We start from the raw sequence: 135410 nt of genomic DNA, 5'->3' as shown, positions 1-135410 counted from the left end.
GGATGCTGAAACTTCTTGAAAGGTTGGGGGAGAAAACTCGTAGAAAGCTATGAGTCATTGGCTGTGTAATATCATAACATATAATAGAATAGACATAATGTCATAAAAGATTGTTAATAAACTTGAAGAGAAAAAGGAGGCGAGACAAGCTGCCTACATGTGTGTTGGCTTGCACTGTATCTGTAAGAGCTTTCCAACACCTTTGCACTGCAGGCAATATTTCATTTAAGGGTTCCCAGTTCCTTGGACAGTGGAATGGAACATAAGTTAATATGACCATAGAATCATAAAATCATAGAATCACTTGGCCAGAAAAGACCTTTGAGGTCTTAAAGTCCAACCATTCCTGTCCGCTACTAAACCAGATCCCTGAGCACCTCATCCAGCCATCTGTGAAACCACCCCAGGGATGGGGACTCCATCACCTCCATGTGCAGCTTCTGCCAGCGTTTGAGAGCCCTTTCCATGAAGAAATTTTTCCTGATGTCCGAACAGAACCTGCCCTGGCGCAACTTGAGACCATTTCATCTTGTCCTATCACCTGCCACTTGGGAGAAGAGGCCAACATCCATGCAGGGTGAGATACCTGGGATGAGTCTCAGAGGAGGGCACGCTGGAGAACACAGAATATCTGGGATGGCAAGTATTGAATAACCAGAAGTTATCCAAAAGGAAAAAAACTGGGTTTGTAAATTCTCATAAGCAGACAGGAGTGCCGCCTGATGTGTGATGTCACCACAGCAGAGGACCTGCGGGGTCGGAGGCTGGCTCTGCAGAACTCATGTTCCTAAAGAACAGTGTTGGGGAGCTGGGTGACATGGGGGAGGTAAGGCTAATAATAACAAATACCGCTGGAGTTATACCTTACATAGATAAAACCGCTGCTGGAACCAGCTTTCTGAGAGCCTGGAGAAAAGCTTTTGTTTAATTTATGGGGCTCAGGCTATATTTAGCCAGCAGATCCTTGGGGTTTTATCTGGAATTGCTGCTCTACGCCAGCAGCTGGAACATATTAATTGTTTGCTCTGGGTTCGGGGGTTTTTTTTTCCCACAAAGGGAGAAAAAGGAAAGCAGGTGCTGGGATCCAAGCCCACCAGCCTCCCAACACCATCAGCAGCACCTCCTGGGGCAGGGAGGGCAAACGGGTGCCTCCCAGGAGACTTTGTGGTGTAGGGTTGGGGTGAGCATTCCCTTCTTCCAGGAAAGCGAGAAGTGCTTCTCCAGACCTGGGAACGTGCCTGCGTTCGTGGGAGGGTTATTTGTTAGGAAAGCCCTTTGGTATCTGAGATGTGAGAGGAGCCATCTGCTCAGGGACAGGCGGTGTTTATGCCTCCGCGCCAGCCTGGGCAGAGACGGGCGCCTTGTCCCATCGCGCCACTCGCTCCCAGTGATGAATGGTTGGGAAAACACCCGCTCTGCGTGCCGGGATCTCCCATGGCCGCTTGGAAATCCTCCCTTGGCTGTGGGCTGACAAAAAGTACTGCGGTGGGTGGCAGCAGAGACAGCCTGTGCCAGGACACTGGGGTCTGCTGGGGCATCCTCCCCATCCCTGGAGGTGTCCAAGGCCAGGTTGGATGGGCCTTGGGCAGCCTGAGCCAGTGGGAGGTGTCCCTGCCCATGGCAGGGGGGTTGGAGCTGGAGGATCTTTAAGGTCCCTTCCAACTCAAATTATTCTATGATTCTATGATCTCTGCCCGGCACCGGGCATGCTGGCAGCCCCTCTGGGGGTGCTGAGCATGGGGTGACCAGCGGAGCCCAGGTGGGCAGGGGGCTGTAGGGACAATGGGTTGGGGTCCGAGGCAGAGCCAAACGGCACAGGGGTGTTTTGGGGGTCCTGCTTCACTGCCAGACCTCGGGTCTGCAGGGAAGCACCTCTCCCCAAGCTCAAGTGTTGGCAAGTTGATGAGACAGAAAGGCTATTAAAAGCAAAATGAGGCATCTTGGCCATGCACGTGCTCCCAGGGGGGCTGACTTGGGCTCAGCCATCCTTGGCCCAGCACCGAGGGTGCTCCAGGACTCCTGCGCTGACCAGAGGGGACGCGTGGTTGGGACTACAGGGAAAACTTTGAAGGACCAGAAAAAGTGACTGTTTTCAACCTTACTTTTTCTCCCCCATCTTTTTTTCTCTTTTCTACAGAGTAAATCTTTCCCATTTGGACCCCGCTGACACAAACAAGCCCAGATTTTGTGCTGAAACACTGGCAATCACCCCTTTTCATCGCCGTCCAGCACGACGAGCTAATTTTATCCTCCCCGGCCCCCCTCCATCTCCTGGAGATTGTCCTGTTGCAGCCAGGGAGTGCAAGAAAATAGCACATCGCCCACTCATCCAGCCTCCTTCAAGGGAAATATTTATATTATGCCAAAGAGAAGGTTTCCATGGCAGTGATGACTTTAGCACTGTCGCCTTGGAAACCACTTGAGGCCATCTTGAAGGGTTTGAAAATACCCTTCAGAGACAAATAAGGAGAGGGAGCGGAAAGGCCATCGGGATTACAGCAGCGGTTTGGTCTCCCCCGACTTGCCTGTTGGCACCTCGCCTGCTCTCACTGCCGGGCGCCCGCCCACGGCTGCTTGCTCCCGATCCCTGCCCGTGCTGCCAGGATGCTCCACGTGTTGCTTCATGAATGAATCCAGGACAAAGGAACGAGGCACTCTGCAAAGAGAAATGATTTGGTAGATGATTCCTCCAGCCTCCCAAGCCAGCCGCCAGTGGCTCACAAGGCATCGCTCACAAGAGGGAATCATAAAATCATAGAATCACTTGGTTGGAAAAGACCTTTGAGATCATCAAGTCAAACTGTCCCTGTCCACTACTAAACCAGATCCCTGAGCACCTCATCCAACCATTTATGAAACCCTTCCAGGGATGGGGACTCCAACACCTCCTGCGCAGCCTCCGCCAGGGCCTGAGAACCCTTTCCATGAAGAAATGTTTCCTGATGTCCAATCTGAACCTGCTCTGGTGCAACTTGAGACCATTCTCTTTCATCCTATCGCCTGTCACTTGGGAGAAGAGCCCAGCGCCCACCTCACCACAACCTCCTTTCAGCTTCCTCTTCTCCAGGCTAAACACCCCCAGGGCCCTCAGCCGCCTCTCAGACCCCCTGTTCTCCAGCCCCTTCCCCAGCTCCATTCCCTTCTCTGGATGCGCTCCAGCCCCTCAACGTCCTCCTTGGAATGAGGGGCCCAAAACTGAACCCAGGATTTGAGGTACAGCCTCACCAGCACCGAGTCCAGGGACACAATCCCTTCCCTGCTCCTGCTGGGCACGCTGTTTCTGACACAGTCCAAGACGAAGGAGCTGCCTCCATCCGAGGAGGTGCCTTCAGGGAGACTTCCCTGGTCCCACTAATGCTGAAGCGATGCCAGTGCCCACCCAGCCCCAAGCAGCAGCTGCTTTAGGAGGAACAAACACACAGGTCCCATGTCTTTTTGGCAGCCCCCGAGTCCTCGCTGCATGCAAAGAACGCCGTGTTTCTCCCAAGGAGGTGTCAAAATCTGAACCACCAGCAAGAGGCAGCTGCTTGCGTCAGAGCGCTCGCCTGCGTTGGCAGAATCGAGAGAGGACCATTCCCACATCCACATCATGCGTCTCCCACGGCTCAGCCCCACACCCCAGGGTTCGGCCGACCTAACACTATCAGCCATCTCCTCTCTGAGCCCGCGGGAGCTCTGCCACCAGCAGCCGGCCCATCTGGCTCTCAAGGACACCACAGACACAGCAGGGAGAGCAGAGCTTTCGGAGTGGGCAGATGATGAGCTCCACAATAAGGCTGGCAGCGGCAGGGCTGGCCAGCAATACTACAAGATCTCTTTCTGCAGGTTTTGACCTCCCAATACCTGAAGGAAAGCTGGCAAGGGACTGTTTACAAAGGCTTGTAGTATAAACCGGAGAGGAGTAGATTTAGAGTAGACATAAGGAGGAATTTCTTCACACTGAGGGTGGGGAGGCCCTGGCCCAGGGTGCCCAGAGCAGGGGTGGCTGCCCCATCCCTGGAGGGGTTCCAGGCCAGGCTGGATGGGGCTTGGAGCCCCTGATCCAGTGGGAGGTGTCCCTCTGCCCATGGCAGGGGGGTTGGAATTAGATGATCTTTAAGGTCCCTTCCAACTCAAACCATTCTATGACTCTATGAATTTATTCTCCGTTTTACTGAAAAATATTAGTCATTGTCTTAACTTTGTTTAGGACAATCCAAAATCACAGAATCACAGAATCACCAGGTTGGAAAGGACCCATTGGATCATTGAGTCCAACCATTCCTAACACTCCCTAAACCATGTCCCTCAGCACCTCATCCACCCGTTCCTTAAACACCTCCAGGGAAGGCGACTCGACCCCCTCCCTGGGCAGCTGTTCCAGTGCCCAATGACTCTTACTGTGAAGAATTTTTTTCTGATATCCAACCTGAACCTCCCCTGACGGAGCTTGAGGCCATTCCCCCTTGTCCTGTCCCCTGTCCCTTGGGAGAAGAGCCCAGCTCCCTCCTCTCCACAACCTCCTTTCAGGTATTTGTAGAGAGCAATAAGGTCTCCCCTCAGCCTCCTCTTCTCCAGGCTAAACACCCCCAGCTCTCTCAGCCGCTCCTCGTCAGACGTTCTCCAGCCCCTCACCAGCTTCGTTGCTCTTCTCTGGACACACTCCAGAGCCTCAACATCCTTCTTGTGGTGAGGGGTCCAGAACTGAACACAGTACTCGAGGTGCGGTCTCACCAGTGCCGAGTACAGAGGGAGAATCACCTCCCTGGCCCTGCTGGTGACCCCATTTCTGATCCAAGCCAAGATGCCGTTGGCCTTCTTGGCCCCCTGGGCACACTGCTGGCTCATGGTCAGTCGCTGTCAATCATTACCCCCAGGTCCTTCTCCTCCGTGCAGTTCTCCAGCCACTCTTCCCCCAGTCTGTAGCACTGCATAGGGTTGTTGTGCCCCAAGTGCAGGACCCGGCATTTGGCCTTGTTGAACCTCATGCTCAATCCATTCTCTGCCTCTAAGCTGATGCTCAGGGACATGGTTTAGTGGCAGATAGGAATGGTTGGACTCGATGATCCAAGAGGTCTTTTCCAACCCGGTGATTCTATGGCGATTCCAACACGGCGGATGCCTGTGGTGCCATAAGGGCCGGTGGGAGCCTCAGAGCAGCTTCCAATGCCCAAAGGGGCTCCAGGGCAGCTGGGGAGGGGCTCTGGGTCAGGAACTGCGGGGATGGGACCGGGGGGGAGCGGTTTTCAGCTGAAAGAGGGGCGATGGAGATGAGATTCTAGGAGGAACTGTTCTCTGTGGGTCGGGAGAACACGAAGGGGCGCCGGGAGCGCGGGGGGGGGGTCTGCTGGGCAGGGGGTCCCCGCGCCCCGGTAGCACCGGGCAGGCCCCGACCCCGAGCCTCGGTCCCCGCCGCGGCCGCCGGGGCTCAGCCCCGGATCCTCCCCCGGCCCCGCCCGGCCCCGCCGCTCGGCTGCGCCATGGCCCCGCTGCCCCTGCTCCGCGCCGCGCTGCCGCTGCCGCTGCTGCTGCCGCTGCTGCTGCCGCCCGCCGCCGCCCCGGGACCGCCGGCAGGTGAGGGGGAGCGGGGCCGCGCCGGGCCGGCACGGGCAGCCTCGGAGCTGCATCCGCCACCGGCACAGCCCCGCGCATTGCCGCCCTATGGGAGCGGGGGCTTCGAGCCCCGGGCCTCCGGTACCGGGACAGCCCCGGTGCTGCCTCCCGGTGGGATCGGGCTCCGGTACCGGGACAGCCCCGGTGCTGCCTCCCGGTGGGAACGGGGGCTTCGAGCCCCGGGCTTCCGATGGGACTGGAGGCTTCAAGCCTCGGAGCTCCGGTACTGGGACATCCCCGGTGCTGCTTCCCGGTGGGATCGGGGCTCTGGTATCGGGACAGCCCCGGTGCTGCCTCCCGGTGGGATCGCGGCTCCGGTACAGGCACAACCCCGGGCACTGCCTCCCTATGGGACCGGGGGCTCCGAACCCCGAGGCTCCGGTACCGGGCAGCCGGGTGCTGTCTCCCTATGGCACCGGGGACTCCAAGCCCCGGACAGCCCCAGCACAGCCTCTCGGTGGGACCGGGGGCTCCAAGCCCCAGGGCTCCGGTATCGGGACAGCCCTGGTGCTGCCTCCATAAGGGACCGGAGACCTCGAGCCCCGGGTTCCGGTACCACTCAGCCCCGGGCTGCCTGTGGGACTGGAGGCTCCGGGGCTCCGGTACTGCTCAGCCCCAGGCACTGGCTTCCCGTTACACCGAGAGCTCCAAGCTCCGGTACCGGGACAGCCCAGAGGGTCCGAGTTCTGTCTCCCCGTGAGTCCGGGGGCTCTGAGCCCGCGATCCCAGCCCCGGGGCTGGCAGTGAGCGCTCCTCGCACGGCACCCGAACCCCATGGCTTTGCGGTGGCATTGGAGTCCCGGTGCGGGGAGCAGGCTGTGGCCCCATGGCCTGCGCTGGGCACGGGGTGGCCACTGGCCGGGGGCTCTGCGGCCGCTCGGGATGGGGACTCCACTGGGAGCCCTGCGGGGTGGGATGCAGCACAGCACCCCAGCGCATCCCTCCGCTCTGGAAAATAGGGTGCTGGAAGAGAGGCTTTATTTGTTGCATTTCCAGCTCCCGCTGCAATAAAACGGGGCGTTTAGCAATGCTGACAGCTCAGCCAGGTCTTGGGCAGCAGCTGGATACCTGTCGTGGGCAGAGAGGACTCACTACGCCCGTGCTGATGGCCCCTGGGAGGAGATCCTCCTTCAGGAGAGGGGAGACTGGCTGGGGGAGCCTCACGCAGGGAGATTTAAACCGGGAAGAAGGTGGGTGCCGTAGAGATGTGGGTGAGGCTTCTCCTGGGCACGTGGAGGGTGTCGCATAGCCCTGTGGTGCCACGCCAGGTAGAGGAGAAGCTCTAGGAAAGGGTGGGACAGGCCCCTTCAGAGGTGTCCCAAGAAGCTTGCCCACTCTTGAGCGAGGAGCTGGTCTCCACACAACAACCAGCGCTCTGACGGCTGCGTGATGGCTCTGGTTGAGAAGAGAGTGAAGGGATGGATGGGTTCTGTGTCTTCCTTCTGCTCCAAGCCACTCGCTTCACTTCTCTTGTAGCCAAGTAGCAAAAGCATCCTCCGGGAGGACAGCACAGCAGGAGATGCTCTCCCACCTCTGTCACGGAGGACGACGGTGCTGCCCATGCCATCCAGTGCGAGTGGGCTGGTCCCTTGAGATCAGGGACTCGGACAAAACCAAGGGCTTGGAAATGGCCCGTTCCCATCCAGCTGTAGGAGGGTTGCTTTGCTTTAGTGGCTCTGAGGATGAACCCCAGCTTGGGGGTTCCAGGATGGGGGATACCGCCCAGGGGAAAGCAGGGCGTCAGTAGGAAGCCTGGTTAAAACCACAGGCTCTCCTTTGGCCCGCCGATGGCCTCCTGTGGTGTGAGAGGGCTGCATCGCTGCCTCGTAACCAAACAGTCTCAAGGCAGCAATGTGATGCCTTTCTGGCTCGTTTGGAGAAATGAGGAAGACGCAGCTTCCCAGAGTGTTTGAAATCTGCAATCTCGGCTTCTCCGGGCCATGTGTAAACACCCTTATCTGAGCTGTGTTAATAAATTGCCCAGTTGTTTGGAGGGCTGTGCAGGGCGCGTGACTGTTGGCAGTGGGTCACAGCAGAGGGTTCCGGCCAGCTGGAGAGATAAAATGCAGCTTTGCTGCTTGTAAGCGTGGAAAACAAGCACCTCTGGCACTGATTTTTTCCCGATTAAGGTGCTGGGAAGCAGTGATCCTTCTTCCACCACTTACTGAGGAGTCAGGCAAATTGTTTTGTGGTTGTTTTTTATACCTCAGTCAAACAAACTGATGCTCAGACCCTCTAGGCAGCAGTGAGGTTTAAATGCCTGATTCTCAAGGGCTGGCAAACCACCCTTCCTGAGGATCTGGGGAGTGAGATAGCAGGCAAGTATCCTGTAGGAAGACATTCCTGCAGAGCTAGCGCTGCTGGGAGCTGCAGGCAAGCCCAGGAAGGCAGTTGGACTGGGCCACTGCATCCTGTGTTCAGACCTGGTCCGTGCCCCTCGCCCCTGCCCTGCATGCCCTGTGTCATCCACAGTGGCACTGGTGCTAAGAGCCACCCATGTCTATAGAGCAGGGGTCTTCCTCCACCAGCTGGAGGTGGAAAAAGATTCTGAACGTGGGCGCAGATTTCTACTGTGGTGCTGCTCCATTCCTTGGAGCGCTTCCTGCTGAAGGAGGGTTTGGATGAATTGCTGGGGCAGGGTGGGAGGGTACGGGCTTCCCAGGGGACTGTATGTCCCACTTCGTGCTCTTTGCTTCTCCTTTTCTTGGTAGTAACTTCCTTCTCTGGGTCTTGTTTGCTTGAGCTGCTCTGTCGTCCGGCGATGTGGGACTGCACCTGCCCATCCCTTGTCCTCGTCTTCGCAGGGTCCGTCTGGACCAACGCCAGCTGTGTCCCCCCGCTGTCCCACTGCCTGCAGCCACAGCAGGTGCTCAGGCATTTAGGGAAACGAGAGCTTGGAAAAGGATCCCAGCTCCGGGCTTTGGGTCAGTGTGGGCAAGGCAGGTGATTGCCATTTGCATTAGGGCCTCTCATCATGACACCGAGTGTGTTTTGAAGCTCTTGCACCAGTGTTGTGCAAAGAGTGGGCGGGAGCTGGGTCTGTGGAGCCCCAGAGTTTTAAACCACTGAGTGGCTTTTCAGAGTCCTGAGGTGTCTTTTTTCCTTCCCATAGATTGTCAGCAGTATACGAACAGGAGCTGTGAGGAGTGTCTGAAAAATGTCACCGTAAGTAGCTGCAGTGAAACTCCCAACCTCTCGCTGAGCCTGGAAACACAGGGTGGGCTTTGCCAGCTGTCAGAGAGCAATTTCCCTCCTGGAAGCAAAGCTGCTTTCCTTGTTCCTGTCCTGAGCACCCTGCAAATCCCCAGGTGAGAGGGCACCCCCACCTCAGCACTCTGGGAAGAGGCTGCTAGAAACTGCTTGGGGTTTATTGTATGCTTTTTGAGATGAGGAATTGAATTGCTGAGCTCCTCTTCATGGATCGGACTCTGTCGAGGGGATGCACATGGTGAAGGACCTGAGAGGACTGGACTGGCTGGGCAAGCTGCTCCTCCACCAGTCTGCGGCACCGTGGCACTGCATGGATGTGGGATGCGTCCCTGTGTCCTGCCAGCTGCCCTTGCTTATCTCCAACATCAGCAAACTTGAACAGGCGTCACATCTTGCAGAGGACTTAGTCAGAACCAGTTTGACCAAACCCAACGGAATGTTGGCATTGGGGGTTGGAGCCAGCAGGAAAGGAGGGTGCAAAGCTGCCACAGGGAGTCTGGCTGGGAAAGAGCAGTGAGGGCACACAGAAATCTCTCCTGCTCATCAGCTCTGTGCTGAGCGGCTGCCTGTGGTTTCTTCTTGTCCCAAAACCACTGTGCCAAATAAACGTGAAGGATTTGGTGATTATTACCATCATGCAAGCCAGAAGAAGGGTTCTCAGCATTTTTACTTGGTCTAGAAACCTGCATTGCCCTCTTCTGCCTCTCCTGGTGCAGGCAGGCCCGTGCTGACCAAACAGAGCTGTTACTCCTGAGCATCCCGTGGATGCTGGATGGTACCCGGCCCTTTGCAGCAGGCGGTGGTGGCCCTATTGCTGTGGCTACCAAAGCCAAGCATGGCTAACCGGCTGTACTGCCCACACCAGTAACACTGTTCTGCCTGTGTCCCAGTGCCTGTGGTGTGCCAGCAGTGGGAAATGCATGGAGTACCCTGTCCGAAGAATCCTGCCACCAGCCGACCTCTGCGAGCTCCGCTCTGCACGCTGGGGAGTCTGCTGGGGTAAGTGGACGGTGCTTGAGTGGTGCCTGCCTTCAGAGCTGGCTGCTAAACAGTGCTGGGTGCCGCTGGCGCTTGTGGTAACAGGAGGTTTCCCTCACCTCCCTTTCTCACTGCCGGAATAGCAAGGACAGGCTGAAGTCAACCAGGGTTCTGCAAACTTCTGAAGTGTGGGTGGGAAAGCAGAGTGTGAGCAGTCTCTGCCTTCTGGCAAGAAGGACCTGTGGGGCTTTAGCTGCTCTAAATATATTCCTCGTGCTTTAGTGTGATGGAGGCTTCCCCGTGCGGCCAGCGCTGAGGAGCAAGAGTCAAGGCACTGTGCTCAGCAGGCAGCTGCCCAGGCAAACCTTCCCGGCGCTCAAAGTGTGCACACACCGGTGCTTGGCTCTTGGGCAGCTTTCTTCTGGACCCGGAGCACTGTTCCTGTCGTGCTTCAGGCTCTTCCCTTGCAGCAGTGTGCCTGTTGTCCCAGGCAGGCTCTTAAACAGCACAGAGGCTCTTGGAACCACAAGTGAGATGCCCTCTCTGGAGGTCTGCGTGGGCTTCTTCTAGTGCTGAGCATGCAGCAGTCCTGCTCAGCTCTTACTTACCTGAGAAAATAGCCTCTTCCAAAGTTCCCATAAGCTGTGCTGAGGCCAGGGCACCTCCAGGAGTTTTTTCTAGCTGTCACCTGACCCTTGGCTGCCTTTTCAGCTTGCTGCTCTGTTTCCTGGAAGGGTTCTGGAGAGATTAGTGTGTTGTGTAGACCAAGCTTGGTGCACACTCGTGCACAGACAGAACACAGCTTGTGCGGCTGGGGCAGATAGGGACCAAGTTGAGACCTGATGGGGAACTTGGAATTGGATTGTGGTCACCCATCACGTTATGTGCTTGAGGATGGGCTCTCCTCTCTGGCTGCAAGAGAGTGAAAACCACTCCCATTCCTTGTGGAGGAAGAATCACCTCTTTGTGAGCCCTGCAGTGTGCTTTTCTGAACCTTGTGTAAGACCCTGCAATACTCGTTTTTATGTGACTAGCTTCACAAAAGGTTTCATTGTAGGAGAACACATTCCTTAGCTTGTAAAACTCGCTTTAGAGGAGATTAGTCTTGCGGAAGATTAGCTCTTAAATGAGTCTGTGTTTTTGGGGTGTGTGATTTCAGCCTTTCCCATCAGACAGAGGAGTTCCCGCTGTGCTGCCGCTCACCCCTCTCTGTGGGCAGGGGGAGATCTGACCCTCAAGCTCAACCTGAGAAGCACCAAAACAGACCTGTGCTGGTGGAGAAACTCCTTTTTGGAGCTGAAGAGCCTGGCTTGGGCCTGAGGCTGACAGCATTAAAGAAGCATTTGGACAAGGCCCTCAGATACACAGTGTGAATGCTGGGGTTGCCCTATGCAGGGACAGGAGTTGGACTCTCTGATCCATGTGGGTCACTTCCAGCTCAGGTTGTTCTGTGATCCGATGAGGTAGTGGCACTGCTGGCCCTGAGGCAGTAAATCCCAGTGGATCTTGTCTTGGTTTGTCTCTCACCCATGGACTCCATACACCCATAAATGTGTCCAGTCCCTGTCATCTCGTAGAATCATAGAATTATGGAACGGTTTGGGTTGGAAGGGACCTCAAAGCCCATCCAGTTCCACCCCCTGCCATGGGCAAGGACACCTGCCACTGGACCAGGCTGCTCCAGGCCCCATCCAACCTGGCCTGGAACCCCTCCAGGGATGGGGCAGCCACCACTGCTCTGGGCAACCTAGGCCAGGGCCTCCCCACCCTATTAATGAAGAATTTCTTCCTAATATCTAATCTAAATATCCCCCCTTTCAATTTAAAGCCATTCCCTCTTGTCCTATTACTCCATGCCCTTGGAAAAAGCCCCTCCCCAGCTTTCCTGGAACCCCTTCAGGTACTAGATGGCCACTATAAGGTGTCCCCAGAGCCTTCTCCAGGCTGAACAACCCCAACTCTCTCACCCTGTCCTCATAGCAGAGGTGCTCCAGCCCTCCAATCATCTCCGTGGGCTCCTCTGGATCCGTTCCAACAGTTCTGTCCCCTTCTTATGTTGGGGATTCCAGAACCAGACCCAGGACTCCAGGTGAGGTCTCAAAAGAGAGGAGTAGAAGAGGAGAATCCCTTCCCTCATCTTAGGTGACTTCTGAGGCTGGCTCTTGTGGGCAGCGACTCCAGTGCCAGCTGTGACCTCTAGTCAGAGGTTGTTCCTCAGCACTGAAGCCTCCAGTATTTTCCCTTGGTGGGTTACTGTTCACCTGGATTAGTGATTAAGACAACTCTGCTCCTGTTTCTGCCGAAGGAGTCTGACACGAATGTTTGTTCTTGTCTTTCTTCACAGGCAGTTGCATGGTGCTCTAGGTAGCACCTGTGTTTTCTCCGTTGGTGGGTACGTGCTGGTGGCAGCACTTATACCTATGGATAACGGTGCCCATCTGGCTTTCCCAGGCTGTTACACACGTCTGCAGCCCAGGGACTAAAGCTGCTGGCAACGCCAGCCATGTGCTTTTAACTGTTATAACTCCAGACAGCCATGGATTTGTGTGCTAAATGTGTTTTGTCAAACCCTTTAGTGAACTTTGAAGCCCTGATCATTGCAATGTCTGTGGTGGGAGGAACAATCCTTATCCTGCTTGGAGTCTGCTGCTGCTGCTGCTGCAAGAAAAAGAGCAAAAAGCAAGTATTGAAGGGATCCCCTCTTTTCTCCGAGTAGCTCGGATGCAGCCACGTGCTGTTGCAGATCGGAGTGCCGAGCGATGCTAACGGGTTCTTCTGTCTGTCAGGCCAGACAAGGATGATGAGAGAGCAGCCAGGGAGCGGGAGAAGAGGCGGGTGCGGCAGGAGGAGAGGTGAGGTTGCCCCACAGTCCCTGCTCCCCAGTGAGAGCCCGCTGCCTCAGGCTGCAGGACCATTGGGCTCCTGTCTGCACCAAACGGGATGCCAGGAGGCTCGTGGGGCTCAACACACACAGTCAGAGGCTGCTGCAGCCCCAGCTCGCCCATGAACCTCAGGAACAGTATCTTTCTGGGGTGGCTCATGGATGCTGCATCACAACAGTCCTGTGTGTCTGACTTCTCAAGGGCTGCTGATGTGGGTGACCTCTGGTGGCCCCGCTGCTGTGGGGAGGTGGGGGCCTGGCAGCCTGGAGCTCCGGAGGTCAGGAAGAAGCAAGGAGCTGTAGCTCCTCTTGCTTGGTTTTGTATCACCAGTCACTGACTCGTGATTTTTCTGTTTGCTTCTTTCAGGAGAGCAGAGATGAAATCACGGCATGATGAAATCCGAAGAAAATATGGTACAGTGCTGACATGAGTGATTTAAACCAAGCTTTAGACTGAGTAGCCTCAGTAACTGTGTTCCTCACTATGGTTACAGCTGCAGAGAGACCTGGCCAGGAGGGAAAACGCTATTTCTGCTTCCACCCTCTCAGGGGATTGCTCTCTTGCCCTGTAGGAGCAAGAGCAGAGATGCTGCGGTCATGGCGTGGGACACACACAAATGCTGCTCCTCTTGGGCAGGACAGCAGGAGTTTTAACCCTCCCTGGGACCTCTCTGGCAGACACGGCCTCAGCTGTAACGCTGCTCTCCTTCAGGCATGGCCCTCCGGCAGCCCTGTGCCAGCGAGCCGCTGGGGAGCACAGAGCAAGCACCAGCCCGCCTGCAGAGCCGCTCCACTGTGCCAGCAGCGATTCCCAGGGAGGTGGCTCGGTCCCCCACTGCTGGGAGGACACAGCAGGAGCTGGACATGTCCTTCCCACGGCTGGGACCTGCTGGAGGGGGGCAGCAGCCTGGAGTTAACTGGGGAGCAGCCAGTCCCTCACAGCCCGTGGAGGGGTCTCTCCTGCTTGGCCACGGGGGCTGCTGGGGGCTCTCCCAGGATGGCCACAGAGCAGGGAGCAGTCGGGCTCATGCACATGGGAGTGTGGTGGTCTCTGTAGGGAAACCTGGAGACCTTTTCTCTGCTGCACGTCCAGGCTGGGTGGGAGATTTGAAGGCTCCTGGCTGGGCTGATTCCTTTTGAGGAGACAGAGCAGGCAAAACTGTGCCCAAAGGAGCCCTTAGTGGGTGATGCACTTGTGAGAGTGGAAGAGCTGTGCTCCAGGACTGCCATGCCAGGGCTCTGTCTTCATGTGGATGGACCACAGAGTTTGCAGTCTCGCCCTTTCTGGCTCTTCCTCCTCCAAAGCATTGGGCTGGGAAAGCAGCCGACAGTGTGGCCCAGGGGCTGTGACTGGCCCAGGAGTCAGGCTCTGGTGTGTCCTTGCTCTGCTGTTTCCCAGTCTGTGGATGCAGGAGCAGAGAGGTCGGAGAATGGCTTGAATTTAATTTGGGGCTTTCTGCTTCTGAGCCCAGTCCATCAGAAGGAGCATGCAGACAGGCTGTTCTGCAAGATCCATCATGCTGCTACTGGGACTTCACCTGGAGTGCCTAGGAGAGGAGTGTGCTTCTTAACGGATCTCTCCTCCTGCGCAGAGGAGGAGAGTGAAATAGCCCAGGCTGCACACACAGCTCGAATGCGAGCAGGTCTTTCAGGACCTGTTCCTGACCTCTGGTCTTTTGGGTCAGCATGACTGCGGGGCAGGAGGCTGGGTAAAATGTGTATGACAAAGAGTTGTAACTGAGAATCAGGTTTCTTGCTGGCATGGCTGCTGCTGTCTGAATGAGTCTCTTCTCTTCTAGGCCTGTTCAAGGAAGAGAACCCTTATGCAAAGTTTGAGAATTAGCACCTCCGGACCTGCCCCCACCCCAGTGCACAGTGCCTTCCTGCAGAGCCGCAGGACTCCACGCTTCCCCCACCACAAGGAGACCACCGCGGTGCCACTGTCCCCTTCACCTGCCACAGCACGTGAGCCAAATGCTTGGTGACACCATTGTCCCCACGGCAGAGCTTTGCTCTTGCTCTGCTGGTGCAGGAAGACGTGGTGGCAATACCGGAGGATGTCAGGTTTCTTCTCACTCCCCTGGGGTGGTAACGGAGTCCAAAGCAATGCAAATAAGTCCTTGTCCCTGGCCAAGGATAAAAGCACCCCTATGCATATTTCTTGTTGCTGCCTCACCAAACACCCTTCACGCACACAAAGCCAGGCTTTTCTGTGCACCCCCTTTCTTCTTCTCTTTTTTTTTTCTTTTAGTGTAGGCAAAAGCCAGCGAGCGTTTGTGGACTCGCTGGGCAGCACGAGGCCTTGGCTCTTACTCCAGGTGCCTGCACGCGTCCCAGCACATTAGCATTCCTTTCAAAAAGCACAAGTTTCTGGTTCTCTCCGGCCTCCAAGAGGAAGGCCCCACGTGCACATTCTCGCTTGCAACTAATGTGGGGAAGTGCCCCAACTCTCGTACCTCTCTGTGCCTTCCCAGAAGCGTGGTCTCCTGGCTTGATGGCCACGGCTGATAGCAATACTCTAGGGTTCTGATGCCTTTACAATAGGTTGACTCTACATTAAACTGATTTGATTACTATCCTCGTCTGAAAGAATTGAATTCTGCTTCCACACCGGGTCTGGGTCAGCAGCAGTGGCTGATGGAGTCGTGGCCATTTCACGGCCCTGGCTTGGCAGGCGCTGATGGGGTAGAGGGGGGAGGCAGAAGCAAGGCCCTTGCTGGGCGTGAAAGGAGGAGTCTGTTCACAGAGATGCTCAATCATTGGGAAAAACTGGGAGTAACACTGCTTTCTAAGAAAGGAGATGGGCCTTTCTGCAAGAGCTCGGCTGGTCAGCTCCCCTGAGCTCCCTGTACGAGCCGGGTGGCCTGGGGGCTCCTGGCTTCACCCTCCACAAGCTCTCCTGGCCCCTCCCATTGGCCCCGCCTCTCCGACCCCGCCCCTGACTCGTCGCCCCGCCCCTTTTGACACCGCCCACTGGCTCAGAAACGCTTTCCCTTGGCCCCGCCCATAGGCCCCGCCCATTGGCTCATAGAGCCCCTCTCGGTCCCGCCCATTGGTTCCTTCAGCGCTGTCCCCCTCGGCCCCGCCTCTGACCCCGCCCAATGACGTCTCGACATCGACCCCGCCCCTCGCCCCCTTTCCCCTCGAGGCACTTCCGGTTGCCCGGGGAGGTGCGCGCGGTCGCTGTCCCCGCCCGCTGCCCGGCGGTCACGTGACCGTTCGGCGGGGCCGGGGCGCGCGCGCTCCCGCGGGCGGCAAGAGGCGGCGGCGGCGCGAGGTCCCGCGCGGGCCGCTTCCCCCCCCGCCCCGCGGCCCCATCCCGGTCCCGCCCCGCCGCGATGTCGGAGGAAAAGCCCAAGGTGAGGCCCGGCGGGTACCGCGGGAGGCCTCTCCGCCGCTGGGGCAGGGCTGCCGGGGGGCCCCGCCCCGCCCCGCCTTCCGCCGTGCGGCGCCAAGATGGGGGGGGAAGCGGTGGAGGAGGGGGAGGAGGAGGTGATGGAGGAAGATGAGGAGGAGGATGAGGAGGAGGAGGAGGTGGTGATGGTGATGGAGGAAGATGAGGAGGATGAGGTGGTGGAGAAGGAGAAGGAGGTGGAGGAAGATGAGGAGGAGGAGGTGGTGGAGGAAGATGAGGTGGAGGAAGATGAGGAGGAGGTGGTGGAGGAAGAGGAGGTGTAGTAAGAAGAGGAGGAGGAGGTGGTGGAGGAAGATGAGGAGTTGGAGGAAGAAGAGGAGGAGGAGGTGTAGGAAGAAGAGGAGGAGGTGGTGGAGGAAGAAGAGGAGAAGGAGGTGGAAGAAGAGGAGGAGGGGGAGGTGGAGGAAGAAGAGGAGCAGAAGGAGGTGGTAGAGGAGGAGGAGGTGGTAGAGGAGGAAGATGATGATGAGGAGGAGGAGGAGGTGGTGGTGGAGGAAGAGAGGTGGAGGAGGCGCCCACCCAGCCGCCCCTTCCCGTTTCTCTTGCAGGAAGGCGTGAAAACCGAGAACGACCACATCAACCTGAAGGTGGCGGGGCAGGACGGCTCGGTGGTGCAGTTCAAGATCAAGCGGCACACGCCGCTCAGCAAGCTCATGAAGGCCTACTGCGAGCGGCAGGTGGGCGGCGGGAATCCCCCCAACCCCGGGGCGGCAGGGCTTCCCCACGCCTCCTCCAGCCCCGCAGGAGCACTGGGGATTCGCTCTCCTGGTGGGAAAGCAGCCTCTTTCACCTCAAGGATGTGGAAACGCTCTTGGGTCTGGTCCTGGCTCTGGGGTTTCAGCCCTGTCACCCTGGTGCCTCTGGAAACTTCATCAGCTCCATACGGAGTGGGTTTCTCTTTGAAAAATGGCACAAACTCAGTTCTCCCATGCTGTGATTTCCATTGAGGGTTTCCTCCTATCCCATGTCTCTCCTTAAAATTACCCATGCAAATGGCCTTTTGGTGCTTGTGCCTGGTGGAACAGGATCAGACGCCTCACCTGCACCTGCCGCATGGAGTCCCAGCAGGACCTCGCTCCGCTGCCTCGCTTTCTGCGGCGAGCCGGAGGCACCAGGCTTCCTGCCTGGCTAAATTTTTCCAAGCTCAATTTTGTCAATGTTTGTTCTGATGGTAATCTTTAAATGTTAGGTTTGGATTCAAAGCCCAGAGCAAGGTTTCTCACTGTTGCTTCCTTTACGTTTGCAGGGCTTGTCGATGAGGCAGATCCGATTCCGGTTTGACGGACAGCCGATTAACGAAGCAGACACCCCCGCACAGGTACGGAACACAGCATTTCTACATGATTTTCCCTTTGGATATTTTTGCTGCTTCAGGGGTAGGAAAATAGGAGCACAGGTGCTGGAGAAGCCGGCCCTGGGGTGCTCTTGTTGAGGAGACCCATGGGAATTGCTGGCAGTTTCGGCTCTGTCCCACTTCTTCGTCAGCCAGTTCAGAGCTGTGCTGGAACTGCAGTCCGTGTGGGGAATGTCCTGGACAGGGAGCAGAAGGGAGGCTTGGTTGGACAACTGTTGTGGAAGACACTGAACTGCTGAGTGCAGTCTGAGGGTTGAGTGTGCCCCTGAAATAGTTTCAGGATTGGGAAGGCGCCGATTGGAAAAATGATGGAGTGCCTGCTCTGGTGATGGCTGAAAAAAACATTTCAATGTGCACTTGCAGCCCAGAAAGCAGACCGTGTCCTGGGCTGCATCCAAATCAGTGAGGGAGGGGATTCTGCCACTCTGCTCTGGTGAGACCCCACCTGGAGCCCTGTGTCTGGTTCTGGAATCCCCAACATAAGAAGGAGAGGGAATGGTTGGAATGTGTCCTGAGGAGGCACGCAGATGGTCTGAGGGCTGGAGCACCTCTGCTATGAGGGCAGGCTGAGAGAGTTGAGGTTGTTCAGCCTGGAGAAGAGAAGGCTGTGGGGAGACCTTAGAGCAGCTTCCAATGCTGAAAGGGGCTCCAGGAAAGCTGGGAGGGGCTCTGGATCAGGAAGTGCAGGGATAGGACAAGGGAAACGGTTTTCAGCTGAAAGAGGGGAGATTGAGATGAGATCTCAGGGAGAAATATTTTGCTGTGAGGGTGGTGAGGCCCTGGCCCAGGGTGCCCAGAGCAGTGGTGGCTGCCCCATCCCTGGAGGGGTTCCAGGCCAGGTTGGATGGGGCTTGGAGCCCCTGATCCAGTGGGAGGTGTCCCTGCCCATGGCAGGGGTGGGACTGGATGGGCTTTGAGGTCCCTTCCAACTCAAATAATTCTGTGATTCTATGATTCATGCATTAATTAATTAAAATTACAGCTGCAGTGCTCTCTTGCTGGTACCAGTTAGGACCAGAGAGGTGAGTGCTTTTGTAACCATGTGCAACTCAAGTCCTGTTTTTCCCGTGTTCCTCCGGCAGCTGGAGATGGAAGATGAAGACACCATTGATGTGTTCCAACAACAGACAGGAGGAGTGTGCTAAGACATGCTGTCCTTTGGAGAAGAGGAATTTAAGGATCCTCATCCCCCCCACCTCACTCTCTCATCTCTCCTTGGATTTGCTACAAAACAGTAAACAAATGAACATGCCGATCACACGGATTGTTCTCAACCTTAGAGGACGTTTACCAGAATTGCTTGTTATCCGTGCCGTGCTGCGTGTGCAAAGTCCAACAGGATCTGCAGGGATTGTGTCTGGAATTGGGCCGATTTGATTTACGTTCCGATTAAGTGATACGCGGTGTCTCTCTCTAGTTATCTTTTCTGTTGGCTTTTTATTTTGGGTTTTTTTTTTTTTTTTTTTACTATAAACCTGTGGCCTAAATCTTTATCCGCGTATTAGGACACGGGGTGTTCATTCCTGGCTCTTGTCCTGCCTCTCTGTTCAATTCTAATCATGTAAATAATTCCATGTATTCCCATGCCAGCTGTGAGTGTCAAGATTGCCTTTTCAGGTTTGCCCAGGAGAAGGAAGAGAGATGCTTATTTGCAGTTTTTAGCACGTGGTGCAAAGGCAGTCGCTTCCGAAGCTTTACACCTACGACACACAGCAGGTACATGCGGATGCGATGCTTGGTAGGGAGTCGGAGTTTGAAACCTTGCGGATTTACCTGTGCTTTGTCATGGTATGATGAAGTCATCTGAAATATACTTTTTTAATGCAGAAATGGGAGTTGTCCTGAATTATCGTCCAAACCAGAGTTAGAGGAGCAGCTGCTATGAAAGCTGATGCTCCTGGCAGGGATTTTGCTGCGCAAGCCTACAGGAAGAGGAACCCATCCCTGCAGCTCCAGCACGCGACAGGAAGAGTCCGTCCACTCGCTGGTGCTGCCTTTTGCACCTCGCTGTCTCCCACAGCAGGAACTGCTGCCGTGCGCATCAGCTTTCTCTTTCATACTTGTTTTAAGTAGAGAAATGTCACCTCTAAGTGAGGGGAAAGGCCTTTCCATGTGCTTGACTCTGTGTGCGGAGGAGCTTTTGGAAGCGAGGGAAGAGATGAGTGTGCGTGTGTTCGGAACAATAACTGCCCGCTCTCCTGCTCCTTGGCGTCTGGAATTTAAACATGTTGGTGAGATGGGTTTGAGCTCCACGCCAAGTGTGGGGCTGCTCTAGGTGCATATTCCTGAAGGCCAGCCTGTTGCCCGCTGCTGCTCTGTGCCATCCTCACCTGCCTTTCCTGTTGACTGGCTGACTTCTGTCACCTCTCCCCTGCTAGGATTCAGGGTTGGATTCCTAGGTTGGAAAGGACCTTTGAGATCGAGTCCAACCATACCTGTCCGCTACTAAACCACGTGCCTGAGCACCTCACCCATCTTTTAAACCCTTGCAGGGATGGTAACTCAATCACATCCCTGGGCAGCCTCTGCCAGTGCTTGAGAACCCTTTCAGTGAAGGTTTTCCTAATGCCCAATTTGAAGGTCCCTGTGGCAGCTTGAGGCCATTCCCTCTCCTCCTGTCTGTCCCTCGGGAGCAGAGCTCAGCACCCACCTCACCACAACCTCCTTTCAGGCAGTTGCAGACAGCGATGAGATCTCCCCTCAGCCTCCTCTTCTCCAGGCTAAACAGCCCCAGGGCCCTCAGCCGCCTTTCGATCCCTGGAGGGGTTCCAGGCCAGGTTGGATGGGGCTTGGAGCCCCTGATCCAGTGGGAGGTGTCCCTGCCCATGGCAGGGGTGGGACTGGATGGGCTTTGAGGTCCCTCCCAGCCTAAACCTCTCTGAGTCCATGGAGTCGCTCTGCGCATGCGCGGCACTGGGCGGCCCGGGCGGGCATCATAGAGAGGCGCGGGCGGAGCGGCCGGCACTGGGCCGTCCGGGCGGGGGCTATAGAGAGGCGCGGGCGGAGCGGCAGGCACGCGGCCGCTCTGGCCGCTCACCCGGAAGCGGCGGGGGGGCCGCGCCATGGCGGGGACGGCGCTGAAGCGGCTGATGGCCGAGTACAAGCGTGAGTCCGGGGGCGGCAGGACCGGGCGCTCCAGGGGTTCCTTCCCCGCGCTGCCCCTGCTGGTTGAATCCTTCTTCAAGCTCGGGAGGGTGGGAGGCCGCGGGCCGGGTGTGGGTGGGGCGGGCCAGGCCAGGCCTTGCCTCGGGCCTCGCTGCGGGCCTCCTTGCCTGCCTCCTTCCTTCTCTCCCTCCCTGCCTCCTTCCCTCCCTCTTTGCCTGTCTCCTTCCTCCCCTCCCTGCCTGCCTCTTTCTGAGCAAAGTGAAGTGGAGAATTCGGTTTCGATCCTCATAAAAGACCCTTTGCTTGGTGGAACTTGGCTCTTGCTTCCCGTTACCGCAGTTTTCCTTGGGGGTGGAGAGCCGCATGGCATATGTCGGCATGACTGCCTGTGGCAGGAACGCACAAAGGCTGCCAGGCGTTTCTAGGGAAGTGGTGGGGAATATCGGGGGGATTTTCTTATTAGAGAGAGTCACAAGATAGAGGGAAATTCTAGGAGTTCCCAGGCTTGACATCTCCTTTCTGTCTGAAAACATCATATCTTTATCCATGATCTAGATGAAGGGCTTGAGTGTACCCTTATTAAGCTAGCGGATAACACTAAGCTGGGCAGAAGTGTCAATCTGCTAGAGGGCAGGGAGGCTCTGCAGAGGGACCTGGCTGGGCTCAATCCATGGGCTGAGACCAATGGGATGAGGTTCAACAAGGCCAAGTGCCAGGTCCTGCATTTGGGTCATAACAATCCCGTGCAGCTCCAGGCTTGGAGAGGAGTGGCTGGAAAGCTGCCTGGCAGAGAAGGACCTGGGGGTGTTGGTCGATAGTGTCTGAACATGAGCCAGCAGTGGCCCAGGTGGCCAAGAAGGCCAACAGCATCCTGGCCTGTATCAAAAACAGCACGGCCAGCAGGAGCAGGGAAGGGATCATGCCCATGGACTCAGCATTGGTGAGGCTGCACCTCAAATCCTGGGTTTTGGGCCCCTCACTCCAAGGAGGACATTGAGGGGCTGGAGTGCATCCAGAGAAGGGAACGGAGCTGAGGAAGGGGTTGGAGAACAAGGGTTCTGAGAGGCGGCTGAGGGCCGTGGGGCTGTTTAGCTTGGAGAAAAGGAGGCTGAGGGGAGACCTCATCAATGTCTACAGTGCCCTGAAAGGAGGTCCCTTCCAGCCCAAACCATTCCATGATTCTATGAAAAAGCACATTTCTATGAAAAATGCCAAATAATTTTGCCTAGAAAACTGCCTTGCATGAGGAAGTTAGCAGTGGAGCATTGGGCCTTCTAGATGCGGATTTTTGCCCAGTAAAGCATGGCCAGAAGATTCCTTCTACAGTGTCCTCAAGGCTTTCTCCCAGTGTGTTTGCTGGTGGGGCCTCTGTGCCAAGCTGTGGCCACCCCAGCGCTGGCTGCAATGCTGGGCCGTGCAGGTCATGTTAACCTGCCTTGTGTTTCTGTTTCCACAGAGCTGACCCTGAACCCGCCGGAGGGAATCGTAGCAGGTGAGGAGCTCGATGGCGTTTGTGCACTGGGACGTTGTAGCCCTGTGTGTGGGCAACGCTGAACTTGGTTTTGTTTTTTCTTACTAGGTCCCATGAATGAAGAGAACTTCTTTGAGTGGGAGGCTCTGATTATGTGAGTTAATATTGTTTTCTATCACAAATCGGCACTCGTGTATCATTTTCTATCACAAATCGGCACTTGCATGCTGTGGTCAGCTTCTAGGAGAGCAAGTGTGAAAAAACAATATCAGTTCTGCAGACCTTGGCTGGGAACTTCTTTGACCCAATCAGGGAATTATATTGGGAGTTTAAACTGTGTGGCAGAGGCAGCACTGGGGGTCAATTGGTCATTTGTTGTATGAGTGTCATTCTAGTAGGCAATGTTCAGCATCAGTAACTGGCGGATTTGGCAGGAATTTTCCTGTGGGATACACTTCCATAGAATCAGAGAAGGGTTTGGGTTGGAAAGGACCTCAAAGCCCACCCAATTCCAACCCCCTGCCATGGGTAGGGACGTGTCCAACTGGATCAAAGGTTTCCTTCCCTTCAGCCAGGGCTGGGGTTCCTGGAGGACACCGGCAGGGTGGCAGGCAGTGGCTGTGGCCCTGCTCACCGTGTACGGTTAGGCATGTTTGCCCTGCAGCCACAAGTGCTGACTGAGGAGATTCCCAGCTGGCGTGGGTGGCAGAGTTTTCCTGCCTCGGTTTGCTTGTAGCGTGTTGTCTAGAAATTAAGAAACAAGATATCTGTCTCTTGGTTAGGCACATAACCAACACAAATGCATCCCACGCTATATTGCATCGCCTATTTCACACAAGCTGGCTGCGTGGGTGATCCTTTTGCGTGGCCTCTGAGTTATTTTAGGCCTTGGTCGAGGTTTGGGTCACTGCTGTGTGTTTGCTGATGGGTAGGAAGACTGGCAAATGCCTCAGCTTATGTGCAGTGATTCACCCTGTGACGAACAGATCAGCACAATCCCTTAAAAATGAACACTTAGCATGGAAAAGGGCAATTTGTTGCCTGACACCAGTGATTTTGTTTGCAGTGTCTTACGTGTTCTCTTTCTGGAAGTGGAGTAGTTATTGCTGCTGAAATGCGTGGCTTGTGAGGTTCCTACCTGAGTGCACACAGCTGGAGTGCAGAAATCCCAGAGGATTTAACACACCTATGGAACACCCTGATCCAGTGGGAGGTGTCCCTGCCCGTGGCAAGGGGCTTGGAACTGGGTGGGCTTTAAGGTCCCTTCCAGCCCAAACTGTTCTATGATAATATGGAAGGAAATTCCCTCCTATTAGTACTTTCCCGTAGCAGGGATTGTGCGGTTGAGGCATGGGGGACACACAGAAGTAGTTTTAGATTTGATTCATTACCTAGAAAATACATTTTCTGTTGTTTCCTGTAACCAATTCTTAAACAACAGGCGAGCCGCTTGCAGACTTTAAAGCTTTTAAAGTGCTGAGTGTGAGCTTCTTGTCTTTGTCAGCGCAGGACGAGAGGCGGAGGTGGTTTAATTTTGGTTTCTGTGTTGTGTGTGTGTGTCATAATGAATTATGAAAATATTACTTTAAGATCTGTTAAATTCTGAAGCTGCGATATAGTAGAAAAGTGTTTACCCTACACAGACTTGGTTACTTTCATCTCTTTACAAAACTCCCTGAGCAGCAGGGTTTGCGTGAGTTGGAGAGCAGAAAGGACTTGTTTGTATTTGTCCGTGATAATCTCGTATGTTTTGTAATCTCAGGTGAGCTGTGTGAGATGCTGGGAGTGAAAGAAGGGCAGTTGGGGGAATTAAAGTGAAGTTGGCTTTCAATTTTTAGGCAGATGAAGTGCAAAAGGTGAGTAGTGTAGCAGTGAAGAGAACAGAACACATTTTTCTCCTTCATCAGATTTCTATATAGCTAGAGCATAGAAAACAGAGAGCAAAGACATCGCCCAGTTATTAATGCAGAGGCTGTGCAGGTTGATGTAAGCACTTGGCTCGGAGATAAAAATCATGCCACTTGAAATAATGGCCGTAAATAATCTGTATTTCCAGCATCCTTGCCTGCAGCAAGGTAAATGTTAAGCATAGAAATGTTCAGGCTGCATTGACAGACAGTCTGAGCGACAGAGCATTTCTGACGCTTCCCAAGTGACCAGAACAGATCCAGCACTGAGAGTGCAGCGTGAGCAGCAGAGATGTGCAGCCGGGTGGGAAAGCATAGAGTCATGGAATGGGCACCCTGGGCCAGGGCCTCCTCACCCTCATTGTGAAAAATTTCTTCCTAATGCCTAATCTAAATCTTGCCCCTTCCAATTCAAAGCCATTCTTTCTTGTCCTGTCACTCCAGGCCCTTGTGTAAAGCCCCTCCCCAGCTTTCCTGGAGCCCCTTTCAGCACTGGAAGCTGCTCTAAGGTGTCCCCGGAGCCTTCTCTTCTCTGGGCTCAACAAGCCCAACCCTCCCAGCCTGTCCTCATAGCAGAGGGGCTCCAGCCCTCAGATCATCTCCGTGGCTTCCTCTGGACCTATTCCAACAGTTCCATGTCCTTGTGCTGAGGACTCGACCCAGGGCTCCAGGTGGGTCTCTCAGAGCGGAGCAGAGGGGCAGAATTCCCTCCCTCCCTACTGGTCCCACCGCTCTGGATGCAGCCCAGGACACAGGTGGTTTCTGGGCTGTGAGCACACATTGCTGGCTCCTGTCGAGCTTTTCTTCCCCCGTACCCCCAAGTCCTTCTCCTCAGGGCAGCTCCTGATCACATCATCCCCCGGCCTGGATTGACACCACAGATTGCTCTTACCCAAGTGTCGGACCTTGCCCTTGGCCTTGTTGAACCTCATGAGGTTCTCCCAGCCCCACTTCTCCAGCCTGTCCAGGTCCCTCTGGATGCCATCCCATCCTTCTGGTGTGACAACTGCACCGCTCAGCTTAGTGTCATCTGCAAACTTGCTGAGGGTGCCCTCAATCTCGCTGGCTATAGCATTGATGGTTATATTAATCAGCCCTGGTTCCAGTATGGACCGCTGGGGGACACTACTTGTCACTGATCTCCATATGGACATCGACCACTACTCTCCGGATGCAACCATCCAACCAATTCCTTATCCACTGAACGGTCCACCCATCAAATCCGTATCTTTCCAATTAGAACATTGATGACAGCCCAATCTTTGTAACCAGGTGACGTTGTCGTGGTGGTGGATGGCCCCAGCTTGTCAGGAGAGTTCACCACAAATGCGTTCGACTTGTTTGCGCTGCGCAAGGTCCCTGCAGGGTCTGGAGTTTTCCTGTTGAAGGCCAAGCTTTGCTGTCTCTGGCTGGTACGTGCGTGGCTGTGGCTGTTAAAAGTTATCTTGAAAAGACCCACACCTGCTGACCTGCAAAGAACTTTATCAGCCTAAAACTTGCTTGCAAACTAAAGAGCATAAATTGAAGTCAGCGTATCATAACCCTGTCAAGAAAGGTAATTAGAGCCACAATTAGGCTGATGACTTTTGTTTAGCATGGAATTCCCCGTCGGGGTATCTGATGACTTTGAGATTTGGTTGTTTTCCAGCATCTTTTTACAAATAAGCAGCCTGATACAAATGTTCCAGAAGCTGAGAGTAGAGTCAATCGTCCCTGTGCTTTGCTCTCCCATTTGAGCAGATACTGCTGTGTGCACGGTGCTGGGCTGTGCAGAATGAGCGCCTGCCCTGTGCACAGGGTTGCTTCTTGCAAGCTGTTTTACTCCTGGGGCACGGGAGCTGCTGAAGGGAAGTGTCCTGTTGGCTCGAGGCTCTGTGCTCAGTGGGATGAACATTCCCACTGTGTGGTCTGTCCGTTCCTTGGAGGAACCCTCATCCAGTACTGGGTAGCCTGGACTTCAGGCAGCCCAGCAGGTCAGACGGAGCCCAGCAGCTCGAATGAGAGCACTGCGCACGTACAGAGGCCTGGAGGGTGGGGCACGTGAAGCCCTTTGCAGAGCAGTCGAGGTGCTTGGCAAAGGTGCTGTGCTCTGTATCTCTCTGGCCCCACTGTTGTCCTTTTTGAACCAGCAGTGATGCGGTCAAATTTCAATTCTGCAGCCTTCTGAGGGTTTTGTAGTTTCAAATGCTGTCTTGCATTAACATTAATGATTTCTTTGAAGTTGATCCTGGCAGCAGTGAATGACTGAAACAAAAGCGTTTTGCTCCCATAATAGGGGGCCTAACCAGAGTGTATTGGGGGAATAGGTTTGACAGAAGAGCCCTTTAGGCTGTGTGTTTGCACTCAAAACAGAACACAAGACACCCCCCAGTTCCCGGTGCGTGTGTGTACGTACCCTTAGAAGTTCAATAATGAGCCTTGAAAACACAGCTGCAATTAAGTTGTTCAAGAAAAAGATGCATTCACTTTATTCTTAGCTGTGAATTGAATCCCAGCTGAATTAGGGGAAAAGGCCAAAACCGTTGAGATGGTTTAGTGTTCATTTAGTGATGTATTTCTCTCATCTTACCGGCCAGTGCCAACATTCAGGTTTAAATCGCATAGTTCTTGTGTTTGTCTACATCCAAGTCTTCATCTGGAATCCCAAAGCAGAAGACACTGAATCTCTGAAGTCTTTAGGGTTTGCCAGTCTCTGTGGGTTACCAATTGCAGTCTTAACTGTTAAAATCATAGAACAGTTTGGGGTGGAAGGGACTTTAAAGATCATCTAATTCCCACCCCCTACCTTGGGCAGGGACACCTCCCACCGGACTGGGCTGCCCAAAGCCCTGTCCAACCTGGCCTTGAATACCTCCAGGGATGGGGCAGCCACAGCTTCCCTGGGCAACCTGGGCCAGGGCTTCCCCACTGTCATCGTGAGGAATTCCTTCCTAATGTTTAAGCTAAATCTTTCCAATTCCAAGCCATTCCCCTCATCCTATCACTCCAGGCCCTTGTGAAAAACTCCTCCCCATCTTTCCTGGAGCCCCTTTCAGCACTGGAAGCTGCTCTAAGGTCTCCTCAGAGCCTTCTCTTCTCCAGGCTGAACAACCCCAACTCTCTCAGCCTGTCCTTGTATGGGAGGTGTTCCAGCCCTCGGATCATCCTTGTAGCCTGCTCTGGACCCATTCCAACAGCTCCATCTCCTTCTTATGTTGGGTACTCCAGAACTGGACACAGGACTCCAGATGGACTCTCAGGAGAGTGGAGTAAAGTTAGGAGTCTTTCAACTTCTCCGTTCCTTCTGGCACGGAGAATGGGATTTGGGACAAGGAGGCATAAATATATTCCCAAACCTTATTTCCCAGACAATACAGTCTCATTTGAAGGGCTTTTCACTGAATACATGAGATTTCCTTGGTAGAGATTTCTAGGGGTGAAGCTTGTTCTGTGATCTCTCCAATCAGAGGTGATCATGTTTGTGTTAGAACTGGTTCCTCACATTGGAATAAATCACATCTAACACACTTTTCTGCTCACTTTCCAAAAATGTTTTGCGTAGGGAGGATAAAATAGTTGTCTTTATATTCCCAACCTGATCGCACTTTGAACTGGAAGATGAACACAATGAGGAAATGTTCCTACAAGCACCGTGACAAAGCCAGTTTGTTCCCTGCGTACGCTCGAGGGGGTGCGAGCTGAAGAAACCCTGTTCTGCATTGGGCAATTACGGTTCCCGCGCGGTGTTTTTGTTTATACCAGCCATGACTGTGAGGTTTCTGATGAGATAGCGAGCAGTGTTTATGTGTGGTTGTGCTCGATACTGGCAGTTTGAGGCTCTGGAGGTTTTATAAGTTCTGTTGGAGCTGCAGCGTGTGACACTTCTGTCTTGTGCAGCAGCTTCAAAGGCCCCGAGTCCCACACCTGCCTCTGCCTCCTCTTGACGTGCAGACGCTCAAATCCCGGAACATGCCTGGAAGCCAGATACTCCAATTATGTCCAGACACACCCTGCTAATTAAGTAGTGTTGTGACCTTCCTAGTAATTAGCGTGCAAGCTTTGATTCCCCCCTTCACTCCCAAACCCCTGTATTTGGATTTAAGGTTGAGGTGTGGGCTACAAGTGCGTTAACTCTTTGTTTTCTGCAGACGATGATATAACCCAAACATGAGATGCCTCATTAGAAAAGGCTGAAAGCACTCTGTAAAACTTGGTGAATCGCCTTCTCTCTGTTTCCAGGGGTCCTGAAGACACCTGCTTCGAGTACGGTGTTTTCCCTGCCATCCTGAGCTTTCCACTCGACTACCCACTGAGTCCTCCGAAGATGAGGTTCACGTGTGAGATGTTTCATCCCAACAGTGAGTGATGCAGTAGGGTGGGCAGGGGAGTTGGATGCTTGTGCGCCTTAAAAACAAACTCCATCAGCAGGAGCACTGGGAGCCTTCTCCAAGGGAGATTCTCTCCCTCTCCAAGCTGGAGTCTGTCTTAGGTGTGCTGCTGTCAGTGATTTTGCTTTGTCTTAGGGCCACTTTATCACATTATTCCTTATAAGCCTTTTCATAGAATGGTTTGAGTTGGAAGGGACCTTAAAGATCATCTAATTCCAACCCCCCTGCCATGGGCAGGGACACCTCCCACTGGACCAGGCTGCTCCAAGCCCCATCCAACCTGGCCTTGAACCCCTCCAGGGATGGGGCAGCCACCACTGCTCTGGGCACTTAGTGAACAAGTGGGAAGATGCATCTGTCTTCCTGGAATCAACCTTTTCTGCCTTGACTGTGTGGCTGTGGCCCAGGCGCGGCACAACAACATCGGAGTCACTGACAGGCAAAACAAGCTCCACCAGTGCCTTCCAGACTTGAAGAAGTGATGATTCAGCACGTGCTGATTCTGTCTCTCTGAGCTATGGTTGGACCAGCTCCAGTCCGGGGCCCAGGGCCGCAGGAAGGGATGTGAATACGTCTTCCAGGCTTGTGCAACTGTGAGCTAGGTGAATGGAAGGGACTGGAAATGAACACAACTGCTTCCAGCAGGCATTCCCTCTTCTATTTTGTCTCATTCTCCTGGTGATGGCACATGTTTGGTCACCCAAGGAACCGAAGCATTGAAAGTACTGGGCTAAATTTGTCATTCCTCTGGAGGCTGCAGGATTAGGCCCTGTTGCTGAAGCAGTGTTCTGAACTCTGTTCACTTTGTTTTGCCTCTTTAATCTTCCCATGGCCTTGTTACCAAGTCAGTGCAGTAAAATGGCTGTGACGGCAGCTCATGCTGCTGTAGATGCTTTGCTGACACTGAAGGTGGGAGGGGAAGGCGTCAATCTTGTTTCTGTGGGCTTTAATGCAGCTGAGCTTTAAGCAAAATCAGCAAAAACAGGCTGAAGTCTTCCAGTTGCACCTCAGGTCAAAATAAGATCGGCTGGATTGTTGATAAAGTAGCACTTTTCCCTCCTGGCTGCAATGGAGCACATTTGCTCAATTCTTTTTACAGTCATGGTCCAGTGGAGGCCTCCGATGTGTGTTCTGTGCTGTGTGACTGCCACTGTTCAACTGCCAACAGTTCCCTGCTTGGAGCCGTGTCTGTGCATAAATCCTTGCCTTGTTCCACCAGGCTGCATCTCTTATCTTTTCCATGGAGCCTGTCCCTGGTTATTAAATGAGCTGAGTGCTCCCATCAGGCTTCTCCTGGGGGAGGGTTTGTTTAAAGGACATTTTTGCTAGATTTTTGTCTTTCAGATTTTGTGTCCTCTTGCCTTTGGAAGAGGAAATTTAAAACTGGGTTCAGCTTCAGTCATACAAAGGCCAAGTCCAAATGTTCATCTGTGCTCAGGATCTGGAGAGGCCAAGAGTTTCCAGTGAGTAACGATAAACCCCTGTGCTTCTTGTACAGTTTACCCAGATGGGAGAGTTTGCATCTCTATTCTTCATGCTCCTGGGGATGATCCCATGGGATACGAGAGCAGCGCTGAGCGGTGGAGTCCCGTGCAGAGTGTGGAAAAGATCCTCCTGTCGGTTGTGAGCATGCTGGCAGGTAAGGACTGCGGTTTTATCGGCAGAAGCTCTGACAGCAGATCCTGAGCACCTTCTGTTTCTGTGGTTATTTGCCACCCTGGGAACCCACCTTGTTCTGCCATCTCTGGAAGAGAAGAGGCTTCCTGAGAAGACAGGAGGATGACAAACTTTGTGTGGCCTTTTAAATGGCGTTCTCTAAATCCAACAAGGGCTGTGGGTCCGCTCTGTTGTGTGCAGCTCCCTGAAAGGTGTATCCTTTCCCACGTAACAGACAGAGGCACTGAAAACAGTCTGAGAGAGTTGGGGTTGTTCAGACTGGAGAAGAGAAGGCTCCAGGGAGACCTTAGAGCGGCTTCCAGGGATGAAAGGGGCTGCAGGAAAGCTGGGGAGGGGCTCTGGATCAGGGAGGGCAGGGATAGGATGAGGAGGGAATGGTTTTCAGCTGAAAGAGGGGAGATTGAGATGAGGTCTCAGGGAGAAGTGTTTTGCTGTGAGGGTGGGGAGGCCCTGGCCCAGGGTGCCCAGAGCAGTGGTGGCTGCCCCATCTCTGGAGGGGTTCCAGGTCAGGTTGGATGGGACTTGGAGCCCCTGATCCAGTGGGAGGTGTCCCTGCCCATGACGGGGTGGGACTGGATGGGCTTTGAGATCCCTTCCAGTCCAAACCATTCCATGATTCTATGAAATGCCTGAAAAGGGCAGAGCTGTGTGCCTTTGAATAGATTTTGAATGATAAAAGGTGTTAGACAATTTAGAGGGTTTAAAAGCAGTAAAGTTTATCAAAGAGCGAGCAGCAGATTCTTAGATGGGTTTGTTTTAGCTTCAGAGTAGTAACCACTGTTGGAAAGCTGTGCAGACAAACAGCACCACACTGGGCTTCCAGTGGCCCCCGAACACTTGGTTTGTGGTGCAGCCTCACCCAGACTGGTTAGCATGGGACTCCCTTGGGCTCTCTTGTTCTCTGCCTCCTGTTTTCCCATGGCTTTTGGAAGAATTAGTCTAAAACATCAACAGCTTCTTCCAGGCTGCTGGCAAACTCTCGGCTCTGGCTCTGCAGACAGTGTAGGCTCAAGCTGACCAAGCCAGGTGACCTGTGTGTTTGCTGGCTTTTGAGGGCAGGCCAGCAGCCTTGTGTTGAGAAAGACACAAATGTGAGCTGTCTGTCATGAGCTGGGCTGGGTTTGGACCAGTGTGTGAAGCAAAAGGGGTAGAGTACATTCTGTCTTAGTGGTTTGTGTGATCCTGTCACAGTCGTCCCACTGTCTGCTCACAAAAACCTGATAAATCCCGTGTTTCAGCTTACCTCTGAGCAAAATGGAGTCACTGGGGCTTAATGGACTTGGTAAAGCATTCCGAAATCCTCCAATGAAAGATGTTGCAGAAATGAAAGCATTCTATGGGTTTCCTTGGCTTGTTTTGTTGGTTTTTAATAGAACAAGCCATCCCAGAGAATAACAGAGCCTGTTTGGGTGGCCCAGTCGGGAGGGCTTTGTGTCTGCAAAGCCGCAGAACCGGAAAAAACATTTGCAGGGAGTAGCGTTCCGTTCTGAAACCCTGGATGGTGCTGGCGGTGCCGCATTGTGCGCTCCATGTGCTCGCCAGGGCTCTGCTGCTGAGAGCGGAAGCAAAAGAAATACTGGCTCCTCTGCCACTTGTTTCTTACCTAAACCCAACCTTGGTGTGATATTCTCTTGTGATCAGTTAAATTGGAAACGTTCAGGAAGCCGAGAGCTGCCAGTGGATTTCCCTTAGCGGTGTTTCAGTATTCCCGAGCACAGGAAGTGTTCCAAAGCCCCATGGAAACGCTTGCACAGAGGTGCTATGGAAAACACGTGAGTGTCTTGCTCCACACCTACCTTTCGGTCTCTCTCATTTCAGAACCAAATGACGAAAGTGGAGCCAATGTAGACGCCTCCAAGATGTGGCGGGAAGACAGAGAACAATTTAACAAAATTGCCAAGCAGATTGTGCAGAAGTCGCTCGGACTTTAAGCTCACAGAGACTGAAGTATTTTGTATTTCTCTCCACCTGAAAGCGAGCAGTGCTCCGTGCTGGTACCAAAAAGGAAAACTTTGCAAACTATTGGCCTAGTTCTTCTTATCGTTCGTTATTTATTTGCCATCTCTCTTCTTCCACTGCTCCAGAGAAGCCTCTAGTTCACTGACTAAATTGCGTGGAAAAGGGATTTTAATACTAGGGAAAAATATGGAGATAAAGCTCTTTCGAAGGCTGCTTGTTGCTACCTCACTTTGTGGTATGGGAAGCTCAGAGACCTTGCAGTCTGCAGCCCGCCTTCACCAATCTGCTGTTTGAGACAGAGCTGGTCTGGATCCCCTGCCAAAAGCGTTAGGTGTCTGTTTTTATAGGTAGCCTTGCGGCTGCAGCACCAGTAGCCAAGAAATAATCTGTCAGTTTTATGATCCTTTGCTGTGTTAGGGGCAGCGTTTGCAGTCAGAACTGATTTGAAGAGCAGGATTAGTGAGACCGAAAAACAAGGTTATGATCAGGATACATCCTCAAAGGAAGGGAATGCGCAGGATGTAAGTGAAAGAGAAGAGTTAGGGAGGTGCTGTCAGGGACCAGCTGGAGGTCTAGGGTGGGCTGGTGCTCCCATCTACACCACCAGTTTGTGTTGAGCCTCTGAGTTGGTGTTTGCGTGGAAGAAATCTCAAGAGTTGCTGTTATTACTCCTACAGACACTCACAGTAAACTTCACATTCATTTAGGGGTGCAAGGTGTAAAGACCGAGTTTTTAAACGCTATAGTCAGGTTCACTGTGGGTGAGGTAGGTCCTTGGCAGCCTGAACATTCCGCCGGGTACGTGAGGTGTTTCTGCAGTGGTGTCAGCTCCTCTCCTGTTAACTTTTGGGTGCTGAGAGGATTGGGCGCTGCTGGCCTTCACCGTTACAGCCCGGGTCTCCTGGTTTTCAGGTGAACGAGCAGAGACAACCAGGCTGAACTTTGTAAAATCAACTGTGACGCTTACTTAACGCTGCCTGCTCGTGATCTGGAGACAACACTGGCTCTTTTCCAGGCGATGGGACAATGTATGTTAAGAAAGAGTTGTAGCCAAATGCTGGTGTGGAGGCTGTGGGAAACACCGGCTCAACGATCGTTTGTGAAACCACTCGGGCCACCGGTACCCTTGTGCTTTGCAAACAAATCCCCTGCGTAGGTCCAAATCGACTCCTATTTCCTACAAGCAATAACATGCCCGTGGACAGCACATGGAATCAGATTTTGCTGGCAGCTTTAAATGGGCTAAAGTTGAGAAGGGCTTTTTTTTTTCCACCTGTGAAAAGCGTGTGACCTGGAAGGAGCCGCACTGTGGCGAAGGCGATGCTGTGCATGCGCCTATGTGCAACTCGTCAGTATTTATGTCTTGCTGTCCATGCTGCGAATCACGGCACACCGTCGTTCTGCACCTCTGAAGAGTCTGTATTGCTACAGCTTGCTGATTTTACCTCCTTGTAGAAGTAATTCTTGCTTTGGTGGGAGGGTGGGAGGGGACCTGGCATAGTTTGGGAACTGAGATGATGAAATAGTGTTGTACCTAACTAGTATTTCAAGGAAAATGTAGCACTTGTATGCAAACTGGGAGCGTGTTTTGAGTTGTAGTGGATGGAGTGTTGCTCCTGGGGATACTGCACCTGCTTTTGGAAGCAATGCTGGAGAGCTGCAAGCGCCGAATGGCAAATGATGGATTCAGCAGATGCGGCAAAAGTGGGTGCTCTGTAAGTGCAGAGTGTTTAATTCCAGTGTGCTCACTCGTTATCTTATTTTATGGAGGGATTTAGTCTGTATGCTGAAAATAAAGTGATATTTTCTCCTTTCATAGATCTATGCAAGTGTGTTGCGGGATTGTTTTATCTTGTCATCACCTGGTCAAGAGAGTGGCCCAAAGGAGTGGAAGGGTTTATTCTCACGCAGTTCAAACACATGGGGTGCTTTAGAGGAGTGGAAGAGTTGACACGGTTGCTTGAGCTTGAGTGTCTTGTCCGTAATGATGGCGAGGACTTGATAATTCAAAGGGAACTCTAAAAACCTGACAGTGGTGGATATGATGCGAATTGCTTCTTACATTGACTTCAGTGGACTTAAGTTTGTCCACTTAGTTTTGGTCTCAATGGGCCTTCTTTTGACTTCAATGGGCTTCTTTTGACTGCAATGGATTTGCTTTAAATTCAGTGGACAGGTTTTGACTTCAGTGGGCTTCAATGGACTTGTTTGAACTTAAATGGAACTGTTTTGACTCCAATGGACTACTTCCGAATTCAGTATATTGGTTTCAGTATATTCAGTATATATATTCAGTATATTCAGTATATATATTCAGTATATTTTGGTTTCAGTGGACCTCCTTTGACTTCAGTTGACTTTGATCTGATATCCATGAAATCCACGTGTCTGGTCTTGTTATGGTGGCAGGTGGATCAGAAGTTCTAATGTGCCATTCACAGTCTGCTGGGAGCAGCTCTTGGGCTTGAGAAGGTTGGTTTGATGTCCTGTTCCAACTGGGAATTCCTGTAGTCCCCAGATCTCTGTTGCTTAGATATAAAGTCTTTTTTTTTACGTGGCTGGTATGCAGCAGGCTTGCTAACGCGGGTGTTCTAAGCCACCCAGCGAGTATCCATACCAGGCAGCCAGCAGAAGTGCATCTTGGACGATGAAAATTTGCCTTGCTGAGGTGAGAAGTGTCCTGAACGCTGGCTGTTCCTTAGGTGAAACCAGCAGTGAGCGTTTTGTATTCATTGAGAGGCTGAAACAGCACTGCTGCTGACAGCTGAGGTTCCCTGTTTGTCTTACTCACAGGAAAGAAATAAAACTTCCATCCCCGTTAATCTATATGAAACTGCATCCTTGCGCCCAGCATGAGGGTTCGCCTTGCCCCGCTCCACGCCCGTGCGGAGGCGGGTGGGCTCTGGCCGTGCCCTGCTTGCCCCAGGAGGGTTTTGGTGCTCAGCTTTTTACAGTTTGGCAACACCTGAGAGTTAAAGCTCGCAAAGCTGCCATGTGGATCCCATGATGCCCTTCCCTTGAAGGTTTAATCCTCGCCTTCGGTGAGGGAACACTGCTGCTGGCAGCTGGGGTAACACTCGCCAGCAGCGATGCGTTTCTGAGCAGTTGCCTTTTCCCAGTCTGAAACAGTTGCTGTAAAAACGTTCCTTGGGGAGTGCCGGAGCGCCGCAGGTGTTACACATGCCGGTAAAGCCTTAAAGATTAAAAAAAGCCCTTTTTCTGGATTATATTTGCTTTAGGCTTTTGTATTAAAAAAAAAAACAACAAACCAAACCCCTTCAACAAAGCCATAAACATGCAAGCAGCGTCCTCTTTAAAGCCTTTGTGTGTACGTACACACACACACACGCACACGGCTTTTTCTTCCTGGCAAGCGGGGCTGTGTCGGAACACCCACAGTGGGATGCGAGACATTCATTAACTGCGCTGTGTGCGCCTGTGTGCATGCGAGCGGCGCTTTGAAAGCGCGAGCTGCTGGGGAGCCACATGAAACGGCTGCAGCTTCGAGGCAGAGCCAGTCCAGGGCTTCCTTCCAGCTTTTTTTTGTTTCAGCTTGAGCTGTTTTATGAACGGAAGGCGCTGCGCTGCCTTCGGGATGGAGCGGGGAAAGCTCTGCCTCTCTGGAAGATCCTCGCTTTCCTCCTGAAGTTGGCTGGGTGAGGATGCTGTGTGAGAAACAGGAGAAACGCCCCGTCTGTCAGCACAGCCCCCAAATGTCTGTCCCCAGTGCCAGTTCCAGCCGTGCTGCCAATGCTGGGATTGTCTTGGATGTGGGGTCAGCACAGATTTTAGCTCCATGAAAGCGCTGGGAGCAGCAGTGAGGAGCAGTGGCAGGGCAAGGAGCCTGGGAGGTCCTGGCAGGAGAACAGGAACCCATTCTCTGCCCCAGGTTCCTTCTCTCCCAAATTTTCCCGACTTGGTGGAGATCAAATTTCTCTGCCCTTCCGCAAGCGCAGGGGCCGGAGGAGTGCGAGGCGAGGGATGCTGAGGGTCTTGCTGCCAGCTGGTGGAATGGTTGGGGGTGGAAGAGGGAATTCCTCCAGCCTCTGAGGGTCTCATTGGGGTGAGTTGCCCACCTCACACGCTGCCTGCGCAGCGAGGTGGCCGAGCCCCTGCCCCAGCTGGGGCTCCTGGTGTCACCTCACGTGCAGCTGGGTGCCACCCGATGTCACAAGCACCAAAAGCACCATCAGGGTCACACAGGCACCTGTGGCCCTGCAAGATTCCCAGATGCTGCAAGGATGAAACCCAGCGCTGGGGAGGGAATTGCTTGAGCCACTTCACGCTTGGTGCTTCTGCAGAGGGGGTGTGGTGCTCTCGCAGCCCCCCAGGAGCACAGGGCAGCTGGGAGACCAGTGCCTTCCTGTGACTCCAGCCCTGGTGATCTTCCTGCCCATCCCAGCCCGGATCCTGCTGGGCCGCCAGCCCCTCTCCCGGGGTGGGTGGTACAGGTGCCAGTGGAGACAGACATGGAGCTGTTGGAGCAAGCCCAGAGGAGGCCACAGAGATGATGTGAGGACTGGAGCCCTTCTGCTGTGAGGACAGGCTGAGAGTTGGGGTTGTTCAGCCTGGAGAAGAGAAGCCTCAGAGGAGACCTTAGAGCAGCTTCCAGTGCTGAAAGGGGCTCCAGGAATGCTGGGGAGAGGCTCTGGATCAGGGAGTGCAGGGATGGGATGAGGGGAATGGTTTTCAGCTGAAAGAGGGGAGATTGAGATGAGATCTTAGGGTTTTTTCTTGCTGTGCCCTGGCCCAGGGTGCCCAGAGCAGTGGTGTCTGCCGCATCCCTGGAGGGGTTCCAGGCCAGGTTGGATGGGGCTTGGAGCCCCTGATACAGCGAGAGGTGTCCCTGTCCATGGCCGGGGTGGGACTGGATGGGCTTTGAGGTCCCCTCATACCCAAACCGTTCTAGGATTTGGTGAGAACCAGCCAGGTGGCTTTTGAAAGCAGCTCAAGCCCCCGAGATGAGGCTTTGCAGCAGTTAAGATTACGGGGTATGTTAATATATAATTAATGGTAATGATACGGGCAGCAGGTTATTAGAGAGCAGCTGCCGGTGTGCGTGAGCTGTCGGGGAGCGATTTGTGAGCGGGTCTGTCTAGTCATGTTGCTGCTGAAGGGCGTGGGGGCAACAAGCCAAGTCCTGGGCCGAGTCCCCTTTCTCCATGCGTGGGGCACCAGGGCAGGGCTCTCGGGGGTTGCTTTGATGTGCTCCGCCAGGTGATGCCGGCAGCAGTGTGGCGCGTGCGGCCGGCAGGGTGGCAGGAGGAGAGGCAGCAGTGCTGAAAGGAGCTGGGTCAGCGTGGCCGGAGCCAGCCTGGCGAAGGGTGATGTGGGAGGTGGGTTCAAAGCAGCAGGGATGCAGGATGCAACATGCTGGGGGGACACCCACACGCTTGGATGCTGGACCCAGCAGAGGGAAGCTCGCCACCCACGCCTGGGTTGGGAGTTTTGCCCCAAAACAGTTTTTTCCTATGCCAAAACAATTTGGCAAATTGAACCCAAATTTGGGCTGGCACAGTGAATCCGAGTTTCTTCACCAAGTTTGCACGTGATGCATTCACACGGGCTCCTCTGCTGGTGTGCTGCCTCACCAAGATCCCTGCCTTCCTCTGCCCATCTGGTCAGCGTGTCATAGAATCATAGAATCACAGAATCACTTGTTTGGGAAAGACCTTTGAGATCATCGAGTCCAACTGTCCACTACTAAACCAGATCCCTGAGCACCTCATCCACCCGTCTGTGAAACCCCTCCAGGGATGGGGACTCCACAACCTCCTGTGCAGCCTCTGCCAGTGCCCCAGAACCCTTTCCATGAAGAAGTTGATCCTGATGTCCAATCTGGACCTGCCCTGGCACAGCTAGAGGCCGTTGTCGATCCCTCCGAGCGTGGTTAACAGCAGCCATTCGTGCAATGAAGGAGGGGTGCCAGAAGGGCCGGCCAAAGGGCGGGTGTTTTCAAATCCACTTAGGCTGGAGCAGCAATTAGAGGTTGAGTTTTGTCCTTGGCCTGATCCTGCTGTGACTCAAGCTCCTCTGCCTTGGAGCCTGGGCATGGCCTTGGAGGGAGTGCTTGTGTTTGAGGACTCATTAAGGTCTTAGGGCTCTTTATGAAACCTGCTTTCATGAAAACATCAATATTGTGGCTGAAGCCACTTGTCTGAATTGTCCTCATGCAGCCTTACTTTTAGCACTTGATGCTTTTAGCATCTATCCTTTAATACCCAGTCAGTAACCAGGGGGTATCTGCCAGCCGTGTCCTGGGCTGCATCCAAAGCCATGGGGTCAGCGGGGAGGGAAGGAGGGGATTCTGCCCCTCTGCTCCGCTCTGTGAGACCCTACTTGAAGCCCTGGGTCCAGTTCTGGAATCCCCAGCACAGGGAGGAAGGACATGATTCGAGAATCCCTGTCAAACCAGACTTGGGTTGGGTTGAATTCCTTCTCACACATTAGATACCACCTCCTTCTGCAGACACCCTTCTGCAGGACCCCCGGAGAAGGGTCAGCCCAGGATGGGCGGTAAGGAGAGCCCTGCTCCAGGGGATGCTCATCCTCCTCACGTGTGGTCCTGCGTCATGATGTCCTGCTCCTCAGCCCCACTGCCAGCAATGACTGCTCCTCAGCGCATGGGACCGGAGAAGGGGAGAGCGAGCCAGATCCCCCAGGACAACCTGCTCCTTTCTTCTTCGAGCCAAGGGCTGGGATCACCCCTTCCCCCCCATGGGGAAGTTCTGAGAAGCTCAACGTCTGTGCCTGAGCATCCTGGGGGTACGGGACGGTGCTGGGAGGGAGGAGTGGGACTGGAGCTGCGGTGCGTGGGGTAACCATGCCGACTCCATCTCTCTCTATGCCACTGGAGGGTTGGGGCATGGGGACCGTGTCCCCGCCAGCGTCTGCACAGCTCCAAGTGCAGTGGGGCTACGGGGCTGCAGCTGAAGTGGCTGGGCAGCAGCTCCGAGCTGGCGGAACTGGCCCAAAGAACTGTCTTGGAAAACAATAGCAATTGTTCTCAGTCTTTGTTCCTTTCCCTCCCCGGATGTTGGAGGAGATGGAGCTGCACTCGGCTACCAGTGGGTGGGCAGAGCGAACGTGGCTGCCTGCGCTCCTACCTTAGAATCATAGAATTATAGAATCATTTGGCTGGAAAAGACCTTTGAGATCGTCAAGCCCAACCATACCTGTCCACTACTTGGCACCTGGGGAACGTGCCTCATGCGCCCCCCGCGCTGCCAACCACCACCTTCCTGCTCCCACCACCTCCTCCAGTGCTTCAATCGTCACTCAGGTTATAATAAAATCTTGACGTAATAATAAAAGCTCGATGTTGTTATCCAGGCAAGCAATAAAACCAGCCTGTGATTCTCATCCCCATGGGGAAAGAGGTTTTCTTACGGCCGCGGAGCAGAGCGGTGCTGAAGGTGTTGCTCTTCGCTGTGGGGCGCTCAGCCCAGAGCCCGGCAGGGGGGAGGACCTGGTCCCTGCCCCCAGCTCTGGGTCACAGAGCGGCTTGCGATGCCCACACTGTTTCTCACAGGCCCGGGCGGTCCAGGATGGGCGTCAGCTGGGAGAGAAGGTGCTGGTTGAGCCCTAACCAGGGAGCCGTGGGATTGTTTCTGGTCCAAGCAGCACCGTGCATCCCCTTTTCTATCCTTGATAGGCCCGGGCTTGTGGGGGCAAATCCCCAGGGTTCTCTGCCGTGGCTTTTTCTGCTGCTCACCACCATCCACCTGCCACGAAATGGAGTGTGTGGTCACTGCCCAGATCAAAGGATGATGAGGAAAAGGTGGAGGGTTCCCTGCAGGGCTGCCAAGGGAGATTCCTCTCCTCTCTTTGCTTGGCCAAATTGTCCGGATTGCAGTTCATAGAATCACAGCATCTCTGGGTTGGAAAAGGCCTCTGAGATCATCAAGCCCAACCGTGCCTGTCCACTGCTAAACCAGATCCCTGAGCACCTCATCCACCCATCTTTTAAACTCCTCCAGGTGTTCACCACGCAGAGTCCTCAGGTTTGTGTATTCAGCCTGGCAAACTGCGGCTCCTGATGGAGGAAGGCTGAGATGTTTGCCAAGCCCTTCCCTTTCTCTTTTCTCCCACTTCCAACACACGCTCTGGAATCCCCTGGGGTCTTTGGGCACTTGCCTTCACGGAAGAAGCAGAAAGCTGGGAGCAAGCTGGGGTGGGTGCAGGTGCCTGTGGGTTTCCAACAGTGAGTGTGGAATGGGAACGTTGCCTCCTTCCTCTTGGCCTAAGGAGCTTTGTTTGTTCCCTCTGCAGGGAGATCTTCTCTGAGCTCTTCAAGCTGCAGGCGGAGCAGAGCTCCTGGGTCTCCTGCACCGCTGCTGAGGGACACGGGAGCTCCTCTGCTACTCTTTGGCCTCCAGGTAGGTGTAAGACCTACAGAAAATACTCAGAGCACCATTTCCATAGTTTGCATGCGCAGGGATGCTTGGGTTTGATGTTCTCCATCCATATGGAGCTGCCTTGCTGGAAGGTGGTGCTTACAAAGGCCAGGGCTCCCAGTGCTGCTGGGAGGTAACTCGGCCCCTTGCAACAGCTTTGGGTGCGCTGGGGAGAGGGAGCAAAAATAGGAAAGCCATTGTGACGGCAGGACAGACAGCATTGGTGGGATGTTCATCCCATCCAGGAGAGCTGAGGCTGTGGGTGCTGGCTGGCCCCGACCTGAGCAACTCTGGTGCAGAAGCACGGTCTTAGAGCTGGTCTTTTTGCTCATGCTGGCAAAAGTGAAGTGGTTGCTTTACGGAGCCCTTTCCAAGCCTGCTATATGTCCTCCAACTGCGGGATGGGATGCTTCGCTCGCTCCCGGCTGCCTGGGAAGGAGTGGGGGCTGCAGGTCCACGGCCCTGCCTGCTGCCCGTGGCCAAAGCAGGGCAGCCCTGCCAGCCTGGAAGCTCCTTCATTCCCTGGAGCCAGGGAAGGCGTTGTGGGAGTGTGGACACGGATGGCTCTGGGAAGCGAGCAATGTTGGTGGCTCACTGCCACCCAGCAGGGATTGCTCCCGAAGGCAGCTCCATGCCTGGGACGCTGGCAGCAGGGCTTGCGGCATTGGGGTAGCTTTGTGCTATTTTGGTGGCATTCCTAAAAATGGTGCCTTTTGCAATCCTTCTGCAAAGCTTTTCCTGGCAGAACCACTCAAAAACTTCTGGGAATTAAGTTTTTGAAAGGCAATGGAGTTAAAGACATTTAAAGGTCTGGGATGAAGCTGACAGGTTTCCTGGTGTGGAGATGTCCTGCAGGAGCTCCAGTTTATGTCAGCAGGTTGGGCTCAGGAGGCTGAAGTTGCTCTGGGAAATGTGGGGAAGATTTTTAGCCCAGAAGAAAGGGTAGAGGTGATGACAGAGCAGCCTTGAATCACAGTATTGTAGAATGGTTTGAGTTGGAAGGGACCTTAAAGATTAACTAATTCCAACCCCCTGCCATGGGCAGGGACACCTCCCACTGGACCAGGCTGCTCCAAGGCCCATCCAACCTGGCCTGGAACGCCTCCAGGGATGGGGCAGCCACAGCTTCCATGGGCAACCCGTTCCTTGAAGTCCACTGGAGATGGAGACACTATCCCTCCCTTTCCAACCATCCTGGGAAGGCGTTGTTCCTGCTGCCCAGCCCTGTCTGCCATCCGGAGAGCTGCTCTGAGAGCGAGGTTCCCACACCCCCTTCATGACTGACCTGGAGGGGCTGATCCGGACCCACACGGGTGGGACTGGCTCATCGTCCAGCTCCCATGGATGTGTGCGTGGCCACTCCTGCGTGGTGGCCATCAGGGCTGGGGACACCAGGGGATGGGCAGCGCTGTGTTTGAGCATTGTGTAGACGATCCCTTGAAGCTCTGCCCTGTCCGGTGCCTGGACATGGGCTGTGATTCAAGGGAGAAAGCTCTTGCAGATGTTAGGAATAAAGACTGAAATTAATAAGGCTTAACAAGCCCTGAAACATGACTTTGTGTCTGTGAATAATAAGGAGTGAGTTACAGTCTTGGAAGAGCAGGAACGTTACCCTGTGTGCGGGGTCCAGCCTGGCCCTGGTGTTGATTAGGTGTCCTCCTCACGCTGTCTTCTGCATGGAAGCTCTGCTTGAAATGTATTGGCTACAAATCAGTTTCTCAATGTTTTCTAACCCAGGGATGGCCAAACCTTTTTGGTGGAAATCCAAGGATCATTTTGTTTGGAGCTGCCACATGGTTTTATTTACGACCCGTGCGAATTAGGCAAATATCTCCCTGTTTGTCTCTTTTATTTCATCCTCTTGCGCTTGCTTGTGCCCATAGGAATGTGCGCGTGTTTGCTTAGGAACAATTTTGCAGACTGCTTCCTACTGTCGTTAGGACACAAAGCAGGTCCTGGGGACAGCGGGCGATGATGAGTTCCTGTCCTTATTTCACATCACAGCTCAGTTCCCAGGGCAGCTTCTCCTGGAGAAGGAGAAGAGTGCTGGGCACTACTCAAGCAGCTCCACGATCTTCTGCCATGTCAAAATCCCCAGCCTAAAGATGGAGAAAATCCTTGAGTATCACCAACGTCTGTGTCCTCACCAGGAGACCAGCTTCAGCCTTGGTCTTCAGGGCTGTCCCTGTTCCTTTACAGCACAAACCAGCCTGAGCAAACGGTGCTGGGCTGCGTAATGCCTGGTGCATCCTCCGTGCTCATCAACAGGGGCTTCAATTCCTCCTGGAATCCCTGGATCTGCTTACTTCTGGAGGGAACACTCACAGCTGCATCCTGGAGTCTGGAGATGTCCCCACCAAGCAGCTTTTTGTCCAGAGAATCCTCAAAGGTAGCTGCATCCCCTTCGGAAAATCCAGCCACTTTGGCATCCTGGAGAGGAGTCGCTCAGGCTGCCTGGACTCTAGCGTTGGTGGGAGACTTCTCCAAACCCATCGGCTTGTGCAAGTCCTCCACTTGGGGCTGTGCTGCCAGCTCCCAAAGCCAGGCTTAACTTGACACATGTGTGCGGCCCTGGGAAACGGGGCGGCTCTGCCTCTCGTTTGTGCCGCCTTACTCAGTGCCAACAGCCGCGCTCCGCACCAGCCGACCTCACTGCCGGGGGGATCCAGGATGTCGGTCCCTGCTCCTGCCAGCAGACGTGGCATGGGGCCGGTGGGATGGCGGCTCCCAGCCCTGGCACTGGAAAGCATTCCTGAGGATGCGGGGAGCAGCTTGAGGGGCCGAGGCTGACAAGGGGAGTGGGATGGTTTCACCCTCCACAACCCGCGTGGCCGCTGGCGGTGGCCATCATTTGGGCCACCCGGGTCTGGGCAGAAGAGGCTCCCTGAGAAGACAGGAGGGTGACAAACTTTGTGTGGTGTTTTAAATGGCGTTCCCTAAATCCAGCAAGGGCTCTGGGTCAGCTCTGTCCTGTGCAGCTCCCTGGAAGGTGGATCTTTTCCCACAAAACAGACAGAGGCGCTGAAAACAGTCTGAGAGAGTTGGGGCTGTTCAGCCTGGAGAGGAGAGGCCTGTGGGGAGACCTTAGAGCAGCTTCCAGTGCTGAAAGGGGCTCCAGGGAAGCTGGGGAGGGGCTTTTTCCAAGGGCCTGGAGTGACAGGATGAGGAGGAATGGCTTTAAATTGGAAGGGGGAAGATTGAGATTAGGCATAAACAGGAAAATTTTCACGCTGAGAGTGGAGAGGCCCTGGCCCAGGGTGCCCAGAGCAGTGGTGGCTGCCCCATCCCTGGAGGGGTTCCAGGCCAGGTTGGATGGGGCTTGGAGCCCCTGATCCAGTGGGAGGTGTCCCTGCCCATGGCAGGGGTGGGACTGGATGGGCTTTGAGGTCCCTTCCAACCCAAACCATTCCATGATCCAACGATTCTCTGCGCCTGCACCCCATGGGCTGCACCCTCCTGGTCCCAGCATGGGGGGTTTGAGGCCTCCGAGGGATGCAGGCAGACCAGCACTGAGGCTCATCTGGCTCCGACTGTTTCTTGCTGACAAAACCCCCGGTTTGTGACACAATTTTTGGTGGCTCATCCCAGCCATCCGCTTTCTGCCCTGGCACTCTCCTTGTGGGGAGGCTGGGGGGAAACAGGGCTGTGGGACCCTGTTTCAATTGTTCAGGGAGTGGAAGTAACTTCTTCTGCAGCTGGAGAAACCCAGCAGAGTTTGAATTTTTCCATTGCTCTCTCCTGTTTGAAAAGCATAACCTTGAGGGTTTCCGAACCTATCCCTCCTTGCAGCAGGGCTGGGTCTGGTGGCCACAGGCTGCAGCCTTGTCCAGGACACGGGCTGTGTCTCACCTGCCTGAGAATGTTTTGGGGAAGAAACGGGCGCCTGGTGGGGTCTGGGTTCTTTGGGTAGGGTGGAGGGGTCAGAGGCTCTCACCCTTAGTACAGACTGGGGTCGTGCTGCCCAAAACCCAAGGCTTTTTAGAGGCAGGAAGATTCCCACATGGCTCTCTCTGGGCTGGGGTGAATCTCCCACCTACTCCCATGTGACCCTGGAAAAATGAATCACCAAAAATGAAAGGAAACAAAGAAAAAAAAAAAAACAAACCCCAATTAAATTATCCCTCCTCAGAGCCGCCTTCCAGAGGGTTGGGCAAAAGATAAAAGCTCTCCAAGGAGTTGGGACTCCTCCTCTCCCACCACCAACTTCTCATTTAAATGGTTCTGCACAGGCTGCAGCCGGCACTGCCTCCGCAGCCGCTGGGACCCCCACAGCCCCGCGTTGTCCACGCGGGGGGACAGCGGGGCCGGAGCTCAGCACCCCAGAGCCAGCCCGGCGCGACGGACTATGCGAGAGCTCGCCGTGGGGCTGAGCCGAGCGGTGCCTGCGCGGGCGCGGAGGAGCGGGCGGCAGCGGGGTCCTGGTGGATGGACCCCCTGAGGTCAGCCCCCCGATGTCGGCTCTGCTGTTGCTCTGGGTTGTCCTCTTCCACTGGGCCACCAGCGAGGGCTTTGTCCAGGGAGCCAGGACCTGGCAGCACTGCACAGGTAAGAGCGAGGGCAGCGGGTGGGTTGTACCGCGTCAAAGCAGGTATCGTCCATGCTGGGAAACACGCTGGGACCCGTGTGCTCCCACGGACGGGGTGCTGTGGGGCTCCTCGCGTGGGGCTGCATCTCCCTGGTGGCCTGGCTCCGGGGTTTGGTGCTGTTTGCCAGTGGATGGAGTCTTGAGGTGACCGCACAGCGCGATGCCTCGGGTGCTGCAGCTGCCAGCGCTCTGCCTGCGCCCGTGGGCAGGGCTGTGGGGACACCCTTGTGCCACCAGCCCCAGGACTGAGGGACAACCAACCCTTCTCGGTGCTGTGGGGAGAGCTGTATGCCTTTCCCTGTGGCACAGGCGTTGTCACGAGGTCTGCTCGCCCTGGGGACCGACATGTGGGGAGGGCTGGAAGAAGTAGAGGAGCGCCATGAAGTGCCCCCAGGGAAGTCCCTCCTGCCCCAAACTCTTCAGGGCTCCTTGTGCTCTGCCAGACACAACCCTCTAGCAGCAAAATCTCCTGGAAGGTTTCTGTCCCATCGCCCCCAGCTGAGGAGCTGGCAATTCCAAAAGCATTTCCCACAGGGAATTGCCGAGAGCAGCACGAGCCAAAGTCCCCATGCCCTGGCTCTGCCTTCCCATCCCCATCCCTGTGCCTCGTGGTCCCTCCAGTGAAACTTCAGCCCACTTTTTGGGGCTCCTTGGGCCCAAGCTCCAAGCATGGGGCTTGTCTTGGTTTGATGGTGCCTACGTTCATGTTTTATTACAGCCTGGTTGGGTGAGAGGGAAAGCCGGGACAGACCAGAGAGTTTCTGCCCACCACCTCCTGCAGATGATCTGGTCTTTCCAGGGATGTCCCCGCTGTCCCCTGCTGGAGGTGTCTGGGGTGCGTTGAGGCATCAGCAGGTTTACCCACCCCTGTGGGTGCCAGGCTCGGCTCCTGCTGCAGCCCTGATGCTGTTCGGCTGTGCAGCCACCGCGCAGCCTGCCGGGCACTTGTGCTGCCCAACCTGGGATGGAACACCCTGACTGCTCTCCCAGCTGGCTGGCTCTACTCGGATTGTGAGCAGTGACTGACGTGGGACACGGATGGGGATGCGCATCTTTGCATTTAGATATTTGGTTTTGATATCAGGAGTTGGTCCCTTCCCAGCCTGCAGCCTTGGACACAGCCTCCAGCCCTGTCCGAGCTGTCCCCTGGCTCGTCCCAGCCACCCTCGAGGCAGTTAGAGGCTCCTGAACCCCTCTGCAAATCCAAGCCTGAATTCAGCTTGTGCTTTTTGCTGAGGAAAAAGGGGAACTGGTCATTCCCAGAATCACACATTTGCAAAATAAGTCCTTTCAGATAAACCTCCCCCACCAAGGCTTTGTTTGAGGAGCAGCTTAGACAGGCAGGGGGGTCAGCAGGGGAGATGCAGAGCTGGCAGGGTGGGAAGAACCTTGTTGGCATCCCTTCTTCAGGCAGGATGGAGCCACATGAGCAGCTTCCTCCTCTGCCCATTTGGGTTTGGCTTGGCTGGGGTTGCCTGCAGGGAAATTCTCTCCAGCTGGTTTGGATTCAGCCACCCGCTGGTCCAGCCTCACTCACAACTCCCTCCCTCTTAGCTCTCCCGCTGTGCCCCAGCAGCTGAGATTTATCAGTACAAATAAGAGCTAAAAGCCCGGTCTCCCCGGGGATGGGACATATGCAGGGATTTTTGAGTCTAGCCAAGTGCTGCTTTATCCTCTGGGCATCCCCACCGAGACCCTCTGCCACAGTCCAGCCAGGGAAGTGTTGCAAAATAAGGGTGCAAAGGCTGGGAAGGTGGGAGAAGCACCCACGATATGTACAGCCCTTGCTGCGGCTGCTGACACGGGGGTTCTTCACCTGGGCGATGCCCTAGGGAGACAATCAGCATTTAATGAGTGGGTTTGGTGCCTGCCAGGAGAGAACGTGTGTGTGTGCGCGGTTGGGGATGGGTTCATAGAATCATCAAATTGTAGAATCATTTGGTTGGAAAAGACCTTTGAGATCATTGGGTCCAACCGTCCCCGTCCACAAGATCCCTGAGCACCTCATCCACCTGTCCATGAAACCCCTCCAGGGATGGGGACTCCACCACCTCCTGTGAAGCCTCTGCCAGGGTCTGAGAACCCTTGCCGTGGAGAAATGTTTCCTGATGTCCAATCTGAGCCTGCCCTGGTGCAAGTTGAGGCCATTTCCTCTCATCCTGTCGCCTGTCACTCGGGAGGAGAGCTCAGCACCCACCTCTGCACACCCTCTTTTCAGACAGCTGTAGACAGGATTGGGAAAACCTGGATCAGGACTGGAAGGAGAAGCACAGTGCCCCAGCACCCCAGGGGTGGGTGGCTGCCCCTCCAGCGAGGCTGTGGGCAGCAGATCCCTGTTTGCTCTCCTCGCTCCGGTTGTTGGTGGATCCCTTGGAAGCTGATGGCAGCCTATGGCTACCCAGCTGGCAGGTCCCAGCCCTGCGGGCAGCATTGAGAGCTGCGTTAGTGACACTGTTCACCTGCGCTCCTGATGTGGAGATGGAGATGACAGTCTTGGTGCCTGGAGGGCAAAGCTCCCCTGTGTCCCCAAAGCAGGTGCTTGGTGCAGACCCCAGGCAGGGGACAACGGGTTCCCTGGCCACTGCAGGACCCCTGCTGCTGCAGAGCCCTCCGGCCAGTCCTGGAGATGGACTGGCTGCCTTGAGCAAACTGGGCAGCAGAGCATCCCCCGGCGAGCCAGAGCCTCATCCCACAGCGGGACAAGGTGGGATGGTGGTCTCCACCGTGACATGCTCTGCTGTCTCTTGGCACAGACCTGCGCCCACTGGACATCCTTTCGGAGGTGGTCCCTGCCGGCAGGCTGGCCCGGGGCATGAGGGTGTTTCAAGTGCAGGGGATGCGCGGCTTCCAGCTCTCTGCCTCAAAGCCCCGTGCCCTGGGCTTCCCCGCCTCCCGGCTCTTCATCCACTGCGACCGCTTCCCCGAGGAGTTTTCCATCATCATCACACTGAGGGTCCTCAGCATTCCTTCCAAGGTGAGTGCTGCCGGGCGGGCATGGAATGCTCGCAGCCTGGCCCTGCAGCTCCTGGCATGCAGGTTTGAGTCAGTGCCCTCCCGCAGAGGAATGAGTACGTCTTCACGCTGATGGCAGAGGAGAGCCCCAGCGTGCTGGTGGGGCTGCGCTACGCCCCTGAGAAGCTCCACTTCCTCTTCTGGAGCCAGGAGCACGCCGGCGGCTGGCAGACCCGTGTCACCTTCCCCAACGTCTCCCTCTCCGACAACCAGTGGCACACGCTCATCTTGGCTGTCTCTGGCCAGTCCTTCTCCCTGACGGTGGACTGCAGCATCCCCAAGGACATGTAGGTTGTGAGTGGCGGCGGGGGGCTTGGGAGAACTGGCAGGGCCATGTTCCTCCACCGGCATCTTCTCCAGCCACCAGCAGAAGCCATGAAGTTGTCCCCTGCTTCTTCTCTGCCCATCCGTAGGGTGGTGGAGACTCCGTTCCCAGCCTCTCTGTCGGTGAAGAGGGCCAGCTTCTACCTGGGCAACAGGAGGAGAAGGAAAGGCGTGTTCACGGTAGGAGCTCCACAGTATGGGGTTGCCTGAGGGTGCTCGTGGCTGGCATGGGGCAAGCTGAAGCCCCTTCTCAACCCCATAAGCTGGCAGGGCTTGGGCCACAGTGCGGGAAGCGGAGCGTGTGGGTAGGCGGTGGCCATGGGTCCTGCTGCTGGGCTTGGTCCTCATGCAGCTGCAGGCGTGCAGGAGGCAGTGCTGGCGACTGGCACTTTGTGGGACAAAGGCATCTTGAAGAGGACGTTGCCGGTGGTGCAGTGGCAGGAGACAGATGATGGCACAGTCCTGTTGATATACAAGTTAGGGCAGTGCCTGATCCTGACTGATAGTGAAAAGCAGGGGAGGTGAAAGCTATCGGCAGCTAACGAGCCCCTTGCTCCAGCTGTTCAGTTGGCCAGGATGGAGATCTTGGCCGGCAGGGCACATAACGAGGATCTGATAAATGGAGACTCTCATGGCTCAGGAGGTAGGGCCATGAGCAAGAGTGGGGAGGGAATTCCAGAGCATGAATCACCTGCAGTTTCCATCTCTTGGTTTTGCTTTACTTGCTCTCCATCCCACTGCTCCTGCTTTCCCAGGGCTTGCTGAGACAGCTTGTCCTGCTGCCAGGAGCCGATGCCACCCCTCGGATATGCACTGCCATGAACTTTAAAGTAGCGATGCTCTCTGTCCCTACCATGCTCCAGGATCTCCCAGCAAAGCCAGTGAGCAACGAAGTGCTGGAATACCCATACGGTCAGTAACGCCCTGTGGAGAGGGCTCGGTTGGCTGTCTTCTCAATTTGTTGAGGGAAGCTCTTTGTGTGGGCCTGGGCACGGAGCAGGAGTGGAGGGGAAGGGCTGTCCCCAATGTCCTCTCTTTCTAAGTGTGTGTGGGGTGGAATCCCCATCCAAATCCCCCTGGAGAGCCAGTTTGCTCCCGTCCCTTAGCAGCACTGGGCTCGTGATGGTAGCCCCATGAGTGCCATCTCCATGGCTTTCTCAGCTGGTGGTTTCCCAGCTCAGTGCTGGGATGTTTTCCTCGTGCTCATCATGAGGATGGGACCAGGACAACCAACCCTCCTTGTGTGCGTGGGGATGAACCTTGCGGCTCCTCCGTCGTGTGTGCTAAGAGGTACCTGCCTTGCTCTTCTCTGTGCCCAGAGACCGACACGAAGGTGACCCTGGGGTCCCGTCCACCCTGCACCAAGCAGGAGAAGGCACAGTTCTGGTTCAACGCCTCCCGGCGAGGGCTGTTCCTCTGCAATGGCAGTGCCTGGGTTTCCATGCTGGAAGGTACTGGTGTGCTTTGTGCTCTTGGGGGTGGAGGGAGGATCTTGCAGCAGAGGAGGAGTAGAGGTTTGCCCTTGGCAGCTCTTCGGGGTGAGAACTAAGTCTGGCAACAGCAGAATGAGGGGACTGGGGTGTTTCCCTGCTCTCCCCTGCTTGGCTGGGCTTCACTTTGTTCTTGGTGCCCGCACTGACACTTCCAGTGCAGCTCTGGATTCAAGCGTCACTGTGAGCCAGCTGCCTGGTCACTCGCACAGCCCCTGCGTTGTCTGTCTGTGTTATCTGCATTGTCCATTTATGTTTTCCATGTTGTTCACCCCTCCTGGGGCTTCTCTGGTCAAGAATGAGCCCCTGGTCAGTCCAAGTGGGGTAGTTGACCCCACGAAGGGCCATGGCTGAGGTGTTGGGGTTCTCCCTGCTGCAGGGTCCTAATGGTTCAGGTGCTCCCTGTGCTGATGTGCTTGTGGGGTGGACGAGAAGGAGCAGAAAGCTTCGTCAGATGCCAGAGATGCCCAAGGGAGGGTGGTGGAGGTTGGTCCCCATGTTGTCCCAGCTCTGGTGGATTTCATGCACAAAACAGTGGGGTGACACTGGAGCAGAAAGGCAGCAAAGCAGCCAGAGCCTGGAGGGATGGATGGTATTGGATAATGAGATGGATTTCTCCTACTCACTCCAGGCAGTCTGTTTGGGATCCCCGGTGAGGACATGGAAGATGGAGCTTAGAATAGTTTGGGTTGGAAAGGACCTTAAAGGGACCAACCATGGGCATGTCCACAACCAAGCTGTCCTTTCCCCTGTCTCCCGAGGCTTTTCTTATGCTGGTGCCCATGTGGTGGGTTTGGATGAACTGTTTTTTCCTCACAGGAGCTGGCAGTGGCTGGACCCAGCCACTGGAAGTCGCCAGGGTTGGCACCTTGTCCTTGTTTTCCCAAGGAGACCTCATGCTGAGATCTTGCCGACCTGTGCCCCTCAGTGCCACCAACACTGGCCCTTCTTGTAGCCTTTCTGGTGCTACTTGTCCCTTCCAGTGTCCACCAGTTTGCGGTGGGGACTGCTCTTAGGGTTTCTATTCTAATTTATGGCATTAATTCTGTCTGAATCTCCCCTAACTTCTCCCAGAGCTCGTGCTGACTCCAGCCAGAGAAACCACCAGGGCTGCTGCGGGTGGGTACAGGTTACCCCAGCTGGTCTCAGCAGCCCAGGCCCTTTCAATATAGGTCTTGGCTTCTCCTCCTCTTTGTTCTTTCTAGGATAAACATATCATCCCACTTCTTGAGCCGCAGTTAAAACCCACAGTGTAGGAGAATGCTCAGCAGAGCACTTGGCCGTCCTGCCTTCCACTGGAGAGCAGAAAGAGGTGGATGGGGTTGGATGTGCAACCTGACTAGATGAAGTCAGGCCTTTTCTCACCCTCTAGGATCTTGGCCCTTCACCAGTGACACCAGGACCTTCATTTCTTGCCCTGTAAAGCTCCACAGAGCAGCAAGCGCCGCTCTGCTGTTCCACGTGGGGTACCTCTCCAAGCAGGGTCCCCCAGGTTTCACCTCACGCCTCTTTTGTTGTGATATCTTAGTCAAACACAGGCTGGACTACGTGGAGGAGTACCAGAACCTGGTGACCAACTCGGAGACGATGGGCATTGAGGTCTTCACCATCCCAAAGGTGGGATTGTTCGCTGCCACTGCCAACCGGTACACCCCACCGGGATCGGCCATCTATAAGTGGACCGATGGGAAGTTTGTACCCTACCAGAACATCCCCACCTACCAAGCTCAGGCCTGGAAGTATTTCACCATTGGGAAGAAGGTGAGTCTGCCTGAAAACTTAAGTGCCTTCATATTTCAGTGTATTAAACTGTGCTGCCTTCTCCTCTGAAGCCCTGAGGCTCAGGTATGATTTAGGGGGTGAATCTTTCTCTTCTGTCTCTGATGGGGTCACACGGATACTCATGAGCAGCTGCTAAGGGTCTGTTCTAGGGACTGGTCATAGAATGGTTTGAGTTGGGAGGGACCTTAAAATCATCTAATTCCAACCGCCTTGCGATGGCAGGGACACCTCCCACTGGATCAGGGGCTCCAAGCCCCATCCAACCTGGCCTGGAACCCCTCCAGGGATGGGGCAGCCACCACTGCTCTGGGCACCCTGGGCCAGGGCCTCCCCACCCTCAGCGTGAAAAATTTCCTGTTTATGCCTAATCTAAATCTTTCCCCTTTCAATTTAAAGCCATTCCTCCCATCCCATCACTCCAGGCCCTTGGAAAAATCCCCTCCCCAGCTTTCCTGGAGCCCCTTTCAGCACTGGAAGCTGCTCTAAGGTCTCTGCACAGCCTTCTCTTCTCCAGGCTCAACAACCCCAACTCTCTCAGCCCATCCTCACAGCAGAGGGGCTCCAGACCTTGGATCATCTTGATCTGTGGGTGCCCTCTGTGTTTTACTGGCTTTGCCAAGGTGTAGCTGCCTCCACCCAGGCCCTTTTCAGTGGCTGATGCTGGCAGCTCGTCCAAAGTGCTCAAATCCCTCTGCCAGGGCTCTCCAGGATGTGTGTGAGGTTGGCCTCCAAAGCCTGCTGCTGGAGTTGGATCTTCCCATATGTTGGGGCTCATTTAGACTGGACATAAGGAAGAATTTCTTCACCATGAGAGTGGTGAGGCCCTGGCCCAGGTTGCCCAGAGCAGTGGTGGCTGCCCCATCCCTGGAGGGGTTCAAGGCCAGGTTGGATGGGCCTTGGAGCCCCTGATCCAGTGGGAGGTGTCCCTGCCCATGGCAGAGGGTAGAACTTGATGATCTTTAAGGCCCCTTCCAACCTTAATTATTCTATGATTTCTAGCAGGCTCTGCCTGTTCCTGCCTCAGATGGAGCGAGTGCCCATGTCGAAATGTCCTCTCTGCAGGATGCAGAACTGCTGTTCTGCGCTAGGCAGGAGACTGCCTTGACCGTTTTCTGCCTCTGGTGCTTCTTTGTAGCCCAAACTGGCCATACAAAACATGCTGGGGTGGTGGAACCAGCATCCCACACCTCTGGGAACATCCCACTAGCTCAGATGTGCTCCCTGCCTTGCGCGAGGCCACCTCTGCTGCTGCACACTCGTCCACAGCAGTTGTAGAGGGTGGTTCTTGGTCTGGAAAATGTTTTGTCTCATGGAATTGTTGCCATTATCATTGTCATAGCTGATTTTTCCTCTGAACAACCTCTCCTCATGAGGGAGGTCTGGAAGCTCGGAGCCCCCTCCTGCCCCAGGCTTTCACCAGCACGGCTGTGCTCCCCGTTCCTGCAGTTGGTGGGACACGAGCACGCAGCTGTCCTGCTCGGCTCCAAGGCTGTGGCTGTGAGGTTTGTCCCTGCCATGCACAAACACCCCATGGGCCATTGGGTCCTTGACCCCACTTTAGGTGCATGGGGCTGCTTGGGGAGCTCAGCTTGCCCCACACCACCACCTCCATCCCTAGCCCTGCATCCCATCTTCACCCTTCTTGTGCTTCTCTGCACCTTTTGAAAGGAGAAAACCAAGATGTCCTGGCTTGTTATTTTTCAGATCTTCCTAGCAGTGGCTAATTTTGAGCAGAATGCCCGGGGTCAGGAGTTCTCTGTAATTTACAAGTGGAGCCGCAGGAAAGAGAAATTCATCACCTACCAGAGAATCACCACACACAGCGCTAGGGACTGGGAGGCGTTTGTCATTGAGGGAGAGGCTTTCCTCGCGGTGGTCAACCACAGAGAAGGTACCGAGCCCTCATGTTCTCTCTCAGCCTGAGCAGACAGCCCTGGGGTGACATTGGGGACCGCGATACCCCACCACCCTGCTCGAGAGCATCCTCCCGTTGCTGTGGAAACACTGCAGTTCCTGCACATCCTCTGCCGGTGTGCAGGGCAAAGCTGGGGAATCGGCATCCCTCAGGAAGCCTGAACCCTTGCAGACCCTCTCATTCTAGGAGAGAAAAGCACTCGGGGCAGTGGTTGACACAGCCCCTCTCTGGGTTTCTAACTGTGGGGGATAAGGACAGGAGTGGGGATGGTGTCTTTGCTGAATCTCTCTGCTTCTTTTCCTTTGTTTCCCCCAGTGGTGGGGTGTTGAGGGCAGCTGCGAGGGTCTGCAGGGGCTGTGCCTGTTGAGAAGACAAATACTTGGGCTTGTGGGCATATGGGGAACTGAGGGAAGTGAGAACCTGCTGACCTCCCTCCCTCCCTGGGCACCTGCAGACGTAATCCAGCCTCATTCCCCTCCCGAACCATGAGTAGTCATGGGTTGGGGCATGGACCCTCGGCATTGGGATGAATGAGTTGATACCATGGCTCTGGCTCTCCAGGATGCTCCAGGCCAGGTTCAGATGCTGGATTGCTCGTTCCCTGCTGTCAGGGCTGGCTCTTGAAGCATCGGCTCCTCTGGCACCAGGCTCAAAGCTGGTGACAGGTTGCTTGGGCTCCAGCTGCCTGGGAACTGGGCTAGAAACTCCCGGTGTGACCCGTTGGACCTCACCACAGCCAGTTTGGACAAGACCTACTCCCCAAGCAGTGGCATCAGAAAGGTCCCTTGGGCAGCCGTGCACATCGCACAGGGGTTTAGACCACCAAAGTCAAGTCAAATGGGGGATGTGCCCCTTAGGGAGGGGGTGGAGGCTCTGTCCCTGAGGAGCTGCCACTTACCCATGTGGCCATTTCCCGCACACCCTATTGTTCTTGAAGCCCTTCTTACCAAAGTCTCCTCTATTGCAATGAGGATTGACCATAAACCTGTTAAAACCAGTGGGGCCAAACTAAGCAGAACAGTGCTTAATGAGCGTGGGGTGGAAAGTGCTCCCCTCCTGTCCCAACGAAGCCAGCTTTTTATTAGAGGAACATCTCTGGCTGGAGGGATCATGCCAGGCTGAAGGTGCAGAAAGGTTTGGCCTTTAGTGTTGAAGCCAGTTGGGTCCCACGCACACATGAGGTCAAGATGCTTGAGCAGAGCCCAGGACGTGGATGGAGCACATGCTTTGGTGCTGATGGGCTCAGCATGAGGTGGGCTGCGGCATCTCCTCCCTCTTTCTGGAGCTCGTGCCATCAGTGAGGATCAGCATACGAAGGTCCCAGGTCAGCTCCAGCGCTCAGGAGCTATGCACAGGGGCTTAGCGAAGGGATGCTGGAAAACATCAGTGTGGTGCCATTCCAGCTGTTCTGTCCCACCCAGATGTGCGAGCTTGTGTGCAAAGGGTGGTGACAGCCCATGAGGTCAGGGCTTAGAGATTCAACTAGGTCTTGCCCCACTACACATGGACACCGTGTGGGGACTCAGCACCCTCCCATCCCTCCCCTGCCGGAGGCTGCTGCAAAGCTGCCACTTGGAAACAGCTGCCAGTGGGGATGGAGGCTCTTGAGTTTCCTTGGCTGCATCTTGGGGAGCCCCCAGTCAACAGCAAACAGCTCAGCAACCTGCTGACAAATAGTTGTGTAGCTGAGCCCTTTTCTGGGTCTTGTTTCTTATGCGAGCAACGTGTTCGTTTTCTTCACGGTGCACATCTGTCTGTCTGTCTCCTCCAGGGAACAACCACAATGTAGACAGCGTGATATACAGGTGGAACCCCAGGACAGGGTTGTTTGAAACCAACCAGACCATCCCTACCTCTGGAGCCTATGACTGGGAATTTTTCACCATCGGGCCATATTCCTTCCTGGCGGTGGCTAACACCTTCAATGGCACGTCCACTAAGATCTACTCACACATCTACATCTGGCTCAGTGGCTCTTTCCAGCTCTTCCAGTCTATCCTGGTAAGGCTTGGCCACTGATCAAACTACACTGCTTGGTCCCCACTCTGGGTTCAGACAAGCCAGGAAGTCATAGAATCACAGAATCATTAGGGTGGATAAGACCTTTGAGATCATCAAATCCAACCATACCTGCCCACTATTAAATCAGATCCTGAAGCACCTCATCCACCCATCTATTAAACCTCTCCAGGGATGGGGACTCCATCACCTCCTGGGCAGCCTCTGCCAGGGCCTGAGCACCCCTTCTGTGGAGAACTTATTCCTAATGTCCAATCTAAACGTCCCCTGACCCCAGCTTAAGGCCGTTAGTTGTTAGATACAGATGCTCATCAGTCCTCTGGAAAGGTAGTCATAGTTTCCTACCGATTGTCCCACGGGGATCAGTGAAGCAAGGTTTATTTTTGCCCTTGAAGGGCTTTAGGAGTGGGTAACTTCCCCAGTGGGTCCCCCCACGCCTCGCAGCATCCTTGGCTTGCAAAGTCTTGTCTGCATCCAGCTTCTCACGTGGTTTCTTTCCCCACAGACGTTCGGTGCTGCTGACTGGGAGGTCTTTCATATTGGGGACAGAGTCTTCCTGGCTGTTGCCAACAGCCACAGCTACGACAGCGGGATGGCAGCACCCTCTAACTTCTACGCCATCAACTCCTCCATTTATGAGCTGAACATCACTGCCCAGATGTTTGTCAAATTCCAGGACCTTCTCACCTACAGGTACCTAAGGGTGCCCCTCTGTCCACGTCCTTCCCCTGAGCAACCTGGGGGTCTCCTGGAGGGTTCATGAGGGCTTGCACATTTCCAGAAGCTGAGACTGGTGGGGAAGGCAATGGGTGACAAATCCCTGGTACCAAATCCCAGTGGGAGCTAGGAGAAAACCCTAGATTTGGGAGCAAGGGTAGATTTCCTTTCAGGAACACCCTGGGAAGAGTTAGGTTTTCTCTGTACTGTCAGGGTGACAGAGATTGGGGTGGGATGGGCTGAGCTCTGTGGACACGTAGCCCCTTCCTTGGCTGCCTCACCTGCCCCTCTGCTTGCTCCCCCAGCGCCCTGGACTGGGAGTTCTTCTCAGTAGGAGATGACTCTTTTCTGGTGGTAGCAAACTCCTTCGATGGCTTCACCTTCTCCGTTAACAGTATTATCTACAGGTACTGCTGTGGGAGGGGAGCAGCGTTGGGTGGTTGGGTGGCTGTTCCCAGCAGGAATGACCCTGCTGGGACCCCAGCATGGGGACAACCTCTGCAGGTGCTGCTGCCTCTGCCAAGGGAGACAGGCAGCACTGCTCCCTGCTTCTGGAGAGGTTCCTGGGCAGGAATGAAAAAGCCCCAGTGAGGGACATCCCAACCTGAACCGCAGCGAGGAGGTTGGAGGTGTCGGCCCCATGGCTTGGCTCTTCTGCCCCCTTCAAGGTGCCCAGCTTGTGGCTCATGAGCTAACTGCCCTCCCTGCGCAGGTGGCAAGGCTATGAAGGCTTCGTGGCGGCCCACCACCTCCCCACTGTCGGCTGCAGAGACTGGGAGGCATTCCACACTGCCGAGGGCTCCTACCTCCTCTACTCTAGCGCCAAGGAGCCGCTTTCCAAGGTTCTCAAGCTGAAAACCACCTGAGCTGGCTGAGACACGCTCAGCTCGGTGCCAAGATCGTGGCGAGCTGGGCATTGAGGTGAAGATGGACCAACAGAGCCCAGGAACGGCTGCAGCTTCAGCCCTGCAGCTGGCAGAAGCTCCGCAGGAGAGGGAGGAGGAGGAGAGCTCGAGGGCTCTTTCCAGCCTTATCCAGGGTCTGACAAAGGGGCTGTGACCCTGCTTTGATGCTGTTTGCCCTGGGCAAGCTCTCCTGCCATGCTCCAGAGCCACGTCCTACTCGGGGTGCCTGGTCCTACTCACTGGGACCTTGGCACTTGCCAGGAGGGACCTAGAGCTGCCGTTAGTTGTGGCCAGAGCTTGCAGAAAGCCAAGGAAGAAAGAAACTGAGCAGAGCATGTGCTGCTGGGGAGGGTGCATGGCAGGGGGGAGGAAAAAAAGTGAGAAACTGGGGAAAAAAGGTGGCTTTGGGCTTGGCTGTGGTTGCCCCATGCCTGGGCCGCGCTGCTGCTGAGGACCCAGCTGTTTGACATTGCCCACCAGGCTTCATGTGCATCTTGGGTGGCTCTTCCACCCCGTCCCACTGGCACGGGTGCCTGCCCACATTCCCACGCGCCTGGGGCCAGTTTGGGTTGTCCTTGCCAAGGGGGGGCGTGGATTGTATGAACCCACCGATGTGTACCAGGACCAGTGCTGGTCCTTACACCCCTTTGCACGAGGTCAGCGGCTCCTGAGCAAACCTGCTGTGCGCTGGGACCAATCCAGCTACCGGCGCCTGGGAAAGACCCCGGGCTGCTCCAGGGGAAGCTGTGGCCTCTTTTCTTTTCCTTGCCTGTGTTGGGGGACTCTTGCTTAACCAGAGCTCTAATAAACTGTGTGCACCCACCCTTTGTCCCACTCGCACGCTGCGGGGACCCCAGCTGCTCCCTCCACCCAACGAGCCACCCCGGAGGGAGATGGGGACGCGTCTGTGGCCAGCAGTGCTAGGGTGACGATGCCCCTCTGCCTCTCCCAAGTGGTGCAGAGCATCGCTCAGCCTCTCCCCATCCCCGCCATTCCCGCTGCCTTTTCCCAGGTCCGGGAGAGCCTGCAAGAGGTGCCAGCCCCACCGGAGAAGGATAGGGGGAGCACAGCCTGAGCCGCCCCAGGGTGCAGGCCCAGGAGAGCTTCCTCCTCCCCCAGCCCTGCTGGAAAGGACCATTTCTTGCTTGTGAAATAAGGTAGAACTCAATTTGCTTCCTTTGTGCTGAGCCATAAGCAGCATCTTTAATTCAGCCCTGAGGACAGGCAAGATAAGGCAAGATGTACCCGCTGAGACGCAGAGGCACCACTGGACCAGCTGGCCCCAGCGCCAGGCAGGCTGGGCTGAAGGTGGAGGGGGTTTAACCTGCTGGGAGTTGAGCTGATACATTGAATTTAGGCTTGTCTGCTTCGGGAGAGATTGAATTAGGACAAGCGCAACCCTATCGAGAGCCGCTGCCCTGAGACGCCCGGCTCCCAGGGCAGTGCCGACCCCGAGGGCTTTGTCCAGTGGCAGAAGCTGCCGAGATGCCGCGTTGAGGCTGGTGCAAGGCTGGTCCCTCACTGGAGCCAGGATGAGATGACCCTGAGGCAAAGAGCGACCCAGGCTCTGCAGCCCAGGCTTCAGGGACCTCCTGGCTCCTCCACAAGACCCCCATCCTCATCTATCTCCTTGCGGGAGCTTGTTGTCTCCAAACCATGTGGACTGTGAGCACGTGGCTGGGGCTGCTTTCCCTGCGAGCCCAGCCCAGGCAGGGAATAGGGGTCTGGGGGCAGGGGAGGTGTCCTCCTGGGAACCTGAGCTCTGTAGACAGGTCTGCATGGGGTGTTCTTGACACCCCTCCCCGTGTCCTGTGCTCATGCTCAGCCCAGCATAGCTGGGGAGGGGTGAAATCAGTGGCACTCATTTGCAGGACCGGAGCAAGCACTGGAAAATCCCACGGAGAAGCTTTGAAGGCCACCAGGTTGCCACCAGCTCCCTGCAAAGGAGCTGAATGCCCCAGTCCTGCTCTACAGGGCGGTGCTGGTGGTCTCTGCATGGTCCTGGGTGCTCGGCAGGGACTGCAGGTAATCCACATGCCTGCAGGTGTCCTCTCGATTGTGCCGGACGTAGCAGATCACGTAGATGATGACCATGGCGAACCAGCCGAACATGGTGATGAACATAGCCACGTCCATGGTCCTCTGACGGACGCTGCAGAAGTTGACGCCAGCATCCAGGACCTGGAGCAGTGGTTTGCCCACGTACTCCTCGCGTGGAGCCGTGTGGCAGGTGATGTCCTGGACGGAGTCAGGGTCCAACCGTGCCTCCCACAGCACCTCCTGTAAGGCGCACTCGCAGTGCCAGGGGTTGTTGGCCAGCCGGAGCTTGGCATTGAGAGCCAGCAAGGCCTCCTTGGGGACGTTGCGGATGCGGTTGCTGGAGAGGTCGAGGGTACGCAGCCCCGCACCCACCCCTTTGAAAGCCGCCCTATCGATCTTCTCGATGGCATTCCTGGAGAGATCGAGTTCCTCCAGGTGGGACAGGTGCCTGAAGGCATTGCTGGGGATCCTGGTGATGCTGTTGGCATCCAGCTTGAGGAACACGGCGTCTTTGGGGATGTCTTTGGGGATCTCCTCCAAGTGCCGGGAGCTGCAGAGGACGGCCTTCGCCCCTGCCCGCTCTGTGCACTGGCAGCTCGGGGGGCAGGAGCTGCTCCAGGGGATGCACAGCAGGAGGCAAAAGAAAGCCTGGGCCACTCTGGCCGCTGGTGTGGTCATGAGGGTCATCTTGCACCAGGCCAGCTCGGCATGACTGCTGACGGTTCCCCGGCGGCTGCAGCAGCTCCTGGGCAGCAGGACGGTTCCTCTGCGCTCCTGCAAAGCCTCTCCCATTGCTGGAGGAAAGTGATGGGCGGAGGGAATGACACGGCATCAATTCCTGGAATGCTGCTGACAGCTCATGTGTGATGTGCCCTGGCAAAGCGGTGCGTGAGAGACTGGGCTCGGGAGCTCGGAAAGTAAGGGTGGGATGATACTGGGTACTAACTCTCCCAGAACAGCTTCATTTGGCTTAAGGTTGATTATCATAGAATCATGGAATGGTTTGGGTTGGAAGGGACCTCAAAGCCCATCCAGTCCCACCCCCTGCCATGGGCAGGGACACCTCCCACTGGATCAGGGGCTCCAAGCCCCATCCAACCTGGCCTGGAACCCCTCCAGGGATGGGGCAGCCACCACTGCTCTGGACACCCTGGGCCAGGGCCTCCCCACCCTCAGCGTGAAGAATTTCTTCCCAATGTTTCATCTAACTCTTTCCCCATTCCAATTTAAAGCCATTCCTCCCATCCTGTCACTCCAGGCCCTTGGAAAAATCCCCTCCCCAGCTTCCCTGCAGCCCCTTTCAGCACTGGAAGCTGCTCTGAGGTGTCCCCACAGCCTTCTCTTCTCAAGGCTGAACAACCCCAACTCTCCCAGCCTGTCCTCACAGCAGAGGGGACACTCGCATGCACCCCCGGGCACACACAGGATGCTGCAGGGTGGGGGTGTCAAGACGGACATGGCCCAGGAGGCTCTGCCCCAGCTTGGGGCCCGTTTCCACGTGGGATGCAGTGATTTGCTGCTGGAGAACAGCAGCACTGAATTCTTATCTCACCAGCCTTGAGTGTTCAAAAAAAAACCGATGAGTCAGAGCCTCTCTCCTCAGAGTGCCTTAATCACCACCGGGGCGTTAAACAAGCTGGGGAGTTCTTTTGCTCTCTCCATCTGGTCTGCGAGCTGGTACAAGCCATGTTTCCAAGGATTTCGCCAAAGGAGGGGCTTGGAGGTGGACTTTGGTTTTTAAAGTAAACAGAGAGTGTGGTTCAATAGCCTGCTGCGAGCTGGGGCTTAAAGGAGGAGCCGCCCGCTGTCACAGTAAAGGAGGTGATCTGGGAACCACAAGGGCCACCAGTCCTGCTGGGGAGGAGGCAGGAGGTGAAGTGCTGCCTTCTTCCCTCTGCCCCTTGCTGCTGCTCACAGCTTTCCTGCTGCTGGAGGTGTTCCAGGCCAGGTTGGATGGGCCTTGGGCAGCCTGACCTAGTGGGACGTGTCCCTGACCATAGCAGGGGGATTGGAACTGGATGATCTTTAAGGTCCCTTCCAAACCACAGTATTCTATGATTGGTCAGGCTGGGGGCAGAGATCCCTCATGGAGGGGAAGGATGGGGTGGGACCCTGGCAGGCCCAGGGAGCCTTTCACCTGGGAATGATATTGTCCATGGTGATCTCACTAGGAGACCAGTTGGCCACTGAGTTGTTATCCCTCTGGTACCAAGCGCCCTCCTGATAACGGCATCCCCCTGGTAACAGCTTCTGTTATTTGAGTACAGGCATCTCTCAGACATGAGCATCCGCAGGGTACCACTCAGGGGATGCTGGGACCTGAGGGGGATGCTCATACCTAAGTGATGCTGGTACCCGAGGGATGCTGGTACCCGGGGAATGCTGATACCTGATGAGGATGCTGGTACCTGATGGGGATGCTGGTACCTGATGGGGATGCTGATACCTGATGGGGATGCTGATACCTGAGGGATGCTGGTACTTGAGGGGGATGCTGATACCCGGAAGATCTGATACCTGATGGGGATGCTGATACCTGAGGGGGATGCTGGTTCCTGACAGGGGATGCTGGTGCCTGAGGGGTTTGCAGGTCCCTGCAGGATGCTGGTATCCAAGGGATGCTGGTACCCGGGGGTTGCAGGTCCCTGATGTTGATACTGGTACCCGAGGGGGATGCTGCCCGCGGACCTGCCGGGGGAGTGGGACCGTGCATCGCGCTCTCGCAGGGCAGATCCAGCCACGCTGCCCGGGAATCCCTCTGGCTCCTCAAACGCCGGGATGTGCCAGCCCGGTCTCCCCGGGGGAAGCAGGGATGCACTCGGCGGTGCCGGTTCCAGCCCACCCGCCCCCGGCCCTGGCCGGGCTCGGTCCCACCCGGGGATTGGGGATCCGCCCCGGGTCCCGCAGTCCCTTACCGGCCCCGCTCCGCTTCGGCTCCGCTTCGGCTCCGCGGCTGCTCCCGCCGGTGCCCGCGGGGCGGGGCTGGGGCGGGGAGCGGAGCCCTCGGGGCTGGGGTGGAGGGGACCTCAGAGCCCATCCAGTCCCACCCCTGCCATGGGCAGGGACACCTCCCACTGGATCAGGGGCTCCGAGCCCCATCCAACCTGGCCTGGAACCCCTCCAGGGATGGGGCAGCCCCCACTGCTCTGGGCACCCTGGGCCAGGGCCTCCCCACCCTCACAGCAAAACGTTTCTCCCTCAGATCTCATCTCAATCTCCCCTCTTTCAGCTGAAAACCATTCCCTCCTCATCCAATCCCTGCCCTCCCTGATCCAGAGCCCCTCCCCAGCTTCCCTGGAGCCCCTTTCAGCGCTGGAAGCTGCTCTGAGGTCTCCCCACAGCCTTCTCTTCTCCAGGCTGAACAACCCCAACTCTCTCAGCCTGTCCTCACAGCAGAGCTGCTCCAGCCCTCGGATCATCTCTGTGGCCTCCTCTGGACTCACTCCAACAGCTCCACGTCCTTCTTACATTGAGGATTCCAGAACTGGACACAGGGCTGCAGGTGGGGTCTCACCAGAGGGGTGAAATCCCCTCCCTTGCCCTGCTGGTCCCACTGCTTTGGGTGCAGCCCAGGACACGGTTTGGTTTGGTGCACGTTTCTGGCTCATGTGGAGCTTCTCATCAACCAACATCCCCAAGTCCTTCTCTCCAGGGCTGCTCTCAGCCCAGCCTCTGCCCAGCCTTCTAAGGCTGTGGTGCTGCTCTAGAAGCTTTATCAGCCGCTGTGAGGCAGGATGGACTCCTCCGTCCCCAGACGTGACCTGGTCACGCTGGCTCTCAGCAGAACTTGGTGACGGGAGACCACAAGCAGGCATGAAGAATGCCAAGAACAATGGGAGAAGGCACGATGCCACCACCTTGGCACATGGCTGGTGTTCCAGCAGTTCTTCAGAGTGACACCAGACGCGCCAACTCACCTCTGCCGTCAGCACAGGGGGTGAGTCTGCAAGCAAATTAAGTTTGTGCAACAAGACTGGGGGTGGGAATGCTCAAACTGGGCTCATCCTGGAAGTGTGCTTCAAGCACGGCCTCCAGCAATGGCTCCTGGTTAAACAGCTATAACAGACCATCAGCTTTTAGTTTGTTAATACACGGTTTATTGAGCTGGGTTGACTAAATCGACAGCTTGACCCCACCCTCACCAAGCCCCAGTGTGTCACTGGTGAAGCTGCAGTTTGCTGCGGTGGTCACCGCTATGGGAAGAACAGCCCTGGCTGGCCAGGGTCTGATCCATCAGAGCTGGGGAGACGGAGCTGAAATCCCTCCTGCAACATTCCTGCAGGAATAAATCACTTTCGGGCTGTTCTGGGCTATCGAGAAATGTCTCCACTGTGCCTCCTTCTCCCCATGGGAGGCAACAGAAGAGGTGAGTGAAGGACCCTTAAGAGCAGAGATGTCTGAGATGGACACACGAATGTCCTCTCTCCTGACTCTACCTGGGCAAGGGCCCACAGAGCGCAGACCCCCCGGGCCCCATCAAGCTGCCCCTTTCCATCCATACGCACAAGGGGGTGGATCAGGCAGGTGATGTTTAGCTGGTGCTCAGACAGAGGGAAGGAGTTCAGCTACAAGATGGTGCTCAGCATACACACGCAGGGTCACATCACAGTGTGGGACGCGGTGGGTGGAGCTGGGCAGAGCTATGAATCCATAGGTATATTACCCAAGAGCTGCTCACACCATCAGAAGTGCTGGATCGCAGCTCAGGACCATGTTGTTGGGTCTGAGGCAACCAGAGACGCGGGGACCAGCTGCCACAGGAACGATTTGTGGGGCAGTCAGAACCTTTAGGTGCAAAAGACCCCAGGCCCTCTCCAGAGCAGCCCTCTGGGAGCTGTGGGGCTGCCAGGGCTCAGAGCAGAGGTGCCCAATGGATGTCCTGGGTGGAGTTGTAGCTGGCGCTGGAAAGCCCCCAGTGCCCACACAAAAGCAAAGCGCGGGTGGGAGCTGAGAGAAGGAATACCTTGCAGGAACAGCCCTGCAGCTCTGCTTGGCCCAAGCCCCAGTGCTGTTCTGATGTGGAAGCACCGAGAGAGAAGTTAGGGCTGAGCTTGGTGGCTGAGGTGACCAGAATCCTGCGCAGGCACCACCCAGGCAGTGCTGGCGAGGGGGCACTTTTGCTCTCAGAGACCTGCAATGCACATTCTCAGAGGCAACCAAAGTACCGAGTTTCCAGTAGCTGCCCATGGTCTCACGGCTGAGCTGCAGCAGAGTTGTAGGTCCCAAGAACCCCAAGGTCTGGGGCAGCAGAAGTCCTGGCCAGGGCTTGAGGACTCAGTAGTAGGCGCCAAGGACTACTGAGACTTTGTGCAGGAGCTCCTTGTGGTTGGCATGCAGGGGGATCCTCTTATCCAGCACCTGCCAGCGGATGCACAGCTCCGGGTCGCAGCCCTGGAGGAACTGGAAAGGGAACAGAGACATCAGCTATGTGCTACAAGGGGATATCCCAGCCGCGTTCAACAGCACCTCATGTCTCCAGCCCCCTGCCCTTTCTTTTTCAGGCCCCCATTGCAGTGCCACCCCATGTTCATCCCCAGGTTCTTCCTTTACTACATGAAGCTGGAAAAGCCCATTCCTGATGAGAGCGAGATCTGGGTCTGGAGATCTGACTCCCTTGCCCCATGCCAGGTTAGAGAGCTGTGGAGGTGGGAGAACTGTACCGAATTCAGCCGTTTCATCTCCACATCATTCTGGTTGTTAAAGTGCACACTGATGGCCACTGTCTCGACCCAGGCGTTATCTGTGTTGCGGGGGTCATCAAGGTACCCCTTGTGTATCTGCATGGTGAAGGAGACAGACATCAGCAGAGCCCTCATCACCTCTCTGAGGGCACCGAGAGGCTTCAAGAGTGGTTGGGGCATCACCCCACAGCTCCTCTGCCCTGTTCCCACTGCAGCTGGAGCCACGCAGAGCAATCGTGACAGGCACGGACACCAGCTGCCTCCCGGACCTCTGCATGGTGCGAGGCCATCACGGAGTGTCTCCACCTCCCTGGTGGGAGCTGTGGCCAAGGGGTGGTGCCCCCGTACCCTTGGGACACCCAGCATCACGTCCCCATGTCCCCATGCTGTGATAATGCCCCCATGTGCCTCTGTACCATGGTGATGCCTGCGCGCCCCATGCCGCTGTCACACGCACGCGTTACCCACCTCGGTGCCTTGTTTCAGCAAGTTCTGGAACTGGGGCCAGAACTCCCGGCGCAGGATCCACTTGAGCTTCAGTGGCAGCGTCTCGCCTGGCTCCAGGGACCCCTGTGCCAAAGCAGACATCAGCCATGGGGCCAACCATCAGCCCAGACCTCACTGCCACCAGCTTGGCCATCGGGCAGTTGCCACCACTGCAGAAGACACCACAAGCTCTGGTGGGGGGAGCAAGCAGCAGTGATGCCTCCCTCCCTTCCTACATCCCTTCCTCTCATGCCAGAAGTTCTCAGCTGTGCCCAAGCAGGTGTCCGAGTTTGTCTGAGTCAACCTGTGAACCTCTTTGTCAAAGGATGCTCTGCCAACGGCTTAATGTGCTCACACAAAGAACACATGAGAGCTGAAGCCTGATCCAGGGGGAGGTGTCCCTGTCCATGGCATGGGGTTGGAACTGGATGGGCTTTCAGGTCCTCTCCAACCCAAACCATTCTATGATTCTATGATGAAGAAGGAGGGAGAAGCAGGAGACAGTGGGTCAGGGTAGTGGTGTCACCTTTAATGGGACCACCACTCACTCAGCACTCCTGGTTCCACAGCCCAAACACAGATGCTGTGCATGAGGGGCAGAATCTCCCCAGGCAAGGCTGTGACACTCGCTTGTGTTTCTTCCTTTCCCACAGGGCAACCAGCCACCGCCTGGTCCCCATCTCCCCAGATCCTTCTGCGCCGTCTCGTTTCCACCAGCTCTTACCCCGGGCAGAGACCAGACATCTGACAGCGGGTACTGGGCCACTAGGACTTCCAGCATCTTCTTCAGGCTCTTCCTTATGATGGACCCATCCAAATTCCTCCTCCAGCTGTGCGAGAAGCCCCCGTTATACTGCAGCTGGACTCAGCTTCCCCCTGCCCAGCAGTGGCTGAAGGGGCAGCGGTGGGTTTTGCCAAGTCCCAGGCCCTTTGAGATGCCTTCATGCCCCCTTTTCCATTCCACCTCCCCACCCCCGTCCTGGAGCAGGACACCTCACTGTCCCCACGCGCTCACCGGGTCACAACGGGGTGCAGGGCATGGTTGGGCCCAAAGCAGTGCAGCCTCCCACGGCCTCGCAGCCCGGTTCTGCCCATGGGGTTCCTGCCAGGGAACGAGAGAGATCAAGCGGGTTGCGATGGCACCAGGGTCCCTTTACTGATCAAAGCCCTGCAGCGCTTCCCCAAATTTCCCACCACTGTGCTGGGGCACAGGGATTCTTGGGTGGGGAGAGTCTTGAGGAAGATGCGTGCCATTATTCCTGCCCCACCATTAGCTGCAGAGGGTTGGGAAGGGGATGGATGCACTTGGGTCCCTCCAGGTTCTCCATCTCCCTGGTGCTTTGCCTACAGCTCCTACCTCGCCCATCCGACCCTGTGGCGAGGGCACTCACAGTGGCAGCCCGTCCTGCACAGCGTAGAGGCCGTGGAAGCTCTGCCGATCGATAAGCCCATCCATGGTGTTGTAGTTGATCTTCAGGAGCGACTCCAAAGAGCTGGGGGTAGGAGGAGAGCTGGCTGTACTGCCCAGGGGAAGGGGCAGAGGAGGGGGGGGACACAGGGGGACACTCACGGGCTGAACGGGTCCTGCACAGCCATGTCTTTGTGGTCAGCCGAGTAGGCAGGAGGGTCGTAGAGTGGGAACTCCACCTGCAGAGCATGTGGTCATGTCAGCACTCCCCTGCATCCCCGCTCTGGTGGCAGGCAGGGACTGAGATCCCCAGGGACATTTTCTGCCCCAGTCTCTTCCTCTGCCCAGCTCGTGGCATCACTCCCCAAGGGCTCTGAGCCCTGCTCGGGGGCTGAGCTCGGGGTCTCAGCTGGTTGGTGCCTCTCACTCGTGCCCCTGTGGAAGCCAGTCCTGATTCAGGAAATGTGAAGGTGGGGGTTTGTCCCCTCTGTCTCCCAACCCAGCATTCCCAGGCATTCCTAGCTCTGCAGATCCCAGCAGGAACAATGCCTGCTCACTTCTCCCTGGCCGTAGCAGGACCTTGGAGCAGCTGCTCCAGGAAGCCGCCTGTCCCGGGGCTGGGAAGAACAGGAGCTCCCTAGAGTGACACAGGTGCAACGATGGGACTATTCCTCTTCCCACCACCACTGGGATCTGCCCTGTGCCCCGCTTCCAGGCCCGCTGCCCAGGGTCATAGCTCCTACCTCCCAGGGCACCTTCTCATCCGGCACCGGGAAGCGGAAGGTGTGAGACCCTGGGTACAGGAGGTTTCGAGCAAGGACGTGGCATGCGGGCTGACTCTCCTCTGGTTTCCCCTCTGGGTCAACATCCTTCATCTCCAAGGCTTTGCTGGAGCCTGTGAGGCAGAGGCAGACAGAAGGGCACCACAAAGCAGGGTGCTGAGTCTGGTGCTGTGGATCATGGCTTTGCTGAGGGACCTGGCTTGGTCTCTCCATGGGATGCTGAGGTCTCCTGGGGGCCTGGGAACCAACATCCCTTCCAGCATCTCCTCCCCAGGGATGCTGTAGTGGAAAGCCTCAGCTGAGGGCTCCAGAGAGGACTCCCAAGTGGAGGGTGGGAATGGAGGACTGGACGGCCTCACAGAGGCCACAGAATCCCTGGGCCAAAAGAGCCTCTGCCTTGGTGCTTAATATGGGGAGGGCAAGGAGCTGCTGCCCTGTGGATGCCAGTGCAGAGCTCCAGGTTTCCCCAGTACTGCTGGGGTGGAGATGGGCTCCACTCACCCACGGATGGCATATCCTCGCCCGAGCCGAAGCCACTGCTCTGCAGTGCCTGCATGATCCACCTCAGGGCCTGGGCACTCTGCTGCACCTGTGTGGGACAGGAGAGGGTCAGCCCTCCCGCAGCCCGGCTGCCCCCGGGCTCCCCTGCTCCAGCACTGTGGGATTCGGCCCTAGCAGGAGGCACTGCGGCCCTTGGCTTCTGGCTCCTCATCCTTTGCAGCTCCTGGATGCTCAGCTTTGAAAACCACCTCCGTTTTGTCAAAGCAGGTGGAAATGGAAACGGAAACAGCAGCCGTGCTACGGCTGTCTCAGAGAGGAGATGACAGCACTCAGTTCGGCTCCCTGGGCCCCTCCACTGCTTGTGCAGAGTGTGGAACGGCTTCATGGGGATGGGTTGGAGGATCCCCTGTCTTCAGAAGATCTGGAGGGCCCTCTCAAGCCAAGGACGAAAGCTGGGTTGGATCTAACTGCTTTGGTTAGAGGGGCAGGGGCTCACTCTGCCACTTCCTACCTTCATCCTATTCCCTTTAGAGTCAAACAGAACATTCCCCATAACCCTTTTCCTCTTGCATGCTATTCTTTTGGCAAGGAACCTCAAACTGTTTTAAGAGGGATTGATTCAGAGCAACTTTCCTCACACTTGGTTCAGTTAACTCAGCCCCTGAAAACCGCCACCTTTCTTAGGCAGCTGCTCAGCTTTTGCCTCACCTGGTCTTCCAGAGAGACCAGTCTCCGCTCCACCAAGCCCGTCCTCTTCACCCGATCCAAGTCCAGCAGCTCTGCCAGTACATCAACCCTGAGGGGACAGTGCAGAGAGGAACCCACTCAGCAGCCACCCCTGCGCTAATCCCCACTCCTTCTTGCCCAGGACACCTGGAGATCAGAAGAATGTCCCTGTCTCAGGAGTGCTGGTACCTCTGTGCGATGTCTCGGATCTTCTGCTCTGTGTTCTGCTTCTCCTGGCACTGCTGGTGCTGCAGGTAGTTCTCCTTCAGGTACATCTCCCAGGAGAGAAGGGCAGCTTCTTCATTCTTCTCCAGCTTCTCTTCTGCAGGAAGAAGGGAAGAGGAGTCCTGTCAGATCTCTGGGCATCCCAAACTGCAGCACAGAGACTGAGCCTCCCGCCTCAGCACACGGTGCTGTGCCCCAGGAAGGGGGTAAAGGGCGGGAGGGGACATGCTAGTCCTCACTGAGCTGCTTGTGGCGCGTGGCTGGCCTGCGGAGCAAGCCTCGCCGGACCAGGATCTGCAGGTGGTTGAGGAGGATGAAGGGTGGCGGTGCGGGTGGGCGGCCGTGGTACTCCTCGATCAGGTCATGCCGCTGGAACTTCCAGATCTGGTCCGTGTGTTCCTGCACCTGCTGGAAGGTGTAGCTGGGGCAGAGCCCAGCCATCAGCCGTGCCGTGGGGGTGAAGGGGGCAACACCACATCTGTATGGTGCCCCAGTTTCCACCTGTCTCCCTAATTAGCTTTAGTCTGCACCCCCTACTTTCACTGTGTCTAAAAAATCCATAAACCACCCCTGTGCTCTGGACCCTCCTTGCGCTCTCTCACCATGCAGTGCCCTGGCCATGGCCAAGCCTGCAAGCAAAGCCAGCTCGATCCACCCCCAGGACCACAGAGCCTGGTTGGACTCACTTGAACATGGCGATGAGGAGGTTGAGGAGAAGGATGTTGGTGAAGAGTAGGTATAGGCACAGTAAGATCACTGTCAGCCACTCTGGGAAGATGGGTTTCTTGTCATCCTCATTTGTCTCTGGGCACTTGGGCTTGCGGGGGTCAGTCCCGTTGGGGCTACACTGGTCAATGTTGAAGTTCACCCCTGCAAGAGAGCATGGTGTGACTGCAGCCAAAGCTCACAGTGCCTCTCTGAAAGCAGCCAGCATCAAGGGAGCTTAGCACTGAGGAGGGATTTGACCTTGATCTGCATCATCCAGTTGCTCTGCTCACTGCCACCAGCATTGCAGCTGAGGCACAGAGCTGGATCAACCTGCTTTGCTCGGGTGCTCTCTTCTGCTTGGGCAGGTGCAGCCCCTCCATTTGCACTGGTGGCAACGCTCCCCATCTGCTGGAGCAGGGCTCCATCCCCACGCCCTCTCATTAATCCCTCCTGGCCTTACGTTGTGCCTGGAGAGGAGCCCTGTGCAGGACTTCTACGGGCCAACGTGGTGGGAGCTGGGCAGACCTTGGCATGGGTTTGGTACCCCTCAGCCTTGTGACACCCACCTGCTCACGCCACTGGCTGTCACCGGCTGGTGTCCCTTACCGTCAATGTAGGAGGGAATCTGCCCAAAGATGGTCAGGTAGGAGTGATAGACCACACCACGAAAAAGCCACTCCACGCGTTGCTCGTTGTGGATCAGGATGGCCTGCTTGGCCACCCCGAAGGACACCACCCACACCGCTAGCAGGAAGAGGAAGAAGAAGACATCCTTCATCTGCAAGGACAGAGGGGAAGCAAAACCGTCCTAGAGCAAACGTTACTCCAGGATAGAATAACACGGGAGGCATCTGGCTGCTCCAGCTGATCGCCCCAGCAGGATGGAGGGGAGCTCTCACCATGCGCTTCACAATGATGATTTTGGGCCCCAGCGTTTTGCTGACTGTGAAAATGTGCATCAGACGCAAGCAGAAAATGGTAAAAGCCAGCGACAGGATGATGCGCCCAGGATATAAAGTTGACGGGATCAGCCTGTGCACAGAAGAGAGGAAAGGAAACATCTCAGTGCCACCACTGAGGACGGGGGCTCTGATCTCACAGCACTACATTTCTGCAACATCAGGGAGCTTCCCCCGAGTGCTGGGTGAGAGATGAGGCATGAAAAACACCTCTCCAAAAAGCAACTGAAAGCAGAGGGAAATTGGTCAGAATTAATCCCATGGCCACATAAACCTTCACTGGCCTTCAGAAGAAGAAATTGCAATTAGAAAACCTGCCCAATTCTCAAGCCAGTTTTGTAGCCTAGTGCTGTGGCTTGAGCCTGCGCGCTGCCAGGCAAGTGGTTCTGCATCTCACCTGCAAGTCAGCCCTGTGATGAAGACTAGGATGGCGCAGATATCCAGCTTGTTCCAGAAGTCCTTGAAGTACAGGGAAGCCATTTTCACAACCCCAAACCCATCTGGGTCATACAAGAGCTGCTGGGAAGAGAAGAGGGGTTTGTGTTCCAGTGAAAGCCTTGTGGGATACTCACGTGCCCTGCAGAGGGGAGGGACTGCACAGACCTACTGGCCGTCACTGGACCCTCTTACATACCCGAAGTTAACCTGAACCTACAGGATGTTCTACAGGGGCATGGCATACAGTTTTCATCTCAAAACAAAATGTCTTTGCCTTTCTGAAAGCCCAGATGCAGCCAAGGAGATTCTCCAGCCTCAGAGACTGGGGATCTGGCGGTCCCTTGTGCTGGAACCAATCTGAATGGAAGGTGACATGAGAAGCAGCATGGGAGCATGAGCTACGCAGGACCTTCCAAGAGCACCCAGAGGGGTGTTTCTCCCTCCTCTCACCTCCTCCCAGTCTCTGCTCTGCCTGCCCCGTACCTGGCGGATCTCCTCGCACACCAGGGAGAAGAGCCAGAAGTAGAGCAGGTACTCCTGCCAGGACGGCGATGGCTGGAAGTCAACCATCAGGACGTAGGCGAAGAGCAGGAGGAAGATGAAGTAAGAGAGGATGTTCATGTGGAAGATGACGACAGGGGCTGTGAAGAAGGCTCGGAGGCGCATCAGGCAGCCCAGGGCCTGCAGCCTCTTCTCCCTGTGGGGAGCAGGAGTGGAAATGGGGATCAGATGTCCAGGGAGAAGCCACAGCAGCTTCTCCTGTCCAGCAGGACACAGCTGCAAGAAGTACCTGAAGGTGATGAGGCTGGTGTAGAGGAGTGGGAAGAACAGCATGCACACAATCACCCGCCAAAGGCCGTTGTCCACACACATCTTCCCCCACCAGACTTTGGTTAAAAAGCCCTGTGAGAAGGGAGAAAGAGGAGTAGTGGTTACAGAAGCTCTCCCCATCAGAGTGGAGCTGCAGGGCAGAGCCCCACCACTGCCAACAAGGAACCCTGGATCTGAGGCAGGGGACACTTGAGCAGTTGCCATCCAAGCACCACCACTGGGAACCCACCTGGACACCCCCATGGGACACAAAATTCATGTTCTTGGCCTCCAACGCTAATTGCAGACAGGTTGTCTTCCCCCAGGCCTCAGAGACACGGGTGAGGAGCTTCTGGGCTCTCTCTTCATCCTTGCGGTAGCAGTCTGTGAACACATCTGGACAGACAGGGACCGGGGAGACGAGGCTGATCTCCAGGGCCACCTTAGTGCTCTGTGAGACACCTACAGAGCCACCTTTTGCAGGAGGATCTGGATATCGCACCATACAGTGGCACCCTTTGTGCTCCCATCAGGAGCCCTCACAATATCACGACCCTGACCGTGACCAGAGGACCCCAGTTTGGCACCATTCACCCCACCCATCACCCTCAGACTCCTCCTGAGCTGAACGAGCCAGTCCTGCAGGGTATGAGAGTAGTTCTGGGCTGCTGGTCCCCTCCTGCTCACCAATTGCCTTCTGCTCGTACTCCTCGGCCAGGGCCAGCATGTCATCAGTGGTGTCGGTGTCATCCTCCTCCTTGGCGAGTTCCTTCAGGATTTTGCTGCAGGCCAGCGCAGCCGCCATGCAGTCCTGGCTCTGGAGCAGAAGAGGACAGAGAAAGCATGGAGTTCTGTGCCCTATCCCACAGGCTGCTGCTCAGGATGGACAGCTTGTCATGAGGAGGGCTGGGCTGGGCCGGGCCCCTCTCTGCTTGCAGGGGACGAAGAGAACCCACCACCATGGAGAAACTGGGGACACTCCTGCTCTCTCAGAGGGAAGCCTTGGGTCACAGGACAGTGTCACTATGCCACCAGCCACACTGCCTCTTGCCCTGGGGATGCTGTTTATGGGTGGAAGCCTTCTCCACCACAGCCGCTGTGCCCCTTTGTCCCACCTGTGGTCTGCTGAGCCCTCTGTCAGGGGCTGAGGCTCTCACACATCTGGCCCAGCACATCCCCTCCGCCCACTGCGTACGTTTTGGCTGAGAAGAGAGGGACCTGACATCATGGTGTGTGCCTGGGAATGGACTTCCAGTGTGTTCAGGCTCACCAGCTATCTCCCATTTGGCTGGGGGCCAGCTTGCCTGCTGTCCCAAATGCCTGTAGGTGGAATCCTTCCTCTTGGGGATGGGAGTTTTGGCTCTATCTGAGCCTCCCAGCTGGGACTGACAGCCCTGGGCTGCGATACCTGGGCCCAGATGATTTCTGCTAGCTCCTTGCGGTTCTGGACCACAGCCCAGATAAGCAGGTCACGCACGGGGTCCATGGTGAAGGTGACTCGGCCAGAAGAGCGCTTGTAGAGGGACCGGAGACTCGACCCCTGAACCTGCAAGGCATGCGGTGCTCAGACCTATTCCCCTGCCATGAAGCTGCAGAAATCAGACACCCCTCAGCACAAAGCCACCCCTGAAACCTTGGTTCCTGCCTCCACCACCCATGGAATCATAGAATCATTAAGGTTGGAAAAGACCTCTAAGATCATCAAGTCCAACTGTCAGCCCAACACCACTGTGCCTACTTAATCATGTCCCAAAGTGCCACTTTTACATGTTTTTTGAACACCTCCAGGGATGGTGGCTCCACCATTTTCCCGGGCAGCCTGTTACACAGCTTCACCACTCTTTCAACAAAGAAGTTGGAAGAGCCGTGGCTGCAGGTAATGAGGTGGTCAAGACTGGACTCATCCTGGAAATGTTGCTTTCTCTAAGACCAGGATCATGTGGGCCCATCCTGCCCAGTGCACCCACCCCACTGGGTCCTGCCCACCAGTCACGCAGCCACGTGTAGGAGAGTGGAAGTAAAACCTCAAACGTGGGGCAGATGACTTGGGCAGGGCTTTAAGGGATTTTAAGTAGGATTCTTGAGCAGGCCAAAGGATAAGAGAACCAACTGCAACCTCCAGGATGGTTTCTTGAGCCAGTGTCCCCCTCCCTAATGCAACCCTGCCACCACACAACCTGAAGATGCGTACGTTCAGCTTGATGTGTGGGACGGGGATGGAGAGGCGGGGCCGCTCTGTCTGCTTGGGCTTGGGGTAGAGAGGCTGTGTGGAGCGGCCCAGGAGCTCCCGCAGCACCTGGGAGACATGGTGCAGTTGGATTCTTGGCATTTTGGAGCCAGTGGTGTGCTCTCTCTCCTCCAGCAGGACTTTCTGCAGCTTGCTGTGGAACAGGCAGGAGGGTGCCAAGTTGTCGTAGAGGTAAACCAGGGTGTCCCAGGTAACAAACTCCTTCAGACGCACTCCCTGCTCCAAGAATAGCTTCACAAACTCTGGCTTGTTGGAGATCAGGGCGGCTGCCATCACAGGATGGAGATCTGTGGGCTGGCAGGCCAGAGGCAGAGGTGAGGGGCTCCATGTCCCAGAGCAGGGCCCCTTCCCAACAAAGGTGCAGATCTTGTTCAGGCTGTGCATTTTTACACCACCTAATATTCCCTCTTTGGGATCCTGGTTCCCATCAGCCCTTTCAAGCAGAAAGGACAGAGAACCCTGCTCAGCTTTGACTTCTCAACAGCTGGGTTAGGCGTGGGACACCAGAGCTGGCTTGTGCTGCTCCCTGCCTTGCTCTGTAGTAAAGTTTGAGCAGGGAAGCACCAGGCTGTGTGAGATGAGTTTAGAGATGAATTGCAATTTGACAACGCGGCATGAGCAGCAACCATGGGGCAGAGCTGGCAAGAGGTATTGTTGGCTCTAGGCTGGAGGATTGTCTTTAAAAGACACCAGTTTTGAACAAAATACCAATCACCTTGGTAACCAATGATAAGCAAAATAGGACCTTTACAAGAATCGCAGGGTATGCTCACCTTTGCTTTGGCTGTTTGAGTGCACCTTTGAAAGACAGAACAGATTCGGAGCCCCTGGTGATGTGGTGGGAGCTTAGGGGCCAGGAGAAATGCCCTCAGAAATTCTCCCTAGGTACTGGTGAGGTGAATGATGCCCTCAATATCCACAGTCCTCAAGGAGGACCTGACAAGCTGCAAGCCTGACCAGACAATGAGCACAGGTACTCCCTTACCTTGCACTCATGGTCGTCCGTGAAAATCTCACTCCGAGCGATGTCCACCCTATTCCAGGCCACAGCTAACTTCAGCTGGTGGTCCCAGTTCTCACGCCCAAAGTGGTCCTGGTTTCGGGATGCTGTATGCAAAGTGCACGCATTAGAATAGAGGATCATTTACACAGTGAGAAGATATCACCTTGAAGCCCCTTTGGAGGCCTGGCCCTTTGGAAGAGACATCTCTCCCCCATTAGCTCAGCATCACAAGGTTTGGAGATCCCTTTGGTGAGCTCGTAAGTCCAGCAGCTGCAGGAGGTGATTCGTGACCCCCATCACATTCATCTTGCCCCATCCTCCAAAGCAGCTCCACACCCCTCACCTTTGAACAGCGCCTGGAGGATGGCCACATCCACGTCCTGATGGCCATATTTGCCCTCTCTGAAAATGGTCAGGAGATGCTTGCTCCGTACTATGTCTTGGATCTACAAAGAGAACCGTGGGCAAGCAATTAGCAGCACCATCTCCTCTCTGCTTCCTCCCACAGGTCCCTGTCCTGTGTGGGGCAACTCCTTGCTTTCTTTGGGTTGCCTACAGACCTCCTGTGCTGTGTCTCCCAGCCTGGCTGGGGGTGGTCCTAAATGGAACCTCTCTGCCCAAACGGGGCAGGCAGTGGAGGAGCAGGGCTCATGCCCTTGGAGTGTCCACCAGGACAATGCTGAGCATGGTGTGGCGGAGAAGGTTGGTGGGTGGGCATATGAGCCTTAACTTCACCCTGGGAGCCTTGCTGCTCATGGGCAAGGTCCCCTGGGGACCCTTTTGATCTCCACAAGTTCAGTGAAAGGAGCTGTCTACCTGCAAGAGGCTCACCTTCTTAGTCCACTCCACCAGCTTTCCCTCAGTGAAAAGTTCATAGGTGTCATGGAAGAACATGCTCAGCTTCTTCTGGATCAAGGCAATGGTTATCTTGGGCACAGGCAGGCTGGCCACCTGCGCGATGACGTCGGCCACACGTCCAGACCCTTCCACAATCACACAGGGTGTTCCGTTGGTGATGGCATTGTAGATGGTCTACAACAGAGCGGGGAGGCTGCTCCTAATCCCACCCAGAGGTCAGCAGACTCTCTCTGAACCTGAGACACACATGGCTGCCTCACAGCACTCCCACCCAGCTGCATTTCAGCTGGTGTGGTATCATTCTCACACCGACACCAGAGAGAAGCACCCCATGCAAGGAGCTGCCCCTCTCACCCACACCTCACTTCATCCCTGCTAGGAGCGGGCAGGAGCAGTTCCTTACGTCCAGTGTTCCAGGACCTCCCTCCAGCACCACGCACACAATGGGGATCTTGATGGCAACACCTGCAGGGAAGCAGAGCAGGGTCATCTCCTGGTGGGGCAGCCTCCTCCATGCAGCTGAATACGGGGCATCAGGGTGTGAAAGGCAAGGTGGGAGCACTGCTCCTGCAATGCCAGGCTCCAGGAGAGAGGGGAGGCGATGTCCTGGCTGTCAGGCTGCTGGAGCGTTGTGTGTGCATATGTTAGAACAGAAGATCATTTGTACAGTGAGAAGATGCCATCTGGAAGCCCCCTTGGAGGCCTGGCCCTTTCCCTGATCAGTTCAGGATCACAAGATTTGGGGACCCCTTCAGTGACACCATAAGTCAAACAGGGACGTGAGGGACCAGGTTCCACATTCATCATGGCAATACTCTTAAACCCCTTGCCTGGATCTTCCAGGGAAGTCACAGCCTCCCTTCTCTCTGGAGGCCAGGATGGGCTCCCAGTCCCACTCTGGGCGCTCCTTTGCCTCAGACCTTGCATTGTGTTGCCTTTACCTCCTTTCACCTTGGTCTGCTCCGAAATGAACTTCTCCAGTCTGGTCCTCAGGGGAATTTCCACCCCATACCTCCCATGGGTCCCATCGTCCACCAGGATGAAGTGGGAGTGGTTGCTGTCCAGGCAGGAGAGGCTGCCTTGGTTCTCCTCATCCAGCACGTACTCAGCTGGAAAGCCACCCTGTAAGGTGCAGGAGGACAGACTCTGGGAAAAGCCTGGCAGGGCTGCAGAGGAGCCCCAGATGCCCAAAGCAACCAGCACGTGGGACAGGAACAGGCCAGCACACAGGGACAGTCTAGCCAAACAGCTGTCCCTGTCCCCGCTGCAGTCTTCATGTCAGCCTCGCCCCATGCTCCTCTGTCTCTGCTCCACTTGTCCTCACACCCACAAGGGTCCTCCCAGAAGCAGCACAGCACCTACGCAAGACACTGGGTAGGGTAGAGGGGCTCCTCAGCAAACGTCAGCCTGGAACCATTACTCCTTCTGAGCTTTACCAGGTCTGCTGGCCACCAGCACATCTTGAAGCACCCGTCCCCACCGTGATCCTTGGCAGGACTTCCCCGGCAGCCCAGGCATAGCCAAAGCAAATGCGTCTCCACCTCTGCCTGGCTCACCATAGGGCAGATGAGGCTCTCCCGGTTGTACACGGTCCCCCAGGTGGCTATGCCAATGGTGACAATCTCGCCCTCCTTGTGGCTGCAGCTCAGGATGAAGTCTCGCACTGCCTCTCCCACCTGTTTCATCACACCAGCGTGTGACCCCCCTGTGATGATCCAGGCCCCTGGGGGTCAGAGAGGGGCTTAGGAAGGGAGAGGCTCTGCTCACAGTAATCTCCCAGCATCCCCCTACATGGCTGCAGGAGCACCTGGTCCTCAGAGATGCTCCATCCCCAAGAAGATGTCTTCTCTACCCACTACATCAAGCCCAGACAGCACAGGAGATGCCTTCAGCACGGTGCTGTATTGCTCAGCCCAGCTCTCTATGAGCCCATTTGCAGTGCCTGAGCAATAATAATCCATCTCTGGTGGTGGTAGTCCAGACAGAGACCTACAGCTCGGCATGTCCACAGCAGCCCAGCTCACTGAACGTGGCACGGCCAGGTGACAGGCCCTTCTCCCTCTGCAGTTGCACGGAGAGCCTCCGCATCTCTTACCTGTGGTCTGGGCCACTTTGACAAGCCCTTGCCGGAAGATGTTCTTCAGCCTTGGCTTCATGATGAAGTTTTTGGCTCCTCCGGTGACTGAGATGAGCAGATTGGGTGCGTCGAGGCCCCAGTGCTGTGTCATGAGGTGGTAGATGATCCGGGGAGGGGTATCCGAGGAGACGCGCACATACTACAGAAAAGGGAGCACACATATGTTTTGGGTAAAAACAACAGGGTCAGGGCAACAGGGCACCTTCACCACAATTTCTCCTGTCCCAGAAGAGAACCAGAGGCTTCCCACACAGCACACTCCTTGCTGCCACCCCAGGTCTTTATGCGCTTCCCTGGGACCAAACATTCCCAAAACAAACTTAAGGACAAGGACAGGGAACAGCCGCTCCAAGCACGGACCCCGCAGCATGAAGATCAGTCTTGTGATTTCACAAAGGGACAGTACTGTCCCACCCCACCTTCCTCTGCTCGGGTCAGTGTTGCCTTCAGGGCATTTCCATACTTTCCCATCCTCCCCTCATTCTGGAGAGAATGGATTTCACATGCTCTGGCACTTGCTCCCCACACATCCCAGACAAGCAAACCAGATCACCTTCCCCATCTTCTGTCCCAGGCCAGTGAAGTGGATGTCTCCGAAGGCATCTGTTGGCATTTCCTGGATGTGCCTCTTGGGGTCCCATTCCTTCCCCAGGAAGATGGGAGGTTTGGCAGCATCTTCCAGGTGCTGTTCCCTGAGGTAGCCACACTCACACACAATCCTCCTGAAACACACACCACCAGCTTCACCAAAACCAATCCAAACCAAAAGGCAAAGCCCAGCGGCCTCAGCCCAGGCAGGAGGTGTGGGTGTTCTCACTGAGAACACCACAGGCACCGGCATCTCCCCCCAGCTTGTCCTCCAGCTCAGAATTTGTGCAGAACAAAGGCATTGTTTGGGGGAAAGTTTAGCAAAAAAAAAAAGTGTTGTTTCCACCTAGAGAGATTTAAGACAGAAATTTTAAAGTCACTCTGGATGAAGTACAGGTGGAAGTGACTGCCTGCAAAACCATTGGAAAGGTTCCTCACTGGGACACAGGACACCAGCCATGTGGCGGCACACAGCAGGGAGAAGAAACAGTTGAAAAGGAATTTGTGAAGCCTCTGACAGCAGCTCCCACCAGAAAGGTGGGATTTGCTTGTGCTGTTGCTTTGTCACCAAACACCCCTTCTGCTTTCCTGGCAGGCAGGAGGATGAGGGACCATCTGACTTACCCGGAATCTGACATCTGGGAGCTTTCAACAAAGTAGGTGCACTCTTTCTTCCGGATGTTTTCAGGAATCCACGAGATGAGATTTTCCTGAGGGAGCAGGAAAAGCAGAAAAATGTTAGGGCTTCTGCAAAGGGCCAGAAGTTGTGCGAGCAGCCGGACACCCTGGTGCCTGGAGCGTAGTTGGGTGCTGCTTTTGATGCAAAGGAAGAAAGCTCCATCGCTATCTGTAAGGCCAAAGCTGGGTGTACTCCAAGGAGAGGAGATATGGACATGTACCTCAGATGTTTGGCAGTCTGTCCCTAAAACTAAAGTGATCTGTTATTAATGTTCCTGTTAATGAGTCACTTGATAACTCATTAACACTTCCATCCTGTCTGGCCAACAACCCTCTCTTCCAGCACCTCCTGAACTTGCCTTTTCATTGTTGCCAGTGGGCAAATGTGCCTTCCGCCTGCTCCTCAAAACGCTGCTACTGCTCTGCTGAAGGTTGGGGACCACCTCGAAGTCACTCATCTTCCTGGGGTGGGTGGCAGGGTCGTCTCCTCTCTCAGGGCACACCTTGTTCAGTTCGGAGGGAAGCACCTTGGTGCGCTGGCCACGCGTGGCCATGGCTGCTGTGTTTTGCCTCGCTTGGCCTCCTCTCTCCCGTTCCTAGGCTGGGAGGTCCTGAACATCTCCATCCTGAGTGCAGCAGAAAACAAAAAGGATACTGATGGACTTAAAGCATTGGGGCGTCCTGTTCATCATTCCCTGGGTGGAAAGAAGTCCAGGGGAAACCTGCCAGACCCTCGCCATGGTCGTGGTGAACCAGCCTCAGCATGCACCACACTGCCCTGGGGAAGCCCATCAGCCTCTGAAAGTTGACCCCACCAGCCCACAGCTCAACTTGCTTGCTCTCCACTGCAGGCAGCTGGGATATTTGTGGCAGCAGGGAAAGCAAAAACCAAATTTCCTGTGTAAGCAGGGCAAACACGGCCCCAGAAGGAAAATCTGGATCAACACACTGGCTGCTCCTCTGCAGGAAGGTCCTTGTGCCCCTGCAAGGGTCCCATGAGAGCCCAGGGCTAAACCCGAGGTGCACACGAGCTGCCAAACTCCTGAGCCCTTCCCAGCACTCACAGCCCCCATTGCTGAGCTCCTGAACTGCTGAGGCTGGATGGAAAAGCTCCTGCATGTCTCTGGAACCCACAGGGGAGCGGTGATTACGCCATAGAGGCAGCACAGCACTGAGCTGTGCTAAGGAGCCTCCGAAGCTGTGGGGTCAGCAGGCTTGCATTTAAGGATTTTGGCTGCCTTTCTGCAAGCCAAACTCTGCATCACACCTGCAGGTGGGGGGCCCTTAGTGGAGATAACGATTGGTGGAGCAAAATCATGGCAATCACTGTATTTCCTTCATGTCTCCTCCTCCAGGCTGCAGGCAGGGAGCAGTGAGGAAAAGCTTTTCTGCCAGCCTCCCTTCCAGGTTTCCTTTGGGAATTAAGCAGCCCCCTTACCCCTAGGAGCCACAGTTTGTCAGACAGGCTTTCTGCATCAGCACAGCCCAGGGCAGATCTAATTGCTTCACAAAGAGCTGCCTAGAGAAGGTCAAACACAGCTTTAGTTCCAGTTCCTGGCCCCCCAAGGCGAGCAGGCTGGTGGGGGTTTGGGGCATGGCCACAAGCAGCTCATGCAGAAAGGGCTTTCACACCAGGTTCTCCCCAGAGGAGAACAACCATGCTGATAAACACCCGGAATATCTGTCCTTAAGACCTCGGGGGCCAAGGACAGAGCCTCTCCCACTGCCTGTCCCCCATTCCTGGCTTGGCAAGTGCTGTGGGAGGGGGCTGCATCCCCTCACCGTGGAGTCAGGTCACCTCTCGGCTGCTCAAGGTGCCCTCAGCACCCACCAGGACAGGGGTACAAAGCCCTGACCGTGGGTGCTGAGCCCGGCCGATGAACCACAATCCCCTGGCAGCGAGGCTGCCCATACCTTCCCTGCAGCATCCTCCAGTCGCATCACCAGCTCCTCGTCTTCATGCCCATCATAGGGATTCAGCCCCATGTCCCTCTCCTCCAGCGAGTCATTTTGTCACTGGAGACGCAGATGATAAGCGGAGAATAGGGCAGAGCTGCCTGCAGAGAGGAGGAGATGGCAGAGTGGCTGGCAGCCTCCCAGAAAATCAGGCTGCAGAAACGGTCCCTGCTGAGAAGCTGCAGCGCCCAAGCAAGCCCTGACTCTGCTCGAGAGGCTGAGTCACGCTGCCCACAGCAGCGGTTTCCACCTCAGCCCTCAAGCGCAGAGCCTCCCCCCGCTGTCAGCCCCACGCGGGGTGTGAAGTGGGTGCCCGTGCCCCTCTCAGCAGATGTCGAGAGTAGGGTCTTCCCTGCACACGGATGCTGCCAGCAAGGAGCAGCAGCCCCGCAGTTCTGACGTGAGTTCAGATGTGATGCAGGCTTGGCAAGTGTGATGAAAAATCCCTTCCCTGTCAATGTCAATCATTCTCAACAGTATGAAAGTATATTAACTTTATATATATACATATAAAAGACAGAAATTAGTCATACGCTGTGACGTGATGAGGGAGTGGAATTTTACTGGGAATTTGGATATTGTTCATGCTGAAGTAAAGCAAAAAAAAAAGGACAGTCTGGTCCTGGAAAGAAGGACTTTGCTTCTCGAAAGTTAGGGCTGTCCATGGAGAAAGGGCAGCTTTATCCCTGCAACAGCCACTGTAACACCAGCATCCCAGACCCTCCGACAGCTCTGAGAGCCTCCCAGCATCGTCTGGTGGCACAGACCGGTGACTTGAGCCAACACTGACCCCAGGGACGCTGAGATCAACAGGCAAGCAGTGAGAAAGTGAGAATGCTGCAGGAAGAGCGGCTTTGCAAAGTTTTACAGTGATCTGTGACCAGTGATGTGGGTGTTGCGATCAGTCCAGTCGTGTTGTACTAGAACACTTGAAGGGTATAAGGATCCTGTGTAAAACCACATTCAGGTGCCCAATTTTGCTTAACAAAATTGGCATTTTTCCTCCTCAGGAAATGTGCTGAGCTGCAAAGCCAGGCCAGGAAGGCAGCCAAGGCTGTGGATGCTGCAGCAGCGAGCGACGTGGCCGGCTGTGGCTCAGCAGCAGGGACGCCAGGCAGCCCGGGTGCCTGTGGCTCGGAGCGAGATGACTGTAAAACACCATGGGGCTGTGCTGGGAGACAGCCGGGAAGAGTGACGCTGCCGGTTCTCAAACTCAGGCACATCCTTTAGGTATGGGGCTGAAGCGATGTTGCGATGGGCTCAGGTGCTGGGGCGATGCGTGGAACAAACAAGTAAGAGCCAAGGGATCAGGCAGTGGTGCAACCACATCCTTCAGCTCACTTTCCAGCCAAAGTATCTAAGCCAACACGAGCATCCGTGCAATGAGTTCTCCTGGTTTCCTTGAGCAAGAACAAGCGGCTGAGACATTTTGCTGGGAGAACACATGCCACTAATAAGGCAGTAAATAAAATCCATGTGCAATGCTTTACAGTTCAGTTGTAATTAACTCTGCACTGCCAAAAGAACTGAAGCCAGTACTGCACATTAGTTGCACATTAATGTGAATGTTCATCCGCTCTCGGCTGGCTGGATCTCTGGAGACTGTGGCTTTTATTTCACTTCTGCGTATGCCAAAACCACGGTGGCCCAGTGGGACCTGCATGGAGCCAGCACTCTACATGGAGCCGCTATTCCTTCTAAAAGCCCAGCTAAAATCCAGCAAGGCTGAAAGCAAATCCTGGCAAGTTAACATCCATTTTCAACAGTGGAAGGAAGGAGGTAAGAGCGTGAAGGACTCTGGCCGCCCTCCAGGGGCTGTGCCTGTACACACATCCCACGCCTCACATCAAATTCAGCCAGACTTATGATTATGAGCCAGGTTGCTTTTTGTTGTGGAAGAGCAGCAAAGCTCCTGCCAGTGCTGCAGAGCCTCTGCTGGGATCAGCGCCTCGCTCCAGCTCTCTCCCAGTGGTGACCCTGGCTCTGTGGGAGATGTGGCCATAAAGGTCGGATCTTCCTCTAGGTACTAGAAAGCTCCCCTGCAATGCCAGGGAAGGACAGAAAGGGCCACCTCAATGCGCGGCGTGGCCTGTGACCTCTGATGAGAGGATGCTGTTCACAGGGAGCCTTTGGGATGCACCACAGAGCGAAGCCATGGTTTGTGTAGCCACAAGCAATTTTTGGCACATCAGTAAATTTAGGAAGCACACAGACAACTCTGGCTGCATCTGCTGGAACTCACTATGCCCATCGTTGGTCGCTTTCTGTAGTATTTCCCTGCCTAACGATAAACGTTGATTAAGAATGTCAGTGCTGTGCGATTCCTTAGGTAGATTTCTTACAGAAAGAAGCAGTGGTTGCAAATTCTGAGCTGCCTCTGCCAATTCCGGCTGTATCTGGAAGAGGAGTGCAGGTCTTCAGTGGGAAGCCCGCTGTGGGTCTCAAGGGGATTTCACAGAATCATGGAATGGTTTTGGGTTGGAAGCGACCTCAAAGCCCATCCAGTGCCACCCCTGCCATGGGCAGGGACACCTCCCACTGGATCAGGGGCTCCAAGCCCCATCCAACCTGGCCTGGAACCCCTCCAGGGATGGGGCAGCCACCACTGCTCTGGGCACCCTGGGCCAGGGCTTCCCCACTCTCACAGGAGAACATTTCTCCCTGAGAGCTCATCTCAATCCCCCCTCTTTCAGCTGAAAACTGTCCCCCTTCTCCCACCCCTGCACTCCCTGATCAACAGCCCCTCCCCACATTTCCTACAGCCTCTTTCAGCACCGGAAGCTCCTCCGGTCCCTTCCAAGCTACGTGTGCGCAGAGCGCCCCGCTCAAGGGGCTGCGGATGCGTAGTGTGGCGCCCTCCAAAGGGCACGTACGCGCAGCGGGGTCTCCCGCAAGAGGCTACGTATGCGCAGCGGGGCTCCATCGCGAGCTACGTATGCGCGGCGGCCCCTCCGCCCCCAAGTGACGTATGTGCAGCAAGGCTCCCTGAAGAGGCTCCGTACGCGCAGCGTGACCCCCCCGCCAGTTACGAATGCACAGCGGGGTCTCCTTCGAGAGCTACGTATGCGCAGCGGTCCCCACCCCTCCCAAGTTACGTATGCGCATCGGGGTCTCCCTCGCCAGCTACGTATGCGCAGCAGACCTCCTGGAGGGGCTACGTCCGCGCAGTGCGGCCCCTCCCGCGCACGCGCGGTGCCGCCGTCTAGCGCCCCCCGTCAGGCGCCAAGATGGCGGCGGCGGCGGCGGCAGCGGCCTCCTCGCTGTCCCGCGGCGCCGTTGCCCTCTGCGCTCTCTTCTCGCTCCGCCTGCAGCGCGGCCGCCGCCTCCGCGAAGCCGCCCGGCGTCTGCGCTGCTCCCGCCACCGCCGCGCCTTCCGCCGGCGCCGCCACCGCTTCGCCGCCCTCTGCCTGGCAGCGCAGCGCAGCGCGGGCTCGGCCTCGGCCTCGTCGCCCTCGCCGTGTGGGCGGGAGCGGCGCCTGTGGAGCAAAGCGCGCAGCTCGGCCTTCTGGGAGACGGTGCGCTGCAAGGCCTTCAGCCGGCGGGAGTGGGTGCAGCATTTCCGCCTCAGCCCGGCCACCTTTGATTTCCTGTGTGGGCGGCTGCGAGCGGCCATTGAGCGCCGCGACACCTCCATGCGCCGGGCAGTGCCACCTGAGATCCGCCTGGCGCTCACCCTGTGGCGCCTGGGAGCATGCGCTGAGTACCGGGCGGTGGAGGAGCGCTTCGGCGTGTCCCGCTCCACCGTCTGTCAAATCCTCCGCGATGTTTGCCAAGCCGTCGTCGCTATCTTCGCACCACTTTACGCTTCCCCGCCTCGTTCTGCTTCGCAGTTCCCGCTCCCTCAGCTTGCTGGTGTCTTCACGCGACTCCGCGTCCCCATCCGGGCGCCTCCCACCGATGCCGCGCTCTACAGCGTCGGAAGGGGATGCCATGCTGTTGTCCTCCAAGCTGCCATTGATGCTTACGGACGCTTCTGGGCCGTTGAAGTGACGCGTCCGGGCATTGGCATCCACGGCTCCGCCCTTTATGCACGCGCCCAGAGTGGGGCACTTTGTCCCGCTCCTCCCTTGGATTTTGGGGGCCTCACCGTGCCCCCGTATCTCCTGGGGCGTCCAGGGGACCCCTTGTTGCCATGGTTGTTGCATCCCTATGGCAAAGCGGAAAGTGGGAAGGGGAGAGGGCGTCGTCGCTTTGACGCAGGGGCAGCGGCAGCACAGATGGCAGCGGCTTCGGCATTGGGGCGGCTACGAGGGCGATGGCGGTGTCTCCAGAGGCGGAACGATACGGATTTGGGCTTCCTGCCCACCCTGCTCCTGGCTTGCTGCCTCCTCCACAATGTCTGCCAGGCACGGGGGGATCCCTGCCCCACAGGGACCCCTGGGATTATGGGGGGCACAGGGTGGGCAGAGGGGGTAGAGGAGGAGGGAGAGGGCCTGGAGGAAGAGGAGGAGGAAGAGAGGGCTGCAGCAGCTGCGGCCGCACAACAGATTCGGGATGCAGTGGCAGCAGCGATGCAGGGATGAGTGGGGACTTAGGGGGGGTCCCAGAGCCATGGAGAGGGGGGAACTTGGGGGGTTCAGGACCCATGGTGAGAGGAGGATCTCTGGGTCCCAGTCCTATGGTGAGTGGGGCATTTAGGGGTCCCAGTCCCATGGCAAGGGGCATCCCAAACCTGCAGCAAGGGGGAAAACTTGGGGGTGCAGGACCCATAATGGAGGGGACACACACGGAAGTCATGGCCCCGTAGAAAGGGAAGACACAGCCCCACGCCAAGGGGGGGACTTGAGGGATCCTGGCAACACGGTAAGGGGGTCTGAGGGAGACTTGGGGGTCTGAGACCCACAGTGAGGGGGGGAACTGGAAGCCATGGAGAGGGGAAGACCCAGGGATCCCAGCCTCGTAGTGAGGGGGTGACAGTGGGATCTGGGACCCATAGCAAAGGGAAAACTCTGAGGGTCCTGGCCCCATGTCGAGGAAAGCACCTGGGGGTCCCAGACCCATGTCAGGGTGGACATCTGGGTATCTGGGACCTGCAGTGCGGGAGGGACTAGGAGGTCCATTGAGGATCTGGGGGTCTTTTCCCCACAGCGAGGAGAGGAGACAGGAACTGGGTGCTAATAAATGTCCATTTTGGAAGCAGCTCCAAAGTACTGAATTCTACCCCCAAAATGGGGCCATGGTGCATCTGGATCCGCATGTCTCTGCCCCATGGCAGGGAGTTCCTGCCCCATCGTAGAGGTCTCTGCCCCAGAGCAGAGTGTCTGTTCCCCATAGTGTGGTCTCTGGGTACCTGCCCCTCAGCGGCTTGTTTGTGCCCTAAAGAGGGAGTCTCTGCCCCATAGAGGGGGTCCCAGCGCCATAGCTGTGGGTCTCTGCCCCACAGGAAGGGTCTCTGCCGCAGTTCAGCGCGGGCCTGTCTGGACCAGCAGCCAAATGCGAGCGGTTGGGTCCCAGTTCTCTTCCCGCTCCCGGGGAAAGGGGAATGAGAGAAGAAGGATTTGTGGGTCAGGAACTGAACCGGTTTTACTAAATTAATAATGAAGATACAATTAATTGATTGTGATCCCAATTTTATCCTGTGGGTGATGGTTATGGGATGGAATCCTGTTGGTTTGGGGTCTCTGCTCCTCCCTTTTGCTGCCCTTTTCCCTTAAAGCACTCCCAGAGCTTGAAAATGGCCTTGGATTCTGTTGGAATCAGGATTAGCACAGGCTCCTCTGCATCCCAGAACGCTGCGTGATTCCTAAGAGAGAGAAACCCCGCCTGGAAGCCATACTGGGAATGCTTGGAAAATGTAATTCCTCAAAGTTGGAAGTGGATTTGGCTTCACCTCCAAGCGGAGCACTGGGCAACGACTTGGGAATTTGACCAGGGCCAATCCGAACGGCTTGAAGGTGCTTACAGCAAAGAGTTGGGATGGGATCCATGTAAAAGGGACCCTTGGAGGGAATTGGGAGCCACTGACCGTGTGGAAACTGGGATTTTATGGGAAAAGGACTGGGATCATGCTGGGATTTGGCTTTATGGAAACTATAGGACAATGTTCACAGGCAGCTCCCAGGGAGTTTCCATCCAGTCACGTGGGTGGGATTTGCAGAGTTTTAATCCATACGGAAACTGGAATAACGGGAATAAAAAGTTTGGAGCTGAGTGCTGGAAAGCACAGGGCGAGGATGCTATCAGGAAGGGCAGGATGAAGGTGGGAGAAGGATCAGCCCTGCAGAGCACGGCTCGAGGACCCCAGCAAAGAGGCCAAGTGCTGGAAACAGGCCCGAGAGTGGGACTGGGGACCCCAACGTGGCTGCCCTGACACCAAAGTCATAGAATGGGTTGGGTTGTAGGGACATTACAGCCTTAGGCCCGCCCCGCAGGCTCTGGCCCCGCCCACCGCAGCCAATCAGCGCTCTGCGGCGGCCGCCAGCAGCCAATGGGAAGCAAGCGCGTGCAGCAGGTGGCAACGCCGTGGAGAGCCCGAAGCCAATCAGCGCTCTGCACTCGCTCCCGCCTAGAGCCGAGCAGCCAATGGGGAGCGAGCGTGCCGGCACGAGAGCACGTGACGACAGAGCTCGCAGCCAATCATCGCGCTGCTCTCGCCGCTGCCTCGCGCGGAGCAGCCCGTACAGAGCGAGCGCCTCGGGGCAGTTGGAGGTGACCGGAGCGGTGCGGGCGCAGCTCCTCGGCCTCGCCAGGCACAATGGTGGGAGCGGGCCCCGCGGCTGGAAGAGGGAGGCGCTCGGGAGGCTTCGCTGCGGCGGCCGGCGCGGTGTCCGCCCGCACGTGCTGGGCGGGGCTGAGCCTGGCGTCGCCGCCGCCTCAGTGAAGCCGGAGGCGCGGGGAGCGGCCGGGGTTATAAGGGGAAACGCAGGAGGCCTCGGCGGCTCTGGGAGGGGGCGGGCAGGCGGAGAAGCTGCCGTGCCTGCGGGAAACGAGGCGGAGGGGCAGGCGGGAACCGGTGGGAGCCGCCGCCCGCAGAGCGGGCGGGGTTGGGATGAGGGGGACGGACGGGACCGGGGAGTGGGTGCAAGCAATCGGAGGTGAGGGGAGCGCGGGGGGGGAGTGGGCGCAACCAATCAGGGTAGGGCGTGGGAGTCAGTGGTGTGGGCGGTGGGTTGGTGGGCGCAACCAATCAGAGGGGAGGGGGGAGCCTGGCATCCAATGGGAGGGTGGGTCGGTGAGGAGGTTCTGGAAACTGGGAGGAGGCAGGGGCTCCTCACAGTGGAGCAGGCTGCTCCAAGCCCCATACAGGCTGGCCCCGAACGCCTTTGGGGGTGGGGCAGCTGTCGCTTCCCTGGACGACCTGGGCCAGGCTCCCCCCCACACACTCACCTGATGAAGAATTTCTTCTTAATGTCTAATCTCAATCTTGCTACTTCCAGTTTAAAGCCATTCGCCCTTGTCCTTTAGCTCCAGGGCCTTGTAAAAAGCACCTCCCCAGCTTTCCTGAGCCCCTTACAGTACTGGAAGCTGCTTTAAGGTCTTCCTGGAGCTTTCTCCAGGCTGAACAACCCCAACTATTTCAGCCTGTCATAGCAGAGGTGCTCCAGCCCTGGGATCATCTTTGTGACCTCTTCTGGATCCGTTCCAACAGTTTCATCTCGTTATGTTGAGGATTCCAGAACTGAACACAGGATTTTGTGTGTGGACTCACAAGTGGGCCAGATGTCACGGTTCGGCCCCAGCCTGGCCAGTTTCTGCAGCTAAAATGGAGCAGTTGGGCGCCCAGTTCCCTTCCCTTCCGACTCCCAGGGAAAGGAAAATGGGAGGAACATACTTGTGGGTTGGAAACTAAAACTACAGCTTTAATGAAATAATAATGATGAAAATAATTAAAAAGTAATAGAATATATACACATATATGAGACTGCCCCCCCATCCCCTCAATGACTCCGTCACCACAAATACTGCAGAGCAGACGTGAGGAAAATGGTCTGAGGTATGGAGGGAGCTTGACTCAGGAACTGGATTCAAGAATGCATGGTGCAGATTCAAGGGCAAACAGCTTCTTGCTGGGCGGCAGCCGTCGAAGTGAGAGAGAGAGAGAGAGAGCAATTACCCTTGTGATTTCTCAGTTTTATAGCAAGTATGGCCTATATGGGATGGAATTCTCTGTTGGTCAGTTTGGGGGTAACTCTCCTGTCCGCCCCTTCCTGCAGGTGTCACCTTTTTTTTTGCCAGCTCGAGGATAGCCTTGGTTTCTGTAGGAAGAAGTGTAAGCAATGGTCTCTGCATACCAGTGCCCCATGTTATCACTTCTAGAGAGAAACACTGTCCAAAAAACCATGCAGTTCACTCTCAGAAAATGAAGTTGCTTAGATGAGACTCAGCTGAAGTCAAAAAGCTAATTCTACTTTAGCTGAAACTGACACACCAGGCAGTCTTGTTTTCCTTTCCCACCTCTGTTCTTTCCTTTCTGTGTTATCATAGTCAGCTGGGAAAACAGCTCCTTTCCCTCACGGGTGTTGGGCAAAGCTGAGGTTCTGAGAGACTGAACCCATGGCAAGATTGCTGAGAATCCAAGGAGCTACCTAAAAGTGGGCAGCTGGTATTGGATTGGGACTCTGGGATGGTTTCACAGAGAAGTCCAGTAGTAGCCAAGGGCTGGAACCCTCTGTGCTCGTTGTAAAGGAAAATGTGCTGCATGGTCCTGCGCAGAACAGATACTTCTAGCACTTACCCAGTACATGATTTGGTAATAAATCAAAGGAATCTGGGGATATTCTATAATGAAATTTTCCAGAACTAAAGAACATAAAGAACTAGGCAGAACATCGAAGATACAAGATACATGCAGCATGGTAAAGGGTGATGAGCCTGCATCCACCCTGTGTATTCACAGAGATGATGTTGTGTTTAAGATCTTCCAATATTCTCGAAGTCAGTCCAGGGCAAGAAAAGCGAGTAGGTTCTTGCAGAGCATTTAATCAGCTAAATTGTCAATTGAGCAACCAGGGAGTACTGCAGCAGCGAAAGAGGATGGAAAGATACAACCCACAGATACCTGATAAGGCGGAGAATAAAATCTAGAAGACAGGTAGCTCTGTATCTCATTAACACGCTTCTGTTTTGAATTTGCAGCGTGAATGCATTTCCATCCACGTCGGTCAGGCTGGTGTTCAGATTGGCAATGCCTGTTGGGAATTGTATTGTCTTGAACATGGGATCCAGCCTGATGGAAGCATGCCTGATGATAAAACTTCTGGAGGTGGAGATGACTCATTCAACACTTTTTTCAGCGAGACAGGAGCTGGGAAGCATGTTCCCAGAGCAGTGTTTTTGGACCTTGAGCCAACTGTAGTTGGTATGTACCCAGCTTTAACCTCAGTGTCAAAAGGAAGATCCCCTCTGGATTCCCTGCAGTCTTTTTGTCTGTGAGAGGATTTTAAAAGATGTGTGTGGATGCCATTTTGAGATTTGAGGTTACTGTTACTCAAAATAAATGATGTGTGCGCTTAGTGTACAGTCACTGGGCAGCTTACCCAGAACTCCACAGATGGAATTGATGTGTGGTGTTTTCTTTCTTCATAGATGAAGTACGCACAGGCACATACAAAGGCTTATTCCATCCTGAGCAGCTCATCACTGGGAAAGAAGATGCGGCCAATAATTATGCCAGAGGCCATTATACCATTGGCAAAGAGATTGTTGATCTGGTGCTGGACCGCACTCGCAAACTGGTGAGTTTTTTTCCATTCATACTGCAAGTCCATACTGAAAATAATTGATACAGCTCTAGTGAGCTCTAATCATAGTTTGCTGTGGGTGTTCCCTAAGAATTTTGATTGTTTAAAGCAAAACAAAACTTTTATGTCCTTGCTCCCCTCTAGTTAAATAAAAACACAGTCAGTAAAACAAACTACTTCAGGCTCTGAAATATCATTATTTGAAAGCATTTTAAAGATACCTCAAAGACAGATTAGAAAAGCCTTGAACAAGTGTAACAACATTGTTACACTTAACTTGTCTGCTTGTGATTCCCAGTTGGAATCAGGCTATTATGTGTCCCACTAAATATTTCTAGTGCCCTCTACCTCAGGTTTTGGTTAAATGCTTAGCAGTTTTAATTGTTTCTCTAATAGTTGTTTTATCTTGACATTCAGTTGTGAGAAATTCACGTAGCATGATAGGATTCAGAGTGAAATAGTGACTCTCTAAAATTACAAAAAGATCTCAACCAACCTTGTTTTTGACATGTCGTTCATCCTGGTTGAAAGCCTTTGATGAAAAAGATGTGCAAGGAAAAAGGAAGACTGCTTTTAACAGGTGCTGGTTATTGTAACAATCTAGAACCAAGGATTGCTTTTGAATGATAATTTGAATACTGCTTTCTCCAAAACCATCACTAACTTTATTTTTCTCCTGCTTTTCCCCACCTCATTACAGGCTGATCTGTGCACGGGGCTACAAGGTTTCCTTATCTTTCATAGTTTTGGAGGAGGCACTGGGTCAGGGTTTACATCTCTGCTCATGGAAAGGCTCTCTGTTGACTACGGCAGAAAATCAAAACTAGAGTTTGCCATTTATCCTGCACCACAGGTTTCCACTGCTGTAGTAGAACCGTACAACTCCATTCTCACCACCCACACAACACTGGAGCATTCCGACTGTGCCTTTATGGTCGATAATGAAGCTACTTACGATATCTGTCGTCGTAACCTGGACATTGAACGTCCTACTTATACCAATTTAAACCGATTAATTGGGCAGATTGTTTCATCCATCACAGCTTCGCTGCGTTTTGATGGAGCCCTCAACGTAGACCTGGCAGAATTTCAAACTAACCTTGTCCCCTACCCACGAATCCATTTCCCCCTAGTTACATACGCCCCAATCATCTCTGCTGAAAAAGCCTATCATGAGCAGCTCTCAGTGCCTGAAATCACCAACGCGTGCTTCGAGCCGGCCAACCAAATGGTGAAGTGCGACCCTCGCCATGGCAAGTACATGGCCTGCTGCATGTTGTACAGGGGGGACGTTGTTCCCAAAGACGTCAACGCCGCTATCGCCACCATCAAGACAAAACGCACCATTCAGTTTGTGGATTGGTGCCCAACTGGGTTCAAGGTACGTACGCAGCTTTTGAGGTGCTTGATGTTTGTATTCTGGATTGTACAGTGTTGTGTCTCTAGAATCATAGAATAGTAGAATCATTTGGTTGGAAAAGACTTTTGAGAACGGGTCCAACCGTCCCTGTCCCACTATTAAACCAGATCCCTGAGCACCTCATCCACCTGGCTGTGAAACCCCTCCAGGGATGGGGTCTCCACCACCTCCTGCGCAGCCTCTGACAGGGCCCCAGAACCCTTGTGGTGAATAATTTTTTTCTAATACTCATTCTGAACCTGCCCTGGTGCGACTTGAGGCCGTTTCCTCTCATCCCATTGCTTGTGACCTGGGAACAGAGCCCAGCACCCACCTCACCACACCCTCCTTTCGGGCAGTTGCAGACAGCGATGAGGTCTCCCCTCAGCCTCTTCTTTTCCAGGTCCCTCAGCCGCCTCTCATAATCCTTGTTCTCCAGCCCCTTCCCCAGCTCCGTTCCCATCTCTGGATGTGCTCCAGCCCCTCAATGTCCTCCTCGGAGTGAGGGGCCCAAAACTGAACCCAGGATTCCAGGTGTGGCCTCAACAGTGCTGAGTGCAGAATCCCTGTTGTGTATTTGTTGGTAACACTGATGATTTTGAATTCGTAACAGAAACAAGTCTTGAAGCCTTCACACTTGTAAGGAAGGTTCTGCTTTGCTTTCTTGCAGGTGGGCATCAACTACCAGCCCCCCACTGTGGTGCCGGGCGCTGACCTTGCCAAGGTGCAGCGAGCTGTCTGTATGCTCAGCAACACGACGGCGATTGCTGAAGCCTGGGCTCGCCTTGACCACAAATTCGATCTCATGTATGCGAAGCGTGCCTTTGTCCATTGGTATGTCGGGGAGGGAATGGAGGAGGGGGAATTTTCAGAAGCCCGGGAAGATCTTGCTGCTCTTGAGAAAGATTACGAAGAAGTTGGCTTGGATTCAACTGAAGTGGAGGGAGAAGAAGGAGATGAATACTGAGACAACTGAAGTCTAGCAGAAGTTTAATTGCAGAACCCTGGTCACTTGTTCAATTGTTTTCAAATACAGTTTTAAAGGTTGATGATGAAAAATTCAACGTGCTGCTCCTGCAAGCTAAGTCTGTTTCCACATCTCTGTCAGCTTTATTCTTCCTGTGAGTTAGGTGCGGTGTATTCTGCAAATCAGAATGGTTTATGAAATAGAACTCGCTTGTGTTGTTAAAAAAAGAATTGCACAGCCCTGTTTACTTGTTTGATTGGTTTCAAATAAATGTTTTAAAGGTTCTGCTGTTGTTTTTTTCTCTTTACCACTGATGTGTAAACTCCCTAAGGAGTTTGCAGGGTTTGGTTGCACCCAGTTACGTGCCAATGACAATAAATCATAGAGTCATGGAATGATTTGGGTTGGAAGGGACCTTAAAGATCTTCTAGTCCCACCTCCTGCCATGGGCAGGGACACCTCCCACTGGATCAGGGGCTCCAAGCCCCATCCAACCTGGCCTGGAACCCCTCCAGGGATGGGGCAGCCACCACTGCTCTGGGCACCCTGGGCCAGCGCTGGCCCTGTTGAACCCCGTGAGGTTCTCGCAGCCCCATTTCTCCAGCGTGTCCGGCTCCTCTGATTCCTTCCAACAGGCTCTGTCGCTAAGAACATCAACCTTGCTCCTTTAAACGAAAAGGGGCGGGAGGGGATGACGCACAGAGGGAAGCGGAACATTTCCCTTCCGTTCGTTCCCCGAAGCGGAGCGGTTCGGGGATGGTGCAGCTGTACAACCTGCACCCGTTCGGGTGGCAGCGCGTGGTGCCGTGCCGCCGCGAGCCCTCGCGCTTCTGCTGCGCCCGCGGGGACCTGCTGGTGGCCAGCGCGGCCGGGGGGTGCGGCCTGGATGCCTTCGCCCTGCGCGGGGCCGGCCCCGAACCCCTCGGCTCCTTCGCCACGCTGGGACCCGTGCGGTGCATGGAACACAGCGCCAAGGGTGCGGAGGGGCTGGGGGAGAGCGCCCGGGCTGCGGGGGGGAAGGGGCGAGGGGGGAGTCCCCGCTCTTGGGGGGTGTGGGGAGGGGGCCCGGGCGGCGGTGCGGCAGGGGGAAGGGCCCGGGCGGGGGGAGAAGGGGTGCAGGCTGCCCTGGGGCAGGGAGACAGGGTGCAGGCTCCGGTAGGGCTGGGGGGAAGAGGCCAGCGGGGGGCAGGAGCTGCGAGCTGTGGTGAGGCGGGGGAGAGGGGCCGGGCTGCTGTGGGGTGGGGGGAGAAGGTCTGGGCTGTGATGGGGTGAGGGGAAAGGGTCCCAGCTCTTGTGGGACAGGGAGAAATGGTCCAGACTGTGGTGGGGCTCGAGGAGAGGGCCCCGGCGTGGGGGAGAGGGCCCAGGCTGGGGGTAGGTAGGGAGTCCAGGCTGTGGTGGGGCAGGGGGAGAGGGTGCAGGCTGGGGGGAGAAGGTTTGGGCTGAGGGGACATGGAGAAAGGGTCCAGGCTGTGTTGAGGATGGGGGAAAGAGTCCAGGCTGGGGGGAGCGGGTTTGGGCTGGGCTGTGGTGGGAGAAGAGGGTCCTGTGTCGGGTGAGGATGGGGGGAGAAGGTCTGGGCTGCGATGGGGCAAGGAGAAAGAGTCTTGTCTAGGGGGCAAGGAGAGGGTCCCGGCTGTGGTGGGGCAGGGGGAAAGGGTCTAAGCTGGTGGGGAGGGTGTCCCTGCTCCTTTGGGGCATGGGGAGAGGGTCCGGGCTGCCTTGGGGCAGGGGGAGAGGGTCTGGGTTCTGGCTGGGCTGGGGTCTGTGCATCCCCTCGCTGCTCTTCCCACCGTCTCGGCTGCCCTGGCTGCATCCCTCCTCCTGCCCGGGGTCCCATTTGGATCCCGGAGCCCAAGGGAAGGGCTGTGGCTCTGCGGGGTCTGCAGAGAGCAAAGTAGTTATTTATTGCTGGGAGTTCTGGGGGGGGAACCTCCTCGTCTGCAGTCACAGTTTGCTCCGTGGATCAACTCCAGAGTCACTCTGGACCTGACTGTATCAGTCCAGGTTTTAATGGTGTGTGAAGCATGTTCCAGCCCATAGAGAAACTTGCACTTGAGTTTTATTGGAGAGAAATGGATGAAAACTGATTTTGGAGCTTTATGTATGAATTGAGGATTGAGGATGCTGTGAGACTATAGTTGAAGTTTGGCGAGGTGTAAGTATGGACACACTGGAGTGACCTTACAGTTGGGATGCAGGAAAACACACAAATCCTGCTAATCTCTGCCTGGTCTTGTGTGTTCAACAAGCAGAACTCTTAGGTTTAGATCACTCAGCCCTTATAACATGTTGAGATTTCAGATCTGGTATAAGAGATAAAAAAATCCCTCTGCTCTCCCTGGATAAGTAGGGGAATAAATAAATAAATAGGGGATAAATAGGGGAAGAAGCAGCAGTTTGCTCTCGCGCTTTCTAGCAAGGCCCGAGCTCTGTGATGCCTCCATTCCCAGTTGCGTTCCCTCTGCCTGACTGCTGTTTTGGAGTTGCTCTGCGTTGTTAGGTAATGGGAATAAATTTATTCTTTTCATCCAGTCTACGGTTGGAGTTGATGATCTCTAAGGTCTTTTTCAACCTAATGATTCTATGATTTTATCTGTGGCCTTGTGGCTGTTGTGTTTGGCTCACGTGGATGCTCTTTCTAATGTACTGCAGTGGGCGAAGAGCTCAAACCCTGCATCCTCTGGTCTTTATTGAGCGGTTGGCGCTGCTGCTTGCTTTCCAGGAGACTATCTGGTGACCATTGAAGAAAAAGGCAAAGCCACTTTCCTGAGGGCGTACGTCAACTGGAGATGCATGTCTGCGGGGAGCGCTCGTGTCTGTGTGCGGATGGTTGGTCACAAGGTGGAAGAGTCGTACAGCGAAGCCTTAAAAGAACAGATGTCCATTGTGGAAATGCCGCTTTCGGATCCTCCACTGTGCATTTCCTGTTGTCCTGTAACCGGAGATCTCCTTGTGGGCTGCAAGAATAAACTGGTCCTGTTCTGTTTGAAATACCGGGTCGTAAACCGGAATTTGACTGTGTTAGACTTTGAACGCTCCTTAATTTTACACATTGATAACTTCATTCCTGCTGAAGTGGCGTTTTGTGCCGGACATATCGCCATAACAACGGAGCTGGATGTTCTGATCCTGAAACTGGAAGTGGTCCAGCAAAGCGCAGATGGAACAGAGCGCAGTGGACATCAAATCAGTACACTGGAAAGCCCTGGGGGCGGAGGTAAGTCCAGAAATCAGATACTTTCATTTCTAAATATCTGCTCATTGATTGCTGTTGTTCTCAAAGTAGACTCAAAGTCACTGCCCTTCAGCAAGTATTTCCAGCTCGTCACAGCTGGATACTCATAGAGTAATAGAATAGTTTGAGTTGGAAGGGACCTTAAAGCCCATCCAGTGCACAAAAAGGTATACCTCCTGCATTTGGAGGCAACGGTGAAATCAAATGTACCATCGTTCTGCAGGCGCTTTGAGAACAGTGCAGCCTCTACAGACATAGAATTAGGCCCCTGGTTTGGGGTGGTACCATGGACCAAATCAAAGCAGTGACCTTTCAAAGCGTTGTGTTTGGGAAGGTTATTCCATCAGTGTCACCGCCCTAAGAACTGCGCCTCTGCCAGGGGCCAAGTGGAAGGCCAAATGGAAGAAGCACCTTATGAACCTTCAAGTGAGCTATGCATCCATTTCAGAATGCTGCTACGGTGATGCATGTGCTCTTTTTAACTGTTAGTCAGCTCTGAACCTTAGGAAAATCCTCCATTTCTAATGGAGAAAACTTAAACCAGAAAAAGGTGGTCTTTTAGAAGTGGAAACTGTACCTAGAAGAAATGCAAAGGTAAATAAAACTTGTCAGATGGGGAGGATACAAACTGAAATGTTCTTTATTGAGTGAAGCTGGATCTTATCTGGGATAATGGCAACCTGCCTTGAGTTGTTTTTATTACTAAAAGCTAAATGGAAGAGTTCAGATTACGTTCTGTAATCTATTCCGTCTTTGGATTTGCTTTCAACAACTTAGGTGAGTTTAAGGTAACACAACTTTCTCTCAGAGCTGTCTTCTCCTTCTTAAAGCCTCTCCAACAGAATAATGACGTATTTTGATGGCCAACTGTGTGCAGCACAGGTTGCCTTGGACTTGCTGTATAACAAACGGTTTACTCATCCTCAACTCTTAAGAGTTCAGACTGTTGAGGGCCTACTTGAAGGATTGTTCTCGCCTTCTAGTGTAGCTGGTTTCAAAATTGCATGGTTTGAGGAAGCCAATGTAGTTGCAATTGGAGTATTTAATTGATATTTTGCCATATCATTTTCTTACTGTTAAATGGAATGGTTTGAACAATTACCGTAGCATTTTCATTGTTAAGGTGTGGAAGTTGAAAGCTCTTCGACACATAATTTGCAGCCTGAATTAGATGAGTTCATCATATGTCAGAAGCCTGTGGAGCTGCTTGGGGAAGAAAGTAAGTTCTGTGACATCCCCGTCACCCTGGAATCCACGGAGTTACCTACAGAAGACACAAAGCACTTCCAAGTCCGGTATCTGCTTTTCAGGTACTACAGATTTATTTTCCCCTTTATTGGTTAATTTAGTATGAGAAATGCAAATGAGGTGTGGCTCATGTCTTGTTGAAAGAAAAACCCTGGGGTTTGACTTCTGAGGGGGTTTATAATGGTTTCTTTCTTTGCACAGAGGAAATAATGTGATACCAGAGAGAGCCCATTTTTGAATAGAATAGACAATTTCAGTTGAAAGGGACTAACAATGATCGTCTGGTCCAGCTGCTGCCTGACCACTTCAGGGCTGCCGCAATGCTAAAGCTTGGTATTAAGGACATTGTCCAAATGCCTCTTAGACCCTGGCAGGCACAGGGCATCGACCACCTCTCTACACAGCCTGTTCCAGGGTCTGACCACCCTTTCAGTAAAGAAACGCTTACTCATGTCAAGTCCGAACCTCCCCTGATGGACACAGCTTGGAACCATCCCCGTGTGCTCTGTCCCTGGATCCCAGGAAGGGCAGCTCAGCACCTCCCCCTCCACATCCCCTCCTCGGGTTGCCCCTCAGCTTCCTTGTCTCCAAATGAGACAAACCCAAAGCCCTCGCCGCTCCTCACAGGACGTGCTTTCCAGCCCTTCCCTGGCTTTTTTGCCCTCCTTTTGCATTCAAGGACCTTCCCATCTTTCTCAAATAGAGGTGCCCAGACCTGCACACAGCACTCTGGGTGTGTGGCCGTGCCAAGGCTGAATCCAGTGGGACTATCCCTTCTCTCAACCTCTTCAAGGGCCCATGTTGTCATTTTTGGATTTTTTCTGCAGGCGTTTTACACCTGACCAGTCGCCTTTTGTGTTTTGTGAAGAGACAAAGTTGCACTCCCTTCAACTGCTCCCTGTGTATCAGACAGGTACGTAGATATGGGTGGATGGATGCAGGCATGCATTATGGCCTGTGGCACAGGAGAGCTGGGGAAAGAAGGAGCTCTTTTGTATATCCTGTTTTGTATGCTGTTTCTGTAGGATTTGTTTTTGAATGACTGTCTTTCCTCCTTTTTCAATGATTTAAACTGAGCTTCCATTAACAAAAAAGTCTTGAAGTTGCTCCAAGTCTGCACAAACCGTGAACTAAAATATCAGTTCACCACACCAAAAGAGGAGTAAATCAGCTTTTATCAGTTCTCTTCTGATTAATTTTATGTCCCCAAGCAGTCACTCTTTACATTGCCTTAATAAAATTATCCTCAGTGTTATAAGACACTGGGCTGCCTCTCATTATTCAATAGTGGCAATTAATCAGAGTAGTGCACCTTAATAATGATTAAGATAGGGGTTACCATTCTGCCAGACTTTAATTAAAGCTGCAAGGGATGGATGGAGATGTTAGGAGTCAGTAATACACACTAGGTTGAGCTCCAACAGGTCAGTGGAAGAATCTGAAACTGTGTGTTATCAATGAGCTTTACTGACTGCTCGCCCATGTTGTAGTGGTATCTGTCTGCTCAGTAGCAAAGCCTCATTGAAGTTGCAGCTGTCTCAAGAGAACGAGCTCCTGGCCATGTATCTCCAGCTCTCTTCTGCTCTCTTGTGAGTTACAGCCTTTCTCAAGAGGGCTGTAAAGTCTGAACACAGCTTCACCTGCTGAAGGCGCTTTAGAAGTAAGTTCTGCCATGCCCAGCTTCTCTTTCCCTTCAGGGATGAGCTGTGGTGTGAGGCACTGCAGCTCTGGAATGTTCATCCCAGCTCACAAGTAGCTGTCTAAGATCAGGCTGGTTGATCAGTCCATGGCTGCTTAATTGTGGTGGATCTACCAGGACTTCCAGGTGTTGTCTCATCTTCAGAATCCCTTTGCTTGGTGGGACATCCACACTTGTGTTAAAAATACCTCCACATGAGATAGCAGGACATACAAATCTGTGACCTGTGCACTGATCTGACCTATACACGGATCTTCGTATGGTTCTTTTTCTCTTCACTAGCTACTAACAAACCAGTCTGCCTTGTGGGCAGGTTTGATCGGATCTTTTGGGCGCCAGGGGGGCAAAGGAATTGCCAGGCTCTGATTGACGAGGTACATAAAATGCCTTTCTTATTGTTACATCTAGGAAATTCTGTGAAGGCTGACGAGGAAACTGAGAACAAGAGAGAGCTACTGAGTCTCTTCTGCTTTTTCTCTTTGCCTCACGCTGGGTATCTCTACTCTATTGGGAAGTCAGTAGAACTGATTTCTACTTACCAATATTCAGAGAAGTCGGAACAGGCAGTTCTCACTCCACAGTTCCTGCATGTCATCACAAGGTACTGTGTTTATGATTTTGCTCATAATGTGAACTACATTTTTCTGTGTTGCTGTTTTGGGGGTTTTTTTCTCCTCCTTTTTCCCTCTGCTGTGTCCCTCATGGCCTCCTTGTGGGTTCATTCCATCGTGCAGCCTGTTTAGGCTTCAAGGCTCATTTCTAGAAAGGATCTAATTCACTGTAGTCTTGGCTGCTTGATTTTTGTCAAGTCTTCATTCTTTTCTTTCATTATTGTGGTTTCTTCTTCCCCTATAGTGAGAGCCTGCAGTGTTTCACAGTGCGGTGCAGCGCAGCAGCAGCTCGTGATGAGGATCCGTACATTGATACCACCGTCAAGGTGCACCTCTTATTATCTTGCTAAAAGAATGAGCTTAGTAGTATGGAGCTTAACTTCCTTATGTTTCCTTCTGAAATCCCATTAGTTTCTCTTAGCTGAACCAATAAAATAACATCCAAAATTAATATTTTACTCCGATCTATGACATATTGTATTTTAATGGTCTACAAATGTCTCAATGAAACAATTATTACCATTTGAGATTCTAACCCGTAAGTAGAATGCTTTCAAACCCATCCAAAGCTATAAAATCACTTACATTTTAAACTAAATTCCACGTTTTCATATATATATATATATATATATATATAAATGTTTTCCCTTATTCTGGCTGATGATGTTGCTGTCTCTCAGGTGACCTTGAAACAGTTTTTGTAAGAGGAATGTAGACACTTGAAGGATCTGCTACCGGATAGTACCTGTTTATTAGTAGCAGGGCTTCTGATCCTTTGAGGTCTCAACTTTTCCCCTTCCTTAAATTGTTCATCAGTAAAAACTGATAGAATTATAAGGATTGGCGTATATGTTAATAAAAATACCAGGAAAGACAGACCAAAGTGTGTTTTAATTTTGTATTTAAGGATTTCTTTAGGATGGCAGGTGTGAAGAAACCATAGGAGAGTAGAAGTGCTATAGAACTTTCAAGAGCCAAACACGTGATCTCTGCTCGCCGTAGAGGCCTCAAAGTTAGGGAAGCCAGTGAATGTTTTTAGTGTCAGATGTTGGGAAAAGGTTATATTTTTTTCATATTTTTTTATTGGAAGATTCGAAGTACTTACTAACTGAAATGACAAAATGATCCCTTTTCTTTAAGGCTTGTCCACCAGTGTCACTGGATGTCTGCACATTAAGGATGCAGCTTTTCATAGGACCGAGAGCTCTCTGTCATTTCAAAAACAATATCATTCTTTTGACTAAGGCAGACACGGAAGATATTACTGAAAGAAGAAAACCTACAAGAAGGATGCTGTAAGGTTTTGTCTTTTGAGGAGGGGGTATTTATAGCTCTGTGTACAGTCCTGATTTGCATTTAAATTAAGAGAATGGGTTTTTTTTTGTCCACATAGGGTTTAGTTGGACACTGACAACACATCTCTTTTCCTTCTCTCTAGTTCCAGAAAGGCAGACAGCATCAAATCCAGAACAGATTCTGAGTCAGAGCCTGGTTGGAATCTGTATATTATAAACACGGTTTCAACCATTCAGCTCTACAGAGAAATGGTATTGCTCGACACCTGCTTTTGTTGTTTGATGACTAAAAATGAATGCTGTTAATGAATCTGATGCATGTTGTTGCTGAATATCACGTAATGTATTTCTCCTGAATAGCCCATAATCCTATTTCAAATGGCTGCTGCCATCATTAGGATCATTCCTGTATATTCCTGATTTTTACCAACAGCCTAAGTCTATCCCGTGGCTGTTCTAGGTGGATTATAGCAGAACTTACAAGAACGTGAGAACGGAGAGTTGCATCCATCTTCTCAGTGAGGCGCACTTGCTGGTCAGAGCAGCTCTGATGGACCCCAGCGTCCTCACCTCAGAGGAGAAAGAAGAACTGCAAACAGCTTTCAGAGAGAGTTGTGCCTTCTTAGGAGACTGCTACAGCAGGTATGGTTTAGATGTCAGTGATACAGGTGAGCTTTTATTTCCAATAATGTAACCTCGAAATGAAAACCCATCATTCTTTGTTGCTTTATGTTACTATTGCGTTTATAATATAACTCTTTACGTTCTATGGAAACAGCGGCATCCAGTCATCTCTTCAGGATCCTGTTTGTCATTAAACACAGAATACATTGCATTGAATTTGCAGATCCTACTGGTGTGCCTGCTGCTTTGTTGGATGTCTTAGTTTAGTACCTACAAACAGTGATGGCAAAAGTGTTGCCCTTAGTTGTTTTGTTCTTTTTTCCCTTCCTCTCTGTCGCATCCAGGTTTGACACAAAGGATTACCACCTGGCTTTGCCGTACTACAGAATGTCAGGTTTATCCATGACTGAAGTTTTAAAGAGACTCGTTTCAGAAGGGGCTGAAATACAGACATATGAGAGAGGATTTATATTTTACTTAACTCATAGTCTTAATGAAGACTTAAGTGAAGAATTAAGTAAGGTAGAAACAATTTTTTTTTTCTTAATCTATTGATTTAGTTCTGATTTTAAGAAACGTGTATTGAATTTTAGTTAAATTCCCTTTGAAAATGCTGAGCTGCTTATTTAGTTTTGCTGTTGTTCTTTTTCACATGCTTTTTATTGTCCCAGTTTTGTTGGCAAAATAGCAAGTGGCACCTGTGATGCCTTGGGCTGCTTTCAAGTAACATATGATGGGTTTGGCTATGAGTCTGCATGTTGTTAACGATCTGGTTCCACTTACACACAGAGACACTCCTGTTTTACTAAAGTTCTGCCTCAAATTTCTTTCATTTCCCATTTCTGTAACCAAACGGTTTCTTTGCACATTGCCAAACTGGTTGGTAAAACCAATTTGCAGCGGTGGTGGACGTTCTGGCACCTCAGAGTGTGGGCTGAGTGACTGCTGGTTAGAGATCTTTTACTTTTATTGGCAGGGAGGAGGCAGGCAGGGGAGGTGCTGTGATTTGATAGCTAAGTTGTATTTATCTGTTTTATTAAAAAACAAAACCCCGAACCTGCAATATTATCACTTGCCATCAAAGACTATATCTGGAAAAGTCTGAACTGTCAAATGGCTTTTATTTTAATAGGAACTGGCGAATCAGGTTCTCCAAATATTCTACCTTGCTGACCCTGTGCAGCTGCCTCATATCCTCTGCAGCCCCTGCATGAGAAACGTGTGTCCTTCGACAGCTGTGAAGTATCTTCAGAAAGTCGAAAAGACGCTGCCCTCAGTGGTACTGACGCTCACTAAGGCCTTTATGGCTCTGAAAATGGGAGACCTCGTGATGTATGAACATGAGATGGACTCCTATAAGGAGGTAAAGTTTGCTGACAGCGTGAGCTATTCATGCTTTGAAAAGCCACAGTCAGTAGGTTTGGCTTCTGGTTGTATTTTACAGTAAAAGAAACTTTCAGTCACTCCTCTTCCGGCAGTTGTGCTGAAGTTGTGCCCCTCTACCTGTAATTTATACGCGCTGTGCCCATGAAAACATTGTCTGTATGCAGACAGCCCTTATCAGATTGCTGTAGAAGCAGAATGTCCATGGCACACGCAACCCAAAAGTTGGTTTATACAATTTCCCATCTTTTTTGTGGAAGCTGAGGTGGTGTTTAGCCTGGGGAAAAGGAGGCTGAGGGGAGACCTCATCACTGTCTGCCTGAAAGGAGGGTGTGGTGAGGTGGGTGCTGGGCTCTGCTCCCAATGCCAGGTGATAGGAAGAGAGGAAATGGCCTCAAGTTGTGCGAAGGCAGGTTTAGATTGGACATCAGTAAAGATTTCTTCACCGCAAGGGTTGTGGTCTGATCGTTTTTTCAGGGGTGTTATGGAAATAAAAATCATCCTTTAGCAAAGTAGTCTACTGACATTTCAGCCAGTGATTTTTCAAAATAGTGTGTATGTTGGATGTCTTGGATTTCACAGCAAAATCTGTATTCCTTGTGTGTGCAGTAACTCCAGATTTCAGCAACATGTTGCTTTTGGTGTTCAGGCAAATGGCCTGTTGCTCTGGAGTCGCTGTTCTGGCACACGGTTTGGAGCTTGCTCTCCGGAGAGCTATTCTGTAAATATTAGAAAGGATTGTTTTTTCTGCTTGACTTTCCCTCATTTCATAGAATCATAGAATAGTTTGGGTTGGAAGGGCCCTTTAAGATCATCTAGTTCCAACCCCCCTGCCGTGGACAGGGACATTCATCTGTCTATATTTCACTGCCTGAGGAAATGCTATCTTTGCTGTGTTGAATCATGTGGATTTACCTCTTTTCCTGATTTCTGTCTGACTGTTTGTAGACAATACTGGCTTGTGGCTTCATTGGGCAACCAAAACTCTTGATTCAGCGTAAAGACGGAGTTGTTCTTCCAACTGAATTTGCTGTTCATCTGAAGGAGATGCAGCCTGGTTTACTGGTGGCTGCCATTGTGGCTTTACATGAGAATAGTAAAATTGAACTGGAAGAAGCAGATCTCTTTTTCAAGGTCAGCCTATGATCGTTTATTTTCTCGTTTTTTCTCATAGCGATATCGTTACAGTTAAGGCAAAGCGGCCTCGGTTGCTCTTTCACCATTTTCTTCAGCGTTACTTCACAGAGAGGGGAATGAGGGTTGGATATATTGCAGTCATGACAGGTGGCTACAGAGTCAAGAGCTGGACCTTCTGGAGGGAAATACTGGTTAAATCAAGTAGAAAAAAAAATTCCTTTAAGTTCTTTGTTTTGACCCTGTGATTTGAATGGAGAATATGCTGATCTCAGAGATTGTTCTGTGGCTTCCTAGTAATTTGGCTTCATAGAATAGCTTGGGATGGAAGGGACCTTAAAGATCGTCTAATCCCTCCGCCTACCATGGGCAGGGCCACCTCCCACTGGATCAGGGGCTCCAAGCCCCATCCAACCTGGCCTGGAACCCCTCCAGGGATGGGGCAGCCACCACTGCTGTGGGCACCCTGGGCCAGGGCCTCCCCACCCTCATTGTGAAGAAATTCTTCCTAAGGGTCCTGAAATTTAACAGAATTTAGGGAAATCACTTCCATAAGCTCCTTTTGAACAAATCATGAGGACTGAAAGATACTTCTAAAGAATCAGACTACTATATGAAGGTATAAAATGTTCAGACGTTCTGTACAAATTTCTTAAAGAAGGGCAGGTCTCCGTGGTCTATGAGAAGAGAGATAAATAGGATAGTTTTTCTGGTGTCACTGAAGTTTTCTCTGCTTAGGTTGGGAAACTGAAAACCTTTTTTCTTTCCTCTACAATGGATAGCGTTGTTTGGATTAAATCCATATATTCTTCACTGTAGGCATGTTGCAGTCTTACGTCTGTTACTGTGAAAGCCTTGTGTCAGAAATACCGTATCGGGAAACTCAAATCAAAACAAATGTTGTTGTTTAAAGCAAGTTGGAAACTAAGAAAAAGTCAGTTTTGCTGACATGCCAGACCTCAAAGCATCTCCCTATGAGTCCTGCTGTTATACCCAGCTAAGGTGCACAGCATCTCTCGTCATGGCCTTGAGATTCTTCTTTTGGAGACACCTGCTTGGCTGTTGGCATATATAAAGTCCTTCAAGTCATCTGTCTGTAAATACTTGCTGACATTTCTGGCAGTGGAGTAAAGTGAAGAAGAAATAAAATCTATCATTGAGAATTGATCACCCTTAAAATCATTGTGTGAACTTTTGACTTTGCCCAGCACTGCGTTATGTAGAATCACATCAGTTAGAAACACATCAAGACAGAAAAGAATCCAAAATTCTGATTGTTGCAAAAGTGGAAACCTCTTCCTTCTGTTTCTTACAACTTCTGCTGTTAATTACCACATGGTCTGTGCTCACTTGCTGACTTGTGATGTTTTTGTTTTAGATGTTGTGTAGCGACAGTGAAAACGCCACTCCTCAGCTCTTGGTGGATTTCTGGGAAGCTCTTCTTGTAGTGTGCTCTCAGGAAGAAATACTTGAGGAGCTTTTGTTGAGGGTTGCTTCTCAGTATGTTTGGAGGATATCGAAGAAGCAGCTTCCTGAGACAAAGCCATTGAAAACAACTGAGGATCTGGTGAGTGTGCTGCTCGGCGGGAGTTTTATGACTGCATAGTCCCTCCAAAATCGATCCAGATACCATCCCTGGTGGTTTAATTCTGGGCAATGTATCTCATAAAAGCAGCAAGACTGAAAGAAAATCGATAGCGTGTGATTAGCAAACAGGCGTTGCTGGCTCTGGGGGGTTCTGCTCTCTGGGGACACCTGGAAACATAATTCCAGCAGGAATTTCAACGCTAGACAGAAGGAAGGGCTAAAGTGAAATGGTAAGAGTTTGTTTGAGAAGTGCTAAAATGAAATGGTGAGAGTTTGTCGGTGGGCTGTGTGCAGTTATACAAAGCTCGCTACATGAGAGAAATGCGTGAATGGTGAATTTTAAAGGATTCTGAATGGGCAATCTGAAATAAAACAAAATAGAAATGTCCAGCTTATTTGTTACTAAATTGTATGAACCAGAAGAAAGAGTAGCTTCTACTCTAAATTATGCTCTTTGAGAGTAAAATTTCCTTCAGTTGTGGAGGGTTTCACATGGAACTGTGACTAACAGAAATATTTATTTTATTGCAACTTGATTCTTTCTTGTCTAGATAAACTCCTGTAATCATTTTGGGTTGATTTTCCCATGGGTGTCATCCATAATGTCAGTGGGATCTCCATCTGATGAAGGTTACCATGAAGATATCTCAAAACTGCAGGTGTGAAACCTTATATCTTTCTTTTGACAGCTTAGATCCAGTCTCCAAATGTTTATGTACATATGAACAGCTTTCTCTATTGGACTCCCTCCTCCTTTTCCCCCAGGCTGTCCAAGCTGATTTAAAAGGCCCATTGAAAGGATGGAAGAAGAAAAATACCAGAGAGAGATGTTGAAAACACTGATATTTACATTTGCAGTCTACTCTAAGCTTGCTTTCTCTGTTTCCAGTAACATTTATTAAAGGAAATATTATTTCAGAATTATTCTGATAGGTGAGGGCTTCTGTTCTAATTTATGGTTGGCATTTTTTTTCCAATATTTGTCTGAAATCCAAACAATCCTTTTTCTTCTTGTCTCCAGTCTCTTTTGTGCGGTCAGTCAGTCAATATCGCTTCAGCTCTGCCTGTCTTGGAGCCTCTGGCAGAGGTTGGCGCTGTCGGCCTCACCGTCCGTGTTCTCTGCAATACCCGTCAGGGCAAATATGAGGAGGCCCTTGACCAGCTCCTCAAGAGGTGTCCTGATGCGGCTGTGTCGTACGCTCAGCATGAGCTGAAAGGTGACAGTCGGGTGAGCTCCTTCCCTTAGTTATTTATATTTTTGGGGTTTTATTCTAATTAAAATGCCGTTGTGTACAGATGGACTCTGGATGGCTCAAATAGCCGAGCTTGAAGACAAAGTAAATTACTTAGCTTGCTTTGAACCTCCTGATTGGCATTTAAGTTCTGTAACTCAGTCCTCACTAATTTTCACGGAGTACTTTTTTTCCCCCAGTTTCTTCTGTGACGACTTATATTCGTTCTAGTAAATGAGTTTTTTTTCAGGCGTCAGAGTGCATCAGTAAAGGGAGAGTCATGTCTTCTTTTTCCCCTGTAAATGGAAAACTAGCTAGTTTGTCACTGATCAGTGTTCCGACTTCTTTGACAGTGCTATATGTGACATTTTAGTAAAAAGCGAGCTGAGAAGAGAGCATGGTCCTTCAAATACACTTCAATTCACACTTAAATGTGTTCTTCCTGTGTTCTAGTGACATCTTCTGACCTTATAACATCAGAACAACACTGGTTCACTAGGGAAAAGATTGTTATGTCCCGTTTTCCCCTTAGGCCTTTTTATTTGGGAACTGATTTTGTGGCTGCCCCATCCCTGGAGGGGTTCCAGGCCAGGTTGGATGGGCCTTGGGCAGCCTGAGCCAGTGGGAGGTGTCCCTGCCCATGGCAGGGGTGGCACTGGATGATATTTAAGGTCCCTTCCAAAGCAAACTATTCTATGATTCTCTGATTCTTTTCAGTGTTCAGGAGTACAGGAGTTCACTTCCATTATGCATCGCAGCTACTCTATTAATTGTACCCTATTTGCTGGCCAGGATCAGCAAAGGTGATCCTCAACAGATGGAAATCTGTTCAAATCCAGATTTCTGCTTTATATTCAGATCCGAAAATTGTTTCTTTGACTGTTTCCACGTTAGAGAGTTGAATGTGGGATTGCAGTGCTGGATCTGAGCACAGGTGGAAGAAGAGGGTGACCACATTTAGAAAAGAAGGAAAGGAATCCTTTCCCATCTCTCCGTTCCTACCAACAAAATCCTACACCAAACATACTTCACCACTAGAGCTGTGGGAAGCAGAGAGAGTCAGAAGACAGAGCAGCGTTCGTACCGTAATGCTGTTCGCTGCTTGCGTGGAGCTGTTTGGAGGGAGAAAAGAACCAATTTTCTCACTGCATCAGTTTTGCTTCTGGTATAACTTTTCTCTGATAAACTTTTCTCTCTCAGCACACGAGGGGGCACTGCGTAAAAACGTTCAAGTGTAAAAAGTGGAAAGTAGGACGTGCCCAACTCCTGCGTTTCAAAGCATTAGTTAAACTAATGGAGTTCATCGTAACTGGCCTGTGTTTGTACGCAGCTGTGCTTGGCTCAGTGGGTTGAGGCAGGGCTTTCGTACTCTTCATTGCAGTCCTATTTAATGTGCGCGTTTGGTTTTTGTGGCTTAGGCTGTGTGGTGGAACAAGCTGCTTCCTGAACTTTGCAAGAGAATCCGCCTTACTGGAAATGGCTGCCCTGTTCTTATTTCATCACTGAAAGGTAAATCGATTGATTTCAACTCTGGTCCAGAAGCCTTTGTACCTCATCTGACACTCTAAATTCTGTTCAGGCTAAGGTCTACTGAGGTGACAATTTGGGAAATAAGAGAGCCTTTTTCTCTGGTCCAAGCTAAGACAGCTCAGCAGGCGTTCTGCTCGCTAGCACAGGATTCTGCCGCTTACAGGGTGTCACCTCGTGTAAATACCACGGCATTCATTTGGTATTGGAAACAAACTGTGTGAATAGTATTGTTTCTATACAGGTCGAGAAGAGACGACTTTAAAAGAATTACTAAATAGAAGTAGTGGATAATAACGTGGGGTTTTGCCCTAAGCTCAGGGACTGTGTGGTTCTAAGCAATGACAGCCAACAGGCTACTGCTGCCCTTGGGAACACAATAGGTGTTTCAGTGTGTATTGATGGTTAGGTTAAAGACTGAAAAACTGCCGTGCGTTACTGCTAGAAGTAGAGGAACCAACCCTGATAGTTAATGCAGTCCTATTGTTCCATGTTTGTAGGAAGTCACTAATGCTGTGTGTGGCTGAGGGGCCAGTGTGCTCGTTTTGACAGAATAAGAAGATGGAATAAAGCACTTTATATATATTATACAGGTTGTCGTGCTCTAGCATAAAGTTCATGGTTCTACTACTGCCAGTTTCACCTGTGAAACATGGTTTTCATGCAGTAACTGTTATGTTCTCGCTTAAGAACGTAATGTTAAGCAGCTTGGTCAGAGAAGCTGCATGTAGAACATCCCATTTTACAGCGAGCGTTGAGTAGAGATTTCTGTGTCTCCCTTTGTATACGATACAAAACACATGAAGTACTAGATCAGACTTCATAAGCATTAATGCGACCTGATGAGTCAAGGTAGAGATGTCATTTTAATATAAGACGTCATTTCAATTTACTTGTGAGATTTCCTAAAGTCGTATTTGCTGCTTAATCGGTGTGTCTTAAATTTCATTCCAGTTGCAATATTTAGATAATTTAATTACTTCAATTAGTAACTACGTTGTTAATATTTTTTTCACTGCTTTGTTCCAAACCTTAAATACCTAACCAAGTTTTTCCTCCCCCGCTCTGAGCAGAAACTTTATCTGTTGTTGCAATGGAGCTGGAACTCAGGGATTTCCTCAGTCTTCTGCCAGAGGATGGAACTGCAGCATTTTTCCTGCCGTATCTTCTTCACTGTAGTCAGAGGAAGCTGTTGACCTAAACCACTGAAAGTCTGCTCTGCATTTGGATACAAATAATGTGCTGGAATAAAAAAGTAAAAGAAACAAACGGTAGAACTCCGTATAAGGAAGGTACTGTGGGACTCCCCTCAGATAAATTACCTTATTTCTCAGTTGAAACCTTACGACAACCTCGGCCAGCAGGTTGAGGGAGGTGGTTCTGCCCCTCTATTCCTCTCTTGTGAGACCTCAGCTGGAGTATTGCGTCCAGTTCTGGAATCCTCAACATAAGGAGGTAGAGCTATTGGAACAGGTCCAGAGGAGGCTACAAGGATGATCCTATGGCTGGAACACCTTCCATACAAGAACAGGCTGAAAGAGTTGGGGTTGTTCAGCCTGGAGAAGAGAAGGCTCAGAGGAGACCTTATAGCAACCTTTCAATACCTGAAGGGGCTACAGGAAAGCTGGAGAGGGGCTGTCCACAAAGGCTTGTGGGGATAGGACGAACGGCAACAGGGATAAACTGGAGAGGGGCAGATTTGGACTAGATGTAAGGAGGAATTTCTTCACGATGAGGGTGTTGAGGCACTGAAACAGGTTTCCTAAGGAATTGGTGGCTGCCCCATCCCTGGAGGGGTTCCAGGCCAGGTTGGATGGGGCTTGGAGCAGCCTGAGCCAGTGGGAGGTGTCCCTGCCCATGGCAGGGGGGGGACGGGGACTGGATGGGCCTTGAGGTTCTGAAGCTAATCCTGTCGCACTCTGACAAAGGTCAGCAAGCCAGAACTGCTGCCAGCTATAATGGAATAGCAGTGGGAAACATTGCTATTCTGCTGTTCTGACGGATCCCTCATCTCTTCGACGGGGGTGAACTTAAGGCTAAAGCAGCTGGAAACTACACTTGGACATACAATGTTCACTGAAAGTAAAGCAGGGAGTCAGTCTTCATTCTGTGTTCGTTGGCTGGGTCGCTGTCCTAGGGAGGGGTTTAAGCTCAGGCAGTTGTTGACCTGTGTGAGTAAAAGCAAGTGCCTTGCTCTGCCAAGTGGAACTGGGCCCCACTTCCTTCATTTTGCAACGCCTTGGATTCCAGCTGGCAAACCCAGTCAGCTGCTCTGTCGTCTCCATTGCGTAACCATGCATGTGTTACGCTGAAGATCTTTCCCTTTAGCAATTCACAAAAAAGGCCATAAATCAAAGACAAATGGGAGTGTTCCCCAAGGCGAGTGGAACCCTTGCTGGGTTTTGTTCTCTCTCTTCTCCTGTTGTATTCAGCCAGTAGACGAGCATTGGAAATATCCCTAGGTCACAAATCCAGCTGGAAACTTAATTTCTTCTAGGTTTTCTGGTAAGCATCTCAGGTAGTTCTGTATTTGTGCACTGCTGTTTGTCTTTCTGTTGGGCAGAAAACCTGGTCCTGTTCCTTCAGCTGGAATTGAGGCTTAATAAACTGTCACAATGTTTATGATCTTCTTATGAAGAAATGAGTTTTTTATTTTTGCAAGCTGACCACAAAGAAAACAATGACTCTGCAATCCCATAACCATCTAAGAGCCTCAGCAGCTGACACTGCCTCTCGGAAATCCATATTCACTGGAGGTTTCATGTGCCTTAAACCTGTAGAAAGCAGGCAGAAGGGATCATCTACATGGCAAGTAAAATATATTAGAGAAAGGAAAAAAATAGTGTAACTTGTTTGTGTAGTGTTCCAGCTACCAAAATCAATCCAAAATCAAAACCAAATCAATCACCTACTTTCCTGATTTCAGCAGTCTCTTTCTACCTTAAAGAAGGCCAAAGTGATTTAGATTTGTTACAAAGAAATGACTTCCATTTCTTCTGGTAGCTGTAAGGCCTGAATGTTTTGCTTCACCTTCTTGTCCCACGCATCCTTCCCTCTAGTTTGGCACAGGTCTAACATCGATGGCGTTGGGCTCTTAAAACACATCTGGGCAGCACGACCATACCTGCTCTTGCGGCTCTCATTTTTGACCAGCATCAGTCACGCACTGACACCGCTGCTTCCATCTGTCAAGAAATGCTTAATTGGCCTCGGTCTGCACTGCATCACTAACAGCAAGATAATTCTGCTATTAAGAGTCACCAGAGCAAAGCTCTCGGGCAGAATAGTCACCAATTTTTGCCCTGTGCTGCCTGAGTTTCATCAGGCTTATTTCAACAGGACTTCGTCTTGTAATTATTTTCATAACAGAAAACCAAAAACTTCTTGTGCAGCCGTGATCCCTCAGCCATTCCATCGTTCAATTCACTCTCTTGAAAGATGTCGACCGGATAAAATTATAAAATCATTCCACAGAAATCATGGAACTATTGCTCCAGTTTGTCAGCTCTTCAATTAAATGATAGTAGATAAATTTTAAATGCAAACCTATGCATAAAGTGATAAACACATTCCTGTTTTCCAAGCAACAACTACCACCCTACCTGATGGGTAAAATGTGACAGCAGGTAACTAAAACAAATTTTGCTGTTACACAGGATTATGTACAAACATAAACAAAAAAAAAAGGAAAGTACATTTCATTTGGCTCTTCCCTGTTCCTCAGCAGTTAAATACCATGCATTAGCCATCATCTAGTCGATGTTTAGCTTGTAAGATACTATTTTAATTCAGAAAAAAAGACATTTATAAGCTGTTAAATCCATTCAGCTGTCTCAGTCTCTGACTCTTATTAGCCGTGGGCCACCAAATGAAATCTTCATGGAGATGGATTGTCCAGGAGAGGTTATTTCTCAAGAAATGCTTCACTGAAGGTAGATCTTAGAGAATCACTGTGATAAAATGTTCTCATCATTCTAACGTTCCTGCCGTAGCTTTGCCCTTGAGCTGATTGGGAAGAAAAACCGTTGGGCTGTAAAGGGGAAAACAGCTTTTGTTACAGGCATTTCATGGAAAGAACAGTTCATGTACGTGGACAAGAAATTCCAGAATGAGAGCAGTGGATCCCAATACCTTCTAAACATGGTGAGTTAGATGCAAACCAGATTTTAAATGCACTGAAGGGTATATTTCAATGCACATTAGGTGGCTGATGATGAAAGATCCAACCTGCTGCGTCAACAAGTTAAAGTCTGTTTCAACACTTCTCTGTGTGTCCTTAAGTCAACTTTTTTATGGTCTGTGCAAGTTTGGCAGAGTGTATTCTGTAAGTCGGAATGGTTTATAAAGTAGAACCAGGCTGTGTTTAGCATTCCAGCCCGTTTTCAGTACAGGTCCACCTGTCTATCCCCACAGCTGTGTATCTTTACATACAGGCACCCATTGAAATGTCCTCACTGTTTGTTTTCTGTCAGTTAAGAGCAATGCAGAGCTATTCTGCTTTGTCTTTTGAGGACAGGAAAGTGTGGCTTTTAAAACTGCATTAACTTTGTAGAAAGAAGAACTTTCAAAACCCTTCACAATTCGAGTTTCCTCTGGGTATTATTGCTAAAGCAGGGTAACAGTGTCTATAAAGCTAAAACCTGTCCTAAAGAAAGCACTATTGTAATTTTTCAGTCCTGTAACGGATGAATTCAGCCTTTTTTTAACCAACTTTTTGCTTTAAAAGCGGACTGAGAAGAGAGTCTAAAACTACTGGCACTTCTTGGATACAGAAATACTCTGTCTGGTGAGGAACTCTCTTTAAATAACCATCTCTCATTTTAATTTCACTGATGGGAAGCTGAAGCAACAGGCAGTTAACAGCCGGTCCTTCAGCTGCTCCTGGTTTTGGAGCAGCAGTGCCGAGGCGAGTGCCATCGGTGGCTCGCAGCCTTCTGGCTCCAGACATCGCTCCTAAGCTGTGAGATATTGCTGGATGCCTCACCTGGTTCTGAGTGCACTTAGCGTGTCTATGAGACCCGTTCTGCATCTTTAAACGCAGGGAACGTACCTAAAGTAGAGAAGCTCCTGCTTTCCCTTGGGAGCACGGTGTAGGTTGCTTCCATGCCCGAGTGGATGTGGTCAGTGACGTGACAGTGCAACAGCCACGTCCCAGGGTTCAGTGGGGTCATTTCTACGGTTTGGAATGTCCCAGGGAGTAGATCAAAGACGTCTGCCTGGTAAACCCCTGTTTGCTTCAGGACAGAAAGAAACAGTGGTTAAACTGTGCGGCGTTAGCAACGGCAGTAATTTAAGCTACCTTTTTTGTGTAATCCCACCAAATTTTTAATCACCGTTGAGTGCAATGACATCTCCTGTTTGTCTTTGCTACAGAAGCACCGCTTTGTACATCGACTGCATGCTTAAAAGATTATAGAGTCATCGAATCATAGGTTCAAGGCCAGACTGGATTGGGCCTTGGACAGCCTGAGCCAGTGGGAGGTGTCCCTGCCCATGGCACGGGGTGGGAACTGGATGATCTTTAAGGTCCCTTCCAACCCTAACTATTCTGATTCTATGATCTCCTGTATGTCTTTGCTCCAGAAGCATCCACTGCATGCTTAAAAGATTAATAAACGAGCAATTAAGCAGGCATGAAGCAAAACTACAGCCATGAGAATTCACGGTTCCCTTATCAGAGCAACTGGTGAGGTTACCAGTCGGCAAATGCTACTGGCAGAGAGTCTCTGTCTCTTGTTTATTGGTCAAATACAGGTTTGGGACATAAAAACTTTACGGTCAGACTACAAATGTGCTTAACGTGTTGGATCTGCCTCTCATTCTTAACTCAGCAAGGAAGGAATGGAAAGGAGCCCTTACCTTGTAGTCAAAGCTGTGGCCGTGGAAGTGGGCTGTGTGAATATCTATTTCATTGCCCATTCCCATCAAATACCAGCTTACTTTATCTCCAACATGCATGGTCAGACCATGCAAATTGCCAAACACCTTTCCATTGATGGCTAAAAAGAGGGAAAGAACAAGACAGAGAAAACAAATAAGGTTTTGTGTTACTGTGACTCTCTAAACTTTGATAGAACACGAGGTTTGAAAGCCAATGCCAGGCAAAAGTGATGGCATCGAGTAGTGTCTAAAACCAAAACAACTGGAAAACATATTATGGATGGGTCTGATTACATCCCACATTTAACATAGTTAAAAGAAATGTTCTTTAAACCATTTCTAATATCGTGGTTCTTAAAAATCTGCTTTTGCTGCAGTGCTTTATACAGGGTAAGCTTTACCAGGACACGCTTTCAGGATGCACATTGCCTTTCTGAGAAGTCCGGAACAGGTTTCTGCTGATATCAAATCAAATCAAAATTTCAAATTTCAGTTTTACTCTTTCCTTGAAATTTCAACATGGGACCTTTTTTTTTACTATTTCTTTAAAAAAGAAAAGTCATTCAGTGACATTAAGTGTTTTAAAATAGTTCAAGTGAAATTTTTCAGGCCTTCTTCCCTAGAACTGGAAATGCAGAGGGGACGAGAAAGCCAGATTTATATGCGGTATTTTCAAATCCTTCATTTTATAGAGTTTCTAGAGTTACATTAACTAAACTGGGAAACGTACCGTGCATTTTATTACTTTCAAGGAATTCCTCATCCTCTTTGTCAACAAGTTGTGGGTTTTTAGAATAGGTTTTAATGTTTTCATCCAAGTACCATGACTCATTTTCATCAAAAACCATAAAAAGCAGAGCGAACTGGACTTTCTTTTTAGTATGAAACGATGGCAAATAATGTTTATTGCACACAACAAGCGTGCCTATCAATCCACTGTAAGTGTCCTGAAATTACAAATGAAAAGTCATAGAATTATAAGATGTGACTAAGCAGAAGCACTTTTACTGCCAGACGTCAACCCTCTCTTGCTATTTTTACAGCTCCCAGGATCTGAGGATCAAGGTAGCCACTGTCTGACGAACAAGGTTATGGATATATGGATATATGGATCAAATTCAATGGACTATGAAGAGTAACTGCCCCTTTTTCATCTCTTATTACAAATGAATTATTCCATTTTAATTTCTTAGTCCTCTCCCTCCCACCCCCAGTTACTTTTAGATTTTGCTATTTTGAGCTTGGTTTCCATTAAAAATACACTTCTTGACACTTTTTTATTTGTGTTGGCAGAGATATGAAGGGAAGAATACATTAATTTCCATTCAAATTATTAATCACATTAACGAGCGCTCGTACAAAACTGGCAGATTTGCGTTTGTTTTTCCACGCACAACTGATCAGATACTGAGCAAGCTATAAAGCTTGAAGAGTGAAACCTGAGCGAGGTGATCTAGACCAAGAGCGGAAGAGCCAGGGAGCAAGAACGTGGCTGTGGCTCTCAACTTCTGCCCTGACTTTCTGGCATTATTCAAGAGACATTGAAATTCAAAGGTAGGCAGTGGGGGAATGGCTTGGATCAAGCAGAAAGTGTCAAGACTCCTCTCCCTTTTGCTGTGCATCGAAGCCGTGACAGACCCCGTTAAAGTGATATCAATAACAGACCTTAACGATGTCCACCGTGGAATAGTACGCCCATGCAATGCAGCAAGGATCTCCTGTCTCAGGACTGGATCTCGCTGGGATTTTCCAGATGTATGTTTTTGTTTCACCTAAATTAAATAGATGTTGATGAATTTTGGACATTTTCTGTGTGCTGACCTATAAGAGGTCATCCTGAAACAGCCATTATCTCCATTTCCAGCTTGTATTTGTCTTAAGCTTCCTCTTCCCAGTTCCTGCACTGCCTGCCTTTGTGTTATTTCCCTTCTGCGGATCCCTGACTCTCCTTGCCAATGTGTTTTTCTGGGTGGCGGCACCGTCCAGTTTACTGCACTGATTAAAAACAACCGTATCTTTGGTAAAGATCATACAGGAACTTCTGAAATAACGTCTGGCATGAGCTGTTCTCTCCCTCGCAGCCAAATCCGTTTGCTTTCATGAAAGGCGCAGCCGTGCTCCAAAGAATGACTGATGTGCCACAGGCCAGGATGCAGAGCAGTGGTCAGCAGGGCCAGCGGGGTGGGAGAAACATTTGTCTAAGTCAGCGCCAGAAATTTAAGGACATGAGGTAAAAACCAAACAAAGTCTTTCATGCTCTCCTAAAGTGAAAGCTTGCTGAATCTTGCTAGACGGCTTGATGTTACCAGCTAGAAATGACTAAGGATGCTTCCATACCTGGGTTCGTTACGGGTACAACAGAACTGTCTGTTTTCACTCCGTGGGCGTGTATGGAATAAGGTCTGGAAGCCAAGTTCTTAAAAACAATTCTAATTTTATCTCCAATATTTGACGTAAGCAGTGGCCCTGTTGGATTGGAAAGGAAGATTAACTTGGTTTTACCAAAGATCAGAGCAGAGGGCGAGACAGTTTGTTGGGTTCAAATACACAATGATATTGGCTTATAATTCAGCTAAAAACTGTACGTGGATAATGTCATACACTGTGATGTGCCGGCATGAGGAGCTGACTTAGACCTAAGTTTGAAAAGCTTCGAGCACCTACTGTGTGTTTGAAGTCAGTTTGGATGTTGCTGCCCGGTTTTATGTTGACTTTGAAAATACCGACCCATGATCGGGCACCAAACCAGAAAGGTTTTTCTCCCTTGTAAAGCAAGCAATGTAATTCTGAAAGGAAAGCACTGTGATCAAAGTAGCAACTCCATCTGGGTTTAGGCATTTTGTGGCCATAGAATCATAGACTGGTTGGAGTTGGAAGGGATCCTAAAGCCCATCCAGTCCCACCCCTGCCATGGGCAGGGACACCTCCCACTGGATCAGGGGCTCCAAACCCCATCCAACCTGGCCTGGAACCCCTCCAGGGATGGGGCAGCCACCACTGCTCTGGGCACCCTGGGCCAGGGCCTCCCCACCCTCAGTGTCAAGAATTTCTTCCTCATGTCTAATCTCACTCTTTCCCCTTCCAATTTAAAGCCATTCCACCTCATACTCAGTATTATTCAAACAGTATTTTCTTGGTTTTTTCCTCTGCATTTTCCAGTTTCAAAACTGAATTTCTTGATGACTTTACCTTGAATTTCCAGATGCTGCTGCTCCTCTGCTCTGGGTTTGGGAGTACTGAATGTCTGATCAGTGTACTCACGATATACTACCTTTCTGTATTTTGAGCCAATGAATTTGTCTCCTTTATTTAAAAATGGATTGCCAGGGCTGGGGAAAAAAAAAAAAAAGAGACAAGAATATGTCATGTAATTCTTCATGTATTTTCAAACATCTTTTGCAGGTTTATCAATTCACCGTTAAACAAAAATCCAACTCAGTGAAACAGTAATCTCTTAGTATCGTCAACATGAAAACATTTGTGTTAAGCTGGGAGGTTCATCTTAACCTGGAAGGTTAAAGAAACCACAATAAATAGACCTATATGTTATATGAGAGAATACCGAGTGCTCCACCTGGCAGGTAATTCACGTTGCAGGATGTCATCCAGCAACTTGCATACCAAAAGGCAGAGCCCTCGGTGACTTCTGTAGATCTGAAATGAAGCCCAAAACTTGTAAAGCTTAAGTGCCTTGTGGAAATGAAATGTGAGGGACTGATCCTCTGCTGAGATCGTAGGGGCTGAAGACAGTGGGGGGGGAAACGTCTGATAACAGCATAACGCATATTCCTTGTGCTTAGAACTCTGACAGAAAAGAGAACCCTGAGAGAAAAGAAGAAAATACAGTTAAGTCAATAGAATCTCCTGCTTTAACTTCAAATGAAGTTGTACAGGTGGAGCGCCTAGAAATTCATCAGTTCATTGTTCATCCTCTTGGCATGAATTAATTGATCCAATCATTTCCCTCTCACGGATATTCAAATACTGGGAATAAAACACCAAGGCAACAAGCTTCATAGCAAATGGCTTTAGTCATAGGCTTATCTTGTGTAAACTAATGAAACTGAGGGGTGTGAAAATCAACCTTACTCAAAGTACAGATAAATGGGAGAGAGAGACCTGTTACGTGTTGTAAGTAATCAAATATCTGGACAAAGTAGCCATTGTGTCTACAACCCAACATTTTAAGCAGTCTGCATCAAAGACTGTACCACTATCAGTAAATAATAAATGCACATCCACTATCCGGGACTCCTGGAAGCCTGCAGCTGCCCCACAGAAGGTTTGTGCTGGAACATCCTGGCTAAAAGTTACATGGAAATGTTACTGGAGAAGGACCACAAATTCAAGTGAGCATTCAAACTACGCGTGCAAAGAAATCACGTCTAGAAGTGCTCAGAGGAGGATAAGGTCCAGAGAAGTGAGTCACTCCTTCCCTTTTTTTTGCATTTTATCCCTTGAGATCTTGGGAAGAAATGTTTTGCTGTGAGGGTGGGGAGGCCCTGGCCCAGGGTGCCCAGAGCAGTGGTGGCTGCCCCATCCCTGGAGGGGTTCCAGGCCAGGTTGGATGGGGCTTGGAGCCCCTGATCCAGTGGGAGGTGTCCCTGCCCATGGCAAGGGAGTTGGAACTGGGTGGTCTTCAAGGTCCCTTCCAACCCAAACCCTTCTATGATTCTATATTCCAAAATACCTTTCCTCATGGTATTGATGCCGCTCAAATTCCCATGTCCTGTTAGGAGAATAGTCCCATTCAACTTCCACGGCTGCAATATAGTAAGTCTTTTCATGCAAATACATCGATACATCCACATTCCACCAGTGGCACTTCTTCACTTGGTAGTTCTGTTTCATGCCCCCCGTGTAATGATCTGTCGTCAGGCAGGACACTTCGAAAACTCCTGGAGGTTGTACAAAATCAAAAAAAAGAAGAGGACAAAATCAGTTACTGGTAAATCTTGAGGTCCTGTTACCTGCGTTGATGTAGTATTTGGAGACTGAGACACAGGGTATCGCTCATATAAGATTCCAATTTTTAGTGTAGGGTTGGCTACTTCTTGGAATAAAATTCAGCATATGTAGAAGCTAGAAAAATGAAGGCTTTAGCATGAAGAACTTGCATCCTGTTAACCTTTCAGTACCGGAAGGGGCTACAAGAAAGCTGAGGAGGGGCTGTGCACAAAGGCTTGGAGTGATAGGATGAGGGGCAATGGGGATAAACTGGAGAGGGGCAGAGTTAGACTGGACATAAGGAGGAATTTCTTCACCATGAAAGTGGTGAGGTCCTGGCCCAGGTTGCCCAGGGAAGCTGTGGCTGTCCCACCCCTGGAGGGGTTCCAGGCCAGGTTGGATGGAGCCCCTGATCCAGTGGGAGGTGTCCCTGCCCATGGCAGGGGTGGAACTGGATGGGCTTTGAAGTCCCTTCCAACCCAAACTATTCTATGATTCTATGAACACTGTTTTAGCACCCAAAGGATCAAAATAACAATGATTGAAAGCTTCTCTCAAAGCATAAAATGTTTGTCAGTAGGGAGTTACTAAACCAGTAACAGGATGTTACATTTACCTTCAGAACAGACATTTACCTTCTGAATCAGGCTTCATAATAGCTGTGACAAAGGTGTGTGGGAACAGGTTTGCCGTGTCCCTTCTTGTTCCTTTAGTTACGAATGTGTTTTCTGAAAAGTATATCCCGTGGATATCGACTTCTGACCCCAAGCCCATCAAATGCCAGGAAACCACACTTCCTTTACACATCTCAAGACCAGGCTGATTTCCATACATGTAACCATTAATGGCTGTAGAAGATTTGAGGAAGCAAAACACATCTTGATTAACTGAAGTCTGCAATACCAATTAAATAATACACACTTTGGATGTGACGTGATGTCTTTGACAGAAATATCCATAATAAAATACCTCATTCTCTAATTTTGCTGATGTGATGAATTCCAGCAGAATAGAACTATTTTTAAAACCCATCATTTAAAAACAATTTCTGACTGTTCTCCTATTCAATATCCTCTTCTCCTATTCAAACAGAGGCAGCTGCCTTGACCAACTGTTAAGTTCCACTGCTTTATACCCATCAAGCATGCAGGATGCACAAACCGTCCTGCTTTATACCCTGCGAGACCCTCCAGCAACACGGTAGAGACAACCTAAAGTGGTTTCCAGTTTGAGTTACTCCTCTTTTCTCCCTACTCCTGTACAAAGCTTTCCAAGCCTGGGCCTCACAGGCACCGCTGAATGCTCAGTACCAAAGCTCTGTAGTTCCCCAAGCTCCAACGAGATCACAAAAGTAAAATCCTTATTGGAGAAACAAATATTTGTCTAAGTCATGATTTTCTTACAGTGCATTTTGTTAGACTCTTGGAAGTCCTCATCGTCTTTGTCAATTTTATTAGGATTTAGTGTAAACATCAAAATATTGTCATCCAAGTACCAGCTCAGATTCTCATCAAATACTGTGGCAAGCAGAAAAAACTCCATGTTCACATTTTTCTGTTGAGAAGAAATAGCACAGAGGAAAACAGAAAGGAGTGAACAAAAAATGTCAGGGAAAAAAGTTCTACGTGCATAGTAACGATGAGCATAGTTCAAAAAGTAGGATAGATCACTGAATCATGGAATGTTTTGAGTTGGAAGGGACCTTAAAGCCCATCCAGTCCCACCCCATCCATGGGCAGGGACACCTCCCACTGGATCAGGGGCTCCAAGCCCCATCCAACCTGGCCTGGAACCCCTCCAGGGATGGGGCAGCCCCCACTGCTCTGGGAAACCTGGGCCAGGTTCTTCACCCTCATGGTGAAGAATTTCTTCCTAGTGTCTAATCTAACTCTTCCCTGAAGCAATTCCCCCTCATCCTATCACTACATGTCCTTCTAAAAAGTCCCTCCCCAGCTTCCCTGGAGCCCCTTTCAGCGCTGGAAGCTGCTCTAAGGTCTCCCCACAGCCTTCTCCTCTCCAGGCTGAACAACCCCAACTCTCTCAGCCTGTCCTCACAGCAGCCCTCGGCTCATCTTTGTGCATAGATGCATACATCAGTACTTCATCCTGATAACCTCAGAGCTCTGCCCCATGACTGGGTATTTGCTGCTAACGCACTCTCTACCAGCAGGAACCACCTCTGAAATGAATATGTGCATATGTTTTGGTCTTTAAAGTCTCTACATTTTTTCTAGTTGTTCTCACCCTAGCTGAGATTTACCCTAAGTGCAAATTCAGGCAGGCAAAGCAGAGTCAGCTACAGCTGTGCAAATGCTTCCATTTTTCTCCTTTGACTGACCTGTTTCCCAGAAGGAAGCAGAGCTCCTTTCCTGCACACCAAGAGAGGACCCACAAGGCCAGAGCTGCTGTCTCTGACCGCATCCACAGCTGAGTAATAAATCCAGGTTAAACAGTCTGGATCTTGGTCTGTGGGACCCACGTCTTCTGGCACGTTCCACTCGTATGTAAACGTGGCACCAGGACTCACGTGAGAGGATGGAGATTCAGAACCTGCTATAGAAGACAACATGAGGAATTATGCCAAAAGAACAGTTTTATTTTGCCATCTTTAATTAATCCACAGGCATGGCAGCCCATTCTGGCCGCATCCCCACCCACAGGCGCACCTCCGGAGGCGGCGCCGTACGATGCCCCCTCGTCGCTCTTGCGGTAACTCACACCATGGGGCTGAATGCTAAACGGGCGGCTGGCATTGTTCCGGAAGGTCACCTTGACACAATCACCCACTTCAGCCTTGATAACAGGTCCTAGGAAAGAGCACACGGTTTAATTGCAAGGTTTAATTGCAAGCTGTTTCTATCAAGCGACGGGCAGCCCATGACAAGCTTACAGCAGCCAATGGCTTGATGCAAGAAGTAATTACTATCACAAAAAGCAGAATATCTTTGATTTTTAGAGATAAGTTTCATTTAAATAGCTGTAATTTTGGCAAGTGAGACACAATGTCCTTCTGAGGGTATGTTTTCTTTCAAACAGTGTTTTTCCAGACTCTGCTCATTCTTTGAAGACGATAGTGCCTTGTGTCCAGTCTGATCTGTGAGGAACAGATGTGTCTTCTTCTGAAATTCCCTCTGTTTGCAGTGTTTCCTCATCTCAAATGCAAGGTCAGACAGAGCTGGATCCAGCTCCAAGTTAGCAAGAGGTTTGACTGTTGTGAAGTTCATAATATCAAAATTAGACCTTTGAAAGTAATAGAGTATGCATATGATTTCTGGGAAAATTTATCCATGTGCATATAAGTGGGAAATACATTCTGTCCCAGCTCTTGTCTTGCTGCCCATGATTGATGGAGATCGCTCCCTCGTGTTGTCCAGGCTTGATAGCGGATGCTTGCCTTCTAAAGCTCCAAGATGAGCCTTGGAGAGTTTGATTTGCCAGCATTTTTGGTGTCAGGACAGCTGCTTTTCCCATTATACGGGGAACCGCTTCTGGACCCGTGGGGCCACAGACCAGGTCCATGCCACTCACAGGGCAGCCCAGCAGCAACAGGACTGCTCCATTCCCAATTCCTCATGGAGGCCCAGTGACACATAGGACAGTTCTTCCCTTAGGAAAGGGACCTACAGACACGAGCATCAAACTCAAACTCAGCCCAGAGGCATGCCAGAAGCAGACAGGTGATAAGTAGGGCTGGACCTGCCTAACCTGGTCCCACAAGTCAGAGCCGGACCTTTGGAGACCATGGCAAATGCCCACAGGCAAGTTGGGGATCACCACAACATTCCTTCAAGTGCTTTCTTACACTCTGGGCTGTCTCTTGGAGGTGCAGCATCTGCAGGAGGCAGGGAAAGACGAGAACCCCTCCCTCAGAGGTGAAGAGGCATTGCTGGCCAGCAGGAGCGATAATTTACTCTCATAAATCTCTGACATGGAGTAATTTTAGATATCTTACCTAGGAGTCCAAGATGTTCTTCTTCTGGGAGTCTCTCTTTATGTTGGGTGAAAGAACCATCTGTGTATTCTTTGTAAATGGCTTTTTTATAAGAGCCACCAATTCTTGTCTCGCTTTGTTCAAAAAATACTTGAGATTCACTGCGTAAAAGAAATCACGAGAGACGCAAACAGTTCAAGTTATAATGCTCATCTCTACAAAGGCAGTCAGGATCTCTACTCTATTTTCCAAGTGTGATGTGCCGAGTTGGTCTGTTGGTCACTTTCTGTGATGTAGCCACACACTTGCATGCAGTCCCACCCAATCACGTGCAGGAATCCCGTATCCTTCCCTAATGTCTCTTTAAATAAAGACGCTCTGCTGTGCTGCACTGATAAATCCAGTGGGCTTAGAGACTCGACAACAGTCATTTCTCGTCAACACTTCATAAAATAAAATTTACTCTTCATTTTATTAAAAATTGTGCTTTGAATAAATCTACAACAGCAGATACAAACACCAAGAGTATGGAACCTCTAAAGAGAAAGTGAGAAGACTGAGTTTACCCTTGCTGGTCTACATTTTTCTTTTCAAAAAGGACCTTTTGATGCTTTATAAGCACAGTTCAAACAAGGAACTGTGCCTTGTCGCTTGTGGAGGAGGTGAGTATTCTTCAGCTCACGGATGAGAGGACCGAGGAATCGATATATTCAGTGGATTGATTCGGATCTTAAATACGTACACACAGAGCAAAGGGCAAAGCTACCTCATGCGAGTTGTTTACTAGCTAAGACACAGTTAGGGTGGTTTTCCTCAGCTAAGAAGCTGATCATGAATTTGTCTCTTTGTTCTCTAACTGTGAATAATCAATTTGAATCATCAGGTCACTGCCTGCACATGATAATCCAATTCATCTCCATCCCAGTGAAATTATTAACATTACAGCAAAGTTTATAGTAAGATTGTGAGGATATAGACGTAATTTGGTCTGACATTTATCCTGGCATTAATACTTAAGCAGAGGTGAAGACAATGAGAAATTCTGCTTAAAAGTCAGTTGTACCATATGGCTCACCTTGCTGTGCATGTTTATATCAATTCAGCTTAGAAAGTAAAGCTTCTTAAAGGAGAAGAATTTACCTGTCGGCGATTAGTTCTTCTCCTGTAAAACGGTTTGTTGCAGATGGGCCATAATTCCAGATGATCTCTTCAGCAGCAATGAAGTACTCTCTCGTCTTTGTACACTCATTGTGATCTGTTGTGGATTTCCTACAATCTTCTACTCTAAAAAGAGCCTGCATGCCACCTGGAGAGAAAACGAGGAGGTGGAGAAAACTGGGGAGAAGGAACCGCACTTTGTTTTCTCCTTTCCTGCTGCCATTAGCTCTTCTCCCTGGAGAATTCCCATCCCGTTGGTGGATATGCAAATCACAAAGGGAAAGGAAGGGGAGTGGTATAAAGAAATGCATGCCAGCTGAGCTGGGATCTAGAAACCTGTGGGTCAGCAGGTGGGGTGAAGTGCATTCCCCTCACAAAGCTGCGAGTGATGTGGTGGTAACAGAGAAGAGAAGGGTGGAATGGCAACAGTGCTGCCAAGTCAGCGCTTCATTCAGGGCCAGCTGCTACCAGGCTGCCCGTCTTCCCTCTAAATCTAACCAGGAGGTGACTTGTGACACTCTCGGGTCTCTGCTCCCCGTGGGAAAGGGCTGGTAGTAAATCTCCTCGCTGTAGGTACAAATGGTATAACAAAGAGAACCCTTTTACAGCTATGGATTAGACAAATTTGTAGGATTTAATTCTTGCCCAGCGTGCCTCAACCACATCAGGATGCTTTTTGATGCGACAGCTCTTTCGAAACTTATTATATTCCATCCCGTGTGGTTGAATTTGTAGGTTAAACGCACTCCTTTCTATATCAGAATTTTCAAATCTTGGAGAACGATTTTGATCTCTGTATTCCTTCCCAATTTTGTGACAAATTACTTCTGTAAATCACTGATATGGATATAGGTCATGGGAAAATGAGATATAAATCATGGGAAAGTGCGGAATTAACTTGTATTTCATTTGGTTAACTGGAAATACAGGAAGATACAGGGAAGAGAAATGCAGATCATCTCTGCCCATTGGCCAATGCACTTTTCAGAACATGTCTTTGTCCGCAGTTATCCTGCCCATCCCGTGCCCCTTGCCCAAACAGGGAATGAGCCCCAACTTTTTTTTGTTGGCAAGCAGAAATTTATGACTAATTATCTTCGGGAAGAGGCCAATATTGTGCTATACTTTATCTAAAGTTGAGTCTTGCAGAAGCACAGCTGTGCCAATTGCTGCCAACTGTTAACAATTTCCTATTCAGACAATAATTTCCTTGATTTACGTGGCTCTGAGCTCCAGCCCATCCGATGCACTCCTAGGCATTTTGGTTACTGTGAGAGTTTGGTTGCCTTGAGAAGAGGGCTTGGCTGGGGCACAACCAGGTCAGGAGTATGGCTAAAGGGATGCAATAAACTGTCCGCTAAAGAATCCCCCCATGACTGGAGTTCATTCTGTACCTTCGATGTGGTCGTTCACTTGGCAGCTGAGCAGCCATTCCCCAGGACTCCTTGGTATCATGACAGCATCAATAAAGGTGGCTGGGAAGAGGTTGATGGTGTCAACTCGATGATGCCTTTCTATTAAGGTCTGTCCATGGAAGTAGGCTGAATGGATATCAGCTTCATTACCCATGCCGAAAAGATACCATTTCACCTTATCATCCACACACATTGTGAGGTTTGGGAGGTATCCATACATGTACCCGTTGATCGCTGAAAGAAATGTTGTTTATTTCAGTTACCTTCACAGATCTTAGGATCGTTCCTTCAAAACGTACAACCATTGCTCTGTTATTCTACATAGAAAGAGGCTCAAAACAAAGTGGCATCTTCAAAAGTGAGCCATTTATCAGACAAACACTTCATCTTTAGTGACTCCAATGCCTGAAGGGGCTACAAGAAAGCTGAGGAGGAACTGTTCACAAAGGCTTGCGGTGACAAGACAAGAGGCAATGGGTATAAAATGGAGAGGGGCAGATTTAGATTAGACATAAGGAGGAATTTCTTCACCATGAGAGTGGTGAGGCCCTGGCCCAGGGTGCCCAGGGAAGTGGTGGTTGCCCCATCACTTGAGGGGTTCCAGGCGAGGTTGGATGGGCCTTGGGCAGCCTGAGCCACTGGGAGGTGTCCCTGCCCATGGCAGGGGTGGGAGTGGATGGGCTTTAAGGTCCCTTCTAACTCAAACTATTCTATGATTCTATGACCTCCGCACCTACCAGCAGGATGAGCAGTTCCTGCTGTGATTCTGGAATCCATGTCAGAGCCAAAGGCATCTCCTTTGTTGCACTACCGTAAAACCTATTTTTCTGAACTGTGATATTATAGTACAGAGTTCAGGACTTGGAAACAGAACAAAGTAACACAACTCTTTTTAGACCATCTGGGAAATTATATTGGCAAAGAAGGTTTTGGCTCCTAAGAACTTTACATGACAACTCCAAAGGTTCGAATGTACAATACTTGCCATCACTTTTAAATTTTTTGTTTTTAATTTAAAAAGATCTTTCTTAATCCTCAAAAAGGCCTTCTTATAAAAAGACACTATCTACAGTTCATCTTTAAAAGAGACAACATGTAAAAATCCTACTTCAACACATCAATACCAAGTAACATAATATCATGTTTTCTCACAGTGCATTTTATTGCTTTCCTGGAAGTCCTCGTCATCTTTGTCAACTTTGGAAGGGTCAGAGCAGTATGTCCTGATATTGTCTTCTAAATACCAGCTGAGATTTTCATCCATCACAGAAAACATAAGGATAAATTCAGCATCAAAGTGTTTATCGTTGCTGCTATTATTAATCGTATCTGAAAAAGAAAGCATCGTATTCAAAGTCTTTGGCAACTGATATTCTCTTTTCACCAGTTTTAAGCATAGTATCAGCAGGACTGCTCACTGCTTACTTCATGTTTTGCCACTTTTCTCGAGTGTGAGCGTACACATAAACGCACAGGCACGCTCAAAAATCAGTTTTGACAGATACCATAAAGTAACTTTACCAAGAACAAATATTGCATGTGGTAAATTACCTTAAAACTGTTTCTCATATCAGTACTTACACATCCTTTTGTATTACGATCTCTCTCATGGATTTGTGGACCAAGAATTCTGCAAATCGTATTTGCTGTCACACACAAAATCAAACTCCTTCCTATACTACGAAAGGCAGACAACTGAGAAGAAAAAAGCTGCTATTTCAAAACTGTCTTCTCCTCTTCCCGTAAGTCATTTCGCTGATATTTATCAATAACCATTATCAATCACTTTGCATATGTAATTTTACTTACTTATTGATTGATTACTTACCTTTCCTGCAAATTATTAAGGGCCCAACAAGGCCTGAGGCAACATCTCTTGGAGCATCTATGTGGGAGTGGTAAACCCTGGTTATGCAGTCTGCATCTCCCTTGGCTGGGCCTTGATCTTCCGTCACGTCCCATGTGTAAGTGTAGTGGCCTCCAGGCTCCACAGCGTCGTCCTTCTTTTGCAAATCTTTGGTGTTGTCAGGATAAAAAGCACCTGAAGAACGCCACACAGCCACCGTTAAGACAACACATTCATGAGATGGTGTCAGGATAGCACCTGCCATGCTCCTGGGTCCCAGAACGGGTACAGGGGTGAGGTACAAGGATAATCCAAAGGCTGGAGCACCTCCCACCCGAGGACAGGCTGAGAGAGTAGGGGTTGCTCAGGAGAAGGCTTCCAGGAGACCTTAGAGCAGCTTCCAGTACCCAAAGGGGCTCCAGGAAAGCTGAGGAGGGGCTGTTTACAAAGGTTTGTAGTGATAGGACGAGGAGCAGTGGGTATAAACTGGAGAGGGGCAGATTTAGACTGGACATAAGGAGGAATTTCTTCACCATGAGGGTGGGGAGGCCCTGGCCCAGGGTGCCCAGGGAAGCTGTGGCTGCTCCATCCCTGGAGGGGTTCAAGGCCAGGTTGGATGGGCCTTGGGCAGCCTGATCCAGTGGGAGGTGTCCCTGCCCATGGCAGAGGGTGGGACTGGATGGGCTTTAAGGTCCCTTCCAGCCCAAACCGTTCTATAACTCTATGATATACAATATATACAAATTTAGAACTTGGAATCGCAAGGTATCGATATTAACAATATTGTCTTCACAACAGCATCAATTTTTACTTTAGATATCCTCAATACCTGCGTCTCATGTATACCTTTAGACTTTCATTTCAGGTGAAATATAAAAACTTGTACGAAGGGGAAATGATCTAAAATTGCCTTCTTTACGAATTCCACTTTCACCTTTGTATTTTGCTCTTGAAAAAATTATCATACTTCTTAGCTGCTATTTTAAATTGATTGTGTCCTCTTTTAAATCTCTATTTACTTGACCAGTCTTCTTTTCGATGAGGCAATATCACTTTCCTGCAGAGGAATGATTGACTCGTGATAAATGCTGGCACAGAACGGACTCAAGCTTACCTTCATTTTCCTTTGTGTATCTTACACCGTGTGGATGCAGTGAGTAGCTTCTGGAAGCAAAGTTTTTCAAGTGAATAATAATGGAATCTCCAACTTCTCCTTTAATGATAGGACCTAAAAAGCCCAGCCAGGAAGGCTTGTCAACTATCTCGTCATACAAATGATTGGTGTACTGAGTGTAGACAGCCTTCTTGTAAGTGCTTCCTATTCTTTGTGGTCCTCTTTCGAGGAAGACTCCAGCCTTCCTGTGAGGAAAAGACACAAACAGATCTGTAGCATCAGACATTCATTTTATATTTGAATACAGTTAATTAGTGGGGTCTAAACCAAAGCCCAGGCCTCCGTGGTGCTGTGCATGACTATATACGGCCGTCTCTTACCATACAGAGTCAAGAACCCATACAGAGATTAAATCATAAAAAATTCAGGTTGGTGCGTAACATTAAATGAGACTGAAGGAGATGCTATTTCCGACCCGTGGTAGTTGTTTAGCTTTGGGAAAAGGAGGCTGAGGAGAGACCTTACCACTGTCTACATCTCCCTGAATAGAGGTTGAAGTGGGTGCTGGGCTCTGCTCCCAGCCAACAAGCGATAGGACAAAGGGAAATGGCCTCAAGTTGCACCAGGGCAGGTTCAGATTAGACATTGGGAACAATTTCTTTATGAAAAGGGCTCTCAGGCCCTGTCAGAAGCTGTGCAGGAGGTGGTGGAGTCCCCATCCATGGAGGGGTTTAGCAGACAAATGGATGAGGTGCTCAGGGTTTAGTAGTGGACAGGGACAGTTGGACTCGATGATCTCAAAGGTCTTTTAAAACCGAATAAATCTATGATTCCATGATCAGTCCCTCTGAACTGTGCCGCTATTGTGGACGTGCTGCCTGAGCACCAGCAGCCACAGGCGAGGGGCCAGCACGTATCTCTCTCACCTATCAGCTGGACCAGCTCTGGAGCCAGCCTTTGCCTGTGCTGACGGTCAGGTACCTTTCATTAAAGATTTTCGTCTCATGGGAAGAGAGTTCTCTTATTCAATAACTCCAGCAGCGACACAAACCACCAGCACTGACTGTTCAAACCAGTAGGGCCACCGCTGGCTGATGCTGTTAGCCCAAACACCAGAGTCTCTGCAGCAACAAATCCTCCTGCCCGTTTCCGGAGGATGAGCTGTGGAAGTAAGCCTACTCCAGGAGAAGGCAATCCTGGCGGATAGGGCAACACTGCCCCAAGTTCATCATCTTACGTAACTAGAAACGGAGCCAGCCTGGTGTCATCCTCCCAGCAGCCTGCGCTAAGCAGGCTAATGCTGCCCAAAAATGCAAAGTCTTTCCCAGAAGGCTGAACGTGGCGGGGAAGGAATTGTTTGTATCTCGGTAAGCAGAGAACTAAGTGTAATTAAAATGCCAATTCAGAACTTCCTGAAATTTTGAGACCATAAATCTAGTTGCAAAGGCACAATTACTGGAAGAATTGCATGAACCTTTTTAGCCACCAAGTAAATGAAGCAAATACCTTATGGCTTTTCTCGGACTGTTTAACGAGCTACCATTCCATTTCAGAGTATTCCTTCTAGCAAGTACACTGCACTCTTCCCTTTTTCTACTCTTCCCTGCCTGGACTCAATGATCTCGGAGTCCAACCTGGTGATTCTATGATAAATATCAATCTCTGTGCAAGTACAGCCTGAGAGTTAAAGGGCTCAGGAGGAGAGGAAGAATCAGAGAAGGTGAAAACAAAAAGCACAATAAAAGGGACCAGCTCCATCGTAGGCACCAAACCACCGGAGAACTGGAATTATTTTAACACGCGGCAGGTTGTCACAGAGCAGAGCAAAGCAGTGAAAACACTAGGAACGGTGGTGATTTGCTGTATGACAACAGTGCTCTGCAGTTTTCGGATGAGATACCCTGCTCCCATCCTCCAGCAGAGTGCCCGGCCTGCTGAGTCACCGCCAGCATCTCGCACGCCACTCCGTTTGTGAGGAAATAAACAGAGATTGACTGCTTCGCCTCATTCCTGATGAAGCAGCAGATGATGCCTGGGATATCGTTGGCTTTCACTAGGGAAAACTGACTGCAGGAAATCTTCTAATCCCTCTTCTACAGACTGAGAACTGCATTTTTTGAGATTGTTCCTAATTTCTGGTTTCTCTTTTCATTGCTTTTATTTTAGTACAGTCCTACTTCATTTTAAAAGCACTGAACAAATCCAGGTTGAAGGAAAATGTTTCCTCTCCCAAATAAGTTCTCAGATGCCTTTTAACATAGAAACAAAGAAACAGAGAATCATGAAGTTGCAGAATGGTTCGAGTTGGAAGGGATCTCAAAGCACATCCAGTTCCAACCCCCTGCCATGGGCAGAGACACCTCCCACTGGATCAGGGGCTCCAAGCCCCATCCAACCTGGCCTGGAACCCCTCCAGGGATGGGGCAGCCACCACTTCCCTGGGCAACCTGTTCCAGTGCCTCACCACTTTCATAGTGAAGAAATTCCTCCTTATGTCCAGTCTAAATCTGCCCCTCTGCAGTTTATCCCCATTGCCCCTGGTCCCATCCCCACACGCCTTTGTGAACAGCCCCTCCTCAGCTTTCTTGTAGCCCCTTCAGGTACTGGAAGGTCACTATAAGGTCTCCTGGGAGCCTTCTCTTCTCCAGGCTGAACCACCCCAACTCTCTCAGCCTGTCCTCATATGGAGGCGCTCCAGCCCTCGCATCACCCTTGTAGCCTCCTCTGGACTACAACTACATATCTGAGTTTTCTTTACTGATTATTCACATCACCAGGGTGTTCCCCTCCCCAATTGCACCCTCTGAGCAATTCTAATTAAACATCGTTAGCTATTCAGGTTTTTTTTTTCCTATTGTCTACTTAGTAAACATTTAATTGCAACAAATTCACAAAAAAACAAACCAAACCCAAACCGCAGACATTCCAATGCTTTTAATTAGCAGAGCATTGGAACGTAATTCTCAAGCAAGCCAGGAAAAAAATCAGAATTTCCCGTGGCAGCAAATCCCCTGTCCCCGACGCGGCTCATTTCTCTGCCACCCCCAGGTTTTCAGTCCGTCCCCAGTGCCTAAAGCAGACAGTGCTGCAATATGAAGCTGGAGCAGGGTAAAAGATTTCACTTACTCTTCGTCTGCAAAGGGCTGTCCGGAGATGACATTGGTATTGCCAGGCACGTAGTTCCACTCTGTCTCCGTAATTCCGATGTAATACTCCCGGTTCACTGCCCCAGCCTGGCGACAGCAAGAAGCCAGCAAGCAGCTTAGGAGGAAAAGCTGCATTTTGCAGTCATGAACCTTGTGGAAAACATGAAATAAAAACACAAGGGCAGCACATGCAATTTCCCTTTATATGTTCTCGTCTCTCCCACCTCCCACCCACCTTGCTTCCCCCCTCCTGCTCCTGTTTGCTTTGGAGAACACAATAAAATGTTGCACAATGTCTCTGTGTGTCAACAGTACACAAAAGATTCTGGTAAACTCGTCAGTTCAGATAATCTTCAAAGAAATTCTTTCAGTGTCTGCCAACCTTCAGCCACAGAAATTACCATCTAGGCTGTTATCAAGCTACAAATTCTGTAGCTGAATTGAAAGTAGTGTTGGTTTAAATGGATTTACAGACTTAATCTTAATTACATCCTGCACTATCACTCTCTCTGTAGCTTAGATACTACTAAGAAAGTAATTTCTGTGCTGTGCGGCACAAGAACACAACTTTTCAAGCGCACCATGAAAAGCTGTGCCTGGCAGCAGTTTCTGGTGCTGCTGTTTCTGCGCTGGCACAACTGCCGGCATGGCAGAGCCGGGAGAGAAGGCTCTCTGCTGACGGTTTCTCCTCTCCTCTGAAGCTATAGATCCCTGCTGCCTCCCCTCTGCACAGCGTCCACCACGCTGGCGTGACCCAGGCTGAGGGGGGAGGACTGAGGTCGCGATGTAGTTGTAGATAAGATCTGCTAAACCACCAACGTGCCCCTGGAAACACTGGCTAAGGGTGCCCAGAGCAGTGGTGGCTGCCCCATCCCTGGAAGGGTTCCAGGCCAGGTTGGATGGGGCTTGGAGCCCCTGATCCAGTGGGAGGTGTCCCTGCCCATGGCAGGGGTGGGACTAGGATTGGCTTTGAGGTCCCTTCCAGCCCAAACCATTCCATGACTCAATGATTCCCTTGGAAATGTAGTTTTAGTGCAGACTGTCGCATCGATACCTGGGGATGAAAAGGACCGGCTGTTCACAGATGGACAAAGGGGGTGTTTACACCTCATTTCCAAGAAGTTTCAATATTGCCAAAATGGAAATGAGGGTCGGAAATTCCACAAAATGAACTCCTTATGTTCTCTTCTTTCCAGTCTATCACCAGACAGGCCAAGCCGCGTTCTTCTACGATTAAAAGCATAATAGATGCTCCAGATAACCTTAACTGCGTTACCTGTACATACTACCCATGTAGAGGGCTATGCTTTTGCTCTAATCAAGTTCTGTATCTATCAATCTCATTGAAAAATAAGAACAAAATTGGTCCTTAAACATGGGATGTTTAAAAAGAAACTACCTAAAGTTTGCAATTGCATTTTTCTTTCAAGCATAGATCCATTGTATCATGGCTGTGCCTGAAGTTTTATGCAGATTGCAAATTGTAAAGGCTTCTATTAAAAATATATGTCTCCAGTCACTTGGGAATTCTTAAAGAGATCTTTTCTGCACTCTGAGTGCTGACACATTCACACCCATTCTAAATACATTTTTAATTGTATGGCAACTTAAGAACATCTGTAATAATCACAGTCTTCACTGTCTTAATGATCGGAAGAATTATGTTTGCTTTGGACAGAGGAATAACATTCAGAACGCAACTATAGTACGACAGGTTTCCTTCAATGGCACACAAATCTAAACCTTATAGTGCGATATACAGATAAATTACCAATTCTAATCTCTATTCATATAAAAAAAATTCAGGTACTGTCAGAATACTGACATTGATAATCTCACCGTTTGGAGCCTTCTACACATCTGCTTTAAATGAAGGATTCTGCTCCTGTCTAAATGACTGGGGCCAAAGCCAAGTTTTCGAAATCTGACCCAATCTATGATGAAATTCTGGAGTTTCCCAGGTTGGCATCACAGGCTCAAAACTATTTCTGACAGGATTTTTCTTTCTTTGCCATGGATGAAGGTCAATGTTTCGGTGAAGAAATAGGCACATGCCCCATCTGTAAATTAACTGAGGCAAAAATGAGAAAACATTCATCTCCTTTTCTGCTAGTTAAATTCAAAATATTTCCTAAATTATAAACCCACTCAGCAGGGCTGCTCGTGGACATGTGGGCTATTTAACAGGGTGCCCAGAGCAGTGGTGGCTGCCCCATCCCTGGAGGGGTTCCAGGCCAGGTTGGATGGGGCTTGGAGCCCCTGATCCAGTGGGAGGTGTCCCTGCCCATGGCAGGGGTGGGACTGGATGGGCTTTGAGGTCCCTTCCAACCCAAACCATTCCATGATTTTATGATTCTATTTGGTTTGTATTTGTTCAAATCTCCACCCAGCTGAGGAAAAGAAAACAACATAGGCATTATTCTTCAAATGCGCACATTTATTTAAGGGTAAATACGTGAGTATTTCTTTCTTAGACCCTCGACTCCTCTAAATTCCTCTTTCTTGGTTTGCAGAAGAACTGCATATTGTTTTTACCAAAAACTTCTGACAGGTAAGATTTTTTTCACTACTGCTTTTAATCACACTTCAGCCAAACTTTAAGATATTTGTGTGCCTGAGCACAGTGCTCTTAACTTTATTTTTTAAGGAACTGAAACCCCAGAGGTGGCTGAGCTTCCCAAACCTGTTTTCTTATCTTCAAAGAGTGATTGAAGATCAGGAACTTCTCTTCTCTTATAGACGAGACATCGAAAGACAGAGCGCCTTATTTAATTATGAGCCTGCAGTTTGGTGTCATGAATATCCCCTTATTGTTTTAAGCCCCAGTACCTCATTTCTCATACTGAGGATGCTGAAATGCTACGACTGTTCTGGAATAAACAAAAATAGAATATTCTAACCAAAAAAAAAAAAAAGTCTCAACAAAAGCTCCCAGTGAAATTGAATTGAAACCGCACAATTTCAGAATTCCCTAATCTGAGTGATGTATTTATAGCCTGCTGCCCTTGCTGCTGTTCTGACCTCCTGCAGGCAAACACCCTTTAAAGTTCTGGAGA

The 135410-nt window shown here is 52.0% G+C and overlaps 9 protein-coding genes across 17 annotated transcripts; 6 read left to right on the top strand and 3 right to left on the bottom strand.

Annotated features, from left to right (window-relative positions):
• The first annotated feature begins 5389 nt into the window (after window positions 1-5389).
• Window positions 5390-15237, top strand: PTTG1IP (PTTG1 interacting protein). Its single transcript, XM_054074907.1, has 7 exons — window positions 5390-5553; window positions 8705-8757; window positions 9693-9801; window positions 12357-12459; window positions 12567-12632; window positions 13029-13075; window positions 14461-15237. The coding sequence occupies exons 1-7, from the start codon at window positions 5460-5462 to the stop codon at window positions 14502-14504; spliced, it is 516 nt and encodes a 171-aa protein (XP_053930882.1). The 5' UTR covers window positions 5390-5459; the 3' UTR covers window positions 14505-15237.
• Window positions 15238-15828: 591 nt separating this feature from the next.
• Window positions 15829-19251, top strand: LOC104065289 (small ubiquitin like modifier 3). Its single transcript, XM_054074598.1, has 4 exons — window positions 15829-16020; window positions 16625-16753; window positions 17323-17394; window positions 18513-19251. The coding sequence occupies exons 1-4, from the start codon at window positions 16000-16002 to the stop codon at window positions 18573-18575; spliced, it is 285 nt and encodes a 94-aa protein (XP_053930573.1). The 5' UTR covers window positions 15829-15999; the 3' UTR covers window positions 18576-19251.
• Window positions 19252-20373: 1122 nt separating this feature from the next.
• On the top strand, window positions 20374-33384 carry UBE2G2 (ubiquitin conjugating enzyme E2 G2). The gene is made up of 6 exons (XM_054074597.1): window positions 20374-20535; window positions 21992-22027; window positions 22115-22160; window positions 28132-28250; window positions 29779-29919; window positions 31776-33384. Exons 1-6 carry the CDS (start codon window positions 20493-20495, stop codon window positions 31886-31888), a joined length of 498 nt encoding a protein of 165 aa, XP_053930572.1. The 5' UTR covers window positions 20374-20492; the 3' UTR covers window positions 31889-33384.
• Window positions 33385-44456: 11072 nt separating this feature from the next.
• Window positions 44457-57861, top strand: TSPEAR (thrombospondin type laminin G domain and EAR repeats). 2 transcript variants are annotated; one of them, XM_054073949.1, is made up of 12 exons: window positions 44457-44857; window positions 47651-47871; window positions 47958-48196; window positions 48323-48413; window positions 48989-49145; window positions 49553-49684; window positions 51252-51484; window positions 53210-53396; window positions 55192-55421; window positions 55945-56132; window positions 56462-56563; window positions 56825-56963. In XM_054073949.1, exons 1-12 carry the CDS (start codon window positions 44764-44766, stop codon window positions 56844-56846), a joined length of 1896 nt encoding a protein of 631 aa, XP_053929924.1. In that variant the 5' UTR covers window positions 44457-44763; the 3' UTR covers window positions 56847-56963. The 2 variants fall into 2 exon arrangements, with proteins under 2 accessions (XP_053929924.1, XP_009565995.2); XM_009567700.2 differs by having other exon boundaries at window positions 44459-44857; window positions 56869-57861.
• A 142-nt stretch (window positions 57862-58003) lies between these two features.
• LOC104065288 (leucine-rich repeat-containing protein 3) lies at window positions 58004-62274 on the bottom strand. The gene is made up of 2 exons (XM_054073950.1): window positions 62017-62274; window positions 58004-59895 (listed from the first exon to the last, which is right to left on the bottom strand). The coding sequence occupies exons 1-2, from the start codon at window positions 62198-62200 to the stop codon at window positions 59030-59032; spliced, it is 1050 nt and encodes a 349-aa protein (XP_053929925.1). The 5' UTR covers window positions 62201-62274; the 3' UTR covers window positions 58004-59029.
• A 924-nt stretch (window positions 62275-63198) lies between these two features.
• Window positions 63199-81686, bottom strand: TRPM2 (transient receptor potential cation channel subfamily M member 2). 4 transcript variants are annotated; one of them, XM_009567699.2, is made up of 33 exons: window positions 81252-81686; window positions 79697-79963; window positions 79284-79369; window positions 78625-78793; window positions 78030-78210; window positions 77491-77657; window positions 76876-77056; window positions 76338-76399; window positions 75908-76108; window positions 75420-75522; window positions 75059-75180; window positions 74017-74367; window positions 73234-73371; window positions 72513-72642; window positions 72076-72221; window positions 71499-71918; window positions 70975-71093; window positions 70518-70650; window positions 70225-70396; window positions 69597-69780; window positions 69150-69331; window positions 68875-69007; window positions 68668-68755; window positions 67960-68047; window positions 67420-67571; window positions 66839-66915; window positions 66660-66761; window positions 66284-66370; window positions 65993-66098; window positions 65251-65352; window positions 64762-64878; window positions 64358-64501; window positions 63199-64296 (listed from the first exon to the last, which is right to left on the bottom strand). In XM_009567699.2, exons 2-32 carry the CDS (start codon window positions 79889-79891, stop codon window positions 64376-64378), a joined length of 4620 nt encoding a protein of 1539 aa, XP_009565994.2. In that variant the 5' UTR covers window positions 79892-79963; window positions 81252-81686; the 3' UTR covers window positions 63199-64296; window positions 64358-64375. The 4 variants fall into 4 exon arrangements, with proteins under 4 accessions (XP_009565994.2, XP_053929921.1, XP_053929922.1 ...); XM_054073946.1 differs by having other exon boundaries at window positions 63199-64501; window positions 70975-71096; window positions 71499-71712; window positions 71806-71918; XM_054073947.1 differs by having other exon boundaries at window positions 63199-64501; window positions 71499-71712; window positions 71806-71918.
• Window positions 81687-82272: 586 nt separating this feature from the next.
• Window positions 82273-93614, top strand: LOC104065251 (tubulin alpha-3 chain). 3 transcript variants are annotated; one of them, XM_054073942.1, is made up of 5 exons: window positions 82273-84354; window positions 90369-90591; window positions 90819-90967; window positions 91674-92354; window positions 93043-93614. In XM_054073942.1, exons 1-5 carry the CDS (start codon window positions 84325-84327, stop codon window positions 93337-93339), a joined length of 1380 nt encoding a protein of 459 aa, XP_053929917.1. In that variant the 5' UTR covers window positions 82273-84324; the 3' UTR covers window positions 93340-93614. The 3 variants fall into 3 exon arrangements, with proteins under 3 accessions (XP_053929917.1, XP_053929918.1, XP_053929919.1); XM_054073943.1 differs by lacking the exon at window positions 82273-84354 and adding an exon at window positions 86666-87087; XM_054073944.1 differs by lacking the exon at window positions 82273-84354 and adding an exon at window positions 88422-89066.
• Window positions 93615-94040: 426 nt separating this feature from the next.
• Window positions 94041-111784, top strand: HPS3 (HPS3 biogenesis of lysosomal organelles complex 2 subunit 1). 2 transcript variants are annotated; one of them, XM_054073913.1, is made up of 17 exons: window positions 94043-94315; window positions 96065-96559; window positions 97701-97887; window positions 98653-98738; window positions 99933-100125; window positions 100380-100461; window positions 101276-101430; window positions 101574-101682; window positions 101891-102072; window positions 102399-102576; window positions 103187-103417; window positions 104386-104571; window positions 105950-106138; window positions 106710-106817; window positions 107180-107386; window positions 108809-108899; window positions 109991-111784. In XM_054073913.1, exons 1-17 carry the CDS (start codon window positions 94096-94098, stop codon window positions 110116-110118), a joined length of 3027 nt encoding a protein of 1008 aa, XP_053929888.1. In that variant the 5' UTR covers window positions 94043-94095; the 3' UTR covers window positions 110119-111784. The 2 variants fall into 2 exon arrangements, with proteins under 2 accessions (XP_053929889.1, XP_053929888.1); XM_054073914.1 differs by lacking the exons at window positions 107180-107386; window positions 108809-108899; window positions 109991-111784 and adding an exon at window positions 106924-107137 and having other exon boundaries at window positions 94041-94315.
• Window positions 111785-111816: 32 nt separating this feature from the next.
• Window positions 111817-132533, bottom strand: CP (ceruloplasmin). Of its 2 annotated transcripts, none has more exons than XM_009567740.2 (19): window positions 132335-132533; window positions 129209-129453; window positions 128077-128289; window positions 127401-127577; window positions 126228-126482; window positions 124816-124981; window positions 123697-123836; window positions 122411-122551; window positions 122083-122297; window positions 121148-121298; window positions 120380-120592; window positions 119488-119695; window positions 117987-118126; window positions 117135-117263; window positions 116463-116569; window positions 115528-115744; window positions 114777-114916; window positions 113968-114151; window positions 111817-112947 (listed from the first exon to the last, which is right to left on the bottom strand). In XM_009567740.2, exons 1-19 carry the CDS (start codon window positions 132487-132489, stop codon window positions 112892-112894), a joined length of 3252 nt encoding a protein of 1083 aa, XP_009566035.2. In that variant the 5' UTR covers window positions 132490-132533; the 3' UTR covers window positions 111817-112891. The 2 variants fall into 2 exon arrangements, with proteins under 2 accessions (XP_009566035.2, XP_053929887.1); XM_054073912.1 differs by having other exon boundaries at window positions 122083-122294.
• Between the last annotated feature and the right edge of the window lie 2877 nt (window positions 132534-135410).

This window comes from Cuculus canorus, chromosome 9 (genome assembly GCF_017976375.1).
Source record: "Cuculus canorus isolate bCucCan1 chromosome 9, bCucCan1.pri, whole genome shotgun sequence".
NCBI lineage: Eukaryota > Metazoa > Chordata > Aves > Cuculiformes > Cuculidae > Cuculus > Cuculus canorus.
This window is presented reverse-complemented; position numbering and strand designations above follow the sequence as displayed.

Excerpts from the sequence above, each read along its gene's own strand:
- PTTG1IP (XM_054074907.1), top strand. The coding sequence starts at position 5,460 with ATGGCCCCGCTGCCCCTGCTCCGCGCCGCGCTGCCGCTGCCGCTGCTG. Across the intron at positions 5,554-8,704 it reads CGCCCCGGGACCGCCGGCAG|ATTGTCAGCAGTATACGAAC; the intron begins GTGAGGGGGAGC and ends TCCTTCCCATAG. Across the intron at positions 12,460-12,566 it reads TGCAAGAAAAAGAGCAAAAA|GCCAGACAAGGATGATGAGA; the intron begins GCAAGTATTGAA and ends TCTGTCTGTCAG.
- LOC104065289 (XM_054074598.1), top strand. The coding sequence starts at position 16,000 with ATGTCGGAGGAAAAGCCCAAG. Across the intron at positions 16,021-16,624 it reads TGTCGGAGGAAAAGCCCAAG|GAAGGCGTGAAAACCGAGAA; the intron begins GTGAGGCCCGGC and ends TTTCTCTTGCAG. Across the intron at positions 17,395-18,512 it reads AAGCAGACACCCCCGCACAG|CTGGAGATGGAAGATGAAGA; the intron begins GTACGGAACACA and ends TTCCTCCGGCAG.
- UBE2G2 (XM_054074597.1), top strand. The coding sequence starts at position 20,493 with ATGGCGGGGACGGCGCTGAAGCGGCTGATGGCCGAGTACAAGC. Across the intron at positions 22,028-22,114 it reads GCCGGAGGGAATCGTAGCAG|GTCCCATGAATGAAGAGAAC; the intron begins GTGAGGAGCTCG and ends TTTTCTTACTAG. Across the intron at positions 28,251-29,778 it reads TGAGATGTTTCATCCCAACA|TTTACCCAGATGGGAGAGTT; the intron begins GTGAGTGATGCA and ends CTTCTTGTACAG.
- TSPEAR (XM_009567700.2), top strand. The coding sequence starts at position 44,764 with ATGTCGGCTCTGCTGTTGCTCTGGGTTGTCCTCTTCCACTGGGCCACC. Across the intron at positions 44,858-47,650 it reads GACCTGGCAGCACTGCACAG|ACCTGCGCCCACTGGACATC; the intron begins GTAAGAGCGAGG and ends CTCTTGGCACAG. Across the intron at positions 55,422-55,944 it reads AGCTCTTCCAGTCTATCCTG|ACGTTCGGTGCTGCTGACTG; the intron begins GTAAGGCTTGGC and ends CTTTCCCCACAG.
- LOC104065288 (XM_054073950.1), bottom strand. The coding sequence starts at position 62,200 with ATGGGGCTCGGAGCCCCTGATCCAGTGGGAGGTGTCCCTGCCCATGGC. Across the intron at positions 59,896-62,016 it reads GCCGAAGCGGAGCGGGGCCG|CAATGGGAGAGGCTTTGCAG; the intron begins GTAAGGGACTGC and ends ACTTTCCTCCAG.
- TRPM2 (XM_054073945.1), bottom strand. The coding sequence starts at position 79,891 with ATGGCCACGCGTGGCCAGCGCACCAAGGTGCTTCCCTCCGAACTGAAC. Across the intron at positions 78,794-79,283 it reads TCCCAGATGTCAGATTCCGG|GAGGATTGTGTGTGAGTGTG; the intron begins GTAAGTCAGATG and ends TGTGTGTTTCAG. Across the intron at positions 69,008-69,149 it reads CACGCGCCACAAGCAGCTCA|AAGAGAAGCTGGAGAAGAAT; the intron begins GTGAGGACTAGC and ends TTCTTCCTGCAG.
- LOC104065251 (XM_054073942.1), top strand. The coding sequence starts at position 84,325 with ATGCACAGCGGGGTCTCCTTCGAGAGCTAC. Across the intron at positions 90,592-90,818 it reads CCTTGAGCCAACTGTAGTTG|ATGAAGTACGCACAGGCACA; the intron begins GTATGTACCCAG and ends CTTTCTTCATAG. Across the intron at positions 92,355-93,042 it reads GGTGCCCAACTGGGTTCAAG|GTGGGCATCAACTACCAGCC; the intron begins GTACGTACGCAG and ends GCTTTCTTGCAG.
- HPS3 (XM_054073913.1), top strand. The coding sequence starts at position 94,096 with ATGGTGCAGCTGTACAACCTGCACCCGTTCGGGTGGCAGCGCGTGGTG. Across the intron at positions 100,462-101,275 it reads ACATTGATACCACCGTCAAG|GCTTGTCCACCAGTGTCACT; the intron begins GTGCACCTCTTA and ends CTTTTCTTTAAG. Across the intron at positions 102,577-103,186 it reads TAAGTGAAGAATTAAGTAAG|GAACTGGCGAATCAGGTTCT; the intron begins GTAGAAACAATT and ends TTATTTTAATAG.
- CP (XM_009567740.2), bottom strand. The coding sequence starts at position 132,489 with ATGCAGCTTTTCCTCCTAAGCTGCTTGCTGGCTTCTTGCTGTCGCCAG. Across the intron at positions 129,454-132,334 it reads CAGCCCTTTGCAGACGAAGA|GAAGGCTGGAGTCTTCCTCG; the intron begins GTAAGTGAAATC and ends TTTTCCTCACAG. Across the intron at positions 122,298-122,410 it reads GTACGGCGCCGCCTCCGGAG|CAGGTTCTGAATCTCCATCC; the intron begins GTGCGCCTGTGG and ends TGTCTTCTATAG.